This window comes from Denticeps clupeoides, chromosome 1, assembly GCF_900700375.1.
Source record: "Denticeps clupeoides chromosome 1, fDenClu1.1, whole genome shotgun sequence".
Classification (NCBI taxonomy): domain Eukaryota; kingdom Metazoa; phylum Chordata; class Actinopteri; order Clupeiformes; family Denticipitidae; genus Denticeps; species Denticeps clupeoides.
Genome location: NC_041707.1, coordinates 37,956,361 through 38,062,459, shown reverse-complemented (window position 1 = coordinate 38,062,459; position 106,099 = coordinate 37,956,361). Strand labels below are relative to the sequence as shown.

Genomic DNA, 106,099 nt, shown 5'->3' with positions numbered 1-106,099 from the left:
ACCTTTCTTGTAAATATTTGTCCTACCTCGACAGTCGTCTAAACTGTAAAATGGTTGTTTCAGCATTTAAATCGTCTGCAATTGTTAAACCCCAAATTATTTACCGTAGAATGACGCATGAAACCGTGGAGATTTAACCGGATAAATGTTTCTCTTTTATTTCAGCTACCCCCTTGCTGAGGGGGGAAAAGGCATCCTGGCACCGTCATTCACGGCCTGTCACCTTATACTTTCCACAGGCCTCAGAGGCGACTGTAATTCTGACAGGTCTTACGGTGGACCAACAGTTGACAACAGTCGCTTATCCGTTCCAAATCCCCATTCTGTGTGAGTTCGGTATCAATACAAACGTCATCAATGCTGCCCTCCGTCGTTTTTATCCTTTTTGGACAATGCTGGCTGCTGAGGTCATGTGAGTAGCTGGGAATCTCTGCTGTGGGGAACACACCCCGATTCAGCTGTGGCGTTGGCGGACAGGGACAACTTGATACGGGGTGTGGGGGGCGTGACAGCTGTGAACACACGGACGCCAGCAAGCGGCGGGGCTGCCAGGGCCTGGGCCAGAAGTGCGCGCTGAGGTCACCAGGGAGTGACTGCAAACACCCTGCCATGACTCCCCTTCTTTCTCCTGAACACATAAGCACACACACTTACATTGGACTGTGAATGTAGGACTGTGAAGCAAATTTCATGCTTACTTGTTTCCTGAAACACCTGAACAGTGCAGAGCCTACATCCTACAAAATCCATCCATCGTATCGTCTATCTGACATTCTGTTGTTATATAAAAGACTCTGTTCATTAAGCACACTGAACAGCTGGTAAGACCAGCCGCAAGAAAAGTACAGATTATAATGATCTTCTTATATATTTTTAATACAAGAAGATCAGTAGGCTCTTGAGACAGTTGGACAATAATTCTCCCCTGTACCTTTGGCCCTTTAATAACCATGTTCCACTCAAACTGATTTAAACCATTTTAGAACGTCTTCCATTCTGGACCATTGACAACTGTTCCCAGTTGGTGTCGTCTCGACACCAGTAGAGGGCAGTGCTGCGCTGCAATAATTAGAAAGGCGACTCAAACTGACCTTTGGGTGCAGGTTTATGGAAAAGTGTCATGAGAAATATGAGAAATTTAATGAAGGGTCAGTCTGAATGATACTGTGGAATAACACCAGCATTCGACAAGTATAAGAGGAACACTTGTACAAAATCTGAAACATTCTACATGACATTCTTGTCAGATTGACAAAGTTCTGTGGATGCATAATGAAACATCTCTACATTAAAGAAAGAAAGTCCAGTTGCCATGACTCAACTTTCAGATAAATTTACATTTACATTTACGGCATTTGGCAGACGCCCTTATCCAGAGCGACTTACAACGTGCTTAAGTTACCATCGATGAAGAGATCAATTCCGGTTCACTAGGACCCCAACTATGAATACATCTATTTTATTAACTCTGTTGTAGATTCTGTTCGACAACAAGAAAATTACAATTTAATCTAAATATTCTTTAAAGAGGAAGGCCTTGAGCTGTCGTTTGAAGGTGCTCAGTGACTGAGCTGTTCTGACCTCGAGGGGAAGTTCATTCCACCACCGAGGGGCCAAGACAGAGAAATTCACCTGGATGACTGAGAATCTTCACAGACATTCTATAGTTACAATTCTTCTGTTGACTACATTAAAGTGAAAGTGAAGTGATTGTCAACACTGCAGCACAGTGCACGGTGACACAACGAAATGTGTCCTCTGCTTTTAACCGTCACCCTTAGTGCGCAGTGGGCAGCCATGAAAGGCTTAGTGGGGCAGTGGTGGCCTATTGGTTGGTCTAACGGGTAAGAAAGCGGCCTAGTAATCAGAAGGTTGCCGGTTTGAATCCCAAACCACTACAAACCGCTTTTCCCCAGGCACCTTTATAATAAATAATAATAAGTGAAATGATTGTCATTGTGAAACACTGCAGCACAGCACACGGTGACACAATGAAATGTGTCTGAAAAATGTGTCCTCTGCTTTTAACCATCACCTTTGGTGAACAGTGGGCAGCCATGACAGGCACCCAGGGAGCAGTGTGTGGGGATGGTGCTTTGCTCAGTGGCACCTTGGCGGATCGGGATTTGAACCAGCAACCTTCTTACTACTAGGCAGCTTTCTTACCCGCTAGACCAACCTCTGCCCCATTATATTGATAATATTATAACACAATATTGACGTGCTCTTCTGTGCTTTATTTCCTGCAATGGTCATATTCCTATTTTGCAGGGCATGGTTGTCAGTAATGACCTACCATCCCATTGGTTTTGGGGTGGTAGTAAACTACTAGGTACCACACTTGCCTATGAAGCAGAAGACCACAAAGTCCCAGGTTCAAACCCCACTTGCTACCATTGTGTCCCTGAGCAAGACACTTAACCCTGAGTGTCTCCAGGGGGACTGTTTGAAAGGCGCTACTGGATAAGTGCATAAATGTTAAATTACCATCCAAGAATGTAAACGGTTCAAAGTGCTACTCCAGAAATAAAATAAACTTCCGTCCGCCTTCACATTTGATTCCCCCGTCCCAGGGTGCTGGCCGGTCAGCCATATTAACTCATCAAAGCTTGCTTCCGGTATCTCGCCAGATGTGTTGCCAAATCGGCTTATTATAAGCGACTGTTGATAAGTCGCCTCACGTTGCACACTGTCGTTTATTTTTGGGCCAGTTGACTATGCCTTCATTTTGTGAAAAGTTCGTCGGCACTCCCCTGTACTCGGTGCGCCTGGGGGAAAGTAAATGGTAAGTTTAGAACATTGACCAAAATGTCTCCAGCGTCAGGGAGTGTTCCTGTCGTTCTTCTTCTTTTTTGATCTGATTCGATTCGATTCGAAGGTCCAGAGTGCTGAAAAACCTGCTCACAGAACGACGACACGACGATTGTTTGGCGCCGTTTCTCTCGCGTGATCTGGCAACACCGCTCGCCCGATACGGCGCTCCAGCGCAGTGACGATTCCCCAGCGCACAGGAAAAGCCTGCGTTCTGACTCTGCCAATTATGGATTTATCAACTCGGTGAGATTTTTCTTTTTCCGGATCGGAGACGCTCGTCCGCCTCGAAATCCCCGAACGTCCTCGTTTCTAAAGGACGGCGTGGAGGATCGGGAAATACGGCCCTTTCCCCCCCCATACGGATTTTTTGAAGGACTTGTGCCGCCTCGTTTCCCTGGCGCACAGATCCCCAGACACTCGCTTTTCCGGCTTCCCCTTCCGAATGCGAGCGTGCAGAATTCCCCCCGCTCTGCCTTCCTGGATGTCGGTTCGCGGCCGCCTGGAACGATGAGTGCCGCTCTGCCGTTAGCTTGCTTCGGGTAGCCCTGGTCGTTTTCTTTACCGCAGCGAGCCGCATCCTGGTCGGCCCGGAGGACCGACAGAACCACCGGGGACCTTCTCGAGGGATTTACTCCTCTTCCCCACACCGGCGGGTTTAAACACGTTTTAGGTACGAGGCGGAACGCGTTTCGCCCCCTTGATCTGTTTGTTCACACTAAGTGTTCCTGGAAATCGCATTTCACTTCAGCTGTGTTTTTAATAAACTTTTTTTTTCCGTCACCCCCCCACAGCCCTCGATCAATTCCCCCCGTGAACATGGACTCTTTAACTTGTTGATCTGCCTGGTTCACGTCTGAATCGGACCTTCTTGTTCCTCCGTAACACCTGAAACGAACCGGCGGGACTCTGACCCCCACACGGGCGTCGGACTTTAACAGGAATTAACAGGAAACTTAAAAAAAAAAATCCATCTCCTGGGAGCCAGTTTGCTATTAAGCCGAGAGAAACCATGTCAAGCCGGCCACCATTGCTCGCTGTCATAGAGAACTCTTCAGCCCAGGTGAGTTCGCACCGACATCCATGTTGCTAAGGGGGCTAAAGGGAAAGCTAGCGCGGATTTATTCTTCCCTTTTCATGCCGCGAGAGGTGCGCCCATTTAAGGCGACTTTTCTCCGTTTCTCCCTCGACGACAAAAAAAAAAAACAAAACAAAAAAACTCCGCAGTAGAGCCGAAGGCTTGTCGGCCCCCGCCTGACGTAGCCGCGGCGGCTAATTAGCGGCTAATTACTTAGCCGGTGTCGCGAACCGAAACTCTGCGGAACCGAACGTGGGCGTTTCACCGCAAGGAACCGGGCTCCGCAGCCATGTTGCGCATCCCGAGGGAAATCCGTACAAATGCGCGCAACGTGGATGCCTGAGGTGGGTGAAGGCAATCGGTTCTTCGGCGGAAAGAAAAAAAAAAATTAACTAAAAGTGGCACTTGTCATTTGTCATTAAAAAATGTCCTCGATCGACCAACACGTTTGACCCATTCGTCCAGGAATGTGGTCGTTTGGAGCTGAAATCCCTGGGTCTGGCTTGGGTCATGCACCAAGTCGGGTCAAAGGTCGCAAAGTTTCCATTTCTGACAGCAGTGACCTCACCCTCTGGGGGGGGTTGACCGAACAGAGTTCTGCCGGTGGCACCAACGGTTCGTGTCCGGTCGTGACGTGTCCCCTGTGGACTGTTCCGTGCGAATTGGCAGCGGCACGGGGCCTAGTGTTTCTGTAGTAAAATCCTCATCCCGTTCAGTCTTGTCCTACTTTGTGTGTGTGTGTGTGTGTGTGTGTGTGCTAGAGAACGTCCTCTGCATGCTTGGTTTGCGGAATGAATATCACAGGCGTGGTTTGTGAGTTGTTCCAGAAATAAAGCCCGTAAAAAGGCTGCTTTTCGTAGTTGGCTGGTAGGAGTACTCGTACTATATTACCTTGGAAGTACCCTCAGGTTCACAGCGGATTGCTCCTCGCGGTCCCATCGACAGGCTCGGATCCACCCGAGCAAGACTCCCCTCAAAACGCACGTGACGTTAATGACTTTGTAATAAGTGAGTCGTTACCGCCGATTGAAGGCTAATGACTCGGACGAACTTCCCTGTGGCCGAAAAACCATTCGGGGGAAGTTGTGTAGTACGTGCCGAGTGAGAAATTCTTTGTTCCTGATCGGAACTCATGGACAGTTGATATCAAGCGCAGCATTAATTCTTAACAATGCTGGCAGCGGACGGCGGTCCAGGAATTGATGAATAATTAAAAAGCTCTGGACGAGAACGCCGGCTAAATAATGTTCTGGCGCGTAATGTATTTGCCACAGCAATTATGGTTATTCCCGTGAATTATTCATTTGCTGGTTCTTTCCACTCCTGCGGACTGAGGCGGCCGTCTGATTTGCTAATCGGTGGGAAGTGGTGGCCTTGTGGGCAAGGACACGTAAAATGAGATCAGAGGGTTGCCGGTTCGTACCCCGATCCGCCAAGGTGGCGCCGAGGTGCCACTGAGCAAGGCACCGTCCCCACACGCTGCTCCCCGGGCGCCTGTCATGGCCGCCCACTGCTCACCAAGGGTGACGGTTAAAAGCAGAGGACACATTTCGTCATGTCACCGAGTGCACTTCACCTTCACACCTTATGCTAATAATAATAACATAGATATTACAACATAGAATACTTCCTCGCGCATCCCCCGGGCGGGGCCAGCTCCTCCATAACGGGTTCCGGACAGGAATCTTGGATCCGCAGCAGGGCCCCGTTCGGTCCTGCTGAGGCGGCCTCGTATGATTCTGCCACTCCGGCTACTGCCTGCCCGGGCGGAGATGAACGCCGAATCTCTGTGGCTCAGCGCTGAGATAATCTGCTTGACGGAGGAGGTTAGGGGGGATAAAGCATCTCTGTATTACTTAGGACCAGCGCCAGGCAGCGGCACGCCGGGCCGCGCCGATTAATCACCGTTACGCTCGCGCCCAGAGAGGACGAGAGTGGGTGGAGTTAAAAAAAAAAAAAAAACTTTATTAACCATGTGCTCCACAACATACACATACATTTTTATTTACGGCATTCATGAGACGCCTTTATCCAGAGCGCCTTACAATCCGTAGTTACAGGGACAGTCCCCCCCCCCCGGAGACACTCAGGGTCAAGTGTCTTGCTCAGGGACGCGATGGTAGTAAGTGGGGCTTGAACCTGGGACTTTGTGGTCTTCTGGCTACTACCAGAGTACATTTTGAATCGTACTATGTTATATTCACATTTTCTGTCTTCGTGTCAGCGTGGCAGTTCGTCCTGCTTTGTGATTGGCCGAGAGGTCTTCCTTTCACTCGATTAGAAAAGTTTGCTTTGTTTTAAGCTCGCCAAGGCGTTTTGATGCACCCAACGCAGTATCGAAGCTCTAACCGTACTTGTCACCCTCGTGATAAATAGTTGAGGGCGTGGTTTTGTCACATAATGCACACCGTGGCCAAGGCCGGGCTCGTCCGTCTCTCGTCTGTACGGCGCGGTGTCCCACAGGCGTGGCCTTCGCTGCTAAGGCCACCCCGTGGAGCGTCTGCTGACGAGGTAACGACGAGCGATATGATGACGGCAGGGCGGCAATTAAGCCATAAAAGGGACACCCCCCACCCCCCCGCCTCAACGCCCCTACATGGGCGGGGGAGGACAGATTCGGAGTAATTGATGAACGCTGAGCCCAGTTGGGCCACTCGTCTGTCGCCTTAAATTCCCTGACCCAAATCGCAGCGTATGTTGACTGTTTTCCAGACGGTGTGTGTGTGTGTGTGTGTGTGTGTGTGTGTGTGTGTGTGTGCAGTGCAGCGCTCCTCACCTGGATCTGATTAAGGCCGAACTCGCGGGAGGAGGATTTGGCTCGGCGGAGAGGAAGACGAAGCTCGTCGACTCCCTGTGTTTCAGCACTGACTCGCTCAGTCCTCGACAGCACACACACACACACACACACACACACTCAATGTCATAACGCAGTGCCTTACGAACACCGATGCTCAGGTGCAGAGGCTCAGAGCCTCGCCGCACGGTGGACAATTCCACTTATTTCTATTGTCATTTTTAATATGCTTGAGTTTCTGGAATTTAAACTGTGCCAGTCGTAGCCTGGCAACGGTTTCTAACGCGAGCGCCGCTCCAGCTCACAGCTGTTCCGCTGGTCGCGCTGTGCGATCTGGACACATCGGCACACTTCGCCCAGGTAATCGACCGGGTTGTTTCGATCTGAACACCGGCCAGCCGCGCCCGAGCGAATGCGGCCCAGCGTGCTGTTACGCAGGCAAGGGGGCGGGGCCGGCCAGTTTGTGCTAGGCGAGGAGCGGCGTCCGTGGGTATTAACCGCGACCTTCAGCTGATCTTCCGGGGGTCAGCATTACACCGCGCTCGGCGTATCAGCTCGAGTGCACTGTAACATGTGACCGTGCCCTCTGTGTATGTGTGTGTGTGTGTTGAAACAAGCCTTTCCAGTTGATCTGGGCGTGAAGTTGGCTGCAGGGAGTGCCATGGCCTCTCTGTGTGTTTTGCAGAGCTTGACGTCATTCAGGTGTGTGTGTGTGTGTGTGTGTGTGTGTGTGTGTGTGTAAAAGGAAGGTAGTGAGTCACTCTGATAGAACCGAATGACCGCTGTTTCTTCTTGGTGGGTGTCTTATTTATGATTCTTTGTTAAAACTGGATCATTTTTTTAAAATGTTTGTCATCGGGTAGCTTGTAATGTACGGTGTGTATAGAGGATTCTAGAATCATCATTTTTTTAAAAATGATCACAGCCACAGTGGCATGTATTAGTTGTCCATGATGTTTAAATTGGTAATAAAGCATAAAAAAAATGTTGTGATACTGTAATTATTGTCTTCATTACGGTTGCAACAATAAATGGTGGTAATGGATTGTGATGTTTATTGTGGAATTATTGTTATTGTGTAACTAGTGTGTGAAAATCAGCCTATTCGGTTCATGCTGCTGTGTGATTTGTGCATTAATATCCGATGGACCTTGCCTAATTGGTGAAAGCTGCGTCTCACGTTCGATGAGATTATTTTTTTTTTTACATATGTAAAAATGATATGTATTACATTTATATATGTAAACGCATCTGTCCATGTGTTGAGGGACAAAGTTGCATGGTTATGCAATTTTGCGATCACAACAAACACCAGATTTTACAGGGACTGAGCTGTGATGTCTTTGTATTTTTTAAAAAAAGGTGTAATATATAAATGAGGTTTCGAGGTTGTGATTGAAGGTGCTTTTTCTGGTGATGTTTTGGTCCGTATCGTAGGTCCCAGTCTCAATGTTTGACGACATGTTTTCCTTTGTCCTTACCGGAAACTCTATTATTTGATCCAGTTGATCTGGTTATTTGATCCTTTTGGTCCGGTTGATCCAGTCCCTCTTCCTTCTTGGGTATCACATGGGGTCAGAGGTCGTAGACTGAGTGTGTCAAGTTAAACGAGGGAGACTGACTGTGGGAATTAAACGCTGCAGGATTGTCACTGTCCTTCGGGCTGTTATTAAGTTCAGCTTAGAAAATGACACGACCATAACAGTTGAAGCGTTTATCCTGTAGATCCTGTTTCTCATGGATCGTCACCCAAACGTATTATTATCGTTACACTAACATTCCTTCACATTTTGCTTGGATAATGAACAGAAAAGAACTTGAACAGAAACGTGGTTATATTAACGATTCGTTTGGAAACGTGTGTATTTTCAATTGCAAGAGAGTGGATAAGTGCATTTTAATTTAATGCTTTTAATGCTAACCCTAACCCTAACCCTATCTAACACAAAATGAACAAATCCCAACATCAATAAAGTGTCAATATTTCAGTGGATGATTTGGTATGATTCACTGTGTGTTTACAGTGATTAATGCCGATAACGGAATGTATTTATTATGGCGCTCTGGACATTTCGTGTTCACACCTACTCACCCATGCACTTCCTGCACACCACCGTGCTTTAACACACAGGGACTGCTTCTAGCTGTCATCTGGCAAGACGAATTGTTAGGAGCTTTATTTGTGATCCGCTGACAGTTCGTGTCCCAGGGTGAGAGAGGAGAGGACGCCCAGCTGCCGTCTGTCTGTCTGTCTCTCTGTCGTCGGCTGTCATTGCTCTCAGCCAGAAATAGGCGCAGTGCGATATTTATACCCCGATCGGTTACCTGCAGGGATGCTTTATTTATCCCTGTCTCTTGTCCTCCATCATGTTTACTAAATAAATGCGAGTGTGTCTGTCTATCTTGTCCTTTGGTAGAAGAATCATGTTCTTAGGGGTGTTAGAAAATGTACAATATTCAGTAGAGGCCAAAAGTTTGGACACACCTTCTCATTCAATGTGTGTTCTTTATTTTTGTGACCATTTATGTTGGTAGATTCTCACTGAAGGCATCAAAACTATGAATGAACACATGTGGAGTTATGTACTTAACAAAAAGTGGAGACCTGACCTCCACAGTCACCGGACCTGAACCCAATCCAGATGGTTTGGGGTGAGCTGGACCCCAACAAGAGCTAAACACCTCTGGGAACTCCTTCAAGACTGTTGGAGAACCATTTCAGGTGACGACCTCTTGAAGCTCATTGAGAGAATGCCAAGAGTGTTCAAAGCAGTAATCAGAGCAAAGAAACTAGAATATAAAAGATGTTTTCAATTATTTCACCTTTTTTGTTAAGTACAAAACTCCACATGTGTTCATTCATAGTTTTGATGCCTTCAGTGAGAATCTACCAACGTTAATGGTCATGAAACTAAAGAAAACACATTGAATGAGAAGGTGTCCAAACTTTTTGCCTGTACTGTCAATCGCAGTATTTTACGTGGTGATGTTGTATCGATACAGGGACCTCAAGTAGCGATATTTGGTCAGCAGAGGTGAGAATCAGCGTGTGACTGCAACCTCCACTCCTGTAGATGGCGCTGCACAGCTGGCTACTTTGAATCCCTCCTTGGCATTTTCAGACCTCGTGAAATCACAAAACATGACAGACTGATCACAGCAGTGTGACCGATCAACACTTGTGACAGATAATCCTGTTTTAGGGGCGGTGGGGGCCTAGCGGCCCCATAATCAGAAGGGTGATGGTTAAAAGCAGAGGACACATTTCATTGTGTCACCGTGTGCTGTGCTGCAGTGTATCACAATGACTTTACTTTCATTTTTTTAATTTCAGCTCTGTCTTTACATTCTCTGTGAACTGTAGAATATCGCAGTGTGTACAATATCACAATATATTATGATATAATCGTTTCGTGACGCGTATCGTGAGGTTCTTTGCAAATACACACCCCTGTGTGTTTGTGTGTGTGTGTTTTTCTTCTATAGTGATTTTTTTTATTTCTTCCCGAGAGCAGAGAGAGGGGGAGATGCAGGGAAAAAAGCACGGAAGTGATTGAAGGAGAAGGGACACGGTTACGAGCGACAGATCGCCATGGCAACGTGGCCATCACCACTCGGTAGAGCTGCATGTTGGGCTCCGTTCTAGTTTCGCGCGGCGAGTGGGCAGCGTCTCAGAATGACCATAACATGCACATCCCAGTAAATGCTTATCATCACGTAGACAGTAATTGTGCTCTGGTATAGGTCTGCTCTCCATTTTTGTTCAGCCGGGTCTGTGAGATTTCATGGGTTCTTGGGGAATCCCTCTTCTCTTTCCAGTCACACCCAGGGGGGACGGTGGGGGCGTGAGTGTGAACTTTGGCTTGTGTGTGTGTGAGACAGTAGAGTACAGTAGAATAGGAAGCCGTGCCAGTCCTGGACATGCACGCGCGCACACACACTGCATGCCTGATCCTTGATCAGAACGCAGACCAGTGTCGATGTGCGGCAGGGTGACAGATCATGCGAATCTAGTTTAGAAATAAAGAGCTGTAAGAAATGGAGGCAAGAAGGAGCAGAGATAAGGAGGGACTGACGTCAAGAAGCGGCTTTACAGCTTTGAACTTTGATCAAGTTAGCCTTTGAAGGCGTTCTGCAGTGCGGTTGCATGTGGTCAGCATTTAATCACACACACACACACACACACACACACACACACACACACCACCATCACCACCCCCGTTAAAAGATCACTGAGCTCTGAGCTTCCTGTCTCATTTGTATGTAACATGAAGGACGAAATGCAGCAATCTGAACATGATCATAACGCATATTCTGCTGTGTGTGTGTGTGTGTGTGTGTGTTTATCATCAATTTATACCAGACTGAGGACCAAACGTATTTAGGAAGATGAAATTTCAGTGAACGTCAGGAAGTCCTGACTAGGATTCTTAGTACATTGACACCTAAATGTATTATGTATCTGTAAACCACTATTATATATTAATAAATAGTTATTACTATGGTCCTTACAAAGGTGGAAATACAAGTGTGTGTGTGTGTGTGTGTGAGAGAGAGAGAGAGAGAGACTTTAGGAACAGATGGTGATCAGCACTCTGATCTAATCTGATCTCTGTGTTGTGTCCGTGTTGAGGGTGCAGTTTAATGTGCTAAATTGGGGGGATTGGGATTTGGAGCATCATTTGGGATTGGGATTTTAGGATTCAGGTAATTGAAAGATTAGGGGATTATTCTTTATGCGAAATTATGAATCATCCCTCAATCTAATGAATGATTGTAGGTTCTGTGTCCTTTTGGCCTCTTCCATTATTCATTTTTTATTGTTGTTTGCAAAGGTCTATTCAGATTAGGGGAATTGTCTTGTTTATGCATGAGCGGTGGTTGTAAATGTAATTTGCATGTTAAATGATCTTCATTCGGAAGCATGGTTTCTGTTTCTCTCAGCCTGAGTGGCTTCTCTAGTGACCCTGACCAGCTCAGAAACAGCAGGGAATTCCACTGGCTTACAGCTTTTCTCGACATGAAAAATGAAAAAAAAAAAATAGGCTGCAGGACCAACCGTTCGGTTAATCAGGGAAGGGAATCTGGTGAAACAATAAAAGAACGATATGTTCTCCACAATAACAATGATATCAGAATACTGCTGATGCTCCTGCGATACTTCATACATTGCATTGATTTGTTGATATGCATACAATATGTGTAACCAAATAAGATAAAAATCCCAAAAGAATTCAGAATGTTCTATTTTTTTTTTATAAACCACTTTTGACTAGACTCTTTTTCACAATAGACAGATATGTAACAATTAGAGCGTAAAATTTGCGTGTAAAAGTCAGGTGTTCCACCACTGGCAAGGCTAGTTCCATACTTCCAAAATGTTACATACTTTTACGAAATTGGCTAATTTGTATTACTGCAAATATATTTATTACGAAGAATACATTACATTTCTTCAATAATGTGGTTGTCAAGTTATATACTTATATAAGTTTCTCGCTTTATTATAAAATGAGTAGCATTTTGCATAAATCAGTATTTTCTCTTGTCTTCTTGGATATTGCAAATGCATCATACATCATTTTTGAATTTATATATGTAACATGTAAAACCGAAGGACGTTCTAGTCAATGGCAGATCGTTGTGGCCCTTTATCGATGGCAGAACCGCAGTGCAACTCGTGTCCTTCAAACCTGGGAGGGCCGGTCCTGACGCCAGATCAAGGCTCCGGCGCTGACGGGCCCAGCGTTGCGTTTTTGGCAGCAGTAGAATCCTGCTGAGGTGGTGCTCTGGAGGATCTGTTTGTTGCAGGTCCCGGTAAGCCAGCTGTCGGGGATCCGGGTACAAGCGGCGAGGTTCAGGGAGCGCGGAGGGTTTCAGCTTTTTACTGTAGCGGCGTCAGGTCCGCGCAGAATTCCGTACTCAGAGGTCGGTCCAGGAATAGTCCAGATGAGAGAATTCGAGGGGGAGAGCAGGAGAGATCAATCCAGGTAAAGAATGCCAGTAGCGTGGGTGTTGACTGAGTTTAAATTGGGGTCTAGTGATTTGTGGGGTATCCTCAAGGGGCAGTGGTGGCCTAGCGGTTAAGGAAGCGACCCCGTAATCAGAAGGTTGCCGGTTCGAATCCCGATCTGCCAAGGTACCACTGAGGTGCCACTGAGCAAAGCACCGTCCCCACACACTGCTCCCCGGGCGCCGTTCATGGCTGCCCACTGCTCACTCAGGGTGATGGGTTAAATGCAGAGGACAAATTTCACTGTGTGCACCGTGTGCTGTGCTGCTGTGTATCACGTGTGACAATCACTTCACTTTTTTTTTTTTTCTTTTTTTTTTCACATGCGTTTCCAGGGGCGTCCACACTTTCTTGGTGGACCTGCGGGAATGTGGCTGCTTTCTCGTTGGCGTCACTAGCATGTCTTTTTCATCAAGTTTTCAATCAGGCAGGAAGTGTTTCCAAAACCCTTTACATGAAATGGCTGGCATTTGTGTCTGACCTACGCAGAACAGACACCCCCTCATAACTGGATGACCATAGTATGCACGAATATTCCATTTAACATCTCTTCACACGCGGAACGTCTCGTAACGCGCACAGTCAGACTCTCGGTTGACCCGACGGGCGTTTGTCGGACCTGAGAAAAGCTCACAGCGACCTCTGCAGCCGGCGCTCTGACTGGCCTCGCGTTGTCGACCACGTCTGACCAGAAACGAGAGCTTCAGGAATGTACGGTCGAGCGTAATGAGAGCCTAAACCTTGTTTTTCTCTCTCTCTCTCGCAGCCCCATTCAGACTCCAAAGCAACAGGCCGTCCCAGCATGCCGCGGTGCCGGAACTCCATTGCCACGACGGCAGACGAGCAGCCTCACATCGGGAACTACCGGCTGCTGAAGACCATCGGCAAGGGCAACTTCGCCAAGGTCAAGCTGGCCAGACACGTCCTCACAGGGAAAGAGGTAAAGGCCAACTTCTAACACGCGAGGGGAGCAAATTAAAGGTCACATGGGGTCACACCTAAGGCTTCCTGTGGCACAGTGGTATTTAAAAAAAAACAAAAAAAACCCAAAACATATATTAATTAGATCATATATTTATAATCATCCGTTACTTTGAACCTCCCGAACATATGGCACAGTACAGATTCTAGTGTACGTTCCCCGTATTTAGTTAGGTATTTTTCATCGATTCACTCTCCCGCCACTGTCTTACATTTTTTTAATAGTCGCAGAAACATGTTTTACATGCCATACAATTCAGGAGACCTTTTTTCTAACGGTGTAGGTGTGTTTCTGAGGAAACCAAACTTGACGGGATGCTATTTAACCAGAGGTGAAGGAGGGGACACCAACATTGGTCCAGCATAGTGCAGTACAACGTGTGGCCTACAACATAAAGTACAGGCCACAGTATTTTTTTTTTTAATCAGCCACTGAACTTATTAAGCACCAATTAGGTGCAAAATGCCACTGATGTATACTGGTGGATCAGAAAAGCACCCAAATTCCAACTACAACAATGGGGATATCTGTCCACGTAAACATATCAGGACGCAGAAGGGCGTTGGGGACCGAAAGAACATATCGGTCTGAATTCCCGTTTCCGTCCCCTTTCACGTAGCAGTTTCTTCTAAAACTGACCAATTCTCAGTCTCCGGCTAACCGGCATGCAAGATTCTTTGTTCATCGTCATCTCGTATCCATTTTTTTCCCCATTCGTTCTTCTTTTCCTTGGCTCCGTGTGTGTGTAGATGTGTGACACTCAAGCCTGTGGTCAGTATGCTGTAGTGCTGCTTCAGTCTGGCAGTTGGTGACTGCTGACACAGAGGGAGTGTGTGTGTGTGTGTGTGTGTGTGTGTGTGTCTAATATGCTGCTGTACCAGAAAAAAAGACAGATAACTTCCTGGAAGTATTTTGGGCTGGTGCTGTGTATTAATGGTTTTTTTTACAACAATAAAAATCAAACGTGAAACCAGTGGCCTAGCGGTTAAGGAAGCGGCCCCGTAATCAGAAGGTTGCTGGTTCGAATCCCGATCTGCCAAGGTACCACTGAGGTGCCACTGAGCAAAGCACCGTCCCCACACACTGTGTGCACTGTGTGCTGTGCTGCTGTGTATCACGTGTGACAATCACTTCACTTCATGTAGAGAACCATCTTCACTGTCCAGATGGTAAATCAAAGCAAAGCAAAGTGCACGAAAGCAATAACACACATTGCGCAAAATATGGGAGTTGCGGTGAAAGAAGCCGCTCTGGCCCCAAGTGTTTTACTCACACTCAAGCAGGTTTGAGTTCCCTGTGTATTACTATTTTCTTCTAAAATGCCTTTTTACCATCTTTTTTTTAATAAAAATGTATATACATTAAGTAATTAATTGAAAGTTGAGTAAGTAAAGACTTGAGTAAAGTAAAGTAAGACTTGCAAGTTGAGTCAAACTAAACTTTATATCCATCTCTGCTATGTGCTGTGCAGTAGGGGTGTTAGGAAATATTGATACAGCAATATATCGATTTTTTATTTATTTATTTATTTTCCCGTGGGGATATTATATCGATATTTTTGTATATAAATTTACAGAAATTGATGTTTTGGCTAATGTATTGTGATGATACACACAGATCATACACAGCATCTTGTTACATTTTCAATGAACCGTAGAATATCACAATATGTACAATATCACAATATGTTGTGATATAATCATATCACGACCCATATACCATTGACCCACGCGATACGTATTGTACCAGTCATAGGCTTCTTGAATACATTTGAATGTATTACTTTGTGTGTGTGTGGGTGTGTGTGTTTGTGCCCTCATGCTGCGCTGTCTGTTCTTCTCCCTCCCGTTCAGGTGGCTGTGAAGATAATAGACAAGACCCAGCTGAACTCATCTAGTCTCCAAAAAGTGAGTTTCCCCCCGCCCTTGTTTCTTAACAGATGAAAATGGGTGCGTTTTTTCCCACCATAATTGCAGGAAATGGATCTGAATGGCTTCCTGTATTGAGGCTCTGGGCACGCCACCTCTAACCCTCCACAAGCCCGAAACTGTGCATTAATCTCCCCAGAAACGGAAGAAAGTGCAGCGCGCGTTGTTAAAATCTCTTTATTTAATGTCTGTTCACCTTCTTTCTCTTACCCGCCTCTTCGCAGCTCTTCCGGGAAGTGAGGATCATGAAGCTGTTAAACCACCCCAACATAGGTGAGTGCAACCGTGCAGCCAGCCCCGGCCACTAGGTACCTGGCCTGAGCCAGTTAACCCGGTTTAACCCGTCATGATGGGTTGCCCGGTAATGGTGAGCTGCTGGTCACTGCTGAGGGACATGATGATCGCAGTGGACGTCCTCAGGGTGCAGAAGTGTGTGTGTGTGTGTGTGTTTAGATTTGAACCGCTGATGTGCTTGTGATTGTGCAAGGCCGTTGCGGCCTTGGCGGAAGCGCTAGCTCATTAGCGTCATAGCTCCTCATAGATATCCAAGCCGGGCCTGAAATACGACACGAAAGCTCACGCGGCTTTGAGACTTGGGCTTCGACTGGGAAGGGGGTGGGGGTCTAACAAGACTCGGGATTTTTCAGGATACAGCGTTTTCACAAAAGAGCATTCTGGCTTTGTACAGAGAAACGCGCTCGCATGTGACCACTGCCATCGGCAGCTCTCCGGGGAGCGTCAGGTCGGACGGGGGTCATGCTGCAGCCGTCAGAACTGAGAGATGTTCATGTCTGACTGATTAGGGATGTCTGCAGACAGCGCAGTCGACACGCTCCTCACATTCTTTCTGCTGTGGGTCAGATTGAGCTCCCCAGAAAGAAAAATGTGAACCACATCATATTAAATGAACATATTTGCATGCTCTTATGTCTTTGTATACCTAAAACAGGCCAGATAAGCTTTCTCCAATTTTCATTTTTTTGTCAAAATCTTTTCACTTTGCTCGTGTATGATTCCCTGCGCTTAAAGGTCCCCTGACATGAAAATGGGAGGCGGTCGGATCTGGAATTTGTCCCCTTATGTCGTCAAAAGGGGATTTGTTTTTTCTGTAAAAATGCCGACACGACTTCCTGTCCGTGCTAAATGTTGTGGTTGGTGAACGGTGTTGATGACGTCATTTCCGCGAATGCCCCGTCAACTTGTATAGGCCGCTCTCCTCCTCATTAGCATTTAAAGCTACAGACTTCGAAACGGCGCGTCCTGGGGAAATCACATAGTGTGGCTGGATTTTGGAAAGAGACATTATTACGGTATTAGGGGACCATTAAGACCGATATAAAAGCGTTTTTTCACCCCACACCACCAGCCATAAAAACAATGGATATTCAATAGGCATTTTTATTGGACGTGGGTCACAATAGGAGTGTTTTTATTTATTCTGAATATGGGTAGTCATTCGTAAAGACTTTCCACCATTCACCAGTGTCCACAGTTTGTATATATGTATGTCCAGGTCCGTTAAGAGTTAAGCATTTTCAAGACAAGTGAAGAAAACAAAGAAGTGAAAACTGGATCAGAACATAATAACAGGGCGAACTGTCGCATTTTAACCAAAGCAAAGCGCAGGAAAAAAAAACTTTATTTCAGAGGAGCGCGGCTCCCACGTGGTGGATTATGGAATTAACGTTGACGTGAAGTTTGGAGGGAAAATCTCAACTATGACAATCATCAAAGGAACAACGTGTTTGGCATTAACCAGTGGATATCATAAAGGTATAGTTTTGACATGCACATCTGGCAACAAATAATGCATTTTATTGTTTTTAGAGCTTGGTGAGTTGGGAATTAAAACCAAGAAAGTGCCTGCAGACGCTTGATTCTGTACAGACGTATTCTACAGACGAGCGGCTCTCTGCTCGGGGGTCCAGTGATAGCAGGCGAATTGGTTTTCGCTCTGGTGGAAATATGCCGTGAAGCTCCAGAGCCTCCTGCACGCCGCGGTTGCCAGATTATGAATCTGACCCGCAGCTACACTTTCATCGCTACATAACACTTTCTCTCCGCTGCTCCAGTTAAGCTGTTTGAGGTGATCGAGACGGAGAAGACGCTGTATTTGGTGATGGAGTACGCCAGCGGAGGTGAGTTGGTGGGAGGTCGGCTGAAACGGCACGCACTGTCTGTTCTTTTTCATCGTTCCGTTCTCTCTTGTTTGTCCCGGCTGCCCTCCAACGCTGTGTTCTCGTGCCTTCCTGTCCTGCGTCTCCTAGGTGAAGTTTTCGATTACCTCGTCGCTCATGGGAGGATGAAAGAGAAGGAAGCCCGTGCCAAATTCAGACAGGTGTGTGTTTCTTCCCAACAAAACACTGGCTGAGCAACGTGTGGGCTTCACAGAAGTTAGCTGTGGAATAATAATTAGGCTGCCATTTCTTTTCTTTAGCCCCGCCCCCGGAAATGCCTTTTTTTTTTTTTTTTTTTTAAACTGACAATAGCTGTCCCCTATACTGATGCTGAATATATTTTCTCAAAAGAGAAATTCCCGTACAGTTTTCTTCTGCAAAATAACCAGCCTTTTGTAACTGTCTGTAATTGATCCTGTGTGTACACGTTTCTTCCTCAGATTGTGTCTGCAGTTCAGTACTGCCATCAGAAGTGCATTGTACACAGGGACCTTAAGGTAAGCAAGACTGTGTGTGTGTGTGTGTGTGTGTGTGTGTGTGTATTAGGTTCTCCCCTGTCCTCCATGCATGGGAGAACCTTTGTATGTGTGCACACGCACTGAAGTGTGACAACAGGAACATGTTCACTTAGGAACGCCTCCCTGCGCTACGCTCTCAACCCTGTCACCACAAGCTGCCACGGTGCATGAATTAATCAGGAACATGTTCTTTTTACGAATTCCGACCTCACTTCCCTTCTCTCAGTTGTCTTGTTGTTTTTTCGTGTTCTTCCTTGTGTGAACTCGCCCTGCCCCTTTGTTCCTGAGAGCCCAGGACCTTTGTTCATGTATTGATGGGTGGGATTCTGCGTGGTATTTTGGGCTATCACATCTTCCACCCAATGGGCCATGTTTGCAGGAGCAATGCTGCTGTGAAGCTCATTCATCCTCTCTGTGCACTCATGACAGAGGGACAAATATGTATATCTCTTAATCAGGTCATGCGTGGGTGAGGCGGGGTGGTGGGAGTAGGCACCCGGCTGCGAGGCATTTTTAAGTTCTCTCAGTTCGCTGGTCTACCACCATGTACCATCCGACCTCTTCAACTCATACAAAATGCAGCAGCACGACTGATCTTCAACCTTCCCAAATTCTCCCATACCGCCCCTCTGCTACGTTCCCTCCACTGGCTCCCAGTAGCTGCACGCATCAGGTTCAAAATACTGATGCTGGCCTACAAAGCCAAACATGGAGTAGCACCATCCTACCTCACAGCCCTTATTACACCCCGCACTGCACCTCGTATACTCCGAGCCTCCAGTACTGCTCGCCTGGTCCCTCCATCTCTGAAGGTAAAAGGAAAACATTCATCTAGACTCTTCTCCGTCTTGGCCCCTCGGTGGTGGAATGAACTTCCCCTCGAGGTCAGAACAGCTCAGCCACTGAGCACCTTCACACGGCAGCTCAAGACCTTCCTCTTTAAAGAATATTTAGATTAAATTGTAATTTTCTTGTTGTCAAACTTTGTGTACAGAATCTACAACAGAGTGAATTAAATAGATGTATTCATAGTTGGGGTCCTAGTGAACCGGAATTGATCTCTTCATCGATGGTAACTTGAAAGCACGTTGTAAGTCGCACTGGATAAGGGCGTCTGCCAAATGCCGTAAATGTAAATGTCTCAACTTTACACTGACGTAGTTGTGGCATTGGCGTGAAGTTGAGAGGACTTAAAGCCAGTTGCCTTAACTTTTGTGAAAGTGAAAAAAGTGAAAGTGGAAGTGATTGTCACACGTGATACACAGCAGCACAGCACACAGTGCACACAGTGAAATTTGCCCTCTGCATTTAACCCATCACCCTGAGTGAGCAGTGGGCAGCAGTGTGTGGGGACGGTGCTTTGCTCAGTGGCACCTCAGTGGCGCCTTGGCGGATTGGGATTCAAACCAGCAACCTTCTGATTACGGGTCCGCTTCCTTAACCACTAGGCCACCACTGCCCCATTTGTGCCGATATTGTATCTCCTGTGCTTGAATGTGGGAGCCATGCTCGCTTCACATGATTCCAGCTGTTTAAAAAAAAAAAAAACATACTAAATCCAACACGCGTTCAATACAGTCAATATTACAAGTGGAACTTTACCTTTGGCGTACGAGAAGGATATTTCACAGGTGTCCAAAAAGCTTTCTGGACCAATCTTGTATCCGTGTCCTTACTCTCCTTATCTTCAGCAAACTGTTTGCTGGCATTCTTCTGCATTAGCTTTAGGAGAGGCTTCCTTCTGGGATGGCAGATCAACTCGATGCGGTGTGTGGCATATGGTCTGAGCCTGACAGGCTGACCCCTGACCCCCTCATACGTCAGTTTTCCAATGACAACCTCTGGAAACGACGCTGAGCCACGTGCTCTCAGCTTTTTGGTCGACCATGGCGAGGCCTTTTCTGAGTGGAACCTGTTCTGTTAAACAGCTGTTGAACCTCCTGTTAATCCCAGATAGCAATACATTTGCAAAACATATTATATTTCCATATTTTGAACATATTATAAATGTGTAACTACCATACAGCCTAATTAAAACCCTGAACGTAGATGAACCCATTTTTTTCAAGCATTTTTCTTATTTGGTCCTCACTATGGTATAAAAACGATTCCGCACGCTGAGACACACTGCAGGCATCTCTGAGGTGAGGGCAGAGCTCTGTGTGCCGTGGAGGTTCAGCGGTGTCGCGCCGCTGATATTTACCACGGCGGGGAGATGGGAGTCAGCAACTGCCGTCTGTTGCTAAGCAACGTGGCCTTCCTGCATCGCGGAGATGAGAGAGAAACGTTTGGCTGGAGCAGACCAGGGCACCTCCACATCACATCCAGAGCCGATACTACTCATTAAAAAGTTTTTATTAACTGCACGCATTAGAGAAAAATGAGACGGGAGAGCAGACGATGCCGAAACGATCCGCGTTTTGCCGGTCCTAGACGCTAGAGTCAACACCCCTGCCCTCTGTCTGTCCGTCAGGCTGAGAACCTCCTCCTTGACGCCGATATGAACATCAAGATCGCCGACTTCGGCTTCAGCAACGAGTTCACCGTGGGCAACAAGCTGGACACGTTCTGCGGCAGCCCGCCGTACGCCGCCCCCGAGCTCTTCCAGGGAAAGAAGTACGATGGTCCCGAAGTGGACGTCTGGAGCCTGGGGGTCATCCTGTACACGCTAGTCAGCGGCTCGCTGCCCTTTGATGGACAGAACCTTAAGGTAGAAGAGACCGACATTTCATGTGCAGCCTGCAGCATGTTAAGGAACGTTAATTAATAAAAGTAAGACTCTGGACCCGACCAAGTGCTTTTCAGAAGTTGCACATTGCATAATTTATTACAGGCGTGAACCTTACGATTTGACACTATTACAATTATCAATGTATCGATTATCAATCAATCAAGATTCGGGATTCAACATTGGTTTATTGTCAGTACAACAGTGTACACAGTATACCGTGTATTGAACCCCCCATAAAAGAAAAATATACACACTAAACTAAAGTATACCAACTAAAACTGAAGCTTAAATGCAGTACAGGGTATCTCTATAGGAGAAAAGTTGAACTTTTCTGTACAATGAACAGGTCGGACGGGACATAACTGCACAGCATCATGTAGGATGCTTGTAAGAGGATGTGTTGGGTATTTCGAACAGGACAAGACGAGGTGCTTAAGGTGCTTAATGCGTCCAGCGTTCGGCCTGCTGCGCATTCGGATGGCGTCTAATAACGCATGCGATGTTTTCTTGCCGTCAATTCCTGCCAGCGTGTGGCGTATGGTCTGAGTCTGACAGGCTGACCGCTGACCCCTTCAGCCTCTGCAGCAATGCTTACTGCACTCATACGTCTGTTTTCAAAAGACAACCTCTGGATATGACGCTGAGCCACGTGCTCTCGACTCCTTTGGTCGCCCCTGGCGGGGCCAATTCTGAGTGGTACCTGTTTTGTTAAACATAGATAGTAATACATTTGCAAACAATATATTATATTACCATATTTATACCATATATGAACATATAACTACCACCATACAGCGTAAATATAAGCCTGGATGTAAACGATTATGTTCTGCACTGCAGCGATGCATCGATAATGAGATTCATTTCAACACCCCTATAATACTGATCCATACTCCATACCGATCAGTCCATGATGGCTACTGAATTCTCCCCTTCTGCAGGAGCTGCGGGAACGTGTGTTGAGGGGCAAATACCGGATCCCCTTCTACATGTCCACCGACTGCGAGAACCTGCTGAAGAAGTTCCTCATCCTCAACCCCACCAAGAGGGGCAGTCTGGAGGTGGGTGGTCCTTAAAAACGCCCGTGGACGTTTTTACAGGAAGTAAGCCGGGTACACCGTCTCGCTCTGTGGCACGTCTGCTGGTTGCAAGGTTATTGCTTTCAAAAATGTTAAATAGTTTTCTCCCGTTATTACATGCGGCACAGAATACCTTCACACACCTAGCACCACCGATTTAATCACACGTTTATTTTTATGTTCCGTTCCTCTCTCTTCTCTTCTCTCCCCTTCTCACCAGCAGCAGATCATGAAGGATCGCTGGATGAACGTGGGCCACGAGGAGGAGGAGCTGAAGCCGTACATTGAACCCCAGCCCGACTACAAGGACCCCAAGAGGACAGGTTTGTGTTATAACGTGCGGTTGAAAGCCCAAGTCTCTGTGGTAGAGGAATTCACAGACGTTCTGTACGAACCCTGGTGGACCACATATGCTCTCGTTGCTCTTTCACTGGCGCCCACGCCCGCCTGCCCTGCCTCTCTGTGAGGAAAAACTTGTATAGCTGGCAAAACCTGGAGCTAGCTGAGCAGCAATGTAATGCACTTTATGTGTGAGGAGGGCGGTCGAACCTTTAGAAACTGGGTTATTGGAATCCAGAGACAAATTTTTAAAGGGCCTCGGAGAGTCGATTTTTCTACTAAATCAGCAAGACGGGCCCAGTTAGAATTTTTTTTTTCCAGTTTGAGGTCTCAAACCTGAGATGATTCTGACCTGCTTAGCTTCAGGAGGTCTGGATGCCTTAAGAGAAGCTAGGATTCGCTTGTGCGTGCGTGTGCTGACATGCTCCTTCCTTCTTTTAGACATTATGCTTCAGATGGGATACTCCCAGGAGGAGATCCAGGACTCTCTAGTCAACCAAAAATACAATGAGGTCATGGCGACCTACTTACTACTGGACTACAGAAACTCAGAGGTATGTGCTCTCTCTCTCTCTCTCTCTCTCTCTCTCTCTCTCTCTCACTCACACACACACACACACACACACTACTTTCTGTGGAATCCTGACGTTCACACCTCCCTCTCACAGCTGGATGAGAGTGGCAACATGTCCATTAAACCCCGACAAGGAAGTGACCTCACCAACAGCAATGCCTCGTCACCTCCTCACAAAGTACAACGGAGTGTCTCGTCCAATCAGAAGCCCCGGAGGGCGACAGATCAGGGTTGGTTGCCCATTTCCATTTGGCTCTGATGCCTCCTTCACCGTCGACCTGCCAATTAGCTCATGCATGTCCCTGTCCCTCTTTCTCAGTCTCGTACACTAAACGACCTCAGGAGGACAACAAGCGCAGCTCTGAGGATTCCGGCAGGAAAGGCTCCAACAGCTCGGCCAAAGTTCCACCCAGTCCCATCATCCCCGGCGACCGCAAGAAGAGCTCCACCCCCTCCACGGTGGGTGTGGATAACAAGCTGCTTCAACTGTGTGTGTGTCGGCGTTGTCAGAACAAATAATTCGAGTAAATAACGAGTAAAACAACTACAACAACCATCTGTACCAACTACTAAACAACTACTAGAGTAGCCACTTTCATGTGATTTCATGGAAGTAGATATGGTCTTGTTGGGAAAAGACGGACACATGCGGGCGACTTGCAGACAAGGGGTTTTTATCAAAATAAAAATGCACGTGTGCCTTCGTACAGATACGGAAACGTCCGTATCTGTACAATGACAAATGGTAAGTGGATAAATTACGGTGGTTTTTACAGACAAAAAAAAACGTAAAAACTATAAAATGAAGTGAATGAACTGCGAAATGATTAAAATGAATTGCGAAGTGTCGGTAACCGATACCCTTGGAGTGGAAATGAGTTTCTTCGCTCCACTGTCCCCAGAACTCCATCTTGTCTACTGGCACGAGTCGCAGCAGAAACTCCCCACTTGCCGAGAGATCCACGCTGGGGGTCCACAACGGCAAGGACAGGTACGTATCGCGGACGGTGACGCCAGCTCCCAGCCACCCGTCTCTCGGTCAGATAAAACACGCGCGCGCGCTTAACATTTCTGTTTGTGCATTCCTGACCTTACACTGACCTTACACTGAACTTACACGACCTGCCGCTCTCGTCCCCGGGCCGGCCGAGTGCTCGGCTGCAGATGGGCAGACACACCAGTCCCCTACCCGCCTCAGTGGTGTCATGTGACCACTTATCAGCCCGGGGCTTTCCGGTGATTTCCGCTCATGGGATTGCCATGTGAATTTGTAAAAAAATTTGTTTTCTTGAAAAACTGAGCAGAAGTCACCGGGAATGGATCCTTCGCATGCCGCTCATCTGGCTTGTTGTGCTCAGTGTAAATGCTGCAGCATCGTGGCAAGTCTGTATCTCCATCTGCCTTCTTTTCTGCAGCCCCCTCGAGGATTTTGTAAAATTTTTTGGGAGGGGATTGTCGCAAACCTATAATTTCATTTTATCTTAAAAAAAAAAAACAAGAACGCGACTCTCACATTTTCTGCATTTAATTTTGATGCCACCTGACCTGATTTTGCTGAAGGTGACTGAACAAAGTTGCAAGGCGGGGTTGAGTCCTGGAGCGAGTGCATCTTTTTTAATGTTCACTTGACTACTTTTTCCACTCCCATTGCCTCCAACTTTCTCAAACTCTCTAATGTCTGTGTGTGTCGTGTCCGTGCTTGTCGTTGAGTTTTACTATTTGCCTTTGTGGACTGTGTGTGTGTGTGTTTTAAAAGGGTTAGTTTGGCCTTTGATGGAAAATGGACTCATTATCTCAGCTGTGAGTTTCTGAAGTCGGCCTCTAATGGGCTTTACTCCTCTCTGCCTCGCAGAATGTTATTTCTCCACCACACGCTGGCCTAATCCTGCTTAGTTCTCTGTGTGTGTGTGTGTGTGTGTGTGTCCATGAGATCAGGACTGTTTGACCCTGTGCTCTCTCCGCTGGTCACCGTACCACTTGCCGCTGTCTCTCTCTGTGTATATTTGCGGTGCCAAGCCACTTTTATTTCCTGCATCCTCCCCTACTGCCATCTGAAATGTGTGTTTATTGTGTAGCTTCTTATTGTGCGGTTGCTGTTTTGTTTTCTCATTGCCCTGCTTCCTTCTCACACACATACACATGTATGTGTGTTGTGTGTCTGTGTGTGTTGTGTGTGTTCTGCCCATCAGCCTGAGCACCCCTGGGTCCCGTGCCTCCACAGCCTCGGCAGCTGCCGTGCTCTCCTCCTCCTCATCCTCCTCTTCCTCACGTTCCCGACATCACAAGTCCCTGTCCACCTCAGCTCACCCCTGTCCCACTGACCTGTACACACAGCAGCGCCCCAGGCAAGTCTTTCTCCCATGCACCCACCCATACACTCTCTCACACACACACACACAAACTCTAACTTGCATATACACACCCTCACTCACTCTCTCACTTCAATGGAGAGATGAAGAGGCCTGTTTCAACTGCTCATAATTCAAAGGATCAATTAGATACTTAGTCATTTCTAGGTCTGGGACTATATTTCTTAAACATAAAATGCAAAATATCTGAAAATTAAGTTTTTGGGATGGAAATTCTTTTGATTCTTTTTAAAGAAAAAAAAGAAAAGCCCTCATTTTTTCAATTTTGCAATAACAAACCTCTTCCCGACGGACAATTTTTATAATTGATTATTATAATTATACTAATCGATTCATTGTTTATTATTATGCTGTTTCATTTGTAAAATGCTTTCTAAAAACGTTGGAAAGATTCATAGATTTTCTTCATGAATGTCGGAACTGTTATTCATAAAGAAATATTTTTTTAAACCCACAAATCGATTAATCTATGAACAAATACTTGATACTTGGTATCATTACATGTATTGTTCTTACATTTAGTTATATACTAATTTATCTATCTAATTCAGATTCAGGAAATGTATGATATTTTGAAATGGAAGTTACCCTGGGACAACTTTTAGCTTTGTGACCCTCCCCCACCATACCTCTGGCCACAATAACTGTTTAGCTGGTGAATAACAATTGCCCAGTTGTAGAAAGTGCCTTTCACACCCAGCCTACCAGTAACTCTTCCTCCTGAATGTACCACAAACCTGCAATGTGCATCTTCAGGCACTAGCTGTGTGTGTGTGTGTGCGTGTGTGTGTGTGTATGTGGAGCGAACCCTTGGAAAGTGTGCATTTCAGAACCCTTTTCACAGAATTTTTATTCCCCATGTCACTGCTGCACTGACCGGCATGAAGTGTTGTGATGAATGTGTCTCAAGACCTGGTCTGTTGCATGCAGTGCGCTCGGCCTCTTCAGAACCTGGTTGGGGACGCTTGACCGAAGGTACAACCTTGTTGTGCACCTTTCCCCCCCCCCACCCTCTTCCAGACTGACAGGCCTGCTCCCTGTGTGACCCACCCTGAATTCCCGTAACCTGGTCTTTACGTGAGCCAGCTCCTCTGTGCACAGGGCATATATTCACCTGCCACTTGATTAGGAACGTCTCTTGTCCCGCCTCTGTAATTATACAGACTCGTCAAAAATACACTAAGTACAGTACAGTCTCCTCAAAAAAAAAAAAGGCCCCGCCAACCTACCGCCATCCAATCATATCCAGCCAGTGTCCAGTCTCCAGCATGCGTTTCTAATAAAGTGGCCAGTGTGTCTATGTTACGTATACCTGTACAGGTATGTGCAGCTTTTGACTTCCTCTTACACCATGAGTGCGGTGTAGTGCAGTGCAGTGGCTCCTGCCTCTGTGGAAAGTTCCCCCCCCCGTTGCGTATCTCAGCTTTTCACAGAGACAGGGGCTTGAAGTTGAGCCACGCCTAACAGGGTTTGCCTTTTAGATGTGTGCTGTGCGTGGGGGTGTTGAAATGAATTTCGTAATCGATGCATCACGATGCAGACGTGGACTATTCTGTATCGATTCAGTGCAGAACACAACCGAATACATCATAATGACGTTGCTTGTTGGTTTGTGCCGGCAGTGACTGTGGGTGGCCTGATCTGAGTACAGCGCCGCTCCTGGTAGGAGTTCGGAAGACATAACTTCAAAGTAATGTGGAAAAATTGATAGGGCCCATCGCGATGCATCGATCATCAAGGCATTGAAAGTCGCAGTCAAATCGGGCTTTACACCTCTGGCTGTGTGTAGACTGGCTTTTAGCTCGTTGCTGTGGCAACCGTGGCCACCTTGTAACGCTCCATGACGCTGCCTGTTCAGGTATAGTTTCCAGTAACCCCCTTCAAAACCCCCGCCGTACCGTGACGCACGTGTCCTTGTGAGTCACTGGAGTAGTAGTGATGCCCCCCCCCGCCCCCACCCCTCCACAAACACGGTCCCCTCTGACGTGGCGTTTCTTTCGCCAAGTGTGTCCTGATTTGAACCCAGCAGCCTTTGCTATGGTGTTCAAGGGATGTAAGGATCCTACCGAATGGTAATGTTTCCATGCTCCGAAGGTAAGTTATATTCCGGGGTCCGTTGCCTCCAGAGAGGAAGCAGAATGTGAAATATGAGGTTCACTTCCCTCTTTTTTTTATTTCAAGGCTCGTGTTTGCGGTTAAGAGTGGAGAAGTATGTTTTCTTTTTTTTGGGGGGGGTGGTGTAGCCACGAGAAAGCGGAACACAGTGGCCCATGCATATTCTGCTCTCATTAGACCAGCTGCACACATGAAGCCATTGTTCATCTGCGTGTTTTACGTGACCGGGGTGGTCATGGGTGATTAGCGCGGGTGGTTAAGTTAGTGGTTGGCTGATCCTGGCAGGTTGGTTCTTGTTGGCTGAACGTGCCTCTGCCACGTGGTCTACAATAAGAACTGTAGTAAAGTAAAAACGTTCCTGTAGCATTTTTGCATCGAAACACATCGCAATGTACATTGCATGTGTTTAATTGCTCCATTATAATACTGTTTTTTATTTTACCCAAATTCCATAAATGATCTGTTGCTGTCTTTGTCCTGGTCACGTGACTTATAATATAATTTCACAGTCTCCCTGCTCAGCCCCAAGTTCTAAATCTCAGTTCTAATCCGTTCTGTTTTATTTACCCATGATGCAGCATGGTGAAATACATTTTGCTTTTGTTAGAATCGTGTCCAATCAGAGGTCATGTTTAGGCATTTTCTGCACATCAGGAAAGAGCCCCAGGACTCCTTCTTTAAATGTGTTTTACATCCATGGGATTAAAAATGCGCTCGAACCTCATTCCTGCAGGGCGCTGCGAAGGGAAGCATTAACGTCAGTGACTTCAAATGGTCGAGAAAAAGTTCATTTGAATCAGGTTCATCTCTAAAACCATGTATCTCACACTGTCCTTTTTCTTTTCTTGGAACATGTGAAGTGGCCCTAACCAGCGGCCCCCCCGGCGCCTCCCCCTCAGCCCAGAACATCAGCAGCGCCATGGCGATAGACCGAACCAACTTCCCCCGGGGGGTGGCCAGCCGCAGCACGTTCCACGCCGGGCAGCAGCGGGGCGCCCGGGACCAGCAGGGCTCCTACCCGGGCACGCCGGCCTCGCCCTCGCTGTCCCACGGCAACAGCCAGCAGAGGCGGCCGGCGGCTTCCGGCATCTTCAGCAAGTTCACGTCCAAGTTTGTACGCAGGTGAGTGAGTCAGGTCAGGACCACTCCAACATAATCCCCTGGAATTCCTTCATGCACAGAAGGCGGAACCCCATCGGCTCATATAAATAGAATTTCAGAATTGAATTGAATTAACTTAAGCCTTCCACCCCTGCCAAGTACCGACTGTGTGAATGAACATCCTTCCCAGACAATTTGATTGAATTTTCAGCAATGATGAAACCAAAAATATATTTAAAACGCAAATATGAAGTTCTGCCTATCCAAATTAATGAATAGAAAAAAAAAACCCAGATGCTACTGTCCAATTTAGCAAGTTAGGAAGGGGCAGGAGAAAAAAGGAAGAGACAGAGAGGCGTGACACATCCTCATATCACGGCTTCCTGTCTGGCAACTCAAGGCGTCGCCGTCCAGCTTTGCGTGTGCTACACACACACGCTGATATGTTCCCGGTGTCTTTATATAGTAGCTCCTACACACGCCACTCAGCACAGCGCAGAGTGATGTCATGTCTACGTTTGTGGGCGGGGCCGAGGTGTGCGCGCCTGTGTAAGTGCCCCCGCGCACGCATGCCTCCGTTCCCCCTCATCACCCTGAGTTGTTCAGCGTGCGAGAACGCCGAACGCCTCCGTGTTCTCCCCGCGCGGCCGTAGTGACAGTAACCATGGCGACCGCGGCGGTTTTGCCCTGCGACTGCTCTATAAATACAGGCACGCCGTGGCATGATCGCAGTAGAGCCCCACCTTCGCACGGCCACGCGCTGGAGGTGGAGGTAAAGAGAGGAGAGGGGTGAGAAGGTCACTTCAGGCGAGTTTCATCAGCGCTGAACACTGTCACGTCATCAAATGGAAAACCCGACATCTGCTACATTAAGATAAAGGAAGTGTCAATGGCGTGGAGTTTTGGTAAAAACATATCCCATCAGGCCTGATCAGCATCACATAGTTGCACAGGTTAAAAATGCGGTTAAAAAGCAACACCAGAATAAATATGCAGTTTACATATAAATATATGAAATTAGTAGAAATGTACAGTATTAAATCGCTAATTTGTTTTTAGCATAATTTGACAAATCAGTTTTGTGTCACTTTGATAAAATCATTCTGTATGGGGTTTTGTGCGTTTTACACATACATTTTTATCCCTTTTTTTTTTTTTTACTTTACGTTTTCTTTAGAAATCTCTCACTCAGGTTTCCCAGAAGGTAGGCAACCTAAAATGACAACCCCCACTTTGAAACCTCTTTTGTTTTATACTTTCGGTATTTTTTGCCTTTATCCCGTCCCCCCCTTTTAAGCTTTTTGAGCCCTCCTGTTTCCATGGTTGGCTGTATTTATTTGCCGTGGTTTTGTGTGACATGGTTTGGCTGTTACTAACTCCCCATCTCCCTCACCACTCCTCCATTACACCCTAATCTCAGCATCACTCATATTTTTCCTTCCTTCCATCCATCCACCAATCCTGTTCCCCCCTCCACCTTTCCATTTGTCTCATCCGGCTAATTTGGTGACCGCACCCGCGTACAGTAGATACTTCACGTGAAGACCATGTGAAGTTCTCCCGCTCTCCTGCCCCTGCGTTTGAGTCCGACATTTCCCAATATGGCAATAAAGGGGGAGATGAAGCTGGAGAGAGGGATGGATGGGTGGAGGTGATGGAGGAACGATTGTGACTGGTTTTCTAACACGGCAGCTGTAACCGCTGCACCATCTGTGGCTGGACTAACTCCACTGCAGCACCAAAAACCTTCCTACTGCCTGAAAAGCCCAGCACACAAGGCCTAGGCTGCGCCACAGGGGAGGTGTAAAATGGTTTACTGTTGTACAACAGCGGTGTACAGGAGCATGATTACACAAATTATTACGAATTTATTTTGGGGGACATTCGTCCCAAATATTCCTGTGCACAGACCACATGCATTTGTTTTATCTGCGAATATTTTGTTATTTATTATTTATTTAAATGTACTTTTACAATTTTATGTTGAGCTATTTGCCTCATTTAGTTGTCCTGAATATATCAATGAAACCTTTTTTTTTTTTTTTTAAGAAAACAATCTTTTTTTCATAGCACTGAGCTTGTGTGGTTTGTATGTACAGGATTACGGTAGGATCAAAGATACGATTAAACAGATTTCCGTAAATTTTTATCCCGTTTTGGGAACTTGAACGAAGTGGGACACAGTGTGTTGTTGTTCCTTTTTTTTATGAACTTAGACCCTGTTTTGTATCTGTTTTGTATGTTCTGTTCTAACCTTGTTTCAGTTTTTTTTTATGACAGGCTTGCTGCATACACTGTGTGTGTTTTTCTAATCTTTAGTGATGTTTTGATCATCTGACCGTTAATGACGGTTTTATAAACACACTATAAAGTGGGAGGAGCTCGTGTTGGTGATTGACAGATGCAGACACCACAGTCGCTTCACATGCACTGTCGGTTTTTGATCCAAAACACAGAGAACTGCCTAAATGATCTGCTGCTGCTGCTACTAAACATGATGTATTCTGGACAAGCAATTTATTCCAAAGTATCAAATACAAAGAATAAAAAACAGCCAATCAGACAACACTGAGCACAAGATCCTCTCTGCCTCCTCCTCCTCCTCTGTTTACCTCTGGTTTCTGATTCTCATCCAACATCTTCGATAGCACCTTGAAAACAGGCCATTTTGAAACATGGCGTGTTAAGCGTCCTCCTTTCGCATCCTTTGTGGGCCTCTCTCTCTCTCTCGAAAATGTGACTCTTCTGTCCGTCTGTGTCTCCCTGCGTTGCCTGGGCGGATCCACCTCTTCCTTTCCGCCCCCAAAGTGGCTCTGTTCATGTGTATCGTGTGATGTATCGTGTGGTTGTTACAGGGCAGGTCAGGCTGTGGTGACGGGTTTGTATCTGCCGCTTACTGGCACCCTGGTTCCTCATCCACCCTTCCATCCTCCCGTTCTCTATTTGATCCCAGTTCCACTCCTCTTTCTTTCATTCTAGTCCATTTGTCCCGTTTCCAGTCCACCCCTTGATTTGGGTTCATTTGAGAAACACAATGAGGGTTCAGGCCTTTATGATGCCTGAGATGCTCAGACTCTTGTCTCAGAAATACGAGAACGGGTTTATTTGGACTGGAGGTGCTTCTGGGAGAAAGTGGAATGGATTGCGGGTGGTTTGCAGGAGGGAAGGGGGTTTAGAAACTTCTAGAATCCTCCCTTCATTAACTGGTGGCGGTACGTTAGTTCAGGTACTAAACTTGTGCCGATTTCTCTCAAGGAGCCCGTATGAGGCCGAGGGACAGGAAGAAGGGAGCAGGTGAGAACATATCTCAACCAAACTAACTGCTGAATCGGACTTGATCAGAAAGTGAAGCCGTGATTGGCTGGGAAAGGATTATAATTTGGTGCTGATTGGTCCATCAAAATATCGGTCTGAAAACATGGGATCATGGCCTTGTCGGCTTTATGTATGATTGTGTGGAGCTCTGGGTCCTAATTGTCTCAGAGGTGTGTGTGTGAGTGGGTGTGGTTTAAATGTAGTTTTCTCTGGGAGCAACCACAGCCAAATGTAGAGTGAGTGGATGTCAAGTTCATTTACTTTCCTGAAACCTCAAACCCCCTGGTAGAGGCTGAGAAGTTTTCTGCTCTGGTGCGAAGGACGTCCCTCCTTCTCAGATTGGGACACTCACAGTATCTGAAGGACACAGGATTAGATATAGAAGTTCTAAGCATTTAAAGAAACAGTTTGGTTGCAATTGCAATTCACGATTATTTCATATGGAGGATGGTTGAATTAAGGAAGTCATGATTTAGGGATGGGACAGTAATGAATAATTTTGTATTTCAGTTCATTGTCATTTAATTACATCATACATATTGTGATTATCCACCCACCACTAATGCGGATGTCCTTTCAAGTTCTCCAGTCAGCCCCAGCTTTCAAAGTCCACTGTGGAGATTCTATTCTAGACACCACACTAAATAAGGAAATGCAAAATCCACATAAACATTTTAAAGTTTTCTCCATTGCACCATCAGCTGCTGAGAAGTGTCAATTTTCAGTCTTCGCACAAGAGCAGAAAAATGTGTTTTTATCTGTTCTTTATCACTCAATCATTGTCCCTTCCTCATCTATTTATCCCACTGCCCTACCTCAACTTGTTTTCTGAATTTAACCCAAATTTCCCCCCTTCTCCCATCATCTGCCTCCTCTTCCTCCTCATTCTTCTCTCTGACTGTCTCTCTTCCAATCTGTCCTCCTCACCATCACCCCATCCTTGCAGGTCCATGCTGAGCAGTGCAGTGGACAAGTCGGAGAAGTCTGGTGGAGGAGGGACTCTGGGCTCTGGGGGTGATGAGAACAAAGACACGCTGTCCTCGTCCCCTGCTGGAGGGACGCCCCCTCCGATTTCTGTGCCCCCGTCCTCCCAGAGGGACCAGTCCAAGCCTCGATCACTGCGCTTCACCTGGAGCATGAAGACCACGTCCTCCATGGAGCCCGGCGAGATGATGAAGGAGATCCGGAAGGTTCTGGACGCCAACAGCTGCGAGTACGAGCTGCGCGAGCGCTACATGCTGCTGTGCATGGCGGGGAACCCCGCTCGGGACGACTTTGTCCAGTGGGAGATGGAGGTGTGCAAGCTGCCCCGCCTCTCCCTCAATGGCGTGCGCTTCAAGAGGATATCGGGCACTTCGATCGCCTTCAAGAACATCGCCTCCAAGGTCGCCAATGAGCTGAAGCTGTGATGGAGCGTCTGTGTGGGCCTGTGTGAAGGACGCGCTGGGGTGGAGGTGTAAGCAGGGCTTAGAAAACGGCTGAGAGAGGAAGAGTCTGGTTTTCTGTAGAGAAGAGGAGGATGATGGGAGGTCCCTGGTAGATATAAAAATGACACTATTTTTTTTTTCTCATTAATTTACCAGGTTATCACTCCGTTTGCCTTTACTTTCCTCCCTGCTCTTTTGTTTTTCTTGTTTTTTGGGGGGTGAAGAGTTTCCACAAGACTGCTGCACTGGATTTTAATATCACTTCTGTTGTTTTTTTTTTCTTCACAGAAAAACATGAGGGGAAAAAAAAAAAAAAGTCTAAAAATGTACTGTCATTATTGTCATTATTGTGACTACTACATGATTATTTTATATCTTCTGGTCGTGGTGGGCTCAATATATTAGAAAATGTTTTCAGGAAAAAAACAAATCCACAAGTGTCTGCATTCCTCCTCCCTTCTTTCCCCCGTTGTGGCTGCAGCGGCTCACTACAGGTACAACAGACTGGTGTTTCAGAGATCTGCTGCCTCCTGTCCACAGTCTAGACCAAACGCTGACCCCTGACCCCCAACATTCAGCCCGTCCACAAACAGGGCTGCTCTCATCAGCATTAAATTCTTATTATTACATGTACGTCACATTTCACTGTACTTTTTATCTGAGACGTGTGCCTGTGTGCGTGGGTCTGACATCTATAATAAAGTGATTATCTGAGTAGTGAGAAGACCACAAAGAACCAATCCTGAATATTAGATCACATGACTACTGCTCATATCTTATGGTTATTTTATTTAGTTTTTATTGATTAATTGATTCAATTTATTAATTTTCAAGTATCTGGCATTAGTGCAGACTGACAGGGACTGAAACACAGTTGCGTGTGTGTGTGTGTGTGTGTGTGTGTGTGTGTGTACGTGCGTGGTGGGAGGGTTTTGGGTCACATGACCTGTCAGTCAGCAGTTTGGGGAAACCTGTGCACACCTGAATATGTTCAGATGATCTTTCGGTTCTTGTTTTTGTTCTCAGATGCTCATTGTCTGCTGGTGCTGGGAATCCCATTATTATTATTATATTATTATTGTTCTTATTAATGTTATTTTTACTGCAGGGTCGATCTTTTACTTTAGTTTTTCATGTCTGTAATTTCTGTGAGAAACACAAATAGGGGTAAGGGAGGGAAAAGAGATGGGGGAGAAAATTCAAAACATGTCATTTCCTTGTGAAAAGAAACAATGATCGATAGAAATAAAAACCGAACTGAATTAACCTGGAGTCTGTTCTGGCTTTTACTCTGCTGTCAAGTGTAGCTGCGAGGTTCAAAGAACAAGATCAACAACAACATTTATTTCTTATAACCCAAAAATCACATACAGTATGTCGCAATGGGCTTTGACAGGCCCTACAGTTGACACCCCCCACACTTGACCCTTCTGCACACAAGGAAAAACTCCACACAAAAAAACTCTAGGAGAGAGAAAAAAAGGTTGGAAGAAACATGGGAAGGAGTGATACAGAGAGGGACCCCCTTCCTGGGTAGAGTGAGCCTGCAAATTGGCTGGTGATGGTTTGTACAATAGGAATGAAAGGATGAAAAACTAATAATAAGTCCTATAGTTGTAGGGTTGGATAAGTTCAGAGAAAACAAACAGAAGTAGCGGCAGACGGTGGCACTGTACGACCGTCGCAGACGGACAGAAGTGTCACATTTTTGAGAGAGAGGCCCACAAAGGATGCGAAAATATGTGGTAATAGTAGTATATTGGTGCTACAGTGGCCCGGTACCCTAACTAGGACAGCCTAACTAGGTCTGTGTCTGACAGGGGGACTGTGTGATAAACTGGACTTTATAATTGACACCGCGTCAAAGAGAAGTGAAATGAGTGTCTGGGACTTTAATATAAAGCCAGAGAATATAGATTTAAACACTGAGACTGCGTCTGAGTCCCGGACACTGACAGGCAGGCCGTTCCACAACTGCGGAGCTCTATAGGAGAAGGATCTGCTCCCAGCTGTGACCTTCTGTACTTTGGGTACCAGTAGTGACCCCGCCAAAAGTTCACGTGCGGGACGAGATCATTTACAGCTTTATAGGTCAAAAGTAGGATTTTATAGTCCATCCTAAATTTGATGGATAACCAGTGCAGTGATTGTAAGACTGGGGTGATTTACTCATGCACCTACTAGAGCATCCAGACAACCTTGATGTAACTTTTCTGCATCATGCATTGAAATGAAATTTCTTATTTTGGCAATATTTCTAAGGTGAAAGAATGCTATCCTAGCGACATTATCTACATGCGAATTGAATGATTGCTGTGCTGTTCTGTCGTTTCCGTTTCCGGTGCTGCACTGTTTGGTGTGTTTGGCGCGAGCTGGTATTACTTCCGAGGACTTCCTGAATTACCTCGGAATTAATCACCCAAATTCACCAAAACGTAAATTATGGCTGCCTCGCTAATCCCATGTGCAGTATGTGAAATGTACAGCTTGACGAGCTCCGTCAGTAGTGAGGCGACTAGTCGAAATGACGGGGAAAATAGCCGAGTTAGAGGAGCGTATCCGAAGTGTATACTTAATTAGGGAAACAGAAGTCTTAATCGACTCTTTTCTGGTCCCGATTTTTGTTATGAAGTAAAGGTGTCGTCATTGATTCAGGTCTCTCATTCAATTCGCATGTAGATAATGTCACTAGCACAGCATTCTAGTCAGTGAACGTCCAGCTTTTGTCATTTGGAGACTCATTTTAGAGTAATTTCTGTGAGACTGGGTCCCCTTGGCCACCAGGTGGCGCCATGTCCTTGTTTTATGTTTTCTAAGCTGTGTTCTCGGCTGCCGAGCCAGATTTCCTGTTTTTGTTTGTGTTAGTTTCTATTATTACACTATAATATCATACAGTTTTCCGGGTGAATTCATGCTATGAAAACCAGGTTCATATGTTTGCAAAATCAAATCAACATTTGTTTTTTTATGTTATATTTTCCCCTTTAAATAAAAGAGTTTTACCTAAAAATTAAATATTTTTATTTTTTGTCTAGAATGCAGGGTGAAAAAACCAGGATAAACCAGAAAACAGGAGATTCACGTCTACAGGAGCGATTCATAAAGCTGCTGTGAATTAAATTTAAAGCTTTTAATACCACGCTGCTCTCTAGTGTTGAACTGAGTCTCTTATTAAAACGGAATTTTTATTAGTGTTTTTTTAATACCTGTAATGAAGATGATTAATCAAATGTTGTTGCTTTATATTACAATACATTTATCAACCGTTAGCTCAAAACAAGGGAGGAGTTTAGAAGATAAAAGCAGACAGAATTCAACTCCTCTGTGTGCACAGGTATTTGTTATTGATTTATTTATTTCATGCAAATAGAAGAACATGTTCATTTGAGGATTCAGGTGTGAGGGGCAGTAGATCTGCCTTGTCAGGGTGTAAAGTTCCTGAAAAGATTGTTGATGGGGATCATCCCTGAGGCTCCTGATTTACTTAAAGAAAATGATTTAAAACTGAACCCAACTAAAAGTAAAGATCCAAATGAAATCAGAGATTATACAGCATAATAAATATGAGCAGGACAAAGACTTATAAGAATGAACAGAATGAATGAAGTTCTACAGCCTCTCACAGTGACTAAATATTTTATGCAAATGGACAATAACTGTTTATAAAACATCTTCGCTTCCTCCAGCAGTTTCCTGTCTGCTCTTGTGTGTAAAACTCACCTGGAGCCTCACATGGTGACCCCAAATCTGAAGAAACACAAAGTGATGGACCCTGTGGAGAACCTGGAGGACTATATATGTAAGAAACATGAGAGACCCCTGCAGTTCTTCTGTAGAGACGACCAGACGTGTGTGTGTCAGTTCTGTACTGAATCCAACCACAAACATCACAACACTGTTCCTGTAGAGAAGTGTGGAGAACAACATACTCGGCTCTTCTGTTTGAATTGGTTTGTTAACTGACCATTTGGTTACATTGTGTGAGCTGCTCTCTGAAACTCTGCTGAGAGTTCCAACACTGTTCCTGTAGAGGAGGAGTGTGGAGAGAAGAAGGTGAGATCTTCATCTGAAACCCATGATTTGTTCTACCTCAACACTGGTGTTGACAACTTTATTTTACACAGTCCCATCTGATGACACAGAGGAAGGTGAAGGTGAGAATAGTCGATCATGATGATGTTTCACCATGTATCAGTTCTGGTTTATGTCAGGGTCTACAGCAGGGTTCTTCTCCTCACGATTTCCCAGCCTTCTTCTACGTGTGAGTGAGGTGTGAAGCTTCTGTGTCCAATCAAAATCAGTAACTACCTGGACGAAGTGAAAACAAGGCCTACACTTGGATTCAAGGTCCAGAGTTTAAGAACCCTGGTCTGCAGGATGGAGATGTCAGTGCAATAATGTAAACATTAACGACTTCCTGTGTCTGGAGTTTTGTGTTGCTTTTTAGACAGAAGAGTTTTACAAAATTCTGTGGTTTTGATGCTCCTCTGATGGATCAGTGAGAGAGGCGAGCTGCTGTTCCCGTTCCTTTCATGTTTTTGTGTGCATCTTGTAGCTCAGGTTCTACTCTTAGACCATCGGTACCGTATTGTTCTAATCTCTCTACCAGCTTGAAACCAAATTAAACGGTCAAATCATTTCAAATCGTTTATTAAAACACTTTTATAAGAACATCATGTCCACACCACAATGTGGAGATATAATCACATTTTCAAATGTTCTTTATGGTCCAATTTATGATGTCATGTTCTGGTGCCTTTGAACCACCAGGTGGCGCCACATTGTCATCTATCTCCCTGTCTCTAAGTGCTAATTTCATTGTCTCCATTGTGTCCAGTCCATGTTGCTCATCTGTCTTGGTTTGTGTCTTAGAGAAGTTTGACCCTCAAGCCTGTTTATGTTTTTACTGCTGAATAAGTTTCTATAATGAAAATACTTCATCTGAGCTGTGAAGCACACAACAAACTTCTTGTCTTATAGAAAAGCACAGAGGAGGAGATCTCAGCCAGTGTGGAGGTCTTCACTGCTGTGCTGCGCTCCATTGAGAGAAGCCAGGCTGAGCTGCTGGAGGTGATGGAGGAGGAGCAGAGAGCTGCAGAGAGGCAGGCTGAAGGGCTGATTAAAGATCTGCAGCAGGAGATCACAGAGCTCCAGAGGAGGAACAGTGAGCTGGAGAAGATCTCACACATTGAGGATTACCTCCACCTCCTACAGGTCAGCATCTCTCTCTCTCTTCTACATCACAGGACAACACTCCCCATGCTGAGGGGTTTCTCCTCTCTCCTGCTCTACTGTAGATTTACCCAACACTGTGCAGCCCTCCACACACCAAGAACTGGGCTGATGTCAGCATCCATCCTCCTCTGAGTGTGGAGACGGTAAGGATCGATCCATATCTGAAGCTGGAGACCTTATTCAGGAATCAGATGGAGAAGATCCCAGCGCTACGTGAGTAATGATCAGACTTAATTTATGATCTGGGACTCGGTCACAAACTTGGTTATCCTGGCGTCTTATGCCGGTCTTCCTCAGGTGTGGCGCGACCCGAACTACATGTGAAGCGTCTGTAGAGAGTTTTTGAGGAGCGGCTCAGACATGTTGTGTGTTGGTAGATGATTGACATGATGGTTTCTCTGTTTCTGTAGACATTTAGATAGAAATGCTCTGAGACCCACAGAATTATGCAGGACAACAAGTTGTGATGTAAATGTAAATGTTGTGATTCACGGTTCTGGCATAAGCAACAATCATAAAGTAATTACATACAGTCACAGTGTCTCAGATTTATTAATAAAGACTAAAATATGTCATTATTTATTTTTATACGGAATAGAATGCAGCAGTCATGAGAGAATCAGCGCAGGCTGCAGACTTTACGGAGGTCCGCAGCTCGTACTGGCGGCTTAGCGTGTGAGAATCTGGTCCACCGTAACATGGCGACCGGGGAGCAGTGTGTGTGGACTGTATTTGCTTAATGGCACCTCAGTGGCTTCAGGGTTCGAACCGGCAACCTTCCGATTAGGGGTCTGTTTCCTTATCCGCTAGGCCAATCACTGCCCTCTATACCGTATTGAAACCGTAATCAAACAGCCACACTCGCTCATAAGTTTTGTTCGTGTCCCTCGCTTCGTAGTTTCTGGAAGGCAATAATTTCAGTTCTTACTGAGGTTTTACAAACTCCATTAGATGCCTCTGGTGTAACTGAAATTTTTGGGGTTGCACGTCAGGATCTTTCCCTCAATCATTCGCCACTCGTATAGCAAGAAGACTGGTGCTACTAAAATGGTAACTGATAACTGATAATAATAATAATAATAATAATAAAAAAAACATGAGTGGCATCTGGTTTTGAAGGAATGAAGTGGGACCTGAAAAGTCCAACATACTGGAACCAGTAAAAAGAGACACCAGTGAGGGAAATTTAAACCAGTCTGTCCCCCTGGGATTGGAGTAAAATGATGAACATCATTAGCGTGTCACAGTTCAACTTTCTGTTCTTAATCTGGGATAAACTGATATTAAAAATTATGTTTGTTTCCACAGAACTGAACAAGTTCAGACGTCATGCAGGTATTTATTTTATGTCTTTTCAATCTTCATCTTCACAAAGTTTTTCAGAAAATCTGCTTTGTTTCCCACTTTAATCTTAATTCTCTTCATTCACTACAGTGGACATGACTCTGGATCCCGATTCAGGTCATCCCGACTGTCGTGCAGAATGTACGACTCCCACGATGGGTTACACTGGTGAAGTGACAATATGAATCTGATTCTGGTCAGAAAATCAAGAGCCTGGAGGCCATCTTATCCGTTATGTTAGTGTGGAAGGAAAATTTAGTAGGCCCAGACACTCCACGAAATTTAGTAGGCCAGACTCTCCACGTGTTTCACCTTTGGTCATGGAACAGTCAGAAGACAACTGTGTATCTTAGGTCTGACCTTGTTGATGCAAAAGTTTGACGCAAAAACTAGACATAAACTGATAAAAGAAAGGTTCTGTGACGTTGATGGGCGCCACTGTCCAAAGTGGTGCGAGCTTGCTTTTCGACCTTGTACACCCCAGATGTATAAATGCTTGTGAACTGTAATCAAGCAGGGGGGAGTTCTCTTGTGAGTCCCCTTGCGCGCGGTAAAATAAACTTGGATAATCAATTCAGTTGACTTCCTTTATTGCAGCTCCCCGGACGGCAGAATTTCCACCACATTAGTTATTAACTAATGACATATTGTTTATTTAGGTAGGTCGTAATGGCTGCCCACAAATCGGGTTCAGAGTTTAAAAAGTACAGTTTACTATTGTGCAGAGGCCAAAGGCCTCGCCGAGTCTCAATTTGACATATTTGACATGTCTTGCATTTTTGGCTGCCACACTAAGACCTTGAATACAAATGGAAGGCTTTTCATTGTGTCTGTTTCTCTTCTGGGCATGCACAGCAGAGGACGCGTTTCGTTGTATCACCGTGTGCTGTGCTGCAGTGTTTCACAATGACAATTATTTCACCTTCACTACACTTGCCCTGCTGCACTTCACCCCCTTGGTATCGGGAGACGGAACTTGTGGTCTTTCAGCAGTTGTGTAATAAATAGATAACAAGGTAATTAATATGGGATTATTTTTTGTATGTTCACACACTCACTTCTTCCTTCCATAATAACAGAGGAGTCCCCTCATCGATTCTGGCTCCTGGCTCACAATTCTCAGCACAAATCTCCATCTGATCATGTCTGGTCAGTTTCATTAATGTTGTGCGGCATCATCTAGCATCTCAGGGCTCTTTTCATGCAGAGCAGGTCTACACCATATTCTTCATTATATTATTTCTAATAATATTCACTCAGTGAGTAATCCTCCCTCCCCACTGTGGACCTGTGGGCTCCTGGCTGGTGCTTGGTCTTGCTTCTGACTATGACAAAGTTTCCCAGTTATGTGGCTTTGAATCATAATGTTATATAACATAGTGTTAAATGCCACACAATTCAATGACATGATAATAATGACATGCTCAGCACATCACCCAACACAAACTCACACTCACACACACTGCTTTCAAAATGTTCTAAGAACAACTTGCCCTTCTACAAATCGAACCATAAAGTAACATGTAGGATTAATATTTGTGATTAAGATTATGTTACGATTTTGTATGATTGTTTGAACATTAATCCAGATTTAGTTAATGATGTGGTCAGTAAAATTAATGTATTAAGGCAAGTGGTAGGAGGAGCATCATTTTTGGAGGTTACTCATCGTCACCCAACTGAAACTGGTATTTAAACTGGTCTTGAACAAATAGTTTACCTTTACCTGTGTCGTGGAAGTTATTTCCATCACCGAGCGTCTGAGGACAGTCTGTGACAGTTTTTAGTCAGGCTTTATTTACATGCGCGCATGGGAAGCCTCGCTAACCGAATCACCAAAGGTCTGAACACAGTGACGTGTATATATATATGGTCAGTGAAGCACTGATGTTTATCTTTGTACCTGTTGGTACCAGCATAGAGCACGATCTCACACATTCCTCAGAAATAAAACTGTCACAGATGAGACAGTTTTTTGCAGGCTTAGGATGAGAAGCACATAAAAGAAGCACATTTTCTTTTACATTAAAACACTTTGCTTTAACATTTCCCTCACACCTGTACAAGGTGTGGGCATATATGTGACATATAAGCATTTGAAGGAGGGGCATGACTGAAAAATTAAACTGAACTGGCACTGAAGAAGTTCACTTCATTTCTACACACAAGGTATGCGCTCTCATATTAAGATCATATATATATTTCTTTTTGGTTAGAATGGGAGTTTTGAACTGTATTTTCTTGTAAAAGTGTTTTACAGCACAATTAATTCTATTAGAGAATGGAAGAATGGTCACATAAAGAAAGCAGGTGAACGGAGGACAGGGGACGTAACGCTGTTTTTACACTTTGGATTTACACACAGATAACTTCATCTGTGCATATATTAATTCATATTTGTGGAGGGATGATCCACTTTGAATTGAAATATCTGTCTTTTAACATGTCCTTGTCCAAAAACAAAGACAGCACTAGATAAACATCTACAGTCTGCTGATGGGAAACAAGTGACACATGGAGATGTTCCAGAGATGTTTGATCCGTATCCCTGTCTCCTGGGAAAGATTCTACTATGAGGTGGAGGTCAGGGGAAAGACTGCCTGGAATTTAGGGGTGGCCAGAGAGTCAATTAACAGGAAAGGAGAACTTACACTGAGCCCAGAGGATGGATATTGGCCTCTGTGTTTAAGGAATATGAAGCAATTGATAGCCCACCAGTCCTCCTCTCTTTGGGAAAGAAGCCCCAGAAGGTGGGGGCTTTAACAGCAGCTTTACCGCAACCATCAGAAAAAGGATATAAAAATGTTAGTTCCCGTAAGAAAAACCTTTAATTACGTACATTAAAATATAAACTGAAAAACATAAAAATACAAAGAATACAACATACACAATCTGTACCCAGCACAATACGCCACGCTGCAGTGTTTTCGCTCTTTGCCGTTTGTTCCCCACCGTCTCTACTCCCGGACCCAGGCAGTCTTTTTGCTTAGCTGGTCGTGACTCTGCCTGTTTTAAACACTGCACTTAATTGTTCACAGCTGCGTGTCTCTGTGCCTGGCCACTGTACCTCATTACCCATTTACCGCTGCCCTGGGGTGGTTCCCTGGCTACACGTATTTAAAGCGTCATGTAGATTCATGTCCATGTTCATGTAGCTGTAATAAGAGTTGCATGCTACTGAATCTGATTACCGTTCTGTATAAAGGCGGGTGAATAAAAAATGACTCCTTGAGTCATCTTGTTATAACTTATAACTTTACTTTATTACTCACAAGCCGTTTTCTCAAATGAAAGGAGCAGATGACATCCACCATTTCTATGGTTGCGTGGGGACAGTCTCAGGCCGATATTTTTCTTAACACATTACGTCTCAGACTGAGCACAGGTTCCCCACAGGGATGCTGCTCAGACCACCGCTCTTCACTCTGCTGACACACGACTGTGCTGCACAGTACAGTTCGAACCAAATCGTCAAGTTCGCAGATGACACAACGGTTGTGGGGCTCATCACCAACCACGATGAGTCTGCTTACACAGAGGAGATAAAATATCTGGTGTATGGGTGCTGGAACAACATCCTGACTCTCAATGCCACCAAGACCATATAGATGGTTGCCAACTTCAGGAAGAAACTGACTGTCCCCACCTCACTGCACATCGATCTGCTGTTGAGATCGTCAGCGGTGTGAAGTTCCTGGTTGTGCACATGACAGACGACCTCTCCTGGAGCCTCAACACCACCTCCACCACCAAGAAAGCCCAGCAACATCTGCACTTCCTCAGAAAGCTGAAGAAGGCCAGCCTCCCTTCTCCCATCCTCACATCGTTCCACCGGGGGACTATTGATAATGTTCTCTGCTGCTACATCACTGTCTGGTACGGGAACTGCACTGCCGCTGAGGAGAAGGCCCTACAGTGGATAGTAAAGACAGCCAAGTGCATCATCAGGGTTCCACTTCCACCATCTCCCAGCTCTATGAGAAACACCTCATCCGTAGACCTCGGAACATAATGAAGGACTCTCACCACCCCTCACATGCCCTGTTCTCCCTCCTACCACAGCATCAGAACTGTAACTGCCAGACGCTGCAAGAGCTTCTTCCCGCAATCAGTCAGAGTTCTTAATGCACCGCCATCACCAGAACACTGTTAAACTCAACAAAATTACACTTCCAGCCTTATGCACCAGATTTTTGCACATCTCAACTCATTTTGCACTCTCTGCTCTCTTTACACATTCCTGCATATTTTGCACGTTTGTCTCGTCTTGTCCTGTTTGATATATCCAACATATCCAGTTACAAGCATCTTACATGATGTCGTCCTGTTATGTCGTGTTCGACCTGTTCATTGTACAGAAAAGATCTACTTTTTTCATATAGAGATAACCTGTTCAGTATTTAAACTTTAGTTTTAGTTAGTATACTTTAGTTCAGTGTGTACATATATAAAACATTATTTTAATACACGGTATACTGTGTATACTTGAATCCTCTTACAACCCTAAAGGTTACACTTTTTTTGTAACATCACCAACAGGAATCTACAGAGATTATAAAGACAAAATTTGAGCTAATTACAAAAAATAATAAGAATGGAGATGCTGTTTCATGTCAACATATCGCTTAATTAATTCATCCTGGTGACATGTAAGTCAAACTTTACTTTTGTTGCTCAATTTTGGTTGTTTTTGCATGAGACAGTAATCAAATTCAGCACTCAGGAGTTCCAGCACAGTAGAAAATGATCTTGAAATGAAAGTGAAAGTGAAGTGATTCTCATTTTGAAAAACTGCAGCACAGCACACAGCGCACACAACATCCTCTGCATTTAATCATCAGCTGAGGACGGAGACGTGTGGGGACGGTACCTTGAACCTAAGATTTCAGAATCATTACTATGACTTTTTCATGATCATGCCTAATTTATTAAGATACAGAAAAAGAAATAATGGAATTTATGAAGCTATGCTGAAATCTATTTAAAATAACTTGAATTAATTTCTGCTCAAATAAAAAAGTACAGATAATTAATATCTATACATATCATTAGTGATTTGTAAATGTATTTATTTGTATTTACTTATTCTGTCTGTCAGGTGGATGATGTTTGTGATGTAAGAAGGTTTCTGCACTTTCTGTGTTTTGAACGGAACATTTTATCTTTTGTCCAAACCTACGTCTGCATGAAAAGTCCTCCCTGTTCCTTTAAAAGGAGGAGCGGTGACATGAATCTGGCCTGAGGTTATTTTTTCACTTTCTTTTTACTAGAAACCAAACTTCAGCTCTACACACAGTGAAATATTCAGACTTTCCATCGTTCTCTTTTCCAGCAGGATTAAGTGTAATTTGAAGCATCTGACGTGACATTCAGAGCTCAGGTGAGTTGAGCAGGACGTGTTGTTCTTGCTGTGGGAAGGAAACGGCTTCGAAAAGCGCGCTGATTCATGAATCGTGTCAAGACTTTTCAGACTTTGTGTGTTGGTTTTTAGTAAAGATTCGCGTCTTGCCATAAAGAACAACAGCGAGTGTAAAAGTTCCAGATTTACATAAATACGGTGTTGAGTCGTAATGGATTTTTAGTTTTTAATTTAATTGTAATTTTTAGGGACCGTCAGTAAAGTGCATGTCATTTTCATATCTGTCAGCAGGACACAACAAATAAAAAAAGTAGAACCTCCTGTATTAATAACTGCCCTCTCTTTACAGATGTAAGTAGAATCATGTATTAATTCTCACATAGACACACACAGACACACACACAATATAATTCAGTTTAATGTTACATTGATTTAATTTGTGTTGTTTTATTCTTTAGTTTTGAAAGAATATCTTCTGTAGACCTGCAGACATGGCTTCCTCCAGCAGTTTCCTGTCTGAAGAGCAGCTCCAGGTGCTCCATCTGTCTTGACGTGTTCACTGATCCAGTCTCTACATCATGTGGACACAACTTCTGCATGGGCTGTATAAAGGAGTACTGGGACAACTGTAGTCAAATCCAGTGTCCTGTGTGTAAAGAAATTTACCTTCAGAGACCTGAACTTCGTGTCAACACTTTTATATCTGAATTAGCTGCTCAGTTTAGGAAATTGGCACCTGAGAAGTTCAGCAGTGTTACAGAACTTCACTCCGAAACTGCTGTGTCATGTGACGCCTGCACTGATCAGGCCATCAAATCCTGTCTGGACTGTGGAGTTTCTTTCTGTAAAACTCACCTGGAGACTCACATGGTGACACCAAAGCTGAGGAAACACAAACTGATGGACCCTGTGGAGATATATATGTAAGAAACATGAGAGACCCCTGCAGTTCTTCTGTAGAGACGACCAGACGTGTGTGTGTCAGTTCTGTACTGAATCAAACCACAAATATCACAACACTGTTCCTGTAGAGGAGGAGTGTGGAGAGAAGAAGGTGAGATCTTTTTTAAAATGATTCATTTTCATAACTTGTTCATCTGAAACCCATCATTTGTCGACAACTTTATTCACAGTCCCATTTGATGAAGACGCAGATGAAAATGCAGCAGATGATCCAGGACAGACTGAGGAAGATTCAGGAGGTTAAAGTTCAAGTAGCGGTCAGGAAGGTGAGGATAGTCGATCATGATGACGTTTCACCATGTATTAGTTCTGGTTTATGTCAGGGTCTACAGCAGGGTTCTTCACCTCACAATTTCCCAGCCTTCTTCTATGTGTGAGTGAGGTGTGAAGCCTCTGTGTCCAATCAGAATCAGTAACTACCTGGAAGAAGTGAAAACAAGGCCTACACTTGGATTCGAGGTCCAGAGTTGAAGAACCCTGGTCTACCGGATGGAGATGTCAGTACAATAATGTAAAGTTTAACAACTTCCTGTGTCTGGAGTTTTGTGTTGTTTTCAGACAGAAGAGTTTAAAAAAATTCTGTGGTTTTGATGCTCCTCTGATGGATCAGTGAGAGACGCGAGCTGCTGTTCCCGTTCCTTTCATGTCTTTGTGTGCATCTTGTAGCTCAGGTTCTACTCTTAGACCATCAGTAGCGTATTGTTCTAATCTCTCTACCAGCTTGAAACCAAATTAAACGGTCAAATCATTTCAAATCAGCAGTAAAACACTTTTATAAGAACATCATGTCCCCACCACAATGTGGAGATATAATCACATTTTCAAATGTTCTTTATGGTCCAATTTATGATGTCATGTCCTGATTCCTCACAAGGTGGCGCCACATTGTCATCTGTCTCCCTGTCTCAGTGCTAATTCCATTGTCTCCATTGTGTCCAGTCCATGTTGCTTGTCTGTCTTGGTTTGTGTCTTAGAGAAGTTTGACCCTCAAGCCTGTTTATGTTTTTACTGCTGAATAAGTTTCTATAATGAAAATACTTCATCTGAGCTGTGAAGCACACAACAAACTTCTTGTCTTATAGAAAAGCACAGAGGAGGAGATCTCAGCCAGTGTGGAGGTCTTCAATGCTCTGATGCGCTCCATTGAGAGAAGCCAGGCTGAGCTGCTAGAGGTGATGGAGGAGGAGCAGAGAGCTGCAGAGAGGCAGGCTGAAGGGCTGATTAAAGATCTGCAGCAGGAGATCACAGAGCTCCAGAGGAGGAACAGTGAGCTGGAGAAGATCTCACACACTGAGGATCACCTCCACCTCCTACAGGTCAGTATCTCTATCTCTGCTACATCACAGGACAACACTCCCCATGCTGAGGGGTTTCTCCTCTCTCCTGCTCTACTGTAGATCTACCCAACACTGTGCAGCCCTCCACACACCAAGAACTGGGCTGATGTCAGCATCCATCCTCCTCTGAGTGTGGAGACGGTAAGGAGATCCATATCTAAGCTGGAGACCTTATTCAGGAAGCAGATGGAGAAGATCACAGCGTTACGTGAGTAATGATCAGACTGAATTCATGGTCTGGGACTCGGTCATGAACTTGGTTATCCTGGCGTCTTATGCCGGTCTTCCTCTTCTTCGTAGTTTCTGGAAGGCAATAATTTCAGTTCTTACTGAGGTTTTACAAACTCCATTAGATGCCTCTGGTGTAAGTGAAATTTTTGGGGTTGCACGTCAGGATCTTTCCCTCAATCTTAGCTCGAGGAATACCGTAGCATTCGCCACTCGTATAGCAAGAAGACTGGTGCTACTAAAATGGAAGGATCGCTCTCCTCCAACCGTTCCACAGTGTATTTGAGGTATGATGGCCAGTTTGACAATAGATAAAACTGGGTACAGTATAAGAGGATGCTCTTCAAACTTTTATAGCACCTGGCAGCCTTTTTTAACTTTGTTAAAAGGAGGGAACCTGAAAATTAGTTTTGTAAAAGTTATACAGAATCCATCTTATGAGCCGTTATTGTGTTGCTTTGGTTTTTGTTCTGTACTAAAGCCTGGGAGGGATGGGGGGTATTTCTCTGTTCTAAATAACTGATAATAATAATAATAAAAAAAACATGAGTGGCATCTGGTTTTGAAGGAATGAAGTGGGACCTGAGAAGTCCAACATACTGGAACCAGTAAAAAGAGACACCAGTGAGGGAAATTTAAACCAGTCTGTCCCCCTTGGGATTGGAGTAAAATGATGAACATCATTAGCGTGTCACAGTTCAACTTTCTGTTCTTAATCTGGGATAAACTGATATTAAATATGATGTTTGTTTCCACAGAACTGAACAAGTTCAGACGTCATGCAGGTATTTATTTTATATCTTTTCAATCTTCATCTTCAACAAGTTTTTTCAGAAAATCTGCTTTGTTTCTTTTAAACTATCAGCAGTCGTCCATATTTATAATCTACAGCCAGTAAATGTCAATTCCCACTTTAATCTTAATTCTCTTCATTCACTACAGTGGACGTGACTCTGGATCCTGATTCAGCTCATCGTGAACTCATCCTGTCTGCTGATGGGAAACAAGTGAGACATGGAGACAAACGACAGAAACTCCCTAAAAATCCAGAGAGATTTGATTATTGGGTCTCTGTCCTGGGAAAGGAGGGTTTCTCCTCAGGGAGATTTTACTATGAGGTGGAGGTCGGGGGGAAGACTGACTGGGATTTAGGAGTCGCCAGAGAGTCGATTAACAGGAAAGGAGAATTTACATTGAGTCCAGAGGATGGATACTGGACTGTGTATATGAGTAATGGAAATGAGTATGAAGCTGGTGTTGATCCTCCAGTCCTCCTCTCTCTGAATAAGGAGCCCCAGAAGGTGGGGGTGTTTGTGGATTATGAGGAGGGTCTGGTCTCCTTTTATGGTGTGGAGAACAGCTCTCATATTTACTCTTTTACTGGTCAGACCTTCTATGAGAAACTCTATCCGTACTTCAGCCCTGGTCTTAATTATGGAGGTGAAAACTCAGCACCACTCATCATCTCTCCTGCTGAGCATCATGTGCTGCAGGAATAAAATTTTTGTTTAAGGGGAATATTTCCTTTCTTTAGATTAAGTGTCTGAAATGTTGCAGGTTGGCATTTAATGTGAATGATATAAATTATGAATATACTATGCTGATATGTATTTCTTTTCTGAAGACCTGTATTTTATTGTATTTGGTTTATTTTCTGTATTTTTATGGTTTAAAACTGTATGGTGAACTCTGAACCCTGACTGGGGAGAAGGAGAGAGAGTGAGTGGTGGTGGGCAGATGGTTAGTCTAAACTCGCTAATAAGGGAGAGAAATGTACAAGTGAAGTCCAACTGATATAAATTTAGCGGACTGGTAACTACATTATTAGTGTCGTGTATGTTGAAGCGACTGACCAAGTTCTGGTCTCACCGCTCCCAACCATCGGAATCAGGCCTGCAGCGAGGTTTTGGGAGTTTTATTTCATTATGGTGGCATAGGGGTTTAAATAGGGTGAATTTTTGGTGGCCTCTGTGGATTTGATCAGACAAACCACTGATGCAAAAAGGAAGGGATCGTGCAGAGAGTGTTCAGCAGTAGTGGTGATTTCCCTCACCTCATCGTTCAATGCTGAGCTCAGAAAACGTGAACATGCTTTTCACCTTCTTGCACTTCAGCTTGAACTGATTTGTGAACTGTTAAAGTTCTAATGTAGACAGTTTCAACATTGTTTTCTTGGTGTTTTTTTTTTTTTTATTTAAGTTGAGTATTTTGGCAGCAACAAATGAGCTGTGCTGCCTATAGATGTGTACAGCGGTTACTTTATTTTATTTACATATTCATATTTTCTATCTGTGTGAAAAGCTGCAATAAATAACTTTATATAATGTGTTTGTGTGGTTTATATATGTTAATACAGTTCTGAAATCAATTTTGTCATTATTGTCATTTCAGCCACATACATGTTAGATCAGGGGTCAGCGACCTTTAACACTCAAAGAGCCAATTGGACCCAGTTTCCACCAAAGAGAAAGCACCAGGATCTGCAAAATGACGACAACAACTATTAGTTTGACGTTACTTATTTCTATTTAACAAGATAATGGTTTGATAGCTTGAGATTATTAAACAACATTTGCAAGCAGAAATTAATCGATGTTATCAGAATCGCAATCACATGTACACACAAATAGGGGCAGTGGTGGCCTAGCGGTTAAGGAAGGTTGCTGGTTCGAATCCCGATCCGCCAAGGTGCCACTGAGCAAAGCACCGTCGCCACACACTGCTCCCCGGGCGCTGGTCATGGCTGCCCACTGCTCGCTCAGGGTGATGGGTTAAACGCAGAGGACAAATTTCACTGTGTGCATCATGTGCTGTGCTGCTATGTATCACATGTGACAATCACTTCACTTTCAAATATTTCTGTTGGGTCAGATTTCATATTTGTATGCATTAGCAGTAAGGGCCTGAGTGGCAGCCTCCGTCGGTCACAATTTAAGAATATTGGTTGCCAGACTAACAAGGAATGGACTGATGATCTGGGACAAAATCAATTGTTTAAAATATTGGGGAATGCCCCCTGAAAGATTTATCTATGCTAATTAATATTATTTTTAAGGGCCATGTTGAGGTTGAGCAATGTGCGCTGCACCCACGGGACCACGAATGCTGAATTCAATATTAAAGAAGCTTGCTGCTCTTCTTGATGGTTATTTTCAGACTTTGTCTTTTTTCTGGAGAAGGTTTAGACTTAGGCTCACACCCCCTTTAGAAAGGTGTTTCTGCCTGGTTTCGAACCAAGAACCTTTTGTGTTTTACGCAAAACATTTTAAGCAAGAATGAAAAAATGAGACATTCACAATTATTAGCTCCGTGGCCATTAGTAGTCAATAGTGAACCCTTTCTGAGCCACAACTGACATATCTTAGACTAGTTCTTTACTAGGTTGGCCCATTCTTTCATTGCAAAATGTTCTAGCTTGTCCAAATTGCTTGGTTTGCTGCATGGACATTCACTTTGAAAACCCACCACAGATTCTCAATAGGATTAAGGTCTGGGCTCAGTATGAGCCACTCCAGGGTCTTGGTTTTGGTATCCTTGAGGAACCGTTGGACTAATTTCTGTAAAACAGCCCCATAGCATATTGCTTCCACCACCACATTTAACTGTGGGAACTGTGTTTCTAGGGTTGAATGCCTCTCCCTTTCTTTGCGAAACATAAGCAACATCCATGTGCCCAAACAGTTCCAGTTTCAAATGTTCACAAGCAAACCTCAGTCAGGCCCTAATGTACCGCTCTTTGAGTAAAGGAGTTCTTCTGGGACGATGGCCCTGAAGCCCACCATGCTGAAGATCCCCCACAACTGTGTAAAACATTGACTCTAGATGAGGGCAGGTCAGCAACAATCTTCTTGGCAGATGTCCGGTGCTCCTGTTACATCCTGGTTTTTGTGGGGTTTCTGTTCTGTGTGTGTTGTGTTTGCAGGATGCCTGGTGGCTGCAAATTGAGCCGACCTGTTCCTGCTGTGGACATCCAGAATAAAAGGGGGCTCAGTTTCCGTTTTCAGGGCTGTGCTTGCTGTGACATCCACCCCGCCCGCCTCCCTAGCATTTCCCAATTGCATCACTTCAAGCTTCCTAGCGCAGCTCGGGCTGCTTCAGTGTTTTTTTTTCTCTGTTTTTCCCGTTTTGTTTTGTCGTTATTCGTTTCGGATGTATTTATTTATTTTTTTGGTTAATAAAACCTTCTCTGTTTCGTCTAGGTTGTTGTCTTTGTCATTTCGTTTGTTATGGGCCGGAACCCCTAGACCGGCTCGTAACACACTTGATGTGGTGACACATGGTTGTGCTGTGCAGGTGTGTAAAAATCGAGGGTGTTGAGAAGGAGTGAGTAGAAATGCGGGTGATTGCTGCAATATGAAAAGGGAGAAGTGTAGAAAACATACATACAAAGGGGTGATTGGGGTTGGAGGAAACAGGAAAGACTGAAGAACAGTACTGTGAGTCCTGAAATGCTATGGAGCCTGATGTTACAGTGTCTTTAAATGAGCAAGATAAATGTTAAAGAAAGAAAAAAAAAAGTTTTCTTGTCTGGAGTGGCGTTAATACATCCAGGATTAAATGTACCAGAGGGTCACCACAGCCATCACCAATGTCAGGGATCTTCAAAATCGACCAAGGTAGACATGCAATGTACACCATGGCACTGGACTAAAGCCTACTCTGCACTGTCCAGTAATAAAGGTTAATAAAACCTTCTCTGTTTCGTCTAGGTTGTTGTCTTTGTCATTTCGTTTGTTATGGGCCGGAACCCCTAGACCGGCTCGTAACACACTTGATGTGGTGACACATGGTCGTGCTGTGCAGGTGTGTAAAAATCGAGGGTGTTGAGAAGGAGTGAGTAGAAATGCGGGTGATTGCTGCAATATGAAAAGGGAGAAGTGTAGAAAACATACATACAAAGGGGTGATTGGGGTTGGAGGAAACAGGAAAGACTGAAGAACAGTACTGTGAGTCCTGAAATGCTATGGAGCCTGATGTTACAGTGTCTTTAAATGAGCAAGATAAATGTTAAAGAAAGAAAAAAAAAAGTTTTCTTGTCTGGAGTGGCGTTAATACATCCAGGATTAAATGTACCAGAGGGTCACCACAGCCATCACCAATGTCAGGGATCTTCAAAATCGACCAAGGTAGACATGCAATGTACACCATGGCACTGGACTAAAGCCTACTCTGCACTGTCCAGTACGTCCAAACATGGACCAATGCTCTATACTGCACTTTGGACTTCTCCACCACTACACCTGTTGGACAATTTTTTTTATTTTCTTGGAAAAATCCACTCGCCATCCCCCTCGTCAGGGAGAAATCCAGCTTTCAACTTCTTCCAAGGAAGGCTCAATAGAACAAAAAACCTAGCCTGCATAACAACATACAACCTTATTGTTTCAGGCATAACTTTCAAATCATTATGGCCATATCTCTGTAAAATTCTTGGTTTCTCAAAATGAAATAATCTCCCAATTTGCATAGCATAGAATACCAGTATTTCTTCCATATCCCTCTATGAAGTATTGTTTTATTCAATGCTACCTGAATTATATGTTTTAGGTTATCAACCATGAAATTATGATTAGTTACTCTTTTTAACCATTAATTATGATTTCAAGTGTTACCATACAATTAACATTTAACCATATGAACAAAATTATCATTCAAAATAAAACATTCCATCTCAAAACAATCTCAAGTCACAGAACATTAATTAAGTGAACTGTACTCATTTTACAATTACAATTTTACTGTAAACATAACCACACAGTATCATTTCACATTAAATTTCGCTAGCATAAGGTGCAATGCAAGTTAGCTACTTTAGCTTAGCTTAGCGTGACTCACCAAGACGATCTGTACAGAGACATTCACAGGTTCTAGGAAATTTCAGGTGCTTTGAGTGATTCGAACCACTGGTTTTGGTGGTTAAAACCACTTTTTGTCCACAATCACCGAACTTTTGTCTCTCGCGCTCTCTCTCGTTCGTGTGCGCTCCTCGTGGTGCTGCGTTGTACTGACTAACATGCTAACACAAATCAGGGCGGGACTTTCCCTCTCCTGCAATAGCGATACAGTACGGAGTGGCCCGACCAATAGCAAATAAACAAAACTTGACAGGCACCCAAATAACTTTAATTATTCATAGTCTGGTTTACCACGAGTGATAAGAACAAAAAAAATTACTTTACAAGATGCTCAAATATACTGTTCCCTTATCAATTGATGCTAGATTTGTTGCTTTTAACTTTTTCGGTTGTCCTTTTCTCTGCGTTCCCACTGAGCCTTTCCTGCTTTACTTCGCGTCTTTTGTCTTACCTCAAGCTCAGTTCTGTTACTATACTTTACTTTATTTAGCAGACGCTTTTATCCAAAGCGACTTACAAGAGGAAGACACCAGCAATTCTCGTTCGATTTCTATAGAATATTTAGTTTACAAACTAAGAGCCCTGATAAGGCTTAGACTTGTCAGTGAAGAGCATGCTCGGAGATTGTTAGGTGCTAGACTAAGAAAAATTATAATGTATTTATACATTTTTGTAATGTTTGTGCAATACCGTACTTCCGCTCACAAAGGGGTTATCAAAATAAGAGCGGGTAAAATTACATTAATGTAAAACTGGGTATTAAGGCAGCAGAGGAATGGACAACAGCTGAGGTCCAGGAATGCATAGACAGCTACCAGCGTGAACTCAGGACACGGGCCCAAGCAGCTCCTCTAGTTGCACGAAAGCAGACGGTCAGTCACACCCAGACAGCTATGCTTCGTGGAGTTGAGACACTCCAATCAGAGAAAGTCTGTGCTGCCAATCAGGTCACAACGGGGGTTACTTCAGGAGCATCATCCCCAGAAGCATTTTCTCACAGCTCTCACCTGCAGCAGTACCATTTACTCCACCACCTAAAGGGTCTGCCATGTCATATAGCTCACCACCTGCCTGACAGCTCATTCATCAATTAGCGCCCCCTGCTGGTAGTCACATTACAGCCAACCTACTCTAACTGCCAAGCCAGTTTGTGAAATAAATGGGCTACATTCATTGATCAGTCTAATGGACCGCACATTACACTTACATTTACAGCAACTTACATTTACAGAGCGACTTACAATCAGTAGTTACAGGAACAGTCCCCCCACCTGGAGCAATTTAGGGTTAAGTGTCTTGCTCAGGTACACAATGGTAGTAGGTGGAATTTGAACCTGGGTCTTCTGGTTCATTGCGAGTGTGTTACCCACTAGGCTACTACCACCCTTGATGACATGATGTCACATCAGAATGTACAAGTAGCAACCCCGATGCAGACACCAACCCAGGTTCACCACAAGAAGAACTGTCAAGTTTGTGGTGATAGCAGACATTCCACACTCATGCACTGCAAGAGCGAGAATCTGTGCCTCTGGTGTTTCACATTTCACCCCAGGTCATTGGAAGAAAGACTGCAACCAGCGATGATCAGACAAGGTGGGCCATGCTTCGGAAAACTAGTGGACACACACTTCTTTATATTAACACCTGTTCAGTCAAGCCAGAAGGATACGAAGTTGTGATTCAGGGGTCAGAAAAAGTGCCGGCTTTCAGTGAATTGTTCTACACAATGGTGTAGAACAATTGGTGTAGAACATGGTGAATAACAAGGTGGAACAGAAGGGCATGTCGGACACTGGATCTATGGCTTGTACCATGAGTGAGGCGGCTGAGAGTCTTCTTAGAGAAGCTGAAGCTCTGGAAGGGGAACCTCATTCTGCAGAAAGAATCATGCTTGTTGGCTGTGGAGGAAAGCAGACTCTTTTATGATCTGACATTAATTGTTTATGGAGTTAAGTGTATCGTCCCCGTTTTAGTAGTGTCGGGCCAAAATGACAAGCTCATCATTGGCTCAAACGTTATCAAACGTCTCATGCATGTCATGAAAAGTAATCCTTTTTATTGGAAGATTGTGTGTGGGGGGAATGAACGTGACTGTGAACATTTCATAGACATGATGTCATGCACCACTTGATGGAGGGGCAATGAAGTTTCTGACAAGATGCTGCCCTGTGCCGTCACACTACTCCCTCAGAATGAATACAGAGTGGGCAAGTTACCCAACAATATACCTGTGTCCCCAGGTAGCACAATCATTATAGAGCCATAATAGAGACATTCTAGTTGGTCGGACCATTGTACCCATGTGGGGGGATCGGTGGGTGTATATGGTTTCCCTGAGCGCATTCATTCCGACCAGGGACCAAGTTTCAAGAGTGAACTGGTATCTGAGCTGCTTCAACTGTCTGGTGTTGCCAATTCCCATACTACACCTTGCCCCATGGGCAAACGGGGGCACCAAGAGTTTTAATCACACACTTGGGAATATGTTGCGAGCTCTTCCTCTGAGAGCCAATCAGGAGTGGCCACAACAACTTCAGACACTGTGGGATCTGACCAAGTTACAGTCTCTTATAGAGGCAATGGTTCATAAACCTGTTGGGTGGGGTCTTTTACCACTAAACAATTCCTAATTTGAGACCTAGAAATGTTTTATAGTTATTTTGTGTGATGGTGGAATGTAACCAGTTTGCACTTTATCAGTCTGTATTTGGAGAGACCAGATGTTATGGGGGTGCAGACTGCACCTTTAAGTTTTTAAAGGGTGGGAGGCCTGATCAACCATCCTTATTCTTCAAGTCCTAATGGATAGTTTTCTAATGGAACAAATAAGTGACTTCTTTTTAGATGACTTGGTCTAGAGGTAATGTCTAAACATGTCAGACTGTTTGGATGGTTTAGTGGGTTATGCGAGTGTGCATGGTTTTGGTGTACTGTTAGGCGGGGTGATTGTAACAGGGTATGTCATTTGCATTTCACCAAAACCTGCAACCTCTGGTATTTTGTGATAAGTGCATTTTATTTGGTTCTATAATATGCTTTTTTTTATTTTTATATATCTCCTGCCTTTTGGTTCTACATTTACATTTGAGACAGTTGCTACCTATAAGCTAGATCATATCGCTTAGTTGATTTTGTTTACCCATGCCAACAAAAAGCCATGCTTTTAAACAAGGGTATCGTTAATTTCCATCCCAGACAATGCTGCCGTCGCGAATGTTTTGCCCAGGGGCCCACACGACCCATAATCCGTCACTGTCTCTTTGTCTTCCCCAGACGGGAGGCTCCGGGGGCGTGACGTCAGAAACAACAGGTTCTGATTGGTCTGTGACAGCTTCCTGTAGGCCAGGGGTATAAAGATCTGTCATAAAGACGTGGGGAAGGGACTTTATCTATCTTTCTTTCTCAGCTGTTTTCCATCGGAAGCCTTCCGGCTTTTCGAGTCTTGTTTCTCTCTATCCCTTTACTCTTTCTTTCATCTTGGTTTTCTCTGTAACATTGGTACCCCTTTTACTTACAATATTCATTTGTAACTGCAATAATAATTTACTGGTGTTAATAAATTAGAAACTAATTTACCTCTATTGTGCCATGCCTCTTTCTGCCAGGTAACATCAAGTTGGAGTGGTTTGAATACAGTTCTGGTCTTTTAGTGAACAGCTGTTTACACTGGGTTTGACTACAGTTGTCCCAGTAGTCCTTTATACAGCCCATGCAGAAGTTGTGTCCACATGGAGTAGAGACTGGATCAGTGAACACGTCAAGACAGATGGAGCACTGGAGCTGCTCTTCAGACAGGAAACTGCTGGAGGAAGCCATGTCTGCAGGTCTACAGAAGAAATTCTTTCAAAACTAAAGAATAAAACAACACAAATTAAATCAATGTAACATTAAACTGAATTATATTGTGTGTGTGTGTCTGTGTGTGTCTATGTGAGAATTAATACATGATTCTACTTACATCTGTAAAGAGAGGGCAGTTATTGTTACAGGAGGTTCTACTTTTTTATTTGTTGTGTCCTGCTGACAGATATGAAAATAACATGCACTTTACTGACGGTCCTTAAAAATTACAATTAAATTAAAAACTAAAAATCCATAACGACTCAACACCGTATTTATGTAAATCTGGAGCTTTTACACTTGCTGTTGATTTGGTCAAAATAAACTTGCAACTTTCCTAAAATGTGCCCTCTCTAAAATGCAGGCATTAAGAACATCTATGCAGTAAGGATCAGATTTGGTCAAAATAAACTTGCAACTTTCCTAAAATGTGCCCTCTGTAAAAAAAAAATAATAATACAATACTAGACACATCAAGCACTAGAAGAATCAGATACAAAATGAACAACTGCAAGCCTATTTGCTCTAATCACTGCAAAGTAATTGTACAACAATCAACACACACTGCTTGCAAATGCAAGACATGTCAAATATGTCAAATTGAGACTCGGCGAGGCTTTTGGCCTCTGCACAATAGTAAACTGTACAAATCTGAACCCGATTTGTGGGCAGCCCATACGACCTACCTAAATAAGATGGTTGTGCTGCCTTCTAAGGCATCCTTTGAGTGCAACTTTATTTTGAAAGGTTCAAAGTTAGAAACTTTTAGCGAGTGCTTTTATTTTGTACAGGAAGTTGTTATGGGTCATATCCTGTTTCCTTATAATTCGTCAAGACCACACTAGAATTCAGTTGTGTGTAATCTGGGTCCATCGCATGTAATCCACACTGTAATCACCACAGATGCAATGTCCTGAGTACATAATTTCATAAATTAAAGTGTTAGGTTAATGTTAAAGGCATTATTTGTTTAAGAAAAGAAACGTAAATGTATGTTACAAAGACAATTTATTTATGATTGTTAAACACATACAGGATGGTTAATTTATGTTTTCCTGTGTTATAGTTTTCACTCTGTCTCTGTAAATAAATGAAGAGTCACAGTAAATGGCTTAAAAGAAAACTTACGACGACTCAAGCCATTATTTGCGGGAAGAGTTTAACTGGCTGTATAGCTTCAGTTCCACACTGTAGTGAGGACAGCACAATGGTCTTAGAGTGGCAGCCTTGAATATAACACATGTTCTTTTTTGCCTTTTTCTCCAGTTTTCCGGGTTTTTTTTCCCCCAGGTTTTCCTAAACCCAACTGGCGGCAACAACTCATCCCATACGTCAGATCGTAGGACTGACTTGACTGCCTTGCCTCGACTCCCGGGTTGCTAGCTTCCCGCTGTATTCCAAGCACAATAGTAAATGGTCTATCATAATGACAGGCCCAAATGATGACAGCAGCCCTGTTTGTAAATGGGCTGAGTGTTGGGGGTCAGAGGTCAGGGTTTGGTCTAGACTGTGGATGAAAGGCAGCATCTTAGTTCTCAGGTCCAGTCTCTGAAACAGCAGTTCGTTGTAGCTGCAATGAGCTGCCGCAGCCACATTCCTCTTCATTCCATAGAAAATGGGGGAAAGAAGGGAGGAGGATTTCTGATTTTCCTGAAGACATTTTCTTATATATTCAGCCCACCACAACCATAAGATATGAAGTAATCATGTAGTAGTCACAATCATGATAATAAATTTGTCATGCTGAAAGTCTTTCCTCTTTTCCTGAGACACAGACGCTCCATCAACGCGTCAGCTCATGCGTCAAACCTGAAGCTTGGTTCCCGGCTTTCTCTCTCTTCCTCCATCCCTTTCTCTTTTCGTTTATTTGGGGTTTTTCTATAACATTGGTACCACAATGAGATTTCCCCAGGATGCCCTGTTTTGTTGTTTCCTACTGAGGAGGACAGAGGTGGGATGAGGAGTGGAGCGATCTATAGAAGTTGAGGGAAGATTTGCAGAAATGACCACCCCACACCAAAACTATGAATGAACACATGTGGAGTTATGTACACAGTTGTGAGGGATCTTCAGCATGGTGGGCTTCAGGGCCATCGTCCCAGAAGAACTCCTTTACTTAAAGAGCGGTACATTAGGGCTCGACCGAGGTTTGCCTGTGAACATTTGAAAGGTAAACATGAGTTTTGAAAGTCTGTGCTTTGCTCTGATGAGACTAAACTGGAACTGTTTGGGCACATGGATGTTGCTTGTGTTTGGCACAGAAAGGGAGAGGCCTTCAACTAGGGGTGCACGATACCACTTTTTTTGGAGAACGAGTACTTGCATTTCAGTACTCGCCGATAGTGAGTACTTACTAAAAATATGATTAAAATTTTGGTCATATAATTTAACAACAAAACAAGGGACTAGTTTGGATTTAAGAACATTTATTTAAAATGAAAAGCATGTTGTATACCCCATGTCTGGAACATGCGGTTAGGGAAGTCTCACTAACCGAATCCCCAAAGGTCTGAACACAGTGACGTGTATATATATATATATGGTCAGTGAAGCACTGATGTTTATCTTTGTACCTGTTGGTACCAGCATAGAGCACGATCTCACACATTCCTCAGAAATAAAACTGTCACAGATGAGACAGTTTTTTGCAGGCTTAGGATGAGAAGCACATAAAAGAAGCACATTTTCTTTTACATTAAAACACTTTGCTTTAACATTTCCCACACACCTGTACAAAAGTGTTTTACAGCACAATTAATTCTATTAGAGAATGGAAGAATGGTCACATAAAGAAAGCAGGTGAACGGAGGACAGGGGACGTAACGCTGTTTTTACACACAGATAACTTCATCTGTGCATATATTAATTCATATTTGTGGAGGGATGATCCACTTTGAATTGAAATATCTGTCTTTTAACATGTCCTTGTCAAAAAACAAAGACAGCACTAGATAAACATCTACAGTCTGCTGATGGGAAACAAGTGACACATGGAGACTCTGATAATCCAGAGATGTTTGATCCGTATCCCGGCCTCCTGGGAAAGGAGGGTTTCTCCTCAGGAAAATTCTACTATGAGGTGGAGGTCGGGGGAAAAGACTGCCTGGAATTTAGGGGTGGCCAGAGAGTCAATTAACAGGAAAGGAGAACTTACACTGAGCCCAGAGGATGGATATTGGCCTCTGTGTTTAAGGAATATGAAGCAATTGATAGCCCACCAGTCCTCCTCTCTTTGGGAAAGGTGAGGGCTTTACCAGCAGCTTTACCGCAACCATCAGAAAAAGGATATAAAAAAGTTAGTTCCCGTAAGAAAAACCTTTAATTACGTACATTAAAATATAAACTGAAAAACATAAAAATACAAAGAATACAACATACACAATACGCCACGCTGCAGTGTTTTCACTCTTTGCCGTTTGTTCCCCACCGTCTCTACTCCCGGACCCAGGCAGTCTTTTTGCTTAGCTGGTCGTGACTCTGCCTGTTTTAAACACTGCATTTAATTGTTCACAGCTGCGTGTCTCTGTGCCTGGCCACTGTACCTCATTACCCATTTACCGCTGCCCTGGGGTGGTTCCCTGGCTACACGTATTTAAAGCGTCATGTAGATTCATGTCCATGTTCATGTAGCTGTAATAAGAGTTGCATGCTACTGAATCTGATTACCGTTCTGTATAAAGGCGGGTGAATAAAAAATGACTCCTTGAGTCATGTTGTTATAACTTATAACTTTACTTTATTACTCAATCCCTTTAATTGTGTTCCACAAGCCGTTTTCTCAAATTAAAGGAGCAGATAACATCCACCATTTCTATGGTTGCGTGGGGACATATTTTTCTTAACACATTACGTCTCAGACTCAGACTGAGCACAGGTTCCCCACAGGGATGCTGCTCAGGTGAGTTGATCAGGACGTGTTGTTCTTGCTGTGGGAAGGAAACAGCTTCGAAAAGCGCGCTGATTCATGAATCGTGTCAAGACTTTTCAGACTTTGTGTGTTGGTTTTTAGTAAAGATTCGCGTCTTGCCATAAAGAACAACAGAGAGTGTAAAAGTTCCAGATTTACATAAATATGGTGTTGAGTCGTTATGGATTTTTAGTTTTTAATTTAATTGTAATTTTTAGGGACAGTCAGTAAAGTTCATGTCATTTTCATATCTGTCAGCAGAACAAAAAAAAAAAAAAAAATAGAACCTCCTGTATTAATAACGGCCCTCTCTTTACAGATGTAAGTAGAATCATGTATTAATTCTCACATAGACACACACACACAATATAATTCAGTTTAATGTTACATTGATTTAATTTGTGTTGTTGTATTCTTTAGTTTTGAAAAAATTTCTTCTGTAGACCTGCAGACATGGCTTCCTCCAGCAGTTTCCTGTCTGAAGAGCAGCTCCAGTGCTCCATCTGTCTTGACGTTGTTACGTTCTCCTCGTGTCTAGGGGTGGAAGAGAAGTAACAAAACGAATTAAGATAGCAGCTTTTTATCTACTAACCTGAATACAATGTCTAATTTGCTTTTCCCCTGTCCCAACACTCCAAAAAGATCACACTATTCTTAAATGCCAAACAAAAAGATTTTATTTACAAACTCAAATATCCAAAACAGGGAGCAACACAAACTTCAGGAGGGAACAAGGCCAAAATAACAAACATAACAGTTCTAACTTAGTGTTAAAGAAACTCAGGTAACCTCACAAAAGAAAATATCAAATAAACAACAGAAGTCTTACCTGGCTCCCTTACTAACTTAACACATGAGAAAAGATGACCAAAAGTAAATGGCGTCCTTCTCCCTACTGCTCCTTCTTAAAATAAGTAAGTAAACAAAACAAAGAACTCAAGTTTCGGAAAAGTGTAGGAATGGGGCTGTAGTAATGACTAATAAGATGACAACGGGTGAAGTTGAAGTTAAGGCTAGCACCTTAGCACAAATAACAAGCTAACACATAACACAAGCAATAGCACACAAGCTAATGTCTAAGGCAGGAGAAAACACAATCTTCTCTAGTGAGCGGGTCAGAAAGCAGGCTCGGCCCGGCTCGGCTCGGCTCGGCTCGGCCCGGCTCGGCTCGGCTCGGCCCGGCTCGGCCCGGCTCGGCCCGGCCCTGCCCACAAAACACCCTCCCTCGTCCTTCAGGTGTCTGCAGCCTTTAACTCCACAGAGCTCCCCTCGTTAGCCAATGTGGATCCAGCGGTGATTGGTGCAATAAGGCACAGCTGAGCTCCACCAAGTGTGGTAGACGAGAGGAAGAAAAAAGGGAAAAAGATGAGAGAGAAACACAACATAGTGTAGCATGACAATTCATGTTTACAATACAATAAACCTAAAATAAATACGTCAGAGGACGTAACACCTCCATCACCAACTTACAACCAATGGATTGTAAATTACTATAACATTTGACATAATATTACTCTCAGTCACCAACATCAAACTCACAAGCCCTGGACAATGCATCTGCAACCACATTTTCCACTCCTTTCTTGTGGTGGATATCAAGGTTATATTCTTGAAGGAACAATGACCAACGCATCAAACGTTGATTAAGGTTGCACATTCGGGAGAGAAACACAAGAGGATTATGGTCTGTAAAAACAACGAGAGGTACACAACTCCCACCCACATAAACTTCAAAATGTTTAAGTGATAATACCAAGGCAAGAGCCTCTTTCTCAATAGTGCTGTAGATTCTCTGACACTTGGAGAACTTCTTGGAGAAGTAACAAACAGGATGCTCGACACCAACATCATCCTCCTGTACCAGGACAGCACCTGCACCTACAGCACTTGCATCAATTTGTAACTTACATGGAAGAGAAAAGTTAGGGGCAGAGAGAATTGGAGCATTGCATAAAAGGTCTTTCACAGCAATAAAAGCATTTTCGCACTGAGAATTCCAAACAAACTTTCTCTCTGTGCTAAGCAAGTCAGTTAAGGGAGATACCACAGTTGCGAAGTTCTTGCAAAAACCTCGATAGTATCCAGCCATCCCTAAAAACCTACGTAACTGACGTTTAGTAAGGGGACTAGGAAATTCAGTAACAGCGATCACTTTAGCTGTCACAGGCCTTACACAGCCTTGGCCCACTTTCTTTCCAAGGTATGTTACCACAGCTTTAGCAAACTCACACTTTGCTAAGTTGAGTGTTAAGTTAAGTCTTTCAAACACTCTCTCCAAATTTGTAAGATGGTCTTCCCAATTACCAGAGTAAACCACAATGTCATCCAAATATGCTTCACAATTACACAGTCCGGACAAAACTTTCTGCATGAGCCTCTGGAATGTCGCTGGGGCATTTCGCATGCCAAACGCCATACAGTTGTACTGTAGAAAATTGTCAGGGGTGACAAACGCAGAGATTTCACACGCTCGTGTAGTCAAGGGAACCTGCCAGTAACCCTTTAACAGGTCTAGTTTTGTCACATACTTTGCAGCACCAACCTTATCTACACAGTCTTCCATTCTGGGTTATGGAAAAGAATCAGGTTTGGTGATACTGTTTACCTTCCTATAGTCCGTACAAAAACGAAACGTAGAATCAGGTTTAGGAACAAGTAAACATGGTGAACTCCACGGACTTTGACTGTGAACGGCAAGATTGTTTTGAAGCAAGTAATCTACCTCACTTCTCATGATATCCCGCTTCACAGGATTCACTCGATAAGGATGTTGTTTAATGGGAGTAGAATTACCCACGTCAATATCATGGGACAACACCGTTGTTCTCCCAGGCAGATCAGAGAACAATGACGGGTATTTCCGTAACAAGTTCACAACTTCATTCATCTGATCTTTAGGTAAATATGATAGATGTGACTATATTACCCAAGATAATAGAATTATTAAGACGTACACCAGGCGACTGAGGTTCTTCAAAGAACATTTCTTCAGCCACAACAGGAACATTGTTCACCGTAACACACGGTTTACACTTGTCAACAGACTTCATAGAGGCAGTCACATCCCTCATCACATAAGGTTTTAACATATTAATGTGGCACACTCTTGTCTTACGTCTGCGCTCAGGGGTAGCTATGACATAGTCTGTCTCACTAAGTTTCTGCTCAACGGTATAAGGTCCAGAAAACTTTGCTTGCAGCGGTGAGCCAGGAACGGGAAGAAAAACAAGAACAGATTCACCCGCCTGAAAACTGCGTTGAATTGCCTTTCGATCATAACGTTCTTTCATGTCACACTGGGTTACTGCAAGATGAGACTTAGCCAGGCTACACGCTTTGTGTAAGCGTTCACGAAAAGAACTCACATAATCAAGAACAGACATAGGGGCGCTCTCTTTACCCGTTAACTGCTCTTTCAACAAATTCAGCGGTCCGCGAACTGTATGAGCGAACACAAGTTCCGCAGGACTGAACCCTAAAGATTCTTGAACGGACCCTCTCACAGCAAACATGAGTAGCGGCAATCCATCTACCCAATCTTTACCAGTCTCAGTACAAAAAGTACGCAACAAAGTCTTCAACGTCTGATGAAAGCGTTCCAATACACCCTGTGATTCTGGATGATAAGCACTAGACAACTTGTGTGAAACTCCCAGCTCTTTTAACAGCTGCTCAAACACTTTAGAAGTGAAATTCGTGCCTTGGTCTGTCTGAATTTCTCTCGGCAGACCGAACGTAGTACAAAACTTCACGATCTCTTTTAAAACTACCTGTGCTTTCAATGTACGCAATGGTAAAGCCGTACCAGGGTAGCGAGTAGCAGCACACATAAGTGTTCAAATATACTGGTGCCCATGTTTCGATTTAGGCAATGGTCCTACACAGTCAATTATCAACCTCTCAAACGGTTCCCCAATGACAGGAATCGGGTGAAGTGGAGCTTTAGGAACAGTCTGATTAGGCTTTCCTGCACGTTGACAAACATCACATGACCTACAAAATCTTGAAACATCACCTTTCACACCAGGCCAATAAAAATGTTTCACAATTCGCTGAAATGTCTTTGTGACACCTAGATTACCAGCGAGAACATGTTCATGCGCTAACCTTAACACATGAGATCGGTAAGTGGAAGGTAAAACTATTTGATACGCTATCTGCCAATCATCACTTTCTTTTGGCTGCCATTTACGCATTAAAATTTTATCATCCCAAAAATATCCCACCCTTGCCACCGCAAGGTCAGCACTTGCCACTGCAGCACTAATACAATTTGTTAGAGTGGGGTCTAACTTCTGGGCAGCACTCAAATTTTCCTTACCCACGACAGAGTCTTTCTCCAATGGAAACTTGGGCTTCTGCTCCGCAATCCCATCCTCAACAGATAACCTGCACTCTACCTGCTTAAGGGGTACATTCAGAAAAGAATCAGACAAGTCAATAACATCCTGAAAACTTTTTGATTGAGATCTTGTAACCACACAAGCTGGAAAAACTAGTGGAAAGGTTACAGAGAGATCTGGTATCTCAGAAATTACTGGCTTGCTTACGACAATTGGACTGGGAAAAACTGTACCACCAGCAAGATCATTTCCCAATATGATACGGACATGCTCAACGGGCAACTTCTTACAAACCCCCATCTGTACTTGGCCTGAAACTAAGTCTGACTTCAAGTTAAAAGTGTGTAAAGGAATACTAATACATCCCATTTCGATACCCCGCACTAGCGTGTTGGCACCTGCATACGATGCATCACAAAACTGTAACACATCCTCCAATACGAGAGATTGTGCCGATCCAGTGTCCCTTAACATCTGAACACACTTAACTGTAGAGTCTCCTACAAGTGACACATAACCTGTCAGCATAAAAGGACTAAATGAAGAAGCATCCTGGGTAACTGAATCAGGAACTGCCTGTACAGTCGCCGCACTTTTAGGTCTAGCCTTTTGCTTCCAAGCGCTACACTCAGCAATCATGTGACCAGGATCAAGACAATAAAAACAAACCCTCCTCTTCTCTGTGCCCTTTAAAACTGCTTTTCCACCACCAGACATTTTGACTTTACCATTAGGCACAGTACGAATGACGGACTCCGTGACGAAAGGCGCTTTAAACTGACGTATCGAAGAAAAGACGGTTCGGTGAGTAAGTGCGAACTCGTCAGCGAGCACAGCCGCATCAGTGATTTTGAATACTTTTTGCTCATTTAAATGAACCACAACGTTCTCCGGTAAGCAATTCTTAAAATCTTCAAGTAAGATTAATTCTTGCAATTCCTCTTAAGTGGTAATCTTACAAGCGCGGCACCACTTCTCAAAAAGAAATTTCTTTTCCCTTGCAAACTCCACATGAGTCTGTTTGGGCTGCTTTAAACATGCCCTAAACCTCTGTCTATAGGCTTCTGGAACCAACTCATATGCTCTCAATACTACTGCTTTCACTGCATCATAGTCTAACGACTCTTCAATTGGTAAGGCAGCACACACCTCCTGCGCTTTGCCTACTAGGTTACACTGCAGTAGTAAAGCCCACATATCTTTTGGCCAGTTTAACTTTGCAGCCACACGCTCAAATGCTACAAAGTAGGCATCTACCTCTGACTCACGGAAAGGCGGAACCAATTTAACATACAACTCTTCCTTAATCACGTTTCCTAGCAGCCCTAGAAACAGCGATATTATAAAAAAATCTGCTATCAAAATAAGATCTACCTTTCTACAGTTATTAAACTCCTCCAAAGAAGGAGATAAGGTAAACTTCAATAAATCAAAGTCCATATTTCCACTAATATGACCCCTCCCCTACCAAAGACTAAAGCAGCCACACAAACTTTATACTTCAGCAATACGGGAAACAAATGTGATAACCAAACGGATGGACGAGCCCCCAATTGTTACGTTCTCCTCGTGTCTAGGGGTGGAAGAGAAGTAACAAAACGAATTAAGATAGCAGCTTTTTATCTACTAACCTGAATACAATGTCTAATTTGCTTTTCCCCTGTCCCAACACTCCAAAAAGATCACACTATTCTTAAATGCCAAACAAAAAGATTTTATTTACAAACTCAAATATCCAAAACAGGGAGCAACACAAACTTCAGGAGGGAACAAGGCCAAAATAACAAACATAACAGTTCTAACTTAGTGTTAAAGAAACTCAGGTAACCTCACAAAAGAAAATATCAAATAAACAACAGAAGTCTTACCTGGCTCCCTTACTAACTTAACACATGAGAAAAGATGACCAAAAGTAAATGGCGTCCTTCTCCCTACTGCTCCTTCTTAAAATAAGTAAGTAAACAAAACAAAGAACTCAAGTTTCGGAAAAGTGTAGGAATGGGGCTGTAGTAATGACTAATAAGATGACAACGGGTGAAGTTGAAGTTAAGGCTAGCACCTTAGCACAAATAACAAGCTAACACATAACACAAGCAATAGCACACAAGCTAATGTCTAAGGCAGGAGAAAACACATTCTTCTCTAGTGAGCGGGTCAGAAAGCAGGAGGGCACCCTCTGCTCTGCTCTGCTCTGCTCTGCTCTGCTCTGCTCTGCTCTGCTCTGCTCTGCTCTGCTCTGCTCTGCTCTGCTCTGCTCTGCTCTGCTCTGCTCTGCTCTGCTCTGCTCACAAAACACCCTCCCCCATCCTTCAGGTGTCGGCAGCCTTTAACTCCACAGAGCTCCCCTCATTAGCCAACGTGGATCCAGCGGTGATTGGTGCAATTAAGCACAGCTGAGCTCCACCAAGCCGAGAGGAAGAAAAAAAAGGGAAAAAGATGAGAGAGAAACACAACATACTGTAGCATGACGATTCATGTTTACAATACAATAAACCTAAAATAAATACGTCAGAGGACGTAACACCATTGTCTCCATTGTGTCCAGTCCATGTTGCTCGTCTGTCTTGGTTTGTGTCTTAGTTTGACCATCAAACCTATTTATGTTTTTACTGCCGAATAAGTTTCTATAATGAAAATACTTCATCTGAGCTGTGAAGCACACAACAAACTTCTTGTCTTATAGAAAAGCAAAGAGGAGGAGATCTCAGCCAGTGTGGAGGTCTTCACTGCTCTGCTGCGCTCCATTGAGAGAAGCCAGGCTGAACTGCTGGAGGTGATGGAGGAGGAGCAGAGAGCTGCAGAGAGGCAGGCTGAAGGGCTGATTAAAGATCTGCAGCAGGAGATCACTGAGCTCCAGAGGAGGGACAGTGAGCTGGAGAACATCTCACACACTGAGGACCACCTCCAACTCCTACAGGTCAGTATCTCTATCTCTGCTACATCACAGGACAACACTCCCCATGCTGAGGGGTTTCTCCTCTCTCCTGCTCTACTGTAGATCTACCCAACACTGTGCAGCCCTCCACACACCAAGAACTGGGCTGATGTCAGCATCCATCCTCCTCTGAGTGTGGAGATGTTAAGGAGATCCATATCTAAACTGGAGACCTCTTTCAGGAAGCAGATGGAGAAGCTCACAGCGTTACGTGAGTAATGATCAGACTGAATTTATGATCTGGGACTCGGTCATGAACTTGATTAGCCTGGCGTCTTATGCCGGTAATATAAAGTATAATTATGTAAGGTTCCCAGCAGGACCAGGTCTGTTACAGCAGGGGACATCCTGACGCCTCAAAAGATCCACGAGAACCAGGAAATGTAATCTGTCCCACAGACTATTATTACCAAATGGCCATGAGAACAAGAGGATGAGATCTCACCCACAGACTCCTCACCCCGAGAATGGCAGGAAAGACCCTCTCACTTCTGGGGGAAGCAGAAGTGTTCCTTAGGTTTTAATCTGAGTACAATATATATGGATGTATCATGACAATACATGCGTCTTTACATTTTTTCTCATTGGCTCAACGTCCCCTGTCACATAAATTCAACAGATATAAGATATAACAAATATGTTAGTGCTAAAACCAAACCATAGCAACATCAAAGGTCTCCAACACTTGCAGGGGTCGTCTTGTGACCCCCCTCAAAACCCACCCACCCAAAAGTGATCCAGATCGAGGATACAACAGGGAAGGTAACGTGTAATTCTGGGAGTCACTGTATTCAGTTTCTCCCACACATGCTGCGGTTATTAAGAACTCTGCTACCTGTCTTTTTATCCTGTACTGTGTTTAACATCTGTTGGGATGTTGGATTGATTTTAAATAAGTGCTGAGAATAAAAAATATATAAATGAGTGGCATCTGGTTTTGAAGGAATGAAGTGGGACCTGAAAAGTCCAACATACTGGAACCAGTAAAAAGAGACACCAGTGAGGGAAATTTAAACCAGTCTGTCCCCCTGGGATTGGAGTAAAATGATGAACATCATTAGCGTGTCACAGTTCAACTTTCTGTTCTTAATCTGGGATAAACTGATATTAAATATGATGTTTGTTTCTACAGAACTGAACAAGTTCAGACGTCATGCAGGTATTTATTTTATGTCTTTTCAATCTTCATCTTCAACAAGTTTTTTCAGAAAATCTGCTATGTTTCTTTTAAACTATCAGCAGTCGTCCATATTTATAATCTACAGCCAGTAAATGTCAATTCCCACTTTAATCTTAATTCTCTTTATTCACTACAGTGGACGTGACTCTGGATCCTGATTCAGCTCATCCCAACCTCATCCTGTCTGCTGATGGGAAACAAGTGAGACATGGAGACAAACGACAGAATCTCCCTGATAATCCAGAGAGGTTTGGTTATTGTGTCTGTGTCCTGGGAAAGGAGGGTTTCTCCTCAGGGAGATTTTACTATGAGGTGGAGGTCGGGGGGAAGCCTGAGTGGGATTTAGGAGTCGCCAGAGTGTCGATTAACAGGAAAGGGAAGATTATACTGACACCTCAGAATGGATACTGGACTGTGTGGCTGAGGAATGGAAATAAGTATTCAGCATGTTCTGATTCTCCAGTCCTCCTCTCTCTGAGTAAGAAGCCCCAGAAGGTGGGGGTGTTTGTGGATTATGAGGAAGGTCTGGTCTCCTTTTATGATGTGGAGAACAGCTCTCATATTTACTCTTTTACTGGTCAGACCTTCTCTGAGAAACTCTATCCGTTATTCAGCCCTTGTCTTAATACTGGAGGTGAAAACTCAGCACCACTCATCATCTCTCCTGCTGAGCATCATGTGCTGCAGGAATAAAATAAAATTTTTGTTCATGGGGAATATTTCCTTTCTTTAGATTAAGTGTCTGAAATGTAACAGGTTGGCATTTAATGTGAATGATATAAATTCTGAATATACTATGCTGATATGTATTTATTTTCTGAAGGCCTGTATTTTATTGTTTTTTGTTTATTTTCTGTATTTTTATGGTTTAAAACTGTATGGTGAACTCTGAACCCTGACTGGGGAGAAGGAGAGAGAGTGAGTGGAGGCGGGCAGATGGTTAGTCTAAACTCGCTAATAAGGGAGAGAAACGTACACGTTTTATCTACATCTGGGCTTTAGAAGTGGAGTCCAACTGATATAAATTTAGCGGACTGGTAACTACATTATTAGTGTCGTGTATGTTGAAGCGACTGACCAGGTTCTGGTCTCACCGCTCCCAACCATCAGAATCAGGCCTGCAGCGAGGTTTTTGGAACTTTATTTTATTACATGCCGGCATGGGGTTAAATAGGGTGAATTTTTGGTGGCCACTGTGGATTTGCTCCAACAAACCACTGCTGCAAAAAGGAAGGGATCGTGCAGAGAGTGTTCAGCAGTAGTGGTGATATTCCCTCACCTCATCGTTCAATGCTGAGCTCAGAAAACGTGAACATGCTTTTCACCTTCTTGAACTTCAACTTGAACTGATTTGTGAACTGTTAAAGTTCTAATGTTGACAGGTTTAACATTGTTTTCTTGGTGGGTTTTTTTCCTTAAATTGAGTTTTTTCCACTACCTAGATATATGTACAGCAAATACTTTTATTTTATTTACATATTCATATTTTTGAACTGTCTGAAAAGCTGCAATAAATAACTTCTTCAGATTAAAACCTTTATATAATGTGTTTGTGTGGTTTATATATGTTAATACAGTTGTGAAATCAATTCAAGTTCAATTTGAGCTTTATTGTCATTTCAGCTACATACATGTTAGACCAGGGGTCAGCGACCTTTAACACTCAAAGAGCCATTTGGACCCGGTTTCCACCAAAGAGAAAGCACCAGGAGCCGCTAAATGAGCATAACACGGCATATATTATTTAAAAAACTAAGCTAGTGAAATTTTATTCATGAAAAATAAAATATTTTGCGTAGATTGCACGTGGGTTGAACAGCATTTTCTTGTAGGTCAGTGTTTTACCCACTAAGCTATTGGATATTGCATCTGTGTAAATAAATGCACAATTGTTAGTTTGACGTTACTTATTTCCATTTAACAAGATAATGGTTTGATAGCTTGACATTATTAAACATCATTTGCAAGCAGAAATTAATCGACGTCATCAGATTCGTAATCACACCTTTACACACAAATATTTCTGTTGGGTCAGATTTCATATTTTTATATTAGCAGTAAGGGCCTGAGTGGCAGCCTCCGTCAGTCACACTTCAAGAGTATTGGTGGCCAGACCAACAAGGGATGGACTGATGATCTGGGACAAATCAATTGTTTAAAATATTGGGGAATGCCCCCTGAAAGATTTATCTGTGCTAATTAATATTGTTTTTAAGGGCCATGTTGAGGTTGAGCAACGTGCGCTGCACTCACGGGACCACCACTTCTGAAATCAATATTAAAGAAGCTTGCTGCTCTTCTTGATGGTTATTTTCAGATTTTGTGGTTTTTCTGGAGAAGATTTAGACTTAGGCTCACACCCCCTTTAGAAAGATGTTTCTGCCTTGTGTCGAACCGAGAACCTTTTGTATTTCATGCTATCAAGATTGGAACAAATGAGACATTCGCAATTATTAGCTCCCTGGCCATTAGTAGTCAATAGTGAACCCTTTCTGAGCCACAACTGACTTCTCTTAGAGTAGTTCTTTACTAGGTTGGCCCATTCTTTCATTGCAAATTGCTTGGTTTGCTGCATGGACATTCACTTTGAAAACCCACCACAGATTCTCAATAGGATTAAGGTCTGGTCTCAGTATGAGCCACTCCAGGGTCTTGGTTTTGGTATCCTTGAGGAACCGTTGAACTAATTTCTGTAAAACAGCCCCACAGCATATTGCTTCCACCACCACGTTTAACTGTGGGAACTGTGTTGCTAGGGTTGAAGGCCTCTCCCTTTCTTTGCCAAACATAAGCAACATCCATGTGCCCAAACAGTTCCAGTTTCAAATGTTCTCAAGCAAACCTCAGTCGGGCCCTAATGTACCCCTCTTTAAGTAAAGGAGTTCTTCTGGGACGATGGCCCTGAAGCCCACCATACTGAAGATCCCCCACAACTGTGTAAAACATTGACTCTAGTTGAGGTCAGGTCAGCAACAATCTTCTTGGCAGATGTCCGGTGCTCCTGGTTTTTGTGGTGTTTCTGTTCTGTGTGTGTTGTGTTTGCAGGATGCCTGGTGGCTGCAAATTGAGCCGACCTGTTCCTGCTGTGGACATCCAGAATAAAAGGGGCCTCAGTTTCCTTTTTCAGGGCTGTGCTTGCTGTGCCATCCACCCCGCCCGGTTTCCCCTGCGCTTCCACTAGGAGGCGACGCAACTTGTTGTGTTGACCTGCTTCAGTGTTTGAAGATCCGATGTTTCCAGCCAGATTTGCGTAATCCCTCCATCGGAGCGCATTTGTTGTGTTTGGGGATTTGTTGCGGTGACCGGCGATGGAAAAAGCGCACGTTTCACTCCGTTCGCAATCTTTTGCAAATTGTGAAAATGATGCGATTGAGTTATTGACGAGTGAAGATAAAAAGTTGAAGGAATCTCTGTTTAAAGCCGTAGAACAGGGTTTACTGGGAATTAATGTCATTGCGGTGCGGACCAAGGGTCAAATGTCTCCGGAATCTGCAGCCGGTAGCGTCTCTGAAATGGAATTAAAGATGCGCAAGATTTTTTCTGGAATGTCAGATGCAATATGAAGCAGCCAAGTGGAGATCTGAACGTGACAGTCGTGCCGTGCGGGAGAAGGAAATCGAGAAGGAGTTTCGTAAACTAAAGATCGAATTCGAGGTAAAAATGCTGGAGTGTGAGGAAAGCGAGAGGGAGCGGAACCGGGAATATGAAAGTCAGCGTGAAAGGGAAGATCGGGACTACGCTTTAAATAAATTAGAATTGTCAGCTAGAAAAGACGCCGTGGTTCTGGCGGTTGTAGGTGTTTCCCCCGTCTCTGTTCTACCTGTGTCTCCTCCTCACGTCCCTCCAGTTGACCCGACTTCTTCTGATCCAGTGGATCATGGGTTTGATGTGTCCCATAATATTCCGTTCAGTGAACGAGAGGTCGAGAAGTATTTTTTGAGAGGGCTGCCATTACATTAAAATGGCCAACTCGTGTCTGGAGTCTCTTGTTACAGTGTGTGCTGGCAGGTAAAGCTCAAGAAGTTTAAAGTGAAGTGATTTTTGTTGTGATATATAGAAGCACAGCACACGGTAAACACAGTGAAATTTGTCCTCTGCATTTAACCATCACCCTGAGTGAGCAGTGGGCAGCCATGACAGGCGCCCGGGGAGCAGTGTGTGGGGACGGTGCTTTGCTCAGTGGCGCCTCGATGGCACCTTGGTGGATCAGGATTCAAACCGGCAACCTTCTGATTATGGAGCCACTTCCTTAACCGCTAGGCAAGTTTTCTACCCTTACAGTTTAGCAGAGTTCGGACTAAAATTCGGACTGCGATTTTTTTTTTATGCTTTTGAACTGGTACCTGAAGGTACCAGGAGGAAATATGAAAGAATGTTGAATTCGCACGCGAGAAGGAGAACCTGTTTGACCGCTGGTGTACGTCAGAACATGTTACCACCCCGAACAGTTGAGAATTAATCCTGTTGGAGGAGTTTAAAAACTGCTTTCCTGATGCTGTCGCTACCTATCTGCATGATTGACAGGTGACAACTTTGACTCAAGCTGCTGTTTGTGCTGATCAGTATGCTCTGACACACAAAAGTGTCTTCGTCCCGTTCTCTTCATCTCCCTCACTCTGCGTTACCACGCCATCTTCCAGCCAGAAACAGAGCTGGAGGAATTCCCGGCTTGACCGCAAATCTTCACCCCAAAGACCCTCACGGGTGTTTTTATTGTCATGATCCGGGTCATTTTATTGCAGCATGTCCTCGTTTACATGAAAAGAATCTAGCATCGCCAAAATCGCTCCAGAAGAACGTTGGGCTGGTGCATCCTGGTTATAAGCCATTTATTTTAAATGGAGGGGTGTCTCTTACTGGCCGTGTGGAAGATGACTGCGTGATACTGCGTGATACTTCATCCTAGGTTCTGTTCTCCCCTTCTCTACGGAGAGTTGCCATGATTCCGACGTACTGGTGCAGGAAATTGAAATGGGGTTCACTAGAGTCCTGTTGCATTGTTACGAACCGGTCTAGGGGCTCCGGCCCGTAACAAAAGAAAGGACACAAACGTAACCCTACTATGACGAAAAGGATAATTTTAACAAGTATTTTATTAACTACTAAATATATAAATAAAGAAGAAATACATACAAAACGAATTACAACGAATAACAGCAAACAAGACAGGAAAACAGAGAAAAACAGACAAACACCGAAGCAGGCTGACACAACAAGTTGCGTCGCCTCCTAGGGGAAGCGCAGGGGAAACCGGAAGTGATGTCAAAGGGAAAGGGTAGGAAGGCGGGTGGGTGGATGGCACGGCAAGCGCAGCCCCGAAAAAGGAGACTGAGGCTCCTTTTATTCTGTCTGTCCCACAGCAGGTACAGATGGGCTCAGTTTACAATCACCAGGCACCTGCAAACAGCACAAAACACAGAACCACACCCAAAATACCAGGACGTAACATGCACACTCTGCACTTAAAAAGTGAGTCGGTCTCTGGTGTTCATTCTTGGCTTCCGGTAAAAGGGGTTTCCTTTCTTTTGGGAAATGATGTCGCTGGAGGAAAGGTCCTTCCTGTTCCGGAAGTCGCGGAGACCCCGATGTCGGTTACGGACGTGGACTCAAGTCAAAGTCAAAGTCAAGTCAAGTCAAAGTCAGCTTTATTGTCAATTCTGCCACATGTACAGGACATACAGAGAATTGAAATTGCGTTACTCTCAGACCCATGGTGCTTACAAGTAACATTAAATACAAAGGTATAAATAAAATTTAAAAAACACAATATACAGATAAGGGCACATGGTGGAGAGTGCAAAACCATGTAAACAATGTGACCATTTGTAGTGCAACAGAGCTTGTAAGTGTAAAAGTGACAAAGTGGATGTTCTGCTTCAGTCTTTCCTGCATGTGTCGTTACTCGAGCTCAAACACGTAAGTATCATGACACAGTCGGGTTATCTGAGACTTTTATGTCGCCTGCCAGATCGGCACCTGCCTCTTCTGCGCATGCACCTGAGGTGATGTCCACATCTGGTGGTGCTGCAGCTGCTGGTGACGTGTGGCTGAGCGTAGATAAGGTGTCTAAACTGAGTGAAACTGATTATGTGGTTCGTACGCCTGATAGACGGCGTAGAACTAGAGTGTCACAATAATCTGCTCAAGTCTTATGTTACCAGGGATGTGGAGAAAGTAGCTGCTGGGGTTCCAGTTGCAGCCGTGTCCTCTGCGGTGACTCCTCTCTACAGTCCTGAGGAGGTCGGCCTTACTCTGCGAGACGTTCCTGTGACTTGTGCCCGTCTCCAGAATTCTGAAATCATGTCTGATCTTGACTCGTTTCTGTCACATCTATCTGATCAGCATGCTTGTGCGATTAAAAATTTGATTGTCCTCTTTCCTTCCTTGTTTTCAGATGTGCCATCTTGTTGTAACGTCCTGCGCCACGACATTGAAGCAGCACGTATACCGCCTCAATCCCACAAAGAGGGCTGCGATGGCAGCTGAGGTGGCCTATCTTGCCGATCATGGGTTAGCCGCGCCCAGTTCTAGTGCCTGGAGCTCTCCGTGCATTCTGGTTCCTAAACCAGATGGCACTCATCGGTTCTGCACTGACTATTGTAAAGTGAATGTAGTCACATGACCTGACTCGTTTCCACTGCCACGTACGGAGGATTGTGTCGACCGTGTGGGCTCAGCTAGCTTTGTCAGTGAGCTGGACTTGTTGAAAGGCTACTGGCAGGTCCCACTAACAGCTAGAGCTGCTGAGGTCTCAGCATTCGTGACGCCGGATAGTTTTATGCAGTATTCCGTAATGGTGGAATGCACCAGCAGCCTTTCAGCGTCTTATGACTACGGTGTTGGCAGGAGTGCCAAGTTTTGAGCCGTACCTCGATGATGTCGTCATTCATTCTTCTACCTGGTTTAAACATGTGCAGTCACGCCACACTGTGACCGGTTTGACCGGTTGTGTAAGACTTCGCTCATCCTAAACTTGGTGAAGTGTGAGTTTGCTAAAGCAACTGTGGGTTACTTAGGTAAACAAGTTCATCCCCTTGCAGCTAAAGTAGTAGCCATCTCTGACTTTCCCGTACCAACCACTCAGCGAGAGCTGCGTAGGTTCAAGCTACAAGGGTTTGGCTTTTGTCGCTGTCATTGCAACATTTTGAAGTTTATGTTGGGTCAACTTCCATTCCTGTTGTAGTATTTACAGAACATAACCCTCTTGTCTTCTTAACCAGAATGAAAAACGCCAATCAGCGTCTTATGCGTGGGACCTTATATCTACAAGGGTTTAATCTGGAGATCAAGTACAAAAGGGGCTCTGAGCCTTGTCACGCTCCTACCAATAAATGTTTTTTTTGTGATCAACAGTAAATGTTGGTTTTTAGTGGTGGGGGTGTTACGTCCTGGTTTTTGTGGTGTGTTTCTGTTCTGTGTGTGTGTTGTGTTTGCAGGATGCCTGGTGGCTGCAAATTGAGCCGACCTGTTCCTGCTGTGGACAGCCAGAATAAAAGGGGCCTCAGTTTCCTTTTTCGGGGCTGCGCTTGCCGTGACATCCACCCCGCCCGCCTTCCTAGCATTTCCCGATTGCATCACTTCCGGTTTCCCCTGCGCTTCCACTAGGAGGTGACGCAACTTGTTGTGTTGACCTGCTTTTCTTTTTTCCCATATGTTTGTGTTTATTCATTGTAATTCATTTTGTATGTATTTCTTTTTTATTTATATATTTATTTGTTAATATTTAAATTAATCAGTTTCGTCAGTAGGTTTTTGTCTTTGTCTTTTCTTTTGTTATGGGCCAGACCCCTAGACCGGCTCGTAACACTCCTTGCTGACATCTCTGACTATTTTCCTCTCCAAAGGTCTCAAAATCTTGCTCTAAGTGCAAAGGCCAGAATTTGCCTCCTTGTACTTGGACTATGCTAATACTTTAGACTGCTAATAAGTGATGGTGCAGCATCTCCAGCTACGGTATTCCTACGGTCCAGTGTGTACTTTGAGGGTTTTGGTTGCCTTGAGTAAATTTTGGTTACAGTTTGGTCTCTTCAGTCCTTCGCCTTGGCGCAGCAGGTAGTGCTGTGATGTTTACCTGATTTCCGGTTGCTCTAGAAACAGCTCGCGAGGACGGGGACGTGTGGGGACGGTACCTTAAACCTCAGTGGCACTTTGGTGTAGCATTGAGCATTTTGGGCCTGGACTCCAGAATTACAACCATTCTCAGCAACAAGATTAACATGAGACTCTGCTTCTACTTATGCATCGATTTGTCTTTCCAGATGATGTCACTTGGTGCTTAAATCTCAGAATCACTACTATGACTTTTAATTTAATTAATGACTGTATAATGACTAGTTCAGGAAACCACCACTGTGAGCCAAAGTATTTGAAGAAAAATCCACCATCAGATCTGAAACAATTGTAATTCTGCCTAATTTATTAAGATACAGAAAAAGACAAAATGGAATATATGAAGATATACTGAAATCAATTTAAAATAACTTGAATTAATTTCTACTCAAATAAAAAGTATAGATAATTAATATCTATACATATCATTAGTAATTTGTAAATGTATTTATTTGTATTTCCTTATTCTGGTGGTCGGTGGATGATGTTTGTGATGTAAGCAGGTTTCTACACTTTCTGTGATTTGAACAGAACATTTTTTGTCTTTTGTCCAAACCTACGTCTGCCTGTTCCTTTAAATCGAGGAGCGCTGACATGAATCTGGCCTGAAGTTATTTTTTTACTTTCTTTTCACTAGAAACCAAACTTCAGCTCTACACACAGAAGCTCTTGCTCTCATCTCAGTGAAATATTCAGACTTTCCATCTTTCTCTTTTCCAGCAGGATAAACTGTAATTTGAAGCATCTGATGTGACATTTAGAGCTCAGGTGAGTTGAGCAGGACGTGTTGTTCTTGCTGTGGGGAGGAAACGGCTTCGAAAAGCGCGCTGATACTTGAATTGTGTCAAGACTTTTTAGACTTTGTGTGTTGGTTTTTAGTAAAGATTCGCGTCTTGCCTTAAGAACAACAGCGAGTGTAAAAGTTCCATATTTACATATAAACAGTGTTGAGTTGTTATGGATTTTCAGTTTTTAAATTAAATGTAATTTTTAGGGACCATCAGTAAAGTTCATGTCATTTTCATATCTGTCAGCAGGACACAACAAATAAAAAAAAGTAGAATCTCCTGTAACAATAACTGCCCTCTCTTTACAGAAGTAAGTAGAATCATGTATTAATTCTCTCATAGACACAGACAGAATATAATTCAGTTTAATGTTACATTGATTTAATTTGTGTTGTTTTATTCTTTAGATTTGAAAGAATTTCTTCTGTAGACCTGCAGACATGGCTTCCTCCAGCAGTTTCCTGTCTGAAGAGCAGCTCCAGTGCTCCATCTGTCTTGACGTGTTCACTGATCCAGTCTCTACTCCATGTGGACACAACTTCTGCATGGGCTGTATAAAGGACTACTGGGAACACTGTAGTCAAACCCAGTGTCCTCTGTGTAAACAGCTGTTCACTAAAAGACCAGAACTTTGTGTCAACACTTTTATATCTGAATTGGCACGTGAATTCAAAAAGAAATACTCCAGTATCTTAATACGTCCAGATTTTGCTCTTGGGTCATGTGACGCCTGCACTGATCGGGCCGTCAAATCCTGTCTGGACTGTGGAGTTTCCTTCTGTAAAACTCACCTGGAGCCTCACGTGGTGACACCAAAGCTGAAGAAACACAAACTGATGGACCCTGTGCAGAACCTGGAGGACTATATATGTAAGAAACACGAGAGACCCCTGCAGTTCTTCTGTAGAGATGATCAGACGTGTGTGTGTCAGTTCTGTACTGAATCAAACCACAAAGATCACAACACTGTTCCTGTGGAGGAGGAGTGTGGACAGAAGAAGGTGAGATATTTTTAAAAATGATTCATTTTTGTAACTTGTTCATCTGAAACCCATCATTTGTTCTACATCAACACTGATGTCGACAACTTTATTCACAGTCCCATCTGATGAAGACGCAGATGAAAATGCAGCAGATGATCCAGGACAGACTGAGGAAGATTCAGGAGATTAAAGATCAAGTAGCAGTCAGGAAGGTGAGGATAGTCTATCATGATGATGTTTCACCATGTATCAGTTCTGGTTTATGTCAGGGTCTACAGCAGGGTTCTTCACCTCACAATTTCCCAGCCTTCTTCTACGTGTGAGTGAGGTGTGAAGCCTCTGTGTCCAATCAGAGTCAGTAACTACCTGGAAGAAGTGAAAACAAGGCCTACATTTGAATTTGAGGTCCAGAGTTGAAGAACCCTGGTCTGCAGGATGGAGATGTCAGTACAATAATGTAAACATTAACGACTTCCTGTGTCTGGAGTTTTGTGTTGTTTTCAGACAGAAGAGTTTAAAAAAATTCTGTGGTGTTGATGCTCCTCTGGTGGATCAGTGAGAGACGCGAGCTGCTGTTCCCGTTCCTTTCATGTCTTTGTGTTCATCTTGTAGCTCAGGTTCTACTCTTAGACCATCAGTAGCGTATTGTTCTAATCTCTCTACCAGCTTGAAACCAAATTAAACTGTCAATCATTTTAAATCAGCACTAAAACACGTTTATTAGAACATCATGTCCACACCACAATGTGGAGATATAAAACATTTCAAATGTTCTTCATGGTCCAGTTTATGATGTCATGTCCTGATTCCTCACCAGATGGCGCCACATTGTCTACCTGTCTGAGTGCTAATTCCATTGTCTCCATTGTGTCCAGTCCATGTTGCTCGTCTGTCTTGGTTTGTGTCTTAGAGAAGTTTGACCCTCAAGCCTGTTTATGTTTTTACTGCTGAATAAGTTTCTATAATGAAAATACTTCATCTGAGCTGTGAAGCACACAACAAACTTCTTGTCTTATAGAAAAGCACAGAGGAGGAGATCTCAGCCAGTGTGGAGATCTTCACTGCTCTGCTGCGCTCCATTGAGAGAAGCCAGGCTGAGCTGCTGGAGGTGATGGAGGAGGAGCAGAGAGCTGCAGAGAGGCAGGCTGAAGGGCTGATTAAAGATCTGCAGCAGGAGATCACAGAGCTCCAGAGGAGGAACAGTGAGCTGGAGAAGATCTCACTCACTGAGGACCACCTCCACCTCCTACAGGTCAGCATCTCTCTCTCTCTTCTACATCACAGGACAACACTCCCCATGCTGAGGGGTTTCTCCTCTCTCCTGCTCTACTGTAGATCTACCCAACACTGTGCAGCCCTCCACACACCAACAACTGGGCTGATGTCAGCATCCATCCTCCTCTGAGTGTGGAGACGGTGATCCGATCTGTATCTGAACTGGAGACCTCATTCAGGAATCAGATGGAGAAGCTCACAGCGTTACGTGAGTAATGATCAGACTGAATTTATGATCTGGGACTCGGTCATGAACCTGGTTATCCTGGCGTCTTATGCTGTTCTTCCTCGGGTTTTGGTCGTGTCCCTCGCTTCGTAGTTTCTGGAAGGCAATAATTTCAGTTCTTACTGAGGTTTTACAAACTCAATTGGACCTGAAAAGTCCAACATACGGGAACCAGTAAAAAGAGACACCAGTGAGGGAAATTTAAACCAGTCTGTCCCACTGGGATTGGTGAAGTAAAATGATGAACATCATTAGTGTGTCACAGTTCTGTTCTTAATCTGGGATAAAGTGATATTAAATATGATGTTTGTTTCCACAGAACTGAAAAAGTTCAGACGTCATGCAGGTATTTATTTTATGTCTTTTCATTCATCATCTTCACAGGGTTTTTCAGAAAATCTGCTCTGTTTCTTTCAAACTAACTATTATATTTATAATCTACAGCCAGTAAATGTCAATTCCCACTTTAATCTTAATTCTCTTCATTCACTACAGTGGACGTGACTCTGGATCCTGATTCAGCTCATCCCAACCTCATCCTGTCTGCTGATGGGAAACAAGTCAGATTTGGAGACAAACAATATAATCTCCCTGATAATCCAGAGAGGTTTGATTATTGTGTCTCTGTCCTGGGAAAGGAGGGTTTCTCCTCAGGGACATTTTACTATGAGGTGGAGGTCGGGGGGAAGACTGACTGGGATTTAGGAGTCGCCAGAGAGTCGATTAACAGGAAAGGAGAACTTACATTGAGTCCAGAGAATGGATACTGGACTGTGATTCTGAGTAATGGACATGAGTATAAAGCATGTGTTGATCCTCCAGTCCTCCTCTCTCTGAGTAAGAAGCCCCAGAAGGTGGGGGTGTTTGTGGATTATGAGGAGGGTTTGGTCTCCTTTTATGATGTGGAGAACAGCTCTCATATTTTCTCTTTTACTGGTCAGACCTTCTATGAGAAACTCTATCCATTATTCAGCCCTTATCTTAATGATGGAGGTAAAAACTCAGCACCACTCATCATCTCTCCTTCTGAGCATCATGTGCTGCAGGAATAAAATATTTTTTTGTTTAAGGGGAATATTTCCTTTCTTTAGATTAAGTGTCTGAAATGTTGCAGGTTGGCATTTAATCTGAATGACATAAATTGGAATATACTATGCTGATATGGATTTATTTTCTGAAGACCTGTATTTTATTGTATTTGCTTTATTCTCTGTATTTTTATGGTTTAAAACTGTATGGTGAACTTGGGGAGAAGGAGAGAGAGTGAGTGGTGGCGGGCAGATGGTTAGTCTAAACTGGCTAAGAAGGGAGAGAAACGTACACGTTTTATCTACATTTAGGCTTTAGAAGTGGAGTCCAACTGATATAAATTTAGTGGACTGGTAACTACATTATTAATGTTGTGTGTGTTGAAGCGACCAGTGTTGGGGAGTAACAGAATACATATACCGGCGTTACGTATTTAGAATACAAAATTTGAGTAACTTTATTTCGTTACAGTTACCGTTTAAATTAGTGATAATCAGAATACAGTTACTTTGTTGAAATAAATGGATTACATGGCGGTATTTTCCTGTTTCATATGTTAGGCTATCCCCTCTCTATCTCCTCTCTAATTTTGGTAATTCCACGCTGGACCACGCATAACACAGGTGCGCAGTCCCTCAAGTTTGCGCTGTTTCAGCGCCCATAAATCCATGCTACCCCTGAAATTGTAAATAAATATGATTTAATTCACTATTACACCATGATCTTTATATTCTTACAGTGCACATGGACTGAGTGTGTGTAAGGTGACACGCCATCACCCGGTTTAACCTCGCCGCTCAGTGGGTTTGAGGAGGGCCGCGCGAGGAAGGTGCGGTCCTAGTCAAAAAGAGGGTCATTTTTCTTGTACAAGGCTACTTTTTATTTTGACTAAGTGATGGAATGTCAGTAAATGCTTTTGAATAGCATATTTTATGTTTGTCTTCACCTTTTCAGCTTTATAAATAAAACAAATGGTAAAGGAAAAACAGGGTTTTTTTATTATCTGTGATTGCTATATTCATGTAGTTGTAAAAAGCATGACAATATATTAAGTAATCCAAAGTATTCAGAATACGTTACTCACATTGATTAACCTAACAGAATACGTTACAAACTACAATTTGTGGCATGTATTCTGTAATCTGTAACAGAATACATTTTAAAAGTAACCTTCCCAACACTGGAGGGGACTGAACAGGTTCTTGTGTCACCGCTCCCAACCATCGGCATCAGGGCTAAAGTGAGGTTTTGGGAGTTTTATTTCATTACATGACAGCATAGGGGTTACATAGGGTGAATTTTTGGTGGCCTCTTTGGATTTGCTCCAACAAACCATTGCTGCAAAAAGGAAGGGGTCGTGCAGAGAGTGTTCAGCAGTAGTGGTGATATTCCCCCACCTCATCGTTCAAGGCTGAGCTCAGAAAACGTGAACATGCTTTTCAACTTCTTGCAATTCAACTTGAACTGATTTGTGAACTGTTAAAGCTCTAATGTAGACAGATTTAACATTGTTTTCTTGGTTTTCTTGTTTTTTTTACTTACGTTTTTTGGCAGCAACAAATGAGCTGTGCTGCCTATAGATATGTACAGCGATTACTTTTATTTTATTTACATATTCATATTTTCTAACTGTCTGAAAAGCTGCAATAAAAAACTTCTTCAGTTTAAAAACTTTATATTATGTGTTTGTTTGGTTTAGATATGTTAATACAGTTGTGAAATCATTTCAAGTTCAATTTGAGCTTTATTGTCATTTCAGCTACATACAACAACAACAACAACATTTATTTCTTATATAGCCCAAAATCACATACAGTATGTCTCAATGGGCTTTGACAGGTCCTACAGTTGACATCCCCCACACTTGACCCTTCTGCACACAAGGAAAAACTCCACAAAAAAAAAAAACTCTAGGAGAGAGAAAAAAAAGAAAGGAAGAAACCTTGTGAAGGAGTGATACAGAGAGGGACCCCCTTCCAGGGTAGAGTGAGCCTGCAAATGGTGTCAGTGCAGGGTTGGTGATGATATAATAATAAGTCCTACAGTTGTAGGGTTGGAGAAGTCCAGGATGTAGTCAGTGTCATGGTCTAGATTACGTGTCCATAATGATGTTACTGGTCCATTTGAAGATCCCTGAAGCTGTAGTTGTAACGGTGGTGGTGACTGTGGTGACCCTCTGGTTTGTTTCATGGTATGTCCTTGTTTAGCAGTTGTCAGGAACCAGGATTTATCTGCTGGTCTCTTCACTGGGGTCTGCCAGTAGTCTGGGTGCTTGATTCCGTGTCTCGGAGAAAAACAAACAAGCAGCGGCAGACGGTTGCACTGTACGACCGATACTGAAATATGTGGTTATAGTGGTATATTGGTGCTACAGTGGCCCAGTACCCTAACTAGGACAGCCTAACTAGGGTGAATTTAACTTTGTCTGTGTCTAACAGGGGGACTCTGTGATAAACTGGACTTTATAATTGACACTGTGTCAAAATGAAGTGAAATGAGGGTCTAGGACTTTAGCAAAAAGCCAGAGAAAACAGATAGGTTTTGAGATTGGATTTAAACACTGAGACTGTGTCTGAATCCCGGACACTGTTCCACAACTGCGGAGCTCTATAGGAGAAGGATCTGCTCCCAGCTGTGACCTTCTGCACCTTTGGTACCAGTAGTGACCCCGCACCCATTGATCGAAGGGGGCGTGGCGGTTCGTAAAGAACCAAAAGTTCACTCAGGTACTGTGGGGCGAGACCATTTAGAGCTTTATAGGTTAAAAGTAGGATTTTGTAGTCAATCCTAAATTTGATGGGTAACCAGTGCAGTGATTGTAAGACTGGGGTGATGGTCAAATTTCCTGGTTCTAGTTAGAACTCTGGCTGCAGCATTCTGTACTAGCTGGAGTTTACTCATGCACCTACTAGAGCATCCAGACAATAATGCATTACAGTAATCTAACCTTGATGTAATAAATGCATGGACCAACTTTTCTGCATCATGCATTGAAATATTTCTTATTTTTGCAATATTTCTAAGGTGAAAGAATGCTATTCTAGTGACATTATCTACGTGCGAATTGAATGAGAGACCTGCATCAATGATGACACCTAGATCCTTCACTTCAATACTCGGTGAGATAGAAAGGCTATTGTGTAGTCAGCCAGTTTATGCCTGGCTGCTTGAGGCCCAAGTTCAAGCGCTTCTGTCTTGTCAGGGTTTACAGGAGAAAGTTGGTGAGCATCCACTGTCTAATGTCCTTCAGACAATTCTCTATTTTGTTCAGCTGCTGCCTCTGATCTGGCATTGCTGACAGATACAGCTGTGTGTCGTCAGCGTAGCAATGAAAGCTAATACCGTGTTTGCGGATGACGTCGCGTAAAGGTAACATGAATAGAGATAAAAGTAACCTAGGACAGAACCTTGTGGAACACCAAACTCGACTTTACTATGTGCAGACGAAACACCATTGATGTTCACAAACTGATATCGGTTGGTCAAATATGATCTGAATGTTAGACCAGGGGTCAGCGACCGTTAACACTCAAAGAGTCATTTGCACCTGGTTTCCACCAAAGACAAAGCACCAGGATAACATGGCATACATTATTTAAAAAAACTAAACTAGTGAAATTTTATTGATGAAAATAAAATATTTTACGTAGATTGCACGTGTGCGGATGGTTGGGGGGGTGAACGCTGCCAAAACAGCATTTTCTTGTATGTCAGTGTATTACCCACTAGGCTATTGGCTATTGCAGCTGTGTAAATAAATGCACAATTGTTAGTTTGAAATGGTTTGATAGCTTGAGATTAAAGAGCATTTTCAAGCAGAAATTAATCGACGTCATCAGATTTGCAATCACACGTTTACACGTTTGTTTTTAAGGGCCATGTTGAATAGATTTATCAGCAATGTGCGCTGCACTCACTGAATTAAATATTAAAGAAGCTTGCTGCTCTTCTTGATGGTTATTTTCTGGAGAAGATTTAGACTCACACCCCCTTTAGAAAGGTGTTTCTGCCTGGTTTCGAACCAAAAACCTTTTGTGTTTTACACAAAAGATTTTAAGCAAGAATGAAAAAATGAGACATTCACAATTATTAGCTCCGTGGCCATTAGTAGTCAATAGTGAACCCTTTCTGAGCCACAACTGACATCTCTTAGACTAGTTCTTTACTAGGTTGGCCCATTCTTTCATTGCAAATTGTTCTAGCTGATCCAAATTGTTTTGTTTCCTGCATGGACATTCACTTTGAAAACCCACCACAGATTCTCAATATGATTAAGGTCTGGGTTCAGTATGGGCCACTCCAGGGTCTTGGTTTTGGTATCCTTGAGGAACAGTTGGACTGTATGCTTTTGCCCATTGTCTTATTGGAAGACCTACAAAGCAGATTTTTGCAGATTCTCCATCAAAATGTCAAAATAATTTTCTTTTTTCATGATTCAATGCACCCAAACAAGGCTCCCTGTGACTGAGGCTGTAAAACTGTGTCTAACTCTGTAAGGCGATTACAAACACTCTCCCTCCATCAGTACCAATCTCACTTCTTCTAAATGGGATTTATACTACAGGCTGAAAATTAATTTTGGTCCCAAACTTTTCCCAACCCCAGCGTGGCACGACAAACCTACCTCGTAAAGGTAAGAAAGGGTCTGACCGGTGCACGCATGCACACGCAGATACATTTACAGCATTGATCAGACACCCTTATCCAGAGTGACTTACAATCAGTATTTACAGGGACAGTCCCCCCCTGGAGCAACTTAGGGTTAAGTGTCTTGCTCAGGGACACAATGGTAGTAAGCGGGATTTAAACCTGGGTCTTCTGGTTCGTAGACGAGTGTGTTACCTACTAGGCTACTACCACCCCACGTCATCAGCCCAATTATGCTCACGCGCTCGCACACCACAGACCCAAAAGCAGGAGATATAAAAAAAGCATATTATAGAACCAAATAAAATGCACCTATCAGGAAAACAAAATCACAAAATACCAGAGGTTGCATGTTTCAGTTCACCAAAACTATGCACACACTCATAACCCACTAAACCATCCAAACAGACTGACATGTTTATACATTACCTCTAGATCAGGTACATCCAACAGAAGGTTTCTGTGCACAACCTTGCATTGCCCTGTAGCATTTCTGATCTTACAGATGTGTGTCTTGGGTCTTTTATTGTAGATGTGTGTCTTGACCGTCTTATTGTACTGACAAGACTGGCGTTCCTGTTCCTTGATTGTGTGTTGCTGAGCAATTCTGGCAGCCTCAGGCAGATATGTCAGACGGGTCCTGGAATAACTGCTGACATCTCCCACAACAGGATCTTGCACAATCGTCTTAAATACAATGTCCACCGGGAGCGTCGGGACACAGCCAAACATCAGGTAAAATGGCGCAAATCCTGTAGTCTCTTGAACTGTGGCATTCCTGGTCGGAATGAATGCGCTCAGGGAAACCGTATACACCCACCAATCCCCCCACATGGGTACAATGGTCTGACCAACTAGAATGACTCTTGGTCTGGACCAAGAAGCACTAGGCTCTATAATGATTGTGCTACATGGGGACACAGGTGCATTGTTGGGTAACTTGCCCCACACTAAGTATTCACTCTGAGGGAAGAGTGTGACGGCACAGGGCAGCTTTACGGTGCCAATCTTGTCAGGAACTTCATTTCCCCCCTCCATCAAGTGGCGAATGACATCATGTCTATGTTCATTCCCCCCCACACACAATCTTCCAATAATCAGGATTACTTTTCATGACATGCATGAGATGTTTGATGATGAGCTCGTCATTTTGGCCTGACACTACTAAAACGGGGACGATACACTTAACTCCATAAACAATTAATGTCAGATCATAAATGCATTTGGGAAGAGTCTGCTTTCCTCCACAGTCAACAAGCATAATTCTTTCTGCAGATTGAGGTTCCCCTTCCAGAGCTTCAGCTTCTCTAAGAAGACTCTCAGCCGCCTCACTCATGGTACAAGCCATAGATCCAGTGTCCGACATGCCCTTCAGTTCCACCTCGTTATTCACTGCCACCATTGTGTAGAACAATTCACTGAAAGCCGGCACTTTTCCTGACTCCTGAATCACAACTTCGTATCCTTCTGGCTTGACTGAACAGATGCTAATGTAAAGAAGTTCAAGATCAGAATCATCCATTCTGAGGGTTCTTTGTTCGCTCCCCCACACTGCCCCTCCTCGAGCGTGGGTCCACTAGTTTTCCGAAGCATGGCCCACCTTGTCTGAGTGTGGAATGTCTGCTATCACCACAAACTTGACAGTTCTTCTTGTGGTAACGTCCTGGAGTTACCCCCTGGGTTGGTGTCTGCACCGGGGTTGCTACTTGTACATTCTGATGTGACATCATGTCATCAAGGGTGGTAGTAGCCTAGTGGGTAACACACTCGCCTATGAACCAGAAGACCCAGGTTCAAATCCCACTTACTACCATTGTGTACCTCTGGATAAGGGCGTCTGATACATGCTGTAAATGTAATGTGCGGTCCATTAGACTGATCAATGAATGTAGCCCATTTATTTCACAAACTGAATTGAAAGTTAAGAGTAGGTTGGCTGTAATGTGACTGACTACCAGCAGGGGGGCGCGAATGGCTGAATGAGCTGTCCTGCAGGTGGTGAGCTATATGATATGGCAGAACCTTTTGGTGGTGGAGTAAATGGTACTGCTGCAGGTGAGAGCTGTGAGATATGACTAGAAATTGCTTCTGGGGATGATGCTCCTGAAGTTACCCCTTGGCACAGACTTGCTCTGATTGGAGTGTCTCAGCTCCACGAAGCATAGCTGTCTGGGTGTGACTGACCATCTGCTTTTGTGCAACTAGAGCTGTTTGGGCCTGAGCCCTGAGTTCACGCTGGTAGCTGTCTATGCGTTCCTGGACCTCAGCTGTGGTCCATTACTCCGATGCCTTAACACCCAGTCTGTTAGAGAATACAGGGTCAGGACAATATTTGATTCCCCAGTAGACCCCAATACAGTAGATGTACTGTTATGACTGATTTGATTATGGAATTTGATTATGGAATTTGTTTATGGAACGACCCGTTGTCCCTGGATCTGTCTCTTCCAAGTACTCAGCGTTGTGATCGTAAAGTAGAGGCAGGACACGGAACTCGTTTTACTGAAACAAATAAAACATGGGTTGTGGGTGCAGAGCGTCTCACACTGGGCTCCTCTCGTAAAGGTAAGAAAAGGTCTGACCTGAATCACACAATTGATTCCCCATAGAGGAATAATTATCTCCAATAGAGGACTAATTATCAATTAAACATTAAATTAAAATATATAAAAGGATTAACAAATCACTACAAATTATTATTTAAATAATTACATAAGAACAATATGAACATTTACAGTACAACAAATTTAACTCATTAACATCATACAAACTAAACTTCTCCATACCTGAAACAAAGAAAACAAGAAGCCAAGAAATATGAAACGCACTCGGCGAACGAGGTGCTGCACATGTTCCAAGCGCTAACAATTAGCACGTATGCTAGCGCAGAGATAAAACTCTGTCTATCTCTGAAAGGCGATTACAAACATCCCCCTCCATCACTACCGATCTCACCTGCTTCTAAATGGGCTATATACTGCAGGCTGAAAATTTATTTTGTTCCCAAACCCGATTTATTCACTTTTCCCAAACCCATTGTAGCACAACAAACCTACCTCGTAAAGGTAAGAAAAGGTCAGACCGGAACACGCATGTGCACACAGGTACCCACGTCACCAGCACAATAATGCTCGCACACACACACACACACACACACACACAGAACCAAAAGGCAGGAGATATAAAAAACAAAGGATAGAACCAAATAAAATGCACCTATCACAAAATACATGTTTTGTTGAAATGCAACTGACATACCCTGTTACATCAGCAACAATCTTCTTGGCAGATGTCTGGTGCTCCTTGCTGACATATCTTCCTCTCCAAAGGCCTCAACTTACTGCAACGGCCAGAATTTGCCTCCTTGTACTTGGCGACTATGCAACGTACAGCAGTTTTAGACACTGTGAATGGCTTGGAGATGGCGATGTAGCCTTCACCCTTAGCATGAACCTCTACTGTCTGTAGGGAGATAACGGTGGCTCTGGAAGTTTTTGATGGCAGGTTGGCTGCACAAGGAGAGACAATCGCTACACTCGAACGTTCGGCGAACGATCGTGATGTTAAGCTAACCGAGCTGCAGGCTAGCGTTAGCACGCTAACAGCACAGGTAGATTACCTGTCCAGGAAATGTGAAGACCTGGAAAGTCGCTCCAGATTGAATAATGTTCGCTTGGTGGGACTTCCCGAGGGTCTGGAGGGCCCACGACCAACTGAGTTTGTGACTCAGTTCCTGCAGGACCTACTCGGTCTTGATGAGAAACCTCTACTGGATCGTGCTCACCGCACCTTACGTCCCAGGTCCAAAGATGGCGAACCTCCGCGTCCACTTATTATTAGAGTTAACCTGTTCCAGGTTCGGAACCGGATTCTGCGAAGAGCCGGAGAAATGTCTCCTCTTCTCCACGTGGGTAAGAAGATTTCTATTTTCCCGGACTTTACAGCGGCGGTGGCGAAGAAAAGAGCGACATTCGCTAATGTGAAGAAGGAGCTCCACTGCTGCCCGAACATTAAGTTTGGACTTCTCTATCCAGCCACACTGCGCATTACACTGACCAACGGTCAGACCCACAGGTTCGAGGATCCCGCTTTGGCGCTGGACTTTATTGAGAAGAAAGTGAAAAAGGTGGTGGCTCCAGATTCCCTCTAGCTAGCTAATTAGCTAACGTGCCATTGTTGCTGGTAACATCGCGGAATTCATGTTCCCGGTGGTGTTCTAAAACTTTCTCACAAGGTGAGCTTTATATTCTTTTAAGAAGATCTGATTATGTACTCTAATAGAGCTATGATGTCGATCTTTCTTTCTTGGTGCTACCTTTAGAAATATTGAAATTTAGATTGTGTGTGTAGTTATTTTTTTTAAGATATACTGTGCCTTCTTTTAAGTATTCTGAATGCGAATTAATATTGCCACGGACGTGCCAAGAAGATGGTGTGTTATGGGGTGGGTGGCGCGCCTCCAGTTTTGGGAGAGGCTTCTGCTAGGTTGGGTGGGGTGGGGTCTTGGTTTTTATTTACATTTACAGCATTTATCAGACACCCTTATCCAGAGCGACTTACAATCAGTAGTTACAGAGACAGTCTCCCTGGAGCAACTCAGGGTTAAGTGTCTTGCTCAGGGACACAATAGTAGTAAGTGGGATTTGAACCTGGGTCTTCTGGTTCACAGGCGAGCATCTTAACCACTAGGCTACTACCACCACATATTTCAGTTATTTATTTTTCCTTTTTGTTTTATTATGCTTTCTTAATTTTATTTTTCATTCAGCTTACTTCACTACTTTGAGACAACATTCCTCTTTTATTTTAATTTATGACCAGGGCTAATTCTGTATCGATCCCAGGTGGGGGCAACATTTTATTTACTAGTCTCAATTGTAGGGGGCTTAACAATCCTATAAAACGTAGTAAGATCTTTCATTATCTTCATCACGCAGGTGCCCATGTAATATTTTTACAAGAAACACATCTCAAACCCTCAGACCATGTCAGACTTAAGAAGGGCTGGATCAATCAAACCTACCACTCTTCATTCTCAGGGAAAGCAAGAGGAGTAGCCATACTACTGCATAAATCTGTCCCTTTTGTACATACAAGTGTAGTATCTGACCCTAATGGGAGATTTGTGATTGTTACGGGCCAAATTCATAATACTTCTGTGGCTCTAATTAATATATATGCCCCCAATTACGACAATGAGGGTTTCTTCAAACGTCTCTTCATTGATTCCTGATTTGTCTACACATTATCTAATATTTGGATAAAAGCGTCTGCCAAATAAAGTAAAGTAAAGTAAAGTAATATTAGGGGATGACTTCAATTGCTGGCTTAATCCCCACTTGGACTGCTCTTCTTCTGCAGTTTGTGCTCCTTCTAGGTCGGCTAAGGCTATTTTATCTTTTACGAAAGAATATGCTGTTTCTGATGCCTGGCGCTTCTTTAATCCTACTAAACGTGAATACTCCTTTTTTTTCTCAAGTTCACCATACCTTCACACGTATTGATCTTTTTTTGGTGGATAATAGATTACTTTCATCCATATCAGACTGTAAATATGATGCCATTGCCTTATCAGACCATGCATCAATCTCAATTAATATATTTTTCAAGAAATTTAATTACACTAGAGCACCATGGTGGCTTAATACTCGGCTTCTTTTGAATGAAGAGTTTAATAAAGAGTTTAATGGAGACAAGGCCAGCAAGTTATTGGCACACCAGATACGTCGGACAGCAGCATCCCGTCAAATACTACAGATCCAAACTGTCTCGGGCTAAACCTCTGATCCCCTGGAAATTAACAAAGCTGTAAAAAACACACTGAAGATCATGTGGTGTTGGAGAAGAGAATAGAGTGTGTAGAAAAAACTCTTTCTCCCTCCACACAAAGCACTGTATTCAACCACTCCAATTTGATGTTACCTGGCAGAAAGAGGCATGGCACAATAGAGGTTAAAAATGAACAGTTTCTAATTTATTAACACCGGTAAATAATTATTGTGGTTACATGTGAATATTGCATGTAAAAAGGTACCAAGGTTACAGAGAAAGTAAAAATGAGAAGAAAGAGTAAAGAGGGAGAAGTGAAAAAGAGGAGGAGAGAAAGACTCAGAAACCTTCCGGTTTCCGATGGAAAAACCTCTGAGCAAGAGAGCCCAGAGCCCCTTTTCCACATGTGCGCAGACTTTTATACCCCTGGCCTACAGGAAGTTGTCACTGGCCTACAGGAAGTTGTCGCTGGCCTACAGGAAGTTGTCACTGACCAATCAGAACCTGTTGTTTCTGATGTCACGCCCCCGGTGCCTCCCATTTGGTGAAGACAAAGAGGGTGGGCGGTCCTGACGGCTGATACTTCGCACGTTGATGTCGGACAAAAGGCATGTAAAAACCGGGGTGTCGAATCTTCACCCTCAACCATCGACACAGGAATGTCACACTTCCCCCTGCAGACATCTGTTATGCAAGACAAAGCAGGCTCCCGCGATGTCCATTCTTACAAAGCCTTTAAGGAATTTTATGTGTCTCTTTACTCCTCTGATCTTACATCTTCTCCTGCTGAGTTTGATATTTTTTGACAAACTGCATATTCCCTCCATAGACACATCCATTGCTGAGGATTTAGAGAAGCCAATCACCATTGCAGAACTTAGATCGGCACTGATGTCTCAGCAAAGTGGAAAATGTCCTGGACCTGACAGATTTCCTTGTGAAAGTTCTGGGATAAACTGACTCCATTACTGCTAGACATGTATAATGAACCGTTTGACTCTGGCTGCCTTTCTCAAACCCTTTCACAAGCCACCATCTCACTGCTTTTAAAAAAGGGCAAAGATCCTTTGTGCTGCTCATCCTACCGCCCAATCAGCTTGTTGAATGCAGATTTTAAACTTTTATCAAAATTGTTGGCTTTAAGACTGGAAGCATCATCTCTGCAGACCAAACGGGATTTATCCGAAATAGACACTCTTTCTCTAACCTTAGATGTCTGTTTAATACAATTTATAACACTCCGGATCCCTCAGCTCAGGAGGTCCTCATATCACTTGATGCTGAAAAGGCTTTTGATAGAGTGGAATGGCCCTATCTTTTTCATACACTGGGGAGGTTTGGATTTAAAAAAAAAGTTCATTTCATGGATTAAGATACTTTACTCCTCACCACAAGCATCTGTTAGAACAAATAATACTCAATCTGAATATTTCCCCCTCTATCGTTCGACTAGACAGGGTTGCCCCTTAAGCCCTTTGTTATTTGCGCTTGCAGTTGAACCTCTTTCAAGTGCACTTAGGTCTAACACTCAGATTACTGGAATTGTTAGGAATGGGCGGGAGGTGAGAGTGTCCCTTTATGTAGATGACTTCTTGTTATATATCTCTAGGGCTATCTCGGGGCAGTGGTGGCCTAGCGGTTAAGGAAGCAGCCCTGTAATCAGAAGGTTCGAATCCCGATCCGCCAAGGTGCCACTGAGGTGCCACTGAGCAAAAGCACCGTCCCCACACACTGCTCCCCGGGCGCCTGTCATGGCTGCCCACTGCTCACTCAGGGTGATGGGTTAAATGCAGAGGGCAAATTTCACTGTGTGCATCGTGTGCTGTGCTGCTGTGTATCACAAGTGACAATCACTTCACTTTTTTTAAAAATTTTTTATTTATTTACCGGTTTCAATCCCTGCTGCTCTTCAATCATTCTCTCAGATTTCTGGTTATAAATTGAATTTGAATAAAAGTGAATTATTTCCCATCAGTACTGCTGCTAGGAATTACCCTCTTTATAGCTTACCCTTCATTTGTCCATCATAATTTTACATATCTTGGTGTCTGTGTCACATCTAAATTTGAAGATCTTTTAAAGGCTAATTTTGTTTCCTTGCTGTCTAAGGTTCGAGAGGATTGTGAACAGTGGTCCATTCTCAATCTGTCCCTGAGTGCACGTGTTAATACGGTGAAAATGAATATTTTACCACATTTTTCTTACCTATTTCAAGGCATACCAATATTTCTGCATCAGTCATTTTTTCAGAAAGTTGACTCTGTGATCTCTGAGTTTATCTGGAACAAGAAAGTTCCAAGACTACGCAAACAATACTTACAAAGACCAAGAAAACTTGGTGGGTTAGCCTTACCACATTTTAGGTTTTATTTCTGGGCATCTCAAATTTCTTAGGATCCTCAAATACTGGCTTCAGTCCGAACCATCAGATGCTCAAATCAATTGTTTGGCAATAGAAGCAAATTCGGTCAAACCTACATCTCTGAGAGCTTTAGTGCACTCTGCTATTCTGTCTTCCACTTTGCCTTATTCTAAAAATAGGATTGTTAGAACTACTCTCAGAATTTGGGTGCAGTTTAAACGGTACTTTGGGTTACAAACTTCTTCCACCTATGCCCCGCTGGCTGCAAATCACCAGTTCCCTCCATCTCTGGTTGATGATCTGTTCTCTATGTGGTCAAAAGCTGGAATTCACTGTTTTAAAGACCTATACATGGACAATGTCTTTGCCTCTTTCTCACAACTGCTTCATAAATATTCTCTTCCTCAGCATCATTTCTTTAGATACTTGCAGGTGCGTAGCTTTGCTCATCATACCTTTCCCACATTTCCCAATCTACCCCCAGACTCTGTTTTAGATGACCTTCTTAAACCAACTCCATCTCTGAAAGGTTCGGTTTCTCATACTTATAATCAGATTTTTAATATATGTACTAATTCACTAACCCCTCTGAAGACACTTTGGGAAGAGGATTTGGGACAGGAAATTCCTGATTAGATTTGGGGGGAGGTTTTGCTGCGAGTTCATGGATCATCTATTTGCGCTAGACTTGGCCTCATACAGTTTAAAATCTTACACCGTTCATATTACACTAAGCTGCGGTTATCACAAATCTATGAGGGCGCCAGTCCTTTGTGTGACCGATGTCAGCAGTCCCCTGCCAATATTATTCATATGTTCTGGCTTTGCCCTTCTTTACACCAGTACTGGACTGAAATATTTGACATGTTGTCAGAATTTGTGGGGAAAAGAATAGAGCCCAACCCACTTGGGGCATTGTTTGGGGTTTTCCCCTCACCTTCTTCATTATCTGTTCATCAAAGGGACATGCTGGCCTTCTCTACCTTACTGGCAAGAAGACTAATTACAACAAACTGGAAATCCTCGAAACCTCCCAGCCAAATTCACTGGATACGAGATATTCTTTATTTTGTTAAACTGGAAAGGATAAGACTTTCACTTAGGGGTTCCCTTAAGACATTTAAAAAGATATGGGGTCCTTTCCTTGATCTGGTTAAGAATAAGAATTTCCCTTCTGGTCCTGGGTGATACAGTCTGCGTCTCGGTGGAGCTCTGCAGAGGCGGTTTTAAATGAATTTATTTATTTATTTACTTATTTTTGTATAGGTTGATGGTGGGGGTGGATTGTAGGCTGCTTTTTTTATTCTTTTTCTCCTTTTTTGGGTGTAATATCTGTATGTGTATGTATCGATGTGTGTGTGTGTGTGTGTGTGTGTGTGTGTGTGTGTGTGTATTATTTATTTATATAAATATTTCTTCTGTTTGGTTGTTTTTATTGGGGTCTAGGTTTGAGAGTTTGAGCTGTTTTCCTTTGTAACCTTTTGAGAATATTGTTATTGCCTATGCTCTAATTCTAATAAACAAAGTTTAAATATGTACCAAAAGCTACTAAATAGCACTGGTGAATGTTTGATTATATCAAGTTTCATCAATGCTGCAAAAAAGTTTAATCATTTGTTAATCGACTCTAATTACATATTTTTCCTTACTAAAGTGACTAATTGATACACTTGACTAATTGAAGTCTGTATCCCACGAACGAAAAGGTTTTGCAAGTGACCTGTTTCCATTACTACACAAGAAAACCAGCGTCCAGTCCTAATCACTCTAAATATGATTCAAAAAGGCTGTAAAAAGTACAAAACACATTTTTATTCTAAAAATATAAAAAAAAAAACATTTCAACTAAACAAGAAAGAAAGAAACCATACAAGCAGTTCAAGTCTGACATGTAAACAAGTCCCACATGGAACCAGATCGCCGGGGACCAGCAGGGCGGCGCCGTCAGCTTCTCTGTTGCTCTGTGCGGGCGTGAGATGAGGTCAAGTATTTGGGGTGGTTTAGTGCTCAGTCAGTAAGAACTACAGTAAATCTACTTACTCTCACTAGGCCTACACGTGTGGGACGGTACCTTGATCCTCAGTGTCACTTTGCCGCTGCATTGAGTATTTTGAGAATTTTTACTGCTGAATAATTTTCTATAATGAAAATACTTCATCTGAGCTGTGAAGCACACAACAAACTTCTTGTCTTATAGAAAAGCACAGAGGAGGAGATCTCAGCCAGTGTGGAGGTCTTCACTGCTCTGCTGCGCTCCATTGAGAGAAGCCAGGCTGAGCTGCTGAGGATCACCTCTACCTCCTACAGGTCAGTGTCTCTCTCTCTGCTACATCACAGGACAACACTCCCCATGCTGAGGGGTTTCCACTCTCTCCTGCTCTACTGTAGATTTACCCAACACTGTGCAGCCCTCCACACACCAAGAACTGGGCTGTCAGTTCATGTCAGCATCCATCCTCCTCTGAGTTTGGAGACCGTGATCCGATCTGTATCTAAACTGGAGACCTCATTCAGGAAGCAGATGGAGAAGATCCCAGCCATACTTGATCTGGGACATGGACATATCATTATTGTGGAGGATATTTCAATCATGTGGAATTTATACACTATATAATAATTATATAGGTTTTTTTGTAAGGATCTGTGAGGTTTTTGTGATTTTATAAGTAGAACAACAGATTTATATGTAATTTAAATAAAATAAATGAAATTCACTGTTATTAAATAATTAGATTTTTTATTCAGAACTGAACAGAGCTAGACTTCATGCAGGTATGTGACACTACACAAATTAACAATGCAAATAATGATTCATGTCATTTGTAAATGTTTTGCATGTTTCTTTCTCTCTACTCCACAGAATTGAAACGGATTAGACGCCATGCAGGTATTTTTTTTGATACCATTCATAATTTATTGAACATTATCTGTGAACTAATTTTACATCTTGTAACATCACCGCCCTGCAAACATCCATTCCAGGTTAGTAAACATTAATGTAATTTAAATTTTTTACATTCACTACAGTGGACGTGACTCTGGACCCTGATTCAGCTCAACCCAAACTTGTCCTGTCTGCTCATGGGAAACAAGTGAGAAAATAACAGAATCTCCCTGATAATCCAGAGAGGTTTGATCTGTTTCCCTGTGTCCTGGGAAAAGAGGGTTTCTTAGGAAGATTCTACTATGAGATGGAGGTCGGGGGTAAGATTGCCTGGAATTTAGGGGCGGCCAGAGAGTCGATTAACAGGAAAGAAGAAACCTTAAACTGGATATTGGTCTCTGTGTTTAAGGAATAAGGTGTATGAAGCACTTGATAGCCCACAGTCCTCCTCGCTTTGGGAATGAAGCCCCAGAAGGTGGGGGTGTTTGTGGATTATGAAGAGGGTCTGGTCTCCTTTTATGATGTGGAGAATAAGTTCTTTTACTGGTCAGTGGATCTTTGAGAAACTCTATCCATTCTTTGGTCCTTGTCTGAATGACCAAGGTAATAACTGAGCATCACTCATCGTATGAGACAGGATAGGACCAAAAAAAGGACTTAAATGAGTGAAATTATTTCAAATTAAATTGGACGTCATTTTAATTTGTCGATTATTACCAAATATCTGTACATGAAGTGAGCTTCTTACTTCATCTTTCTAGCTAATTCAACTAAAATATCCCAATATGATATGTTAGTGCTGGGAACCGTGTTATATTCTGTTATTCATTTATTGTTCATTTTCCAATACAATAAACTTTTTTCATTACTGTTTATTCTGCAAGATAATAAAATACCTGCATCGTTACAAACTTGTCCACCAAAGTCTACAGCATTAACAATTTGTAGAAAGTTTAAAATTACTAGGACAAATTAATCATTTAATTTATTAATTCTTAATACTAACACATACGATGATGCATATTTAAACGTCATGTCGATTCATGTCCATGTTCATGTAGCTGTAATAAGAATTGCATGCTACAGAATCTGATTATCGTTTTGTATAAAGGCGGGTGAATAAAAATACACTTCACTCCTTGAGTCATGTTGTGATAACTTTTACTTTATATTTTAACTTTTTACTTTATTACTCAGTGACTTTAATTCCGCTCCACAAACCGTTTTCTAAAATTAAAGGAGCAGATAACATCCACCATTTCTATGGTTGCGTGGGGACAGTTTCAGGCCGATATTTTTTCTTAAGACATTACGTCTCAGACTCAGACTGAGAACAGGTTCCCCACAGGGATGCTGCTCAGACCACCGCTGTTCACTCTGCTGACAAATGACTGTGCTGCACAGTACAGTTCGAACCAAATTATCAAGTTCGCAGATGACACAACGATTGTGGGGCTCATCACCAACCACGATGGATCTGCTGTTGAGATGATCAGCGGTGTGAAGTTCCTGGTTGTGCACATTACAGACGACCTCTCCTGGAGCCTCAACACCACCTCCACCACCAAGAAAGCCCAGCAACATTTGCACTTCCTCAGGAAGCTGAAGGAGCCCAACCTCCCTCCTCCCATCCTCACATTGTTCCACCGGGGGACCATTGATAATGTTCTCTGCTGCTACATCACTGTCTGGTACAGGAACTGCACTGCCGCTGAGGAGAAGGCCGTGCAGCGGATAGTGAAGACAGCAGAGCGCATCATCAGGGTTCCACTTCCACCATCTCACAGCTCTACGAGAAACACCTCATACAGCCTCAAGTCTTTTTATTTGTTTTTTGCATGAGACAGTAATCAAATTCAGCACTCAGGAATTCCAGCACAGTAGAAAATGATCTTGAAATGAAAGTGAAGTGATTCTCATTGTGAAACACTGCAGCACAGCGCACACAAACACCTCTGCATTTAATCATCACCATTGGTGAGCAGTGGGCAGGCGAGGACGGGGACGTGTGGGGACGGTACCTTGAACCTCAGTGGCACTTTGGTGCATTGAGTATTTTGGGCCTGAACTCCAGAGTAACAACCATAATCAGCAATAAAATATTCATTCACTCAAAATGAGGGAAAACACAGACCACTATATACCACAAAAGCAAGATTAACATGAGACTCTGCTTCTACTTATGCATCGATTTGTCTTTCCAGATTATGTCCCTTGGTGCTTAAAACTCAAAATCATTACTATGACTTTTTAATGTTCATGCATTTAATTAATGAGCAATCGCTTCTAAAATGACTGTATAATGACTAGTTCAGGGAACCACCACTGTGAGCCAAAGTATTAGCAGAAAAATCCACCATAAGATCTGAAACGTCTGCATGAAAAGTCCTCCCTGTTCTTTTAAAATGAGGAGCGGTGACATGAATCTGACCTGAGGTTATATTTTCACTTTCGTTTTACTAGAAACCAAACTTCAGCTCCACACATAAACTCAGTGAAATATTCAGACTTTCCATCTTTCTCTTTTCCAGCAGGATTAACTGTAATTTGAAGCATCTGACGTGACATTTAGGGCTCAGGTGAGTTGAGCAGGACGTGTTGTTCTTGCTCTTGGGGAGGAAACGGCTTCGAAAAGCGCGCTGATACATGTATCGTGTCAAGACATTTCAGACTTTGTGTGTTGGTTTTCAGTAAAGATTCACGTCTTGCCTTAAGAACAACAGCGAGTGTAAAGTTCCCATATTTACATAAATATGGTTTTGAGTAGATTTTAGTTTTTTTTAGTTTTTAATTTAATTGTAATTTTTAGGGACCGTCAGTAAAGTGCATGTCATTTTCATATCTGTCAGCAGGACAACAACTGTAACAATAACTGCCCTCTCTTTACAGATGTAAGTAAAATCATGTATTAATTCTCACATAGACACACACACACAATATAATTGAGTTTAATGTTACATTGATTAAATTTGTGTTGTTTTATTATTTAATCTAATCTAAGACAGATTTGAAAGAATATCTTCTGTAGACCTGCAGACATGGCTTCCTCCAGCAGTTACCTGTCTGAAGAGCAGCTCCAGTGCTCCATCTGTCTTGACGTGTTCACTGATCCAGTCTCTACTCCATGTGGACACAACTTCTGCATGGGCTGTATAAATGAGTACTGGGACAACTGTAGTCAAACCCAGTGTCCTCTGTGTAAAGAAATTTACCTTCAGAGACCTGAACTTCGTGTCAACACTTTTATATCTGAATTAGCTGCTCAGTTTAGGAAATTGGCACCTGAGAAGTTCAGCAGTGTTACAGAACTTCACTCCGAAACTGCCGTGTCATGTGATGCCTGCACTGATCAGGCCGTCAAATCATGTCTGGACTGTGGACTTTCCTTCTGTAAAACTCACCTGGAGCCTCACATGGTGACACCAAAGCTGAAGAAACACAAACTGATGGACCCTGTGGAGAACCTGGAGGACTATATATGTAAGAAACACGAGAGACCCCTGCAGTTCTTCTGTAGAGACGACCAGACGTGTGTGTGTCAGTTCTGTACTGAATTAAACCACAAAGATCACAACACTGTTCCTGTGGAGGAGGAGTGTGGAGAGAAGAAGGTGAGATCTTTTTTAAAATTATTCATTTTTTTTAACTTGTTCATCTGAAACCCATCATTTGTTCTACATCAATATTGATGTAGAGAACTTTGTTCACAGTCCCATCTGATGAAGATGCAGATGAAAATGCAGCAGATGATCCAGGACAGACTGAGGAAGATTCAGGAGATTAAAGATCAAGTAGCGGTCAGGAAGGTGATGATAGTCGCTCATGATGATGTTTCACCATGTATCAGTTCTGGTTTATGTCAGGGTCTACAGCAGGGTTCTTCACCTCACGATTTACCAGACTTCTTCTACGTGTGAGTGAGGTGTGAATCCTCTGTGTCCAATCAGAATCAGTAACTACCTGGAAGAAGTGAAAACAAGGCCTACATTTTGATTCGAGGTCCAGACTTGAAGAACCCTGGTCTGCAGGATGGAGATGTCAGTACAATAATGTAAACATTAACAACTTCCTGTGTCTGGAGTTTTGTGTTGTTTTCAGACAGAAGAGTTTTACAAAATTCTGTGGTGTTGATGCTCCTCTGATGGATCAGTGAGAGAGGCGAGCTGCTGTTCCCGTTCCTTTCATGTCTTTGTGTTCATCTTGTAGCTCAGGTTCTACTCTTAAATCATCAGTAGCGTATTGTTCTAATCTCTCTACCAGCCTGAAACCAAATTAAACGGTCAAATCATTTCAAATCAGCAGTAAAACACATTTATTAGAACATCATGTCCACACCACAATGTGGAGAAATAATTGACCCTCAAGCCTGTTTATGTTTTTACTGCTGAATAAGTTTCTATAATGAAAATACTTCATCTGAGCTGTGAAGCACACAACAAACTTCTTGTCTTATAGAAAAGCACAGATGAGGAGATCTCAGCCAGTGTGGAGATGTTCACTGCTCTGCTGCGCTCCATTGAGAGAAGCCAGGCTGGGCTGCTGGAGGTGATGGAGGAGGAGCAGAGAGCTGCAGAGAGGCAGGCTGAAGGGCTGGTTAAAGATCTGCAGCAGGAGATCACAGAGCTCCAGAGGAGGGGACAGTGAGCTGGAGAAGATCTCACACATTGAGGATCACCTCCAACTCCTACAGGTCAGTATCTCTCTCTCTGCTACATCACAGGACAACACTCCCCATGCTGAGGGGTTTCTCCTCTCTCCTGCTCTACTGTAGATCTACCCAACACTGTGCAGCCCTCCACACACCAAGAACTGGGCTGATGTCAGCATCCATCCTCCTCTGAGTGTGGAGACGGTAAGGAGATCCATATCTAAGCTGGAGACCTTATTCAGGAAGCAGATGGAGAAGATCCCAGCGCTACGTGAGTAATGATCAGACTGAACTTATGATCTGGGACTCGGTCGTGAACTTGGTTATCCTGGCGTCTTATGCTGGTCTTCCTCAGGTGTGGCGCGACCCGAACTACATGTGAAGCGTCTGTAGAGAGTTTTTGAGGAGCGGCTCAGACATGTTGTGTGTTGGTAGATGATTGACATGATGGTTTCTCTGTTTCTGTAGACATTTAGATAGAAATGCTCTGAGACCCACAGAATTATGCAGGACAACAAGTTGTGATTCACGGTTCTGGCATAAGCAACAATCATAAAGTAATTACACACAGTCACAGTGTTTCAGATTTATTAATAAAGACTAAAATATGTCATTATTTATTTTTATACGGAATAGAATGCAGCAGTCATGAGAGAAGCAGCGCAGGCTGCAGAATTTACGGTGGTCCGCAGCTCGTACTGGCGGCTTAGCGGGTGAGAATCTGGTCCACCGTAACAAGGCGACCGGGGAGCAGTGTGTGTGGACTGTATTTCGAACCGGCAACCTTCCGATTAGGGGTCTGTTTCCTTATTCGCTATTCCAATCACTGCCCTCTATACCGTATTGAAACCGTAATCAAACAGCCACATTCGCTCATAAGTTTTGTTCGTGTCCCTCGCTTCATAGTTTCTGGAAGGCAATAATTTCAGTTCTTACTGAGGTTTTAAAAACTCCATTTAGATGCCTCTGGTGTAACTGACATTTTTGGGGTTGCACGTCAGGATCTTTCCCTCAATCTTAGCTCGAGGAATACCGTAGCATTCGCCACTCGTATAGCAAGAAGACTGGTGCTACTAAAATGGAAGGAAAACATGAGTGGCATCTGGTTTTGAAGGAATGAAGTGGGACCTGAGAAGTCCAACATACTGGAACCAGTAAAAAGAGACACCAGTGAGGGAAATTTAAACCAGTCTGTCCCACTGGGATTGGAGTAAAATGATGAACATCATTAGCGTGTCACAGTTCAACTTTCTGTTCTTAATCTGGGATAAACTGATATTAAATATGATGTTTGTTTCTACAGAACTGATCAAGTTCAGACGTCATGCAGGTATTTATTTTATGTCTTTTCAATCTTCATCTTCAACAAGGTTTTTCAGAAAATCTGCTTTGTTTCTTTTAAACTATCAGCAGTCGTCCATATTTATAATCTACAGCCACTAAATGTCAATTCCCACTTTAATCTTAATTCTCTTTATTCACTACAGTGGACGTGACTCTGGATCCTGATTCAGCTCATCCCAACCTCATCCTGTCTGCTGATGGGAAACAAGTGAGACATGGAGACAAACGACAGAATCTCCCTGATAATCCAGAGAGGTTTGATTCATGTGTCTCTGTCCTGGGAAAAAAGGGTTTCTCCTCAGGGAGATTTTACTACAAGGTGGAGGTCAGGGGGAAGACTAACTGGGATTTAGGAGTCGCCAGAGAGTCAATTAACAGGAAAGGGGACATCACAGAAACACCTCAGAATGGATACTGGACTGTGTGTCTGAGGAATGGAAATGAGTATTCAGCATGTGCTGGTCCTCCAGTCCTCCTCTATCTGAGTAAGAAACCCCAGAATTTGGGGGTGTTTGTGGATTATGAGGAGGGTCTGGTCTCCTTTTATGATGTGGAGAACAGCTCTCATATTTACTCTTTTATTTGTCAGACCTTCTCTGAGAAACTCTATCCGTACTTCAGCCCTGGTCTTAATGATGGAGGTGAAAACTCAGCACCTCTCATCATCTCTCCTGCTGAGCATCATGTGCTGCAGGAATAAAATAATTTTTTTGTTTAAGTGGAATATTTCCTTTCTTTAGATTAAGTGTCTGAAATGTTGCAGGTTGGCATTTAATGTGAATAATATAATTTCTGAATATACTATGCTGATATGTAATTATTTTCTGAAGGCCTGTATCTTATTGTATTTGGTTTATTTTCTGTATTTTTATGGTTTAAAACTGTATGGTGAACTTTGAACCCTGACTGGGGAGAAGGAGAGAGAGTGAGTGGTGGCGGGCAGATGGTTAGTCTAAACTGGCTAATAAGGGAGAGAAATGTACACGTTTTATCTACATCTAGGCTTTAGAAGTGGAGTCCAACTGATATAAATTTAGCGGACTGCTAACTACATTATTAGTGTCGTGTATGTTGAAGCGACTCACCAGGTTCTGGTCTCACTGCTCCCAACCATCGGAATCAGGCCTGCAGCGAGGTTTTGGGAGTTTTATTTCATAACATGCCGGCATAGGGGTTAAATAAGGTGCATTTATGGTGGCCTCTGTGGATTCGCTCCAACAAACCACTGCTGCTAAAAGGAAGGGATTGTAAGATGGGGCGTCGCGGGACCATGGTCTTTCTATGCTTTTGTTTTGCATAGCAGCCGTCTGCAAGAAGAGATGTGACATTACTGTGCCTTTGTTGTGCATGAAGATTCAACACCTCCGTTTTACATGCCTTTTGTCGGACGGCAGTGCAACACCTCACACAACGTGTGTAGGCCATTGGGACCGCCCACTCTCTTTGTCTTCCCCAGACAGGAGGGACCGGGGGGGCGTGACGTCAGAAACAACAGGTTCTGATTGGTCTGTGACAACTTCCTGTAGGCCAGCTGTATAAAACATCTGTTCACATGTGGGAAAGGGACTGGGCTTTCTTGCTCAGGGGTTTTTCCATCAGAAACCTTCCGGCTTCCGAGTCTTTTTCTCTTCTCTCATTTTTTCTCATGGCTTTTTCTCTCCCTCTCTCTCTCTCTTTACTCTTTCTTTTTTATTTTTGTTTTCTCTGTAACCTTGGTACCTTTTTACATACAATATTCACATGTAACTGCAATAATTATTTACCGCTGTTAATAAATTAGAAACTGTTCATTTTTTAACCTCTATTTTGCCATGCCTCTTTCTGCCAGGTAACATCAAGTTGGAGTTGTTGAATACAGTGCTTTTGTGTGTAGAGAGGGAGAAAGAGTTTTTTACACTCTGTTCTCTCACCCCACCAGTCTTTTTACAGGATTGTGCAGAGAGTGTTCAGCAGTAGTGGTGATATTCCCTCACCTCATCGTTCAAGGCCAAGCTCAGAAAACGTGAACATGCTTTTCAACTTCTAGCACTTCAACTTGAACTGATTTGTGAACTGTTAAAGCTCTAATGTAGACAGGTTTAACATTGTTTTCTTGTTTTTTACTTATTTAAGTTGAGTATTTTGGCAGCAACAAATGAGATGTGCTGCCTATAGA

General features: G+C 43.5%; 3 protein-coding genes, 1 long non-coding RNA gene and 3 pseudogenes across 17 annotated transcripts; all 7 read left to right on the top strand.

The window, feature by feature from the left end:
• The first annotated feature begins 2,694 nt into the window (after positions 1 to 2,694).
• mark2b (MAP/microtubule affinity-regulating kinase 2b) lies at positions 2,695 to 34,617 on the top strand. 9 transcript variants are annotated; one of them, XM_028995157.1, is made up of 20 exons: positions 2,902 to 3,484; positions 3,606 to 3,874; positions 13,463 to 13,636; positions 15,532 to 15,585; positions 15,831 to 15,879; positions 17,679 to 17,744; positions 17,874 to 17,944; positions 18,224 to 18,280; positions 20,775 to 21,011; positions 21,974 to 22,093; positions 22,335 to 22,434; positions 22,892 to 23,004; positions 23,119 to 23,254; positions 23,344 to 23,483; positions 23,927 to 24,015; positions 25,214 to 25,369; positions 26,324 to 26,368; positions 28,369 to 28,630; positions 29,787 to 29,813; positions 32,871 to 33,087. In XM_028995157.1, the coding sequence occupies exons 2-20, from the start codon at positions 3,824 to 3,826 to the stop codon at positions 32,940 to 32,942; spliced, it is 2,019 nt and encodes a 672-aa protein (XP_028850990.1). In that variant the 5' UTR covers positions 2,902 to 3,484; positions 3,606 to 3,823; the 3' UTR covers positions 32,943 to 33,087. The 9 variants fall into 9 exon arrangements, with proteins under 9 accessions (XP_028851018.1, XP_028851063.1, XP_028850990.1 ...); XM_028995192.1 differs by adding an exon at positions 31,865 to 31,903 and having other exon boundaries at positions 2,903 to 3,874; positions 32,871 to 33,005; XM_028995185.1 differs by lacking the exons at positions 2,902 to 3,484; positions 3,606 to 3,874 and adding an exon at positions 2,695 to 2,785.
• Positions 34,618 to 35,875: 1,258 nt separating this feature from the next.
• Positions 35,876 to 43,070, top strand: LOC114785848 (E3 ubiquitin-protein ligase TRIM39-like; annotated as a pseudogene).
• A 2,103-nt stretch (positions 43,071 to 45,173) lies between these two features.
• On the top strand, positions 45,174 to 70,986 carry LOC114785777 (zinc-binding protein A33-like). Its single transcript, XM_028972404.1, has 7 exons — positions 45,174 to 45,310; positions 45,581 to 45,640; positions 61,843 to 61,962; positions 68,449 to 68,682; positions 68,764 to 68,911; positions 69,833 to 69,859; positions 70,017 to 70,986. Exons 3-7 carry the CDS (start codon positions 61,876 to 61,878, stop codon positions 70,571 to 70,573), a joined length of 1,053 nt encoding a protein of 350 aa, XP_028828237.1. The 5' UTR covers positions 45,174 to 45,310; positions 45,581 to 45,640; positions 61,843 to 61,875; the 3' UTR covers positions 70,574 to 70,986.
• LOC114799136 (E3 ubiquitin-protein ligase TRIM39-like) lies at positions 45,181 to 50,099 on the top strand (annotated as a pseudogene).
• Positions 70,987 to 75,872: 4,886 nt separating the features above from the next.
• On the top strand, positions 75,873 to 76,310 carry LOC114799341 (uncharacterized). Its single transcript, XR_003751217.1, has 3 exons — positions 75,873 to 75,942; positions 76,028 to 76,120; positions 76,275 to 76,310. It is a non-coding gene; the product is annotated as an uncharacterized LOC114799341 (long non-coding RNA).
• Positions 76,311 to 76,346: 36 nt separating this feature from the next.
• On the top strand, positions 76,347 to 82,774 carry LOC114799164 (E3 ubiquitin-protein ligase TRIM39-like). Of its 6 annotated transcripts, none has more exons than XM_028995472.1 (9): positions 76,347 to 76,390; positions 78,710 to 78,757; positions 79,027 to 79,087; positions 79,185 to 79,778; positions 79,877 to 79,972; positions 80,779 to 81,012; positions 81,096 to 81,243; positions 81,581 to 81,607; positions 81,757 to 82,774. In XM_028995472.1, the coding sequence occupies exons 4-9, from the start codon at positions 79,218 to 79,220 to the stop codon at positions 82,311 to 82,313; spliced, it is 1,623 nt and encodes a 540-aa protein (XP_028851305.1). In that variant the 5' UTR covers positions 76,347 to 76,390; positions 78,710 to 78,757; positions 79,027 to 79,087; positions 79,185 to 79,217; the 3' UTR covers positions 82,314 to 82,774. The 6 variants fall into 6 exon arrangements, with proteins under 6 accessions (XP_028851305.1, XP_028851334.1, XP_028851315.1 ...); XM_028995501.1 differs by lacking the exon at positions 76,347 to 76,390 and adding an exon at positions 77,447 to 77,488 and having other exon boundaries at positions 79,024 to 79,087; XM_028995482.1 differs by lacking the exon at positions 76,347 to 76,390 and having other exon boundaries at positions 78,552 to 78,757; positions 79,208 to 79,778.
• Positions 82,775 to 100,390: 17,616 nt separating this feature from the next.
• On the top strand, positions 100,391 to 105,494 carry LOC114799131 (E3 ubiquitin-protein ligase TRIM39-like; annotated as a pseudogene).
• The last annotated feature ends 605 nt before the right edge of the window (positions 105,495 to 106,099 follow it).

What these genes read in the sequence shown, in the direction of transcription:
- mark2b (XM_028995230.1), top strand. Translation starts at nt 3,824, where the DNA reads ATGTCAAGCCGGCCACCATTGCTCGCTGTCATAGAGAACTCTTCAGCC. An exon ending in ACTCATCTAGTCTCCAAAAA is followed by an intron (nt 15,586 to 15,830) that starts GTGAGTTTCCCC and finishes GCCTCTTCGCAG; the next exon opens with CTCTTCCGGGAAGTGAGGAT. An exon ending in TTGTACACAGGGACCTTAAG is followed by an intron (nt 18,281 to 20,774) that starts GTAAGCAAGACT and finishes TCTGTCCGTCAG; the next exon opens with GCTGAGAACCTCCTCCTTGA.
- LOC114785777 (XM_028972404.1), top strand. Translation starts at nt 61,876, where the DNA reads ATGGCTTCCTCCAGCAGTTTCCTGTCTGAAGAGCAGCTCCAGTGCTCC. An exon ending in CGTTCTCCTCGTGTCTAGGG is followed by an intron (nt 61,963 to 68,448) that starts GTGGAAGAGAAG and finishes CTTGTCTTATAG; the next exon opens with AAAAGCAAAGAGGAGGAGAT. An exon ending in CAAGTTCAGACGTCATGCAG is followed by an intron (nt 69,860 to 70,016) that starts GTATTTATTTTA and finishes TATTCACTACAG; the next exon opens with TGGACGTGACTCTGGATCCT.
- LOC114799164 (XM_028995472.1), top strand. Translation starts at nt 79,218, where the DNA reads ATGGCTTCCTCCAGCAGTTTCCTGTCTGAAGAGCAGCTCCAGTGCTCC. An exon ending in AGGAGTGTGGACAGAAGAAG is followed by an intron (nt 79,779 to 79,876) that starts GTGAGATATTTT and finishes CTTTATTCACAG; the next exon opens with TCCCATCTGATGAAGACGCA. An exon ending in GGAGAAGCTCACAGCGTTAC is followed by an intron (nt 81,244 to 81,580) that starts GTGAGTAATGAT and finishes TTGTTTCCACAG; the next exon opens with AACTGAAAAAGTTCAGACGT.